Raw genomic sequence first — 131,819 nt, forward strand, 5'->3', positions numbered from 1 at the left:
CCGTCACTGACCAATGTTCCATAACCAGAGCCAAATGTCAGTGCTCCTCACCAAACAATGGCTCTGTAATTAATTACCTGTCAAAGGCCAGTCATTTAGCTTCACAACACAACAATGCAAATGTTTCATCAAATCCATATAAAGTTCACTGGTTGTCTTTCCTTTCATCCCTATGGGTGTCTTGACCTTCTGATACATGGTGTGCACTATACAGTATTCCTCATGAGAATAGTAATACCAGTAATGTTTGACCATGTGGGCACATTTATGTGGTCCCCATGGAAAAACTGAAAATTTAAAGATGCAGAAAGTTTTCTGTGATGGGTAGATTTAGGGGTAGGGGTAGGGGTAGGGTTATGGGATAGAATACACAGTTTGTAGAGTATAAAAAAGTCCCTATAAAACATGGAAACCCAACATGTGTGTTTGTATAGACCTTATGTAGCCCCGCCCCTTTTCAGCGCTGCGCTCGTTGTCTTTTGTCTTCCGGTCTGTATTTTCACAGCGATTTTGCGTGTATATTAATGAGCGGCTCGTTTAAAAATATTCCCGGTCAACTGACATTTGTTAAGTCATCTGCTTTAAACATTACAGTCCTCATGATAACTTTTGTTAACTTTACATTAAGTAAATCCACTTAAAAAGCGAATTACTCGTGGACAGCAGCGCCATAGAAATATACAGAGCGACCGCAAAAACGGAAGTTAAAAGACAATATTCTAAAGATGGCGGCACCCTCGTTTCTCTGGCGCATAAGGTTTATAGGATAACATGAAATCAAAATGGCTACCACTCATAAACACCTCAATCAATTCGACTGAGCTTGATTCGAATGAATTTCGATCTGTGTAGATTGACCTGAAACCTGAAATCTTATTAGTAAGGGGAAAAAAGCATTTACGTAAATGCCCGAATCTGACTTAACCCCCGTGTTAAATTAACTCCCCTCAGAGTTTATTTGAGTTCATACTCAAAAGTGTTAAAGTTAATGAGATAATTTAGTGATTAATTAGGTGATGATTGACCATTAGTGAAGACACCTGATGATAACAAGCAGAATCACTGAAGGAAAGAGTCACCTTTTTAGTTCACTACTATTATGGTGATCGGAGTTTGTTTTAGTTGGGCTCTTGAGGGATAATAAAATCCCTCTGATTATTTAAAAAATGGCCAGATCTGATGTAATCAATAAGGAAAACCTAACTCAGAGATTAGACTATAAAAGAGTTTAGTGATTCAGATCACAACATGATGATTCATAACCAACAACACCTGATCACATTTTCTCTGGGCTTGTCTGGCTGCTATAAGTCAGTTACAGTAGCCAGACAAAATCTAGTGTTATAAAATCAAGGGTCAAGAGCCCTACTAAAGCAAACACCGATCACCACAATGATGACCAAAAATGGTGACTCTTTCCTTCAGTGATTCTGCTCGTTATAATCAGGTGTCTTCACTAATGGTCAATCATTACTTAATTAATCACTTAATTATCTCATTAACTTTAACACTGCTTCAGAGTTCATTTTAACACTTTTAAGTGTGGACTCAAATTAACTCTGAGGAGAGTTAAATTAACACTGGGGTTGTTGCTGTGTATATTTTATGTCCCACGAACATATGTATGTTGTTTTACATCAACAAACTGGCTAGTAGAAAAGGCATAGTTTTTGTAGCAAATATTGTGACTTTATAACTGAAGTTGCTAGTTATGAGCTCGGAATTGTGAGAAAAAAAGTCAGAATTGTGAGATTTGTCACACGGTTGAAAACTAGATTAAATAAAAGTGCTGGATCTAATTGTAGACAGTCGTTGTATTAAACACAAACACAAAAGAAAAAAAGCACACTTTTTATGCATTTTGGCCATTCGTTGGATGCCTGAAAACGCTAACTTTTGAAAATGGGTTTCAAAGTGCACGTTTTTGAAAACGGTCTTTTAGTCGTTTTCGCGGATCCGTGTGAATAGGGATCATTTTGACAATGGTGTCGTCTCACGGAAAACTCAAAGGGAAAACTTCTCAGCTTTAAGCATTTCGTTGTGTAGACATACCCTAAAACACATGATAACCCACACAAAACAGACACAAACCCAGATAACCCAGATAAAAAGTTGCAAGTAACTTTTTTTATTTTTCTTATACTTCATGGTGGAGATGAGCCATGTAAGCTGGTTTGCTGGTCTTAGCTGTGCAGCAGCATCTTGACAAGGCTGGGACACCAGCTAAGACTATAGCAATCTTAGGCTGGTTTAAGATGTTTGTTCAGCAGAGATATTCTTTAACCCTTAAATGCATGAATATTTCACCAATCATTATTACATAATCGGGTCTTTAGCGACCCGGATCTATATGATACATGGATGGATCTCTACCTGTCGCGATAATAGAAAACTCTCCTGATATTAGAGTAACAATTGCAGAAGAATAAAATAAAGCATATTTTGTTACCTTTTATAGCTTGGAAGGGTTCAGTTTGAGCATATATTTTATACCATCATCATCACTGTCCTCATCAGAGCTCATTTCCCAGTACATTCAGCATCTGGCTCATATTCGCAATCTCAAACATATTCTCAAAACTATCATTTTCAACATCTTCAAAATCAGTATTCTGACAGCTTTTTCACCAGATCCACCATCAAGTGACTGACAGTAATATATTATTGCATACAGAACTTGCTCTGCAGTAAATCGCTGAGCCATTTCCAGTTTTGCTGATGATACCTCCTATTCCTAATAGCTAACTTTAAAAAAAATTAATGAGGAGGAGGGTAGTGAATGACGCCCCTATAGTCACTAAATACCAGAGGTATGCGTTTAAGGGTTAATTTTCTTACTTCATATATTTTCATAGCCTTACAACATTTAATGGTGCTGTAAGTGATGTTTTCTTGAACTTCCACCAGACATAGAGTCTTATTTCTAAAACCCTCCCTGCAAGAAAACAGCTACTCTATTTATATTGTTGTCTTCATAGATAGTGTAGGAGTTGTCATCTCAATGACGTCAAAGGTAGCAAAACAAATGACAAACTAACAAATACTTATAACATCTTGCTCCGTCTAGCACACTCTCAGCTTCCCACATAAGGGCTTTCCAGTGAACATACTAAATGAAATGTTAAGAAGTCTTTCCACTTCGTGGTAATTCATGCACTTGAAGGTTTAAAGTACTAAATAGAAGTAAGGAAGATTCCCTATGATTATATGATCACAGAAGGAAACATGACGTGCGTTTGTGGTCTGCTGTGGATTCCTCCTGTGAAAAATAGAAGAGCCCAGCATGCTTTCACATTCACATTAGTATTTACTGGAAATATATATTTAACTGCATAAAAACAGCAAAGCACAGCCCTGTCAGTAGTGATAGAACAGCATGAGGTATGGTGATTTTTCCACATCATTTTCTGTCACCTTTCCTGCTCAGTATGTAGTGGAAAAATATGGACATATTTCAGTGGCAGTTTATCATGTTTATTGACAGTTCACAAAAATGAAAATTCTGTCCTTTTTGCTGACAATCATTTTGAGATCTCTGACTCTGATGCTTAAAAAAAAAAGGATATATTTAACCCTTAAATGCATATCTCAGGTCTTTATTCACCAGGGATGTCATTCACTACACTCCTCCTCGTTCATTTTTTAAAGTTAGACATCACACTTATTAATATTCCTCAATCTATTAATTATAAACAAAACAAGAATAAAAAGTACAATGTATGTTTTCAAATACATTTTTTGTAAAAAGTGTATAGGGATGTACAGTGCTGGTACATTATTTGCCCCCTTAAATATGATCAAAGATGGCTGTAAAAGATAAATCTGCATTGTTTATCCTATATATATATATATATATATATATATATATATATATATAAATTTTTCTTTTTGTTTTCTTTTTTTTAATGCAAAAAATCGAACCTTTTATTGAAGTAAAATAATTGAAAGGTTGTCAGGTTTTGATTTTTTATCTGTTGGTATTTGATCGAATCCATGATGCCATGTTCTGAACAAGATGTCCAGAAGTGCCAAAAAGTTATTTTTTTGTTTGTTTGTTTCATCTGTCCATAGAACATTTGAAAAGTAACTGACACGACTGGAACTTCAAACGGGACGGCTTCTGTGGTCAGATGAAACAAAAACAAAAAAAGCTTTTTTTTTGGCAGCAAACACTTTAAGATGGGTTTGGTGCACACAGGGATAAAAAAGTACCCCATGTGTAAAATGAAATACTCTGCTGTATCTGTAATGCTGTGGGCCTAATCTTCTGCCAGAGGTCCTGGACATCTTGTTCAGAACATGGCATCATGGATTCGATCAAATACCAGCAGATAAAAAATCAAAACCTGACAGCCTCTGCTAGAAATCTTATAACGGGCCGTGTTTGGATCTTCCAACAGGACAGTGATCCAAAAACAAAACAAAAATGGGTAACTGAGCACAAAACCAAGCATCTGCAATGGCCATCCCAGTCCCCTAAACTGAACCCTATAGAAAAGGAGTGGGCTGAACTGAAGAGAAGAAGCACCCACATGGATCTGGGAATGGGGAGATTCTGTATGGAGGAATGGTCTCTGATCTCTTGTCAGGTGTTCTCCAAACTCATGAGGCATTATAGGAGAAGACTCAGAGCTGTTCTCTTGGAAAAAGGAAGTTGCAAAAGTATATATATATAAAAAAAGAGGGCATGTAATTGTTCCCAATGTGTTTTGGAGAAAAACATTTATTTCATAATGTGATTTCCCCCCCACTTTCAATTCTTTTACTTCAATGAAAGGTTAGAATTTTGCTATTATTTAAAATAAAATATCAAAAAGATTAACAATGCAGATTTATTTTTTACAGCCATCTTTGATCATATTTACCAAGGGGGCAAACAATTCTGACCAGTACTTTATACGTATGTAATAGTGTAAGTATTTTTTTCTGTGCAACAATAATTGAATCCCTGATAACTCATTAAGTGCATTTGACCTTTATTCCTCAAGGTTCCAAAAGGTAATGAAATATGCTTTATTTTCTTTTTCTTTTGTAATTGTTGTTAAAATATCAGGGCAGTCTTTATACTATTGTGGCAGTTAGAGATCCATCCGTGTTAGATATACAGATCCAGGTCGCTAAAAACCCGAATATACAATAATGACTGGCAAAACATTCATCCATTTAAGGGTTAATGGCAGTTTAGTCATCAAAGACATTTCTACTTGCATTTTTTTAGAAACTTTCATAAAGTTGGGGGAAAAAAACTCCTATGTGCAGTTTTCCAAGCACAGGTATCGAGCGTCTCAGGTGCATTCAACAAAAAACAGAATTCTAGATGTTTTCATGCCTGAGGAACATGTTTTTTATCATTTTATTGTTTTGGGCTTTGCTATTATTTATTTATGTATTTATTGTGCTGTGGTTGGGAAAAGAGACAGAACAAAAAGACCACCTAGTACACCAGCCCCCAAAAGTACTTTAAATTGCAAAATATTAATAATATTAATGCATAATAGTTTCTGAAATATTGTAACCATATACACACACATCTGTGAAGTATTTTATATTTCAGTTTTCTTTGGTACAAATGCAGATTTGTGTTGTTTTTATTATTATGTTTTAATTAAGCATTTATATATATATATATATATGGTTACGTAGATAAATTCCTACTTCAGGACACTATATAAAAAAAAAATTTTTTTTTTTTTAAATGCATAGCATAATTTGCCTTAAATCATTGACTATTTTATGTATCTTATATATTTATAATGTGAAAACACTATCATAAAAGCTCAATATTGAAGTCTATCCAAAATGATGTGTACATTTCTTTGGATCAGAAAAATTTATAAGACGTGCAATAAATAATACAGTACATAAATAATAGAATGCTCAAACATTCTCAAACAAGCACAAATAATTAAAAACAAGAAAAAAAGCTGTGCAAACACCCTCACAAATGTAAGCACATGCATTAAAGGAATAGTAAACAATTTTTATTTTCCCAGAATGACCATTAGTTGCCATTAGAATCCCGAACATGTGTTGGACGGAATTAGTTAGTATTTTCAAGAACAGATATAAAACACAGAGTAAGAGAATGTGTAAAAACTTGAAAAACTCTTATGAATAACGCAAAGAAAAATGCAGAGAGCAAGACGGGGGGAAAACAAACAGATGGAGAGGGAAGTGTTCAACGTGCAAGTATCAAGATGAGAGATAAATGAGCATTTAATGAGCAAGTGAGCAAGTGCTTTTCCTGAGATCCCAAGATGGCTTTCTGAGAATGGTAAATACACAAGCTTCGGTCACACTCACTGATCCAGCAACAACATTGACCAGTGCTTCACTTCAACAACATGTAGCAGTGAGGGGTTCAGGGCAAACGCACAAACACAAACTGCTTTCTCTTTGAGTCTCCTGCCTTTGTTATGGGAAAACCTTCTGAAAGAACTATTCATTCCACACAATCTATAGGTTTCAGCAAAGAAAAGGGAGAGATCATGAAAAAATGAAAACTCTGCCACTCTGCTACTCACTGTCATTTTCTTTCAACACTTGAATAACATTCTTTCTTCTGTGGAAAACACACATTAAGATGTTTTGCAGAATGTCTAAGCTGCTGTTTTCAATGAGTACTGCTTGTCAAGGTCCAAAATAAGACAGAAACAACATGTTACAAAATGATACAATTAGTCCTGGTGCTGGTTATGGCGTTTACACTGACATTTTTTACACCGACCTTAAAGATGCAAGACAAAAAACTCAAAAGTTTTGAAAACTGGTTGCAAAATGCAAGTTTTTGAAAACGGTCTCTGTGTAAACAACAAAAACATGACTCTCTGAAGACGATGATGTCATGCACATTGCGTATTATGTGTTAAATCTATAGTGTTTCATCACCATCTAATGGCCTGGCATCAGAATACAGGTTTTTTTATTTGTTTTCGCGGATCCGTGTGAATGGGGATCATTTTGACAATGGTGTCGTCTGTACACGAAAAACTCAAAGGAAAAATTATCTCTATTAAGCATATCGTTGTTGTGTAAACATACCCTCATTCTGAATTTACTGAAATGGCTAAAAGGTTTTTTTGTTTATATGCATTTGCAAGAATATGCAAGAGGATGGAATCTGTAGCTGTTTGTGAATGAAGCATTTGAGTTTTTTGGCTTCTCTGTAGAAGATTCCTAGCCTGGGAAAACCCAGACAACTTCCGGCAAATTTAGATTTGCTCTGCAAGTAGTCTGGCAAAGAGCCCATTTCTAATCCGTCGAAATCGCGGCACCAATCAGAAACGTTGGGGCGGGCTTTACACAATGATGATCGCTCTGATTGGTTTTAGGTCTATCCAATTGCGCCCAGAGGCATTTGAGCGACATCCGTTGGTGACGCCCCTTTGGAAATGAGTTATTAATGAAGCTTTGCCAGACCATAACTCAGTTACTACTGAGAATGGTCTGGTTTTAACCAGGCTAGAAGATTCCACATGAGTCTGTAAATGAGTTACACCTATAGGTTACCTTACACCGAAGGGAAATTAAGTGCTTGTATGTTAATTACCAGCAGCTGTTGGTATCAAATATGAAGCAGATTGCAGTTATATACTTAACGATGATCCAGTCTGTTTAACAAACATGCCAGTCTCATTATCCTTAAAAATATGTGGGTGTAAACAACACTCAGATATAGTTTAAATCCAGAACCTCCTGCTAATGGATGTCAGTGAGCTTGAAACTGGTGATAGGCCAAATACAGCAAGACTTGCCGATTTTAAATAACAAGTGCTGAGCCATCAAACACAATAATCCTGTACACTGTCAAAAAAAAATAAAAAAAATAATAATGGTACATTTTTGAACAACAGTGTTACTCTCGAAGGAAAACCCTGCACCTCATATACAGCTAAAAGGTCCATATTAGTACCTCAGACATTGAAACTTTAAAGAATAAATAAAGTACAAATATGTTCCTGTAAGTGTACTGTCCCTGTTGTACCCCTAAAGCAGTGGTTCCCAAACCTGTCCTGGAGTACCCCCAACACTGCACATTTTCTTGGTCTCCCTAATCAAACACACCTGATTCAACTCATCAGCTCATTATCACATGGGTTAATGAGCTGATGAGTTGAATCAGGTGTGTTTGATTAGGGAGACAAAGAAATGGTGCAGTCCTTCAGGACAGGTTTGGGAACCACTGCCCTAAAGGAAAGATTTTTGCTCATTTTTGTCTGAATGGTGAAATCAATTAACTTCATGTTGCGGATCAGAATACCAAAGAAAATTATAATGATTCAGAAGAAAGATATTTACAAAACTATGTAGCCCAGGAATGGACTGGCCATCCATCCACAGTGTTTCCCCGTCTACAGCTTGAGACACTGAAAGGCTGCAGACATAAAGACACAGCAACAGTGTCATCTGCTGGTTCATACATGACACACAATCTGCACTTACTTTCAGAGGACTTCGAGACAAATCAGCGTCCAGCAGAATGAATAAAGTTAATAAATAATCATAATAAGCACAGACGACACATCAACACAAAGCTGAAGCTGCCATGATAAGTGACATGAACGTTTTTGAGCCGTAAATGTCATTTGACTAATTATTACCCATAATGATGCACCTGAAAGTCATTCACTACAGCAACTCTGGCCCTGTCCCAAATGGCACACTCGATGTGAACTTCCAGAAGAGTGCTGGAGGGATGACGCATTTTTGTAGGCCAACCTGAAGCAACACTGGTTCTCTCAACAAAAACTCTATATGATTTTTCCATTGCAGAAAGCTTATGTTCTGCAATGGAAAAATCATATTGAGTTTTTGTTGAGAGAACCAGTGTTGCTTCAGGTTGGCCTACAAAAATGCGTCATCCCTCCAGCACGTGTTTTACACGTAAAACAATTCTTAAACGTTTTATTCATCATGATAATATTCATAAATAAACACAACTTTTATGGATTTTGAAGCCTAAATACAACTGTCAGAAGTACATAGGATATAAACAAACCACCATGGTCGCATGACTTCAATATCACTAAGTTTCTGGCAACTTATTCAGACTTTATTTATAAAAATATATATATATAAAAATAAAAAAATCCTTGAGAGTTTGAGTTATAGTTTGCAAGAGTGTGATTAAAAGCACATTAAGGCTGTGAAAGTCACTAGTAGATGTGTTTATCTGTTCAGATGATGACGTTTAATGACAACGTCTTTGTCACAAAAGTCGGACGTTGAAAAGACGTCTTTTGGACATAATTTTGATTAGTGGGCTGTAGTCACATTTAGACACTTGATAGCAGCCACCTTTTAAAAGACAAGTAAAAATCACAAGGGGTATTACTGATGTATTTTATGCTGTAGAGTAAAACATGAAAATATCTTGAGCTTGTGTTAATCGCAGACCTTATTTCAGACATTTAACCAAAATCTCATTCAAACACCCAATTGACTTTGGGATAATGGAAACCGGAAGTGCTAAAATGCAACTCGTTTCCCAGTTTTGCCCTACCCTGCAGGACTGTGTAGGGACTGGTGTCCATGCTAACCAGCCAAACACTGATGCTTTATTCTTAAAGGATAAAATAAAGTCCAACCCGACAGCATTTTCTTGTTAAAAATCACCCAGAAGTAATCAAATAAGTTACAAATAAGTTACATTTATGCTGCATTTCCATCGTGTCAGAATTAAATGATGGAAAGTTTCTGGATTGTAAAAAAAAAAAAAAAATGCTCATGTCTATGTAGTTTTCTGACATTTTTTTATTTTAGCCTAAACCATCAGACTTACAGAAAACATCTAGGCTACCTCATGGAATTTATTTTCTTTACATTCTTTCTCCCATCAACCTCACAAATCTCAGCCTAACAAACTCCCTCGGAATTCTGCTTTTGGGGGGTGAAGAAGATAAGGCTCTGTTTTGACATTTAAGATATAGAGATGATCCATGGAGTGGCTACACACAATAATTGAACATTGTCTACGACATTCCTCCATTTCTCTCCCATGTTTGACTATTGTCTACACTGAAAAAACAATCTGAATATCTGCAGTGAAAACTTGTTCAGGTCTGGAAACCTTATCTCTAGTTTTGCTCTATTTTTCCCCCTTTTCCTTTTGCACCACTAACACTGTTTTGTCTTAATAAGAGCACTTCTACATTAACAACAGATATAGAGCTGCACTTTTGAGCTCTCACTGTCTGCGCAAATGTTTGTTTAAGATTTCAAGTTATTTATCTGATTATGCCACTGAGGTTCTCTCATGCTTTCAGACTGTGGAGGAGGAAGAGCCAGACTTTGTCATTTCATTACTGAGAGAGACAGTACATTTACATTCGTGCATTTGGCAGATGCCTTTAACTTATAATACCATACATTTTAAAAGTATATGTGTTTTAACATGATATGATTTAAAATATTCACATTATTATTATTTAAAAGTTTTGCATTAAAAAGAATGGAATGATATGAGGGTGAGTAAATCTTTCAGTTTTAACAAACTGTTTCTGACAACAAACTGAATATTTACTATCAATCAAAAGTTTGAACTCAAATTGTCATTTATGCACTAATTATATTTGTCTGCAAAGCAAATTTCAAGTTTTTAAGCATTATTGTTGTGATGTCAAGTGATTTTGACTGTTAGTAACTTACAGATTTCTTAGGGCATCACATTGTGATAATTATTATTATTATTTTTTTATTTTTATTTTTTACAAACTACTGAACTGCAGGATTTTGGGATTTCATAGGCAGCAAAGGGATTCATTAATGCTGCCTACAAAACAGAATGTTGCATAAACACTGGATTCAGACGTGCCTCAGCGCCCTCCTACTTCAGCATTTTAAAGGTTTTCAACAGAGCCACGAACATCAAAGACAGAACCTCAAAATAAAAGCTAACAAAGAACAATCAACAAACCCAGCCTTGTTAGAAGGATATCAAGCTGACTCAACAGCGTGGAGCAAGACACCCCAGGATTATGTTTACACAGAATTTCTCATGCTCTCTGATCCGTCAATTGCTTCTGTTTTTGCAGGTTGAACATAACTAGATAAAAAGCATGTAAAAAAAATTAGAGACATACCAGAAAAGTTTAAAAGTTCAGAAACATTATATGCATAGGAGGAAAATGCATTTCATAAAAAAAAAAGAAGAAATAAATAAATAAAAAATCTAAAATACCTTACTGTGTTGTAGTTTGAGTACATACAAGTAGACGTTTAGTAACACTTTACAATAAGGTACATTAGTTAACATGAACTAGGAATGAACAATACTTCTACAGCATTTATTAATCTTGGTAAATATTAATTTCAACATTTACTAATACATTATTAAAATCAAAAGTTGTGTTTGTTAACATTAGTTAATGCATTGTGAACTAACATGAACAAACAATGAACAGCTGTATTTTTATTAACTAACATTAACAAAGTTTAATACATACAGTAACAAATGTTTTGCTCATTGTTAGTTCTTGTTAGTTAATAATGTTAACTAATGAACCTTATTGTAAAGTGTTACTGACGTTTTTATTATATATTATTTTGATTGACAAGTTGTCTTTTGCTTATATCTCAGCCCCTCTAAAAATCTGATATGCAATCTCTTTCCATGTTTAATAAAAAAAGCTATCTGAAGGTCAGTCATGACAACTCTTTGTATAGTTTTAGCATGTTAGATATGACAATGTTCATGTATTTGGTCTTGGTGGACTAGATCTGCTGTTATAAATTCACGGACACGCTGCTGTAGCAGATCTATGCAGGTGGAGCTGGGGAAGGTGGAGGGTTTCAACGTGCTGGAAGACTAGCTTACAAACAATGAACCAGGCTATTTAAATGCACTGCAAAAAATGCTTTTCTTTCTTAGTATTTTTGTCTTGTTTCCAGTCCAAATATCTACAAATTCTTAAATCAAGATGCATTTACTAAAGTAGTAAAATGCCATAAGATATTATGTCTTGTTTTCTGGGGAAATAAATCAAAATTAGGTGAGTTGTTGCTTAAAACAAGCTAAATTATCTACCACACAAGAAAAATTATCTTGTTTCTGTTTGAATTAAGATTATTTTTCTAACCCCATTGGCAGATAATTTTGCTTGTTTTAAGCAACAACTCACTTCATTTTGATTTATTTCCCCAGAAAACAAGACGTAATATCTAAAGCCATTTTGCTCATCTAGTAGGCCTAAATGCATCTTGATTTAAGAATTTTTTGATATTTGGACTGGAAACAAGACAAAAATACTAAGTAAGAAAAGCATTTTTTGCAGTGTGTTGAGAAATCAATCTGATTGGCTGCAGAATCAGCAGAGGCCAATCAGCTTGTGTCATGCGGTAAATCATGTGTTTGCAAGCAGAATGCATGTAAAGGACCTATCAGCCTGCAACATCTAGGGCCCTATTTTAACGATCTAAGCGCATGGTATAAAGCGCACGGCACAAGTGTACTTAGGGTGTGTCCGAATCCACTTTTGCTAGTTTAACGACGGGAAAAATGGTCGGCGCGCCCCGGCGCATGGTCTAAAAGGGTTAGACAATTACTATTCTCTTAATGAGTAATGGGTGTGTTATGTGCGTAACGTGCCAAAAACCAATCAGAGTCTCTTCTCCCATTCCCTTTGAAAGTCAGTTGCGCTCGCGCCATGGCAGATTCACTACATGACGGAATTTGCAAGCGGAAAGACTCAACGTGTCTCCAGAGAGGAAACAGATCTGCTCGTACGCGAGGTTAAAGTGCGCAAGCTACGGGACAAGCTGGATTCCACCATATCTTTATGTACACAATAATAATATTTTAAATCTAATAACCTTTTATTTCTAATATTTGGCATGTTTGTTTGCTGCTGCGCGTTCCTGTGTGTGTAATAAGCAGAGTGTACACTTGTTGTGGACCCGCCTAATAGGTGCATATTACTAATGCGTCCTTTAAATAACAAAAAAATAAATAAGTCTATTTCAATTGCCTCAAAATAGCAACGAGCCAACAATCCACCTTTTCAGACCAGCAGCCCATGGGCGCACAGATGGTCGCAAATACATTTGCTATTTTAAACAACGTGGCGCAGGACGTGAAAATGATAACTGCGTCGGGCTGAAACTAGCAAAAAACACTTGCGTCAGCCTGGCGCCGCATTGCACTGGGTGTATGATAGGCCCCTAGAGTTTCATGACTGAACTGAATATGTGTGTGTGTTATAAAATTCTGTGAGTCACGGTTGCAAATCTGGTCAGAGAAGTTTTGTAAATGTATACCTTGAAATGCAATCTAAGTCGCTTTGGATAGAAGCGTCTACCAAATGCATAAATGTAAGTGTAAATGAAGATGTCTTTGAGAACATTTTCTGACCGAGATAAGGAGCTAAAAGATTGTATCCAGTTCGTTTTTGAGTGTTGGGTTTCTTTTTGACTTAGAGCCAGATGAGTGAACCTCTGTAATATGAGTGGGAGCACAATTCCCCCTCTATCCTGTTAAGACAGATGTCTCCCAGAGAGCATGCTTTCCACTTTGAGAGATTAGTTACACAATTATTCATGAAATGTTCTTTGCATCTATAAAGCAAAGGGGCAAATAATTGAACCCCTAAAGGCATTACGACATAACTCAAACATAATAAAAAGAGACTTTATATAGTCATATTTCAGCGCAGAAGATCTAAACGCCCCACCAAGGCTCATACGCCTTTTGTCCTGCATTGCCCCAGCATGCCAGTACAGCACAAGTGCCTGTCTGAACATTCAGGAGGTGTTAAAGTATCAGAGAGTTTGTGTCTCAGTCACCTGTGATTGTGTCTCTGCAGACCTGATCATGATCTCCACTGTTTACTTTACAATTGTAAACGTCTGCCACAATAATAGTGAAAACATGTCAATTCAAAAAGGCAATACACATTTTTGTAAGAGTTCCAAAGATTCTGCCTGGGACTGCTGTTGAGTTAATGTGTTTAGAAAAAAAAAGTTTTTTTTATTGGATCAATTCATTGCACAATAGACAAGTAATGCTGTGTGAGCTTTGGTTTCTGGCACTGGTTCCAGCACATTCCTGGAAGAGTTTACTTTTGGTCTTTTAAAACGGTAAAAATCATATTATAAATGCCGTAGCATTCCAGATATAGGTTAATGAAACACCATGAGGTGTCGGATGTTTGAGAGAATCTCTTACTAAGTCAAAGGATGGGAGGTATATACATATTCCATGCAATCCCTTTATTTAATGGATATTTCAAGAAAAGCCGAGACACAGACTAAAATGACAAATAGGTTTGCTTTTTGAAATCCCTTTTAAAGCCATAGATGGATAGTCTGACATTGTATAGGGCAAAAAGATAGAAGAGAGGGGTGAACAAAATGTGTGAGTTACAGGGTGGACAAGCGGCTACTTGTTGTCAGCTTTAGGGAACATTCTCCTCTTCATAGTCAGTGTAGGAGTCAGAAGGAGTGTAGACCGAGACTGCAGAAACTTTCTTCTTCCACTCAGCACATATCTACCCACGTCTGAAAAACAAAAACAAAAGATGTTAGTCATTATGGCATTTTTAATTGTTCTCCTGGTATCAGGAAACACCACAGGTAAGACATTTCAGACATTCAGTTCTTCATAAATTAATTGATGGCTTCCCTTGCATAAATGTATTATGGTTCACCAAATGACTTTAAAGAAGTGCACTTATTTTGATGTGTTGACTAACATACTAAAAAAACACATATAAAGTACTTGATTGTAATTTTAACTGCAGTGTGGTTTTTGGTTTATAAAGTTCATATATTTAAAATGTACCAAATTGCAAATTCATTGATCATGTAATTCATGTTCAATTCAAATACATGACATACACGATATTGCATTAAAGTATATGTTAAGCTTGTCAGTGCATTCAGCAGTATAGGGGAGCGCGGGGCACAACCTAACGCGGGGTTAAATGTAACCCAGACCTTTTACATAGTTAGTCAGAGTCAAGCAGGTTGTGTTTCCGCTCTTTTTTTGATACGTTTTGATAAGATTTTGTGAAGATACTGGACAAAGAGTGTTTTGACACCATGCAAGTACATTTTTTCATCATACGTTTTTTTTTTTTTTTTGCTCTTGTTGGCTAAAGCATAGCACCATTTTGAAATCACTTGTTTATTTATTAAGAATATAGCCTGTTTTTCATGCAATAAACCCTATAAAATTTGATTTTAAGCTCGTTTTTATTATTATTACACTTATTATTATTAATAATAATAATTTTTGCATGCAGCTGCCACACACAAATATAATTCAATTGCAATTACAATACTTTATTTATCTATTTTTTGCAAAACTGTGCAGCCCTTCCCTATATCTCAATCCATGATGTTGATCCATAATAAGGATGATTGGATGAGGGATGGATGAATGGATGGATATCTATCTATACAGATGTACAAACAATATAAAACTATACAAATAAAATAGTACTGAATTATGTGTGTTACACACAAGTGTTACAACTAACCCCTATATGGGGTAAGTTGTAACATTTGCACTTTCAGTGCACCTGTACGAAAATGGTAGGTCCTAGAAAAAAAACGTTAAGTGTCCATTTGTAGCAGAGAAGTGTATGTTGCCTGTGTAAATAAAAAAGATTAATCTAACTTAATTTTTTCATTTTTTTTTTTTTTTTCATAATTGAGCCAAAACCCAAATGTGTTAGGTTGTGCCCCGCTCTCCTTCCCTTTCAGTCAGTCACTACGAGTTACGTCAGAGACGAATAGGGGTTTCGCAACAGAGCCCTATGACCTTCCCGTTCCAGCGGATTCACGATCCTGCTGCTGGTCTGTGCAGTGGTTTACACACGGGCGTTTCAGCACTGCTGAAAGAGTTTTTCTTTTCTAAAAGAGGTGCACGGGCACGTCTCGCCCTTGTGTTTCTGGATGTGGGCGCATGGTCCATCTGCCTAATGGTCATGAGCGCTGCCTAGCCTGTTTGGGCTTTAATCGCGCCCAGGCAGCGCTCGTGGATGAGTCATGCTCCCATTGCGGGAACATGCCCATCGCGGTGTTAAACCTTTAGAATCTGAAGCTAAAATACTTTTTCACATATTTAGATTTTTTGACTGTTACATTCTAAAACAATGTGCTATCTTCATGTGCAAGGTGTCATCTTTTTCAGAAGAAAAAAAAAAATAGCTTTCAACAAATTACAGTTATTGACCATTACTGTGTGTGGTGAGTTTGTAAATATAAATAAATAAATAAAATTAAAAACCGCAAATACATTTACTGATTTTTATTTAGAAAAAAAAAACCCAGAACAATCACGAACGAAAGAAACTAACACTTTAAAGTTGAAAAATTAAGTATAATACATATATACAAGTCTTTTTCATTTAGGACACTTTTTTTCATACACGCACACACACAAATGCATGCATTCATAGGCACACACACATACACATGCGCACACCACATGCTTAGATACGTGAAAGAGTAACGGCCATCCGCCTCCCAAGTTTCATTAAAAATCATCCCAATCCCCTCTTCTGCTGTCTAACACTTCTTTCGCCATGTATTTGTCTCGTTTCTTTTATTATTTTATGCAATCCAAAACACTCTAACCTGCCGCGCTTCGTATCTCTCTGTTCAAATCCTTCCTTCCCGCTCTGCCAGAAAGCTGCTGTCATTTGCTGACGGAAAGCATGAACTTACGGTAATAAGCCGTATATTGCCAAAAAGCGCATGTTGCCTACTGTCAGGGGCAATTTGAATGGTTTTGATCATGCAAATGGTTGAAGAGTTACAGTAAAATGAATACAGCTTGCTGGTATGTGTCGGTGACGAAGGTCGAGACTCAATGACCTCCGTGGAGGTAGAGTCCCCTCTGCCACACTCCTTGAGAGGGGATACTTTGGCTGGTGGCCAGCGTGATCTGAGGGTTACGGTGTGGAACAAACCGACGAATCTTCCTCTGGCCACCCCTCCCTGCACATCGCAAACCGTGGAGCTTCCGGATGAGCCTGGTTCTTCTCGGTGTCCCAGTGTTTCATCCGGGGCTCCGCTGGATGATGCCATGTCGCTCACAGCGTCACAAGGCGGGCTCGATTCTTCTGGAGATGCGAGCTGCGAAAATTTAGACAACATTTGAAAACCTTTTATTTTATTTTTGATGTTCAACCTTTGAAATTAAGGAATTATTTTGCTTAGCATATATTAAGTTGTCAAAATGCATAGAAATGTTTCAGCCAATGCTAACATTGTTTTATGATACATGCAGATGAAAAGTTGCTGGATGCTTTCCCAAACCAGACAATGAAATGCAATGAGAGGACTGTCTTACAGTGCAACATCACCACATCAGTGGAGTTTCAAATTGTTGCAATATACTGGACAAAACAAGCAGAAAAAGGTTTTAAATGTGATCCAAAATCAAGCAACAACCCTCCAGGATTTGAGTGCAACTACACAAGGGAAGCATTAACATTAACTATTTTACATCCTACACCAGCAAACATAGATGCATATTATTGTTCTATAAGGACGAACTCTGGTCATGATTCAAAGAAAATCAACGTTTCTTTAGGTCAGTTCATTGTCCCATTATTATTATGTTCATATATCAGTACAAAGTTGCATGCATGATGCATATTTTAATGAATTCCTGAATATTTGAATGTACGAGTGAATCGATCACTTAATATGTAGAAAATGCTACACCCTTATGAGAAACTTAAAAAGTAATATTAAAAAAATTATTTAACATATAGTTTAAAATGTGTCAACCTTCTTTGCAGTTTTAAAACATTTGTATTCAATTTAACAAAATGAATTTTATTTCAGAAAATAAAAAACATCACATCATTAACCCTGGTAACTTGTGTTTGTAAATGTATTTACGCAGGAAAGTGCAGTGGAGAATTCTTCCCAAATATGGCTGTGCCCGGACAAATGGAATGTAGCTTTAATAGTGTGTATCCGGACGGAATAATAAACTGGTTTCATTACGACAAGAACGTGACTTCCAACTCTAATATCAAAAGCCTGAAGAACTCTGATGGAACATTCAACATCTCAAGTATCCTAAACATTCAAGACAATGAAGAGAGATGTAACTGCTCTCTGTGGTCAATCAAAAATGGACGATACCTTAAAGATCAAGAGTTTGAAGTGGGAGTGGAAGTGAAAGCTGCTGTTAGAGTTGGTGTTCCTTTAAGTCAAATTAACAGGACCAGTAAGCATAATTGTTTATCATGGACTCTTCTCCTTCTTGCCCTGATGTTTTCATTGAGAACCAGTTTGTCTTTATAACATACCTGCAAACTCAGAAGGTCTGAAAAAGGTGAAACATTTTATAACATCTTTCGGGCCACACCAAACAGCAGGTGTTTCGATCACTCATTAACGTTAAACCAGACACCAATGGGTCTTGTTTCATTACATGTTCGTTTTCATTTCGCTCATCTCTTACGACAAGATATACATAAAAAATCAGATATTGCAGTGGAGGAGATAGCCTTGCCAAAATCCTTGACATTGAACTAACATTGTAGGCTAACAACACAATTAGCTGATCTTACGTTAGCTGAGTAGCCGACAAGCTTACTTTCCATTATAACGTTAATGTTAAACATGTTTACTAACGTGAATTCATCCGCGGGAAAGTTGCCGTTATCTTGACTGTGATTGGCCAAATGACTACCGATTCACGTGGGTGACATTTTCCCATTCAAAACGGCGATTTTCGCCGAAAAGCGACTAGTTTGCAGGTATGTTATAATCTTCACAAATCGACTCAACTCCTACCCAAATATCACAAGACCTGATTAAAAAATAAAAATAAAATTAAAAGATCTGGTGGGTTTAAATAAATGAAATTTGCAAGATAGACTGATCATCTAATCAAAATTTTCAGGGGAAGAACGGCCTGCCATGCAGAAAATCTAGATCTAGGGAAATGTAAGGCTAGGGAATGGTAACACTTTACTTGCTCATGGATGCAGTTGGTCTGACACTCCCAGCCATGTTGGCATGACTGGTGAGGGATAAGTTATTTCTTGAAAGGGCAGTCTTCATTGAAACTCATTCGACTTCCTAAAGAGAGAGAAAGAGAGCAGAAAGTAGCATCTGGTTATGGTAGCTATTGATTTGGTAACTCATGTTTTCTAACTGCAAATAGAGTCTAACTCTATATTATCTAACAATTTACATTAACTATAACACACAACATAAAATACCACTACTAGCTTGATTCCTGAGAGGTCAACTTAAGCGTTAAAACGCTGGTAAAAACTTACCAACCAGTGTGCCTATGAGAAACACTGAAATGAATGGAGTTCAAAGCTGGAACTCTTTCATAGACATCAACTATCAGCTTTTTTTATTAAATTTTTTTTTATCAACACTCAGCATACGAAACTCAACAATGGTGACATTATTCGTGCTGCAGTGCATGATGGGTGCCATCATACAAAACTCACTCATGGCTCCCAGCATATATTGTGGCATTAATAAATTATGAAGCTGAATTATTTTACTTTCTCTCTCTCTCTCTCTCTCTCTCTCTCTCTCTCTCTCTCTCTCTCTCTCTCTCTCTCTCTCTCTCTCTCTCTCTCTCTCTCTCTCTCATTAACCATTTCAGTCGTATTCCATGATTCTATGGCCATCTCTCGCCATACGTGAGAAACTGTCCATACATTTTAATGGCAATGTTTTTTTCGGGTAGGTTGCCAGGTCTTTCCCAAATCCTCCCCAGTACATGGCTTGAGTCTCACACACACACACACATTCACACCTACAGACAATTTAGCGTCTCCAATTCACCTAAACTGCATGTTTTGGATTGAGAGGGAACCAAGAACACCTGGAGGAAACCCACACAGACAGTTTTAAGTCAGTCAGGAAACTACAGAAAAAGCAGTTATTTAAATAACTTTAATGCAGTCATTTACTACCCTTAAAGCAGACATGTTGATATGTTTTTCTTTGTCTTTCTTTTTCATTGCAGAAATGTTCTCTGAAAAGGCTATTGTAATTGCATTAAAAACATTAAAAGTCAAGGGCCAAGAGACCAACTAAATGAAACACCGATCAGCATAATGGTGACTTCAAAACATCTGTTTAGATGTCTGTTAGGAAAAACGATTAAAGAAAAACGTCCATATACACATTATGCATCAATTACCCATGTACCTTTGTGTGACAAATGCTGTCAGCTATTGACTGTTTTCTATGACAGGAATGGGGTCTTCCTTAAGGTGGTGCTTGGTGGCAATGAGTCGCTTTCAAATATCAGTTAGGAAAGCTGTGCAAACTATTTAGCTTTGTGATTTAATTGTTTCTCCTTGTTTCATTCTTTATTTTGTTTTTGAATTAGTCCTATTAAAAAAATAAAATAAAAAATGTGCTGTTGGTAAAAATTATATGTATATAACAATATATTGGTCAAAATTTGTGTGTGTATATATATATATATATATATATATATATATGCTTTTGTTCCCATGAAGACACATTCTTTTTTCTTTTTCTTTTCTTTTTATAAATGCAGCTTTTGGCTTGTGGTAGACAATCAAATTTGACCCTTGTTTATTAAAATCGAAAAGCAAACTACTGTCAAACTGAATAAGTCACAAACATATTGTCCATATAATGTTATCAGAGAGTATCGTACCTCTAGCCACTGAATGACTTTGCATGACTAGTCTTAATGCTTCTGCACTTTTTGACATCATGTCCATACACACAGATCAATGATGCCTTCTTTCCCCACTTCACAAGCCACCACAAAGATTTCCATCTGAAATCTCATAAGTACTCAAACAGCCTCATATAAGCTTATGTGATTTCCACTAGTACATTTCACTACTCCTAGAAGTTGCATGCAGTTTTACAAAACCCCACTAGGAGGCAGATTCACACTTCTCTACATTTATCACTGGCATTGTGGTTCTCAACTGGTTTTGCACCAGGATGCTGATTTTACATTGAATACCAAGTGATGACCCAACACAGTAACACAATAATGAATGATGATGTTGATGCCTACAACAAAATATATAAGAAAGGTTTTCTCTTCTCAAAACGAATGAAATTTGATTTATGCTTATTTGCTCATTTCAAAAGTAGGTCTAATTAGTGTTATTTAACAAGTATATCAACTTTAATTCAAGGTGCAATGGCACAAGAAAAACAAAGACACAGCAATGGCATATGGCTCCTGATAGCAACAAAGTTTGAGCCAAGTCTGGTTTAGTATTTAGCACTTGTGGTTTGGTTCTGGCAGGCATCGCAAGAACCTTTAATAACACTTTAGAATACTCTTCCATCATTAATGAATAACTACACTAACATTAGTTAGAGAGACTCATCATCACATTATCTTTGTATTGCATTTTATTACATAAAAAAAAAAAAAAAAAAATGCATTGTGTAAAACTTTTGTAAACTGAATAATTATAGAGGGAAGTATCTGAGGAGTCTGTCTCATGAATACCGGTACATGTGTATTTTGTCTTGTACATTTGGCTGTTTTTGTTTTTAGCTAAATTTGATTAGGCACTTTCTTAAAGTGACCATATCTTGCTATTTTAAAGGTTCTTAATTTTGTTTTAGGGGTCTCCTACAATAGGCTTTAATTTTCTCATAATTACAGCATCAGATGGCCAAATCTGTTGTGATTGGTCTACTCTGCTCTGATTGGTCAGATAACTAAGTCTGTTGTGATTGGTCTACTCTGCTCTGATTGGTCAGATAACTAAGTCTGTTGTGATTGGTCTACTCTGCTCTGATTGGTCAGATGACCCAGTCTGTTGTGATTGGTCTACTCTGCTCTGATTGGTCAGATAACTAAGCCTGTTGTGATTGGTCTACTCTGCTCTGATTGGTCAGATGGTCCAGTCTGTTGTGATTGGTTTACTCTGCTCTGATTGGTCAGATGACTAAGTCTGTTGTGATTGGTTTACTTTGCTCTGATTGGTCAGATGACCCAGTCTGTTGTGATTGGTCTACTCTGCTCTGATTGGTCAGATGACTCAGTCTGTTGTGATTGGTCTACTCTGCTCTGATTGGTCAGATAACTAAGTCTGTTGTGATTGGTTTACTTTGCTCTGATTGGTCAGATGACCCAGTCTGTTGTGATTGGTCTACTCTGCTCTCATTGGTCAGATGACCCAGTCTGTTGTGATTGGTCTACTCTGCTCTCATTGGTCAGATGACCCAGTCTGTTGTGGTTGGTCTACTCTGCCCTGATTGGTCAGATGGCCCAGTCTGTTGTGATTGGTCTATTTGCTCTGATTGGTCAGATGACCCAGTCTGTTGTGATTGGTCTACTCTGCTCTGATTGGTCAGATGACTCAGTCTGTTGTGATTGGTCTACTCTGCTCTGATTGGTCAGATGACTCAGTCTGTTGTGATTGGTCTATTTGCTCTGAATGGTCAGATGACCCAGTCTGTTGTGATTGGTCTACTCTCAATTTGAACACGAGTCCTCATTCTTTAGACCTTTAACATTCACAAACAGTATTACACGTTATTACACATCACATGAGAGGTAATATCCAAAAAAAGCATAATTAAACAAAAATGTTATACAAATCTGCTATTGAAACAACACAAAATACTATTTGCTTATGATATTTGCTAATTTTGTCAATGAATCTTCTTTTTGGAATGTTTTGATATTTTTACTGGACTCTTTGATCTTAAGGCTTTAACAGATGTAAAGTTGGTCAAATATATTCTTATTCATAAAACGAGTAAAAAATATGAAAATAGGTATATACAATTGACTATTGCCTTGTTTCTCAGTAGGTTCGAGGTTTAAGCTCCTCTGCAGTGAGTTTCATTGATTGTGGCTCTCAAAGCCCAGTATCACACAGTCACACACACCTGAGCTTCTGCCGGCAGAGTCAGCGTTGCCATGGTGAACGCAGGTTTACAATGCTTCCCGCTCGCGAGGAAACATTTCTGAATGCCTGCTACACAACAACAGCTGATTAGCTCCACTTATTTTATTCTCTCCAAATGCAACACTCTAATTAGTCAAAGATGGGCTTGAAAAACAGCACAGAAATCTGTGATGCATTTTTCGCTGTGAAATCTTATTTAACAAGAACAACCAACACAGTCTCATGACATTTTACACATTTGTAAATATCTTACAATTGTGTATGCTTTATACGATCTGCAAAGGTTTATGTTTAGGGGAGGACTTTCATGCTGAAATTTTATCTACACTTACAGATAATACAAATTCATATGAAATGGCCAATTATGTTCCTTCAGCCAGGGCTTCAGAATGTTTTATCTGTATTTTCTTCCTGTCAGCAGGAGAAATCTGCAAATTGGCTGTTGGGCTTCTCACTCATAATCTTCAATAGCTTTCATTCCATCCAGAGGAGATGTGCAACTCACATCAATTTTAGTCCAGATGTGAAGTCTTCTTTTAGCAGTCCACCTGTGTCAAGTCAAGTTCCATCATCATAAACTGGATGATATTCTGTCAGCACTGCCTATAACGCAGTGGATATAAATGCCTTGGCAGTTAAAAGCAGAGAAAAATTAATTGGCCTAGTCTGCCGTAAGGCTCAGCCACCGTCATTCAGTTCCAAGAAGTAGCGTGTGCAATCTCTCTGCAATGCAGATAGTGTTTGATTAGTCGCTCAGAGGTGCATCCATAATGTGTTAGCAACAGTGTTTCTCATCACTTCTATTAACTATGCAAGGTATCATTTATATTTGTAAATTCAAGCAGATCAGATTCATTTCATTTTTTTAGAAAATATGGCTTGTGAGCTACCATGATATCATCCCCCCATCCTCTAAAACCATAAGCAGAACTATGCAAGGTAAAAAAAAAAAAGACAACCCACACTACATATAAAGCAGCTTCACTTGCAGTGTTAAATATTGGCTGCCGAGAGCAGGAATGCATTACATTTAAGAAAAATTCAAAACCTGAAATTATCAATGTCGTACTATGTAGGCTGCATATATGTGATAGATAACACAGTTAAAACTGAAATATTGTAAAATATTATTAAACTTTTAAAATAACTGCTTTCTATTGTAATATATTGCAAAATGTCATTTATTTGATGGAAAAGCTGAATTTTCAGCATCATTACTCCAGTCTTCAGTGTCACATGATCCTTCAGAAATCACTCTAATATGCTGATTTGATGCTCAAGAAACATTTCAGTCTTGAAAACAGTTGTGTTGTTTAATGTATTTGTGGAAACCGTGAAACAGATTGGCCTCTTTGGGATTCTTTCAAAAGAACAACATTTATTGCTAAAATGCACATTTTTGTAACACTATCTTTACTATGACATTTGATCAATTTAATGTCCTTTCTTTCTTAAAAAAAAAAAAGTTAAAAAAAAACAACCTTATTGACCCCAGACACTTGAACGGCATGTGTACACAGACAAACCTTAGATGTCTGGATGATATTTAACCCACTATGGAGTTTAGGTGGTTCAATTCCCTGTATTTACACTGAAATTCAAGGTGTGTAAATAGAAAGATGTTCTGATGGCTATTGTTCTGTGTTTACCCAATTGCATAAGGTGGTAAAAGTCAACACCACTGCAGTGTAAATGCCCATTAAGGATCTGTCTGTCCTCTCAGCGTTATGGGGTTGTGTAATCATTAAAACCACTGCTTGCATCTCTGATTATTCCCAAGGAAACACCCCATCTGTCCTCTCTTTAAGAGCCCAGATGAATAGCGTCGTGAGAAGTTCAGTGGATTCGCCCTTTATAATTCACAACACATTTAGTGGGAACAATGCAAGATGCACCGGTCGAACATGTGCGAGACTAGAAGTGTATGAGCTGGAGAAATTAAACAAAAGCCCACAAATGAGTCCTTTGTTTAAATCAATGGAGACTTCAAGAATGAGCGTGTGCTCGGCATGTAATGGTATATATATATTTCAGTAATATTGTTCTCATGAATCAAATCTTGCTTGGACCTTTGGGATATAAAGCGCTGTAGAACATCTTACATCTGCACTCTTAATAATTGTCAGCACACACTCAAGAGTGTGATTTCCCCTGTTCTTCTAAATTGCATTATTGCGTCACGACCCTACAAAGCTCTTAAAAACACCATTTTTGATATTTTGGCAAGACAAGAGAATTAACAAGAGTTAAATCTACAGTATCAATAATATGATTAAATTCAGTTCAAATGGGTAACATGGAAGTCGGTGAATAACCAAGACCAGCAAAATGTGCCAAAAACTTAGACTTCTACTAGTATAAATAATTGCAGGATGATTTTTCCATCCAAGCTTCTACAGCTGCAACAATGATGAATTGTACCTGTGCTTTATGTGCCAAACTAGTGGCCTGTGGAGGACATGCTGGTCTCTAAATCAGTCATAATGTGCAATTAAAAAATGCCTGTCTCTCCAGAGCTTTCTGATCCAGTTTTGTCCACTTTCCTTCCATTTATAGAAGCATCACTACAATACCTCCCAAATGCAATCCGGCAATTACCCGTGCGATGGATTGTGGGGGCTGAGGTAAGCCTTTGTGATGGATATCACTGTATCATTCTGTTCAGGGAAAATGGACACTCCATACAAATGAGTTTAAATCTTTCAGCTGTGCCTGGTTTATTTGCCCATTTATAGACATCCAGATCTATGTTCTCCAGCATGATTTGAAAATTATGCAAAGAGCATCTTGTGCTTCAATGAAAGAAAAAAAAAAAAAAAAAAAAAAACTGACCATCCCTACAAAGATTTCAACGCATTAACAGTTCAGAAACTTAAACGTTTCTCCATAATTTAGTTTTTAAATTTTTTCCTTAAAAATCACAAATAAATATTTATTTATTCATGTGAACATGTTACACATTTGGTCTTAGACTCAGGTCTTAGGTGTCTACTGTATTAATAAATAATTTTATAATTTTATAAAAATAGTAAATATATTTCACACCATACACTTAAAAAAATTAAAAAAATCTATGAAATTGCAAAAAAATTGAAAGAACATTTAAGTACAGGCTAATCAGTTCTTGGTGGCTTTAAAGGTGTCATGACATGATAAATTACATTTGTATGATTTTTTTTTACATATTGTATAAAAACATTATAATCCCATTATAATCACTGATGCTGTCTACACTGGATACAGTTTACGGATGCGCGCTCAGTTTCAGACATTCTTCATGTGCTTGAGTCTGTCGACAACAGGACAAATGGAAGAATGAAATAACTTTTGCTTTGATGCGTCCAGTTTAAACAGTTTGTTTGCGTCTCTGTACAGACTTCAGAAGGATCCCAGCGTCAGAAACAAGTGGATGGTTTCATTTAATGTTGTCCAGGATCATATGTTTGTTCAGAGCATTTTGTTTTGTAAACAAGGCACAGAGTAATGGAGAGTCTGCAAATAAACTATTGTTAAAAGATAAAGCAGCCAAAAGAATTGAATCTGACAGCAGCTGCATCACAGACCGTAAGTAGATGATTTCATAATGCTTTGTCTGTAAATTATGTTTTTTTTTTTTTTTTGTGTGTGTGTGTGTGTGTGTGTGTGTGTGTGTGTGTGTGTGTGTGTGTGTGTGTGTAAAAAAACATACTTTAAGTTTACTTTTTACTCTAATGGGATAATTAACGAGACAACAGATGGGAATAATGAACTAATTATTACACAGCAAAGCTAGGGCTACGTTTACACGTGGCCGGTTATTTTCATAAACGGACATTTCACCCTCTCTGTTTTCAGAAAAGTGTTCGTTTAAGCCCATGTTAGCCAATCAGAATCCCGAAAATATAGGTCACACCTTTGACGCAGTGCAAGTTCTGTCGCATACTGTGACGTCGACTGCCTAAAACTCAGTTTTACTCAGTTTACATGCAAACGTGCAAACAGAGTTTTCCAAAATCTCCACTCTGGCCGGAGTTTTTAGAAAGAATCGTTTTCAGAGGCGAATTCTCCGTTTGCGTGTAAACGATGGGCACAACCAAGGGGAAATGTCTCCGTTTTTCAAAATAACCATGTACGTGTAAACGGGGCCTAGGTCACAGGGGAAACATTAAGGAACTCAAGGTGACCAAACATGTAACACCAATATATAAAAAATATATGTTTTACAGTGATGATAATCTTAATATGTCGTGTAAGTGACGGTAAAGTAGATCTACTTGTCCAAGAAGGACATTCTTTTGTTTAAAGATCTTCCCTGTTGTCCTGTTTGCTCAAACAATTCATGAGAAAAAATTATAATGGCCGCCTGAAATAGACCTGAGATCTAGATCTTGGCACTCTATTATTAAATATGAATTCTTCTAGAACAAGCTTTGTCTTTGTTTGCTTCACACATTTCATTTGATCAAGACGAGCAAACATCGTCTGTCTGGTGAACAGGTTTACCTTTCCCTCATATATTGAACGGCACACATCTGATACACTTCAACTGACAAGGGCACACGCCACCTTACTACATTCATTCATCTCATTCAGTTCATTTAGTGCCTTCATGCGGATCTTAAGCTTAGTCGTGTGACCCTCTCTCGGTTTAGTGGTTAACGTCATCGCTCGCATTGTAGGCCATTAATACGCCACATTAAACCAGCAAACACATCACGACCACATGGCTGCTCAAACCCAAACACAGAGTCATTATGGTTGACTACGCTGTGTTGACAGTGGTGCACATTCAGTCCTTCAAGGGAAGGTTTTGTTATAATGCCGTTTACTCACCCTGAATAGGTGAGTTTATCTCGAGGTGTGTGTGTGTTTGGTAGTGAGGGCATGTTATATGGAGGTTTATGGGGAGTAATAAAATCTTACTAGCTAATAGTATTATGTATTCCCATTGGACACTCGGACACTTACTATTAAACTTTGATAGCAGCCAAGAGCCATGATTTTATTAATAACAGAGCGCCCCATAAGAACTGTTCTTTTGAAATATGCATTAAAAATCGAAGTTATGTGCTTTCATGCCCTAAATACCCCCTAACTGCATTAAATATAGATGTAGTTCTAAAAATCGTTCAGAATATAAAAGAATAGAAGAGTTCACACCACAACTATATGAATGACACAGCACAGGAAACGCTGATCAATGATTAAAAACAATAAAAGCCAATCAGAATCCATCCTGCTTTTAAAGAGCTCGAGCATTTAAAACGACAGATGACAAAACTGAATAAACAGAACGAAACGGTCCACGGGTGTGGATGCTAATATAGTTGTTATAGTTATATTTATAGTTATCGTTAGGGGTGTTAACGGGCCTTAAAACCAATGAATCTTCCCAGCTGAAAGCATGATGCACTCTATTGTGTTGCCATGGGAATGGTAGTCCACACATATGTTAAATCATCATGTAAACAACACAGATAAAATAAGTCATACAAAAATCACAACACAACTGAACATCCTTTGATACATTTAACTCATTAATGTGCATTGTATTAACAAAAATGAATATAAGTTGCATGTCCCCATCTACTCATTTAATGGGTTATATAGAATAAGAAATGGCGGTCCTCTAGAATCGGACAGTTACGGCCCTAGACTTTGGGGAAATGTTTTCTTGAACATCCTGTGTTTGTTTTTTTTTCAAGTGAAATGATATAAAACATCACAATAATAAAGAAAAATTTCCTGAATTCTTTCCTCATAATGACCCTTTGATTCTATTCTGTGTGTTCACCGTTGTGTTGTTACTTATGTTTGCCTTACACTGTGATATATATATATATATCCCACAGGGTCACCATAGAGAGGAAACTAAACAAAGTCATTAAGACAGATAGAGGCCAAATGTGGAAATTCACTGGAACTGGATCATTGCACTCACCTCTAACCCAAATCAAAGAAAGCACAGGGCATAATCGGTATAGGCCTGAGTTAGATAATACTATTCCGGTCAAAACTGTACTTTTTGTCAAGAGTGAGAGGTAAACTAAGCCACGGTAAGTTTGGAAATGTGTTCAATGCGGAACGTATTTAAAATCCATTATAGTTGCAGTCAACATAAAATCTTGTTTTCTCATTATCTATTGCTGATGTTATTGTGTTATTCATCAGTGCATGTTATTCCAAGAACAAAATGTTTATCTTTGTAATCTTTCATCAAACTCTAATAACTTGCTCCACTTGTGAAACAGATTTCCCTTTTTTAGACGTCACCAGGCCCTTCTCTGAAGAAGCTTGTTTTTGCAACATAATAAAAAAAAGTTACTAATAAAATAATAAAAACACTCTTTTTTACACTCATTATTAACACTCTAGTAACTGCTATTAACTAGCAAGAAACTCTGATTAATGAATTAGTAAGTAATAACGCTCAGTTGAATGTGGTAGTTCACTATTAGAGAATCAGTAACTACTACTTTTTTTCATACCTCCCAGAGGACTACTAATAACTACTGTATACGGGTTCATAATTAATGTGAATAATGCATAATGTATAATATAAGGTAATGGTAACCCATCAATGGTAACCTGTGTTTATATTCGTTTATTAAAGACTTTCCAGTGATAGTATCTGCGCCATGCTATTTGGATTATACCTCATTGTGACACTCGCAATTGTGAGAAAAAAAGAAAATATTATAAGAAAGAAAAAAAAAGCCAGATTTGCAATATATAAACAAAAATTTTTGAGATATACATTTTAAGAAAGAAAAAAGTTTGAATTCTGAGAAAAAATGTCAATTTTTTTTGCTAAAAACTCGAAATCGCGAGAAATAAAGTCAGAATTGCGAGATATAAACTCGCATTTACCTTTTTTTTTTTTTTTTTTATGTTTTATTCTGTGGCGGAAACAAGCTACCATACTTTTCAGATCCGTCTTTCTAACTACTTGGGAATACCCAATCAATCTCAGATAAAATAACTCCTTCCTACATTTATTCTCACTGACTCACTCAGATATATGTCAGAATAGCAGAGGGATGCAAAGAGTGTTTCATGTAGACTTAAATGTCATGTCAACCTGATCTCATTAAATGCGTCTCTAATAGCAGGCATTGTGTTTATCATGCAATTAATACGCAGATTTGAATAAAAAAAAAAAAAATTATTACGTACATATGATACGCACTGTAAACCCCTTGAGTAGCATTAGGGTACATGTGTATGATACATTTGGGTAGGATTGGTGATGTGGGGTAAGTGGGTATTGCACGCAATAAATTGCGTATCATATGCATGTAAAAACTAATTTCACATTTAAGATCAGGCTGGTCAAGTAGACATTTGTTTGTACGATGGGTATCTGAATGAATATATGCATTGTTTTGCAGTAGCTCATATACTGCAAATATACACTTTTATTATCAGGAAAGTACTTTTTAAATATTCTTGTTATAAATGTACTGTATTTCAGAACGAGTATTTACTTACATAAGCATTTGCTTTATAGCCTGAAAATGCCACATTCTTAGTCTTTGAAAGGTACACTGTATAAACACTGAAAACCTGGAACAGATGATTCAACCATCCCTGAAACACAATCTTCTAAATTTGCATGATATTCTTCTACATAATATTTACTAGATTATTCAGCACATTGACTGTTTTACCGCCATAGGCAAAGGTTGCTCTGAAATATCCAGCACGGAGAAAGCTGTGAGTAAAGGGCAGGCTGTAAACTTCAAGACTCAAAACCAACATTGCAGCCTATATCTCTGTCGCCAAGGGGAGTGTGATAGCATCTCATGGATATTCATGTGGAGAAGAAGGAGATAACAGGGCAGATTTACAGTGCTGTACACTCATTCGAGTTGAGAGCAAAATCCATCCGAGGGGTTGGATGCTATTCCTGTAGCATTCAGCTGAACTAATCCATACATCTAAAGGCTATGTACTCAAACCTTGCCCTATCTGCAGTGCTAATAGCAGTTCTGCTGTCTCTAAGCCTTTCATCATTACAGACAACCTGACGAGTGATGATTCGAAAAGACCGATTCAAGCCCCACAACAAAACCACTATCTGCCAATTTCAGAAACTTGGTACTTTCATGAAGTGAGACTCTCTCAGAATATCAAGTAACTGAGGATACGTCTACACTCTCAAGACACTCTCCCAAGTGGACTTGAAAAAGCTGTTTTCACATTGTTGTGTGGACTGTGAAAACAAAGGTAGCCTACTTGACTGTGATAATGCATGTTTAGTCATGTGATTAAATGTATATTAAACGTAAGATATCTTTCAGTATTAATGTTTATACCAGTATGTGCCAGCTATGTGCTATTCACTTTCACAGTGTTGCACACGGATCAATAACAGGTTCTGTTCGTGGAGTGTAAAGGGCCCTTAGGAGTTTGTTGTGCAGCACAATCTCATTCGACAACCTCAATACTATCTGGTGCACGTCTTCAAATGTCATCTGAAGGACGAATGGGCAGAAATGCAGGAAAATTGCACGGGCACATCTAATCATAGAGATTAAATTCAAGGCAGAATTTTACATTACAGTCAATTTGGTGCTCAATATGGTGGAACTGAATATAAATCACACACCCAAGTTCTCCCAAGAAGGTTTTACATTACAAATTTAATTTTCTAAAAATACATTGCACATTCATCCAAGCAAATTATACACTGATGAGCAAAAAAAAAAAAAAAAAAAAAAAAACATTATGACAAGTCACAGTTGAAGCAAATATCATTGATCGTCTCCTAACAAGGCCACATATTAAGGTATGGGTAGATTAGATGGTAAGCAAACAATTAGTTCTCATAATCAATGTGTTGGATGAAGAAACAGGCACGCATACATATCTGAGCGACTTTGATCAAGGGTCAAATTATTAAGGCAAGGCGACTGGGTCAGAGTATTTCTGAAAAGGCTATAGGCTTGTGGGCTGCTACACAGAAAAATCCCTGGTGTTAAATTAACACTGCTCTGTGTTTATATGGGAACCACCAGCAGGGTTTTAAAAGTAACACTGAATCAGTGTTAAGAGTTTCACAAACAGGGCTTAGACTAAACCTAGTATTAGGCCTTAGTTCAGTTAAGACATTTATACTGGTGTGCATCTTGAGACAAAACAATGGCAATGACATATATAAGATATTTTAGTTTAAGTTGCTTTCAGTTAAAACAGCTCAAACATGCATTTTAGTCTGGGATTATCTTAAGACTTGTCTGTGAAACCTCATATTCATATTCATATTCATTCTTTATTGTCCTCAATAGAGGAAATTTGTTTCCACAGTCTGTACCAAGAGCGACATTCAACACTCATAACATACAAATACCACACAGAATTTTGAACACATAAATAAATTAAACTTTCTGCGAATTCAAAGCTCTTATAGCCGAGATTACAAAGCTTTTCCCGAGACGTGATTTTTTATGAGGCAGCTGTCTGTATCTGCGACCTGAGGGAAGAAGGGTGAAACATGAGTTAAGAGGGTGGCTCGGATTTTGTACGATGGTGTTTGCTCTGCGAATGGTAGCAGCATCAATAAGAGCCGGCAAGTTGGGTGTTGGAAGACCAATTATTTTTGAGGAAGTGTTAGTGATTTTAAGAAGCTTGTTCCTATTAGTGAGAGAAAGCATTGTGAAATAGCAGGTGGTACAGTACAGAAGAACGGGTTCAATGATACTGCGATACAAAATGAGAAGAAGATGTGGTTTAACTGAGAAAGTTCTGAGTTTACGTATGACAGATAGTCTCTGTTGGCAGCGCCTGTGAATGTCTGTGGTGTGATGGTGAAAACTCAATTTATTGTCCAAAATAATGCCAAGGTACCTAAAGCTGTCCACAATGTCTACTGACTGACCACTGATGGAAATATGGCAGTGAGCGGTGGAAGATTTTTGGCGTGTGTCCAGGATAAGTTCCTTTGTTTTAGTAGTGTTAAGGAGAAGATGACTCTCTGTACACCATTGGGTGAAATTGGCAACAGATTGGTGATATGATGTAACTGATTCCGTGCCGGTGAGGAGGGCGAGTATGGCTGTGTCATCTGAGTATTTAAAATACTCTTTGATGTCAGAGGAGCTACGGCAGTCGTCAGTATATAGTGTGTAAAGGAACGGGCTGAGGACACAGCCTTGAGGAGCTCCAGTATTGACAGTAATCCTGGGGGTAAATCTCTCAAGATTTCAGCAGAGGAAATTTAAATAACTCCAAAAAACAGCTTCACTTCTTACTAACCAGTTAAAAATTATTAAGAATTAACAGAGGTTTAGATGTTGATGTTTTATTGAAAATAATAGTTTAGTTTGAAGTCACCATTATGATGATCAGTCTTTTTTTTTTTTTATTGTTAGTTTTTCCTGGACGACTAGACAAGTTTTCCTAAACTTTGCAGGACAGTGGGTCTCCAGTAGCAGGTTTGAAGACCTAGGTGTGATCCATGGTGATTCTTTACCAAAGTGATTTCCAAGCACAAAATATTATGTCAGTAAGTACATAAGAATGCAAGTCTTGAGCTAATCTCAGTACACAACAAACTAATGAAACAATACAAGAATGCCAGAACAATTCACAGTCTCTACAGGCAAGTCCTTTATACCTGGGCAAACCACTACCAGGTTTAGATACGCTGAGATTAGAATACTTTGAAAGGTCTCTAATGAGGTCTGTGAATGAATGAATTGCCACCAAGCAAACTTTCTAGCCTGCAAATGCCAGGCATCTTTTTCAAGAGGTTAATTCACATATGGCAATAAACACCAGTGGTTGTTGGATGTGGTTAGACCAATGTGTTTATCGACTGAAAATGTTTAATCATGCTTGTTGGGTCATGAAAAGTTTGAGCAATCTGGTATGTCTTGATCACTATCTGTTACAATTAGGTAAGCACTGGGTGTCATTAAAATTCACCATTATTTATTTATTCAATTTTATCAAAAATATGAAAATATTGTTGAAATTAAACAGTTTGTTGAACCTTTGGAAAAAAAAATATTAGAAAATAATCAAAAATTTTCCATATGTTTTTTGTTGGCTCATATAGTATGTTACAGGGAAATATGGAGATCATACTCAAAGAGGGAAAAAACACCTAAATTTTAACCACGTGTAAATAATCACATTAACTATCAACATCATCCATTGGCATTTGGCAAACGCAAAGTGCCACATTACATTTTATCTTCATTTAAACAGTATATCTATTGTTTTATAATTTTAAACCCAACAAACAAAGTAACTTAATACAAAACTAGAAAGAAAATTAGGAATGAAACAGTTTGGTAGCAAAAACAACACAAGACAATGAACAGAGTGAACTGAAGGCCTTAAATACACAAGATAATGAACTCAATACAAAACAGGCGTGCACTAATCAGTCAAACAATGTACTGTGACAACCAAACGAAATAGGAAAAAGAAAATACAGGAAATACTGACCAAACTAAAAGTCCTTTAAAATTACAAAACGTGACATTGATAAAAATGAGTGTATTTGTCTGTTGTCTTCAAAAACATACCAGTAACATTGCCAGCTTTATTTGCAACCAGGATTTTTTTGTATGGCCTCAGACTTCTGAAATCAGCTATATGTGTTCAAAGTGTTGCACATAGTGAATTACATGAAATCAGAAACGGATCAATAACAGGTTCTGTTCGTGGAGTGTAAAGGGCCCTTAGGAGTTTGTTGTGCTGCACAATCTCATTCGACAGCCTCAATGCTCTATGGTGCACATCTTCAGATGTCATCTGAAGGATGAATGGGGAGAAATGCAGTAAGATTGCACTGACACATCTAATCATAGAGAAGAAATTCAAGGCAGAATTTTATATTACTGTCAATATGGTGCTCAATATGGAGGAGCTGAGAATGAATCACATACAAGTTCTCCCAAGAAGGTTTTACATTACAAATCTCAGTCTCTAAAAGTACATTGCACGTTCAGCCAAACAAATTATACACTGAGGAACCAAAAAAACAAAACAAAAAAAAACATTATGATTATCATTGAACATCTCTTAACAAGGCCACATACTGATGTCTGGGTAGATTAGATGGTAAGAAAACAATCAGTTCTCATAATCTATGTGTTGGATGCAAACAATCAGTTCTTGTAATGAATATGTTGGATGCAGCAGGAGAAATGGCCAGGAATAAAGATCTGAGTGACTTTGACAAGGGCCAAATTGTTATAGCAAGGCAAGGCTTGTGTGTTGCTCCCAGTCAGCAGTGGTGAGAATTTACCAACAGTGGTCCGAAGAGGGACAAACCACAAATCGTCCACATGGTGTTGGGCGCTCAAGGCTCATTGAAGCACGAGGGCAACGAATGCTATTCTGTCTGGTCCGAGCCAACAGAAGATCTACTGTGGCACCAGAAGTCACACACAATTTGAATGATGGTTATGGGAGTAATGTGTCACAACACACAGTGCATCTGCTGCATATGAGACTGCGTAGCTGCAGACCAATCAGAGTGCCTATGATGACCCCTGTCCACAGCTTCAGGGGCACACGAGTGTTGGACCTGGACCTTGGAGGAGCTGAAGAAAGTCGTACCGTCCGATGAGTCCTGTTTTCTTTTACATCACACTAATGGCTGTGTACTTGTGCACCATTTACCTGGGGAAGTGATGGCACCAGGATACACTGTGGGATGACGACAATGCCAGTGGAGGGAGTGTGATGATCCCATGACACACAATGATCCGCTTGCAAACCCTGGGCCATGTTTAGGTAGTAATTTGGCATGTACTACCTATCTAAACATTGTTACAGACCAGGTGCATCCCTTCATGACAATGGTGTTCCCTGGTGGAAGTGGCCTCTTTCAGCAGGATAATGCACCCTGCCACACATTGTTCAGGAATAGTTTGAGAAACATGATGAAGAGTTCAAGGTGTTGCCCTGGACTCCAAATTCTCCAGATCTCAATCCATTTGAGCATCTGTGAGATTTGCTGGACCAACAAGTTCGATCCACTGTGGCTCCACCTCACAACCTACAGGAATTGAAGGATCTGCTGCTAACGTCTTGGTGCCAGAAACCACAGGACACCTTCAGGGATCTTGTAGAGTCCATGCCTCGACAGGTCGGTGGAGGACCAACAACATATTAGGCAGATGTTCATAATGTTTTGGCTCATCTGTGTATAGTCACTACAGGGTCGTATGAATCATGAGCATTTTCTTATAAAGTGCTCCTGAATGGCAAAATGGCGGTTGTTCATATTTTAATGTATGCCAATCTGCTCTTGAGGCACAAATGAGCCAAATCGAATGTCAACAGGATTGCTTGACCTCTCCATGACGTAATTATTCCAGCTTAAATAATGAGATAATTACAATGTATTTACATCGTGACCCCAGGCTTTAGATAAACTAATCAATTTTTTCAGCAATTAGAAGTTTAACAATAATACTGTAATTTCTTGGTTATCATCCTCAATACCTAATAAAGAAGATGAAATAGCATGCAAGGAATGTTCTGGTTTATGATAATACAAGTTACAGCTTTTCCAGGTCTACAAATTATATTTAAAACAATTAGGCTACTTAATTTCTGCCATCTCTCAATGAACATGACTATGTTGATATGTTTGGTCTTGGTGAAATAGATCTGCTACGCAGAACAAGTAAGGGACTTGATTCTGCCAATCCATTCACTGGGCAATACAGCATACATGAATTACCCGTAGCAGATCTATACAGGTGGAGATGGGGAAGGTGGAGGGTTTCTGAAAGCGCACTGTAACTGCTACAGCAAATGCTGACCAGGATGTGCAGCGAGCTCATTGGCTACTCATACAGCAGGAACCAATCAGCTGAACCCTAGAGAGAATGATGTGATTGCACGCAGCTTGAGCTGAGGACCTATCAGCCTGCGCCATCTAGAGTTTCATGACAGAACTTTGTATATATCTGATTAAACTTTACAACAGTTGTTGAGAGGGTGAATTACAATAATAAATATCTTATTTCCACGGAGAGGACATGATTTCTTGAAAAGAAACAAACTTATTTGACTCAAAAGATCAGCCACTTTTAAAGGGTAAAAACAATAAAAGTGGCCAAATACACTGCGTTGAAGACCAGCTCAACTCTTTCCCCGCCATTTACAAGTTATCTTGTGTTTTATGAGAAAGTGCTTGCCCGCAAAAGATTCGTTTTTTACTGCTTATTCGGTAGGGGGCACTATTACACATCTTCTGGAAGCTGAAAGAGTTAAATAAGCTGCATGTGGTTTCCTGGTCAAACTTGTTTCCTAAGCTTGTGTTTCAGTGCAATATAACATTTCTGAACTATTGTACTTATTGAGGGAAATATAATTGTAACCATAAAGAATATATATATATATATATGCAGGGTGCGATTTGCCGGGGGGGATGCGTGGGATTTCCCCCTTTCTGGTCAAGGAATCCCTGCCTCTGCTTAATTATTTTTATCCCCGGTGGGGATAAATTTATCCCCCCCTCAAAGTGATCAGTGCTACTACACTAGTGGAGAGACGGATCACAAAACTTATCCCGGATCCGTGGTTTGATTAAAGTCAATTTTATTTTAAAATGCGCTACTTTGGCTGGCTCTGATATAGCTGCCGCGCGCAGCCTCTCTGTATTCACCACTCTGCAGACTTACTCAATGTCCCGCCCACGGCGCTATCTGATTGGTTACACCCGGTTACACCTCACGAGTAATAGCCTATCAACACTTGCGAGACGGTTGCAGCCGGTCCGCTGGGCAGTGGAGCTGTGTGTCGAAAACAAAGGAAGGCAGCATATTCTGCATATTACTGAAGCGGGAATAAACATCACAATCTGATTATCTGTTTCTATGATGACAAGCAGAGTTAGTGTCCCAGTCACACCACTGAGAATGGCCGAAGTTACACATGCGGTGTTTCAGTCAATTAAAGCCAAAGCAAAGGTTTTTAGATTACTGACTCACTCTTGAGCGTCTGGCGCGAGTGATTTCAATGTTAAGTCAATGTAGGTCCTGCGGCGCGAATGAGGCGTTTAGCGCGGCGCGGACGCATCCAGTTCGCGCAAATGAGGCGAAATGACTAACACAAATAATTAATCTGTCTTTTCTATCATTTCACTGTAGCCCAGCATCGCAATGTAAAGTTAACGTTATTACTTTAAAGGCAGCAGTAAAACTGTTTACTGTAATAGTTTAACTTTGCAATCAATCCGTTATTCAGCAGAGGCTAGCCTAGAGAAGTAGCCGCGCTGTAATGTTAACTGTCAGTGGCGCGATAGAACAATAAAATCCGGAATGGACCACCCACTGTCAGCGCTAGCCTTCTGATACAATAGATGACGTTGCGTCTAATTGATCTGATCCTGTCCATTAACTTTGATCCATTTACGGCTTTTCAGAATGTCACCAAGTACAAATATTTATGTTATTTCAGCGCGAAAACTCTAGCTAGCTAGCTGAGAACAATGAAAAGGGTACAGAGCAGTATATCATCGTATTTCACAGGACCATCACAAAAAAATCCTAAAACTGCAAATGAGAATGTTACTACTACAGGTAGGATGGGCGGCAACTCCCAGCCTCAGCAGAACTCACAGTCCCATGTTGACTCAAATGAACAAGGACCATACAACCCAGACTTACAAGCTAATGATTCGGTTTCTGGGGCTATTGTTGGAGGTTGCATTGAGCCGGGGCGCTTTGCTAAATGGAGAGAGGGTCGAGAGTGGCTTGCTGTCACCACAGATGGATCAGTTCAGTGTACAGCTTGCTCTGACATTAGAGATTTAGGCCCATATACACAAGAGAGGCTTCACATCGACTCTGCATTTATTAATGGCATAAAAGCAAAGTCTGCAAAAAAATTAAATGACAAAATAAGCAGACATGGAAAGTGTCAGTCCCACATCAAATGCATAGAAATTTTGCAGAGAAGACGCGAGACAGCAATTGAAAAGGCAGTAGATAACAGTGCAGCTCTGTGGAGAAAACACAATGAGAAGACTTTAAAAGTAACTGAGAATTGCATACGTACAGCCTATATGATCTGCCAAAACAACCTCTCATTCAAAATCCAGCCACAGCTGGTGGAACTGCAACAACTGAATGGTGTAAACCTGGGATGTATGCTGCATTCTGACAAGGCTTGTCGTAATATGCTCATGTTTATTGCAGAAAAAATGAGAACTCAGCTAGTGGACTTTATCAAAAACTCATCTGATAAGTTCAGTATTCTCATTGATGAGAGCACAACGGTGTCAAACAAAACATGCCTAATCATCTACATTAGGATTCCCTATGAAGGTGAGGTCTGCAACTTCTTCCTTCAACTTGTTGAGCTGCAGTCGTGCACTGGATCGGCCATCTGTGACATCCTGCTCCAAAGCCTTTATACACAGGGCATCTCTGAAGACATGTTGCGCACCCGGCTTATTGGCTTTGCAACAGATGGGGCCGCTGCTATGATGGGCCGATACAGAGGAGCAGCCACACTCCTACGTGAGAAGATCAATCCTAACCTGACCGTCATTCACTGTATGAACCACAAGTTAGAACTTGCGGTCCATGATGCTGTGAAACACATTACAGAGGCGAGCCATTTTCAGATGTTCATTGACTCTCTGTATTCATTTTTCTCTCAAAGCCCAAAACATATGAGAGAGTTTGAGTCTGCAGCTTCCGATCTGGGCATGCACGCTCGCAGAATAGGAAGAGTATTCGATGTGCGCTGGCTGTCCTCTTCCTGCACGTCTGTGACGGCTCTCTGGCAAAGCTATCCAGCCTTGGTCAAACTCTTTGGAGTGTTGATGGAAGACAAATCCAGATCTTCCGTGGAAAGAGCCAAATGTCGGGGCATTCATGGTAAAATGACACAGTGGCTTTTTTTGGTGGAGATGGCATTGGTAAAAGATGCACTGGAAACCCTGCAAGCCTTGTCCCTGTTTCTGCAGAGGAGAGATGCCACAGCTGTCAGTGCCAGTGCTGAGGTGGATGTTGCACTGAGAACACTGAGGTCTATGCGGCAAGCAGATGGTGTGAACGCAAGAGGCCTGAAGGAGGAATTTGAAAGTTTCCACTCTTTCAAGGGAGTGAATGTGTCTCAGACAAGTGACAGTGATCATCGGAAGGCAGAGGTCTTTCGTGAAAGACTGTTCGTTTCCCTGGCCGACAACATTGAGCGCAGGCTGGATGACAACGGAATTATTTCTGATGCAGCCGTTCTAAATCCGTCAAATTGGCCATCTGATGAAGACGAGCGCATCCTATATGGAGACAACAAACTTCTCACCATTCAGAAGACTCTCGCTGTTGAGGCTGCAACCAGTACCATACTCCTCAAGGAATTCCACCAATTCAAGTGTCATGGCACCACAGGAGACAATCTGCGCAAAGTGCTCCTCACTGTCTCCACACTCCCAGTGTCAACAGCTGAGTGTGAAAGGGGATTCAGCGCCATGAACCGTATTCTCACAGACGAAAGAAACCGAATAAACGTCTCCACACTGAACAACCTACTGTTCATTTCCATAAATGGGCCAGGAGTTGCCTACTTCCCTGCCCGGAGATTTGCAGAAATGTGGGTAAAAGAGGGACGACATGCCGCAGATGACGCTCCCACTGGAAAGCAGAAAAAGACGACAGAAGTCCGTCATCAAGGCAGACTGTTTTCCTAGAATGATGCATAGGCCTACACTATAGCCTATTTATGTTTAAGTTGACACTACGATGTGCCATATAGTTTTGCCATAAATATGTTTTTTGACATGAGTGGCACTATCCATACTGGGAGGGGGATTTAATTCTTGTTTTTTCGTTGTGCATGATCACAGTTCATATGTGTGGGGAAAGATAAGCTATTAGAGTAAAAATATTGCGTTAGGCTGCATTAGAGTTAATAAGAAAAAAGATTTTACAATTCCTGCAAATGCAGTGATGAAGTTCATGTTCTCATGATTCATTTTTATGAATTAAAATGTTTCTAAATGTGCTGGGGACAGAGACGCATTCATTTTTTTTTTCTCTTTCGCGCAGGTTATGTTTTGAAAGACGATGTCCTGTAGCTCAGGCACGACCCCACTTTTCAACAGGCCCACTTTTTTTCAAAAAAACCCCCCCAACTTTTACTATATCCTAATTTTGTCAAGAATTATAAAAAATCGTCAATAAGCTCATAATTTGTGCTAAAATAGTCTAAATGTTTAGTTTAAAAAAACATTTTAAAAGCTGGTTATATTTTGATGTTTCTGCGCAAGTTCAGCAGACAGTGAGGTTCGGGTTTGTTCCGATCAGAGCTCGTGAGCGGAGAGCGCATTTCTGAATATTACACTCCGCTCGCTCATTCCGCAGGGTCGCTCGCTCAACCCAGAATGGCCTGAGCCTGGCTCGAAAATATGTGGAATAAGGGCTGCTTCCGACTAAAGTTTTTTCTAGTCGACTAGTAGTTGTTTATTTAAGCCATTAGTGGACAAATCGCCCCTTTATATTAATTTGATTACTTATATAGCCTACACAGGATAATGAGCGTTTAATAGCCGCACTCAAGCGCACGACCGCACGCATAAAGCTTGCCACAAAGAACCGGTAAAAGTAATTGATGCCGATTCATAGTCCTTTGTGATGTGTGTGATCTAACACAGGGTTTCTCAACCTTTTGCTTACTGCGACCCACTTTTTTTTTGTATGCCAGTCATACGACCCACTAAGGCTGGAAATAATTCAATAACTGAAATGCCTCTCAGATCTATAGGCTACTACTATATGTTTATTATAATTAATTTCACAAAAACACAGACACATTTTCAATAGACAGACTATGAGGCAAACTGATTTTTTTTTTACTCACGTTAATGTGACACTTGAGACACTATAGTGGCGAGACCGAGACGGATCACAAAACTTATCACGGATCCGTGCGGTTTAATTAAAGTCAATTTTATTTTAAAATGCGCTTCTTTGGCTGGCTCTGATATAGCTGGAAGGCAGCATATTCAGGATATTACTAAAGCGGGAATAAACATCACAATATGATTATCCGCTTCTATGATGACAAGCAGAGTTAGTGCCCCAGTCACACCACTGTGAAGTTACACATAGGGCCTACGGAGTTTCACTTAATTGAGGCTAAAGCAAATGTTATTTGATTACTCACTTACTCTTGAGCGTCTGGCGCGAGTGATTTCAATTCAATGTAAAGACGCGTTTACGCGCGTCTAGAGGTCCTGCGGCGCGAATGAGGCGTTTAGCGCGCGCGGGCGCGTCCAGTTCGCGCGAATGAGGCGAAACACGAGATAATGCATGTCTTTTCTATCATTTCACTGTAGCTCAGCATCGCGATGTAAAGTTAACGTTATTACTTTAACAGCAGCAGTAAAACTGGGCCATTTAATTTTGCCATTCATAAATAAGTGTCTTGTCTAGCCGAGTGACACCATGGTACTGGGAGGGAGATTTAATTCTTGCATGTTTTTTAAAGTAAAAGTTTTTAAGTAAAAATATTGCGTTAGGCTACTTCATGAGTTAATAAGAATTTTTTTTTTACAATTCCTGCAAATGCAGTGATGAAGTTCATGTTCTCGTGATAATTATTTTTATGAATAAAAATGTTTCAAAACATCCATAGGCCTACTTCAAAACATACTTCTTTTTCTCACAAATCGCACCCTGAAATACAGCGTTAGAAGGCACGGCAATAATGAAGTAGCCTACGACATTCGAAAATCAGATTCGTTGGAGGACTGGCTGTTTACATGCAAAACTTTTGTTTCAATCTGTGCGCGTTTATGATTAGGTGTTTACATTAAGGCTTTTTAGTCCGATTGAGCCGCCAATGCGTTTATTAAAGGATTATTTTTTTGCACGTAAACGTAGTCTATTGCAATGAGACTATTGTGAAGCCCATTTATTAGCTGTGCTAGTGAACACAGAAGTCTTGCGACCCCCTATAGAATTATCAACCACCCACTTGTGGGTCGCGACCCACCGGTTGAGAAACCGGACCCTGATAACAAGCACACGGTAGTGAGTCGTTTAAAAACAGCAACAAACTCCAACAAAATAAAGTAATTTTATGCAAATCCACAGCCTTTTATCTACAGATCATGCATTATAATGTGAATATATCATATTGGAGAGAGTTTTACCGTGCATCCAGCCGGAAGAGGCGCGCGCGCTGTTTGAATACTGCTGGAGAATGATTGACAGCCGCAAAGGAGGGAAAACGAGTTTCCGTATACTTTAATGATGTAAACAGACTTATGTCCCTCACATTAAGCTATGGAATGACTTCAGATGACTTTGTCACCCGAACTGACATGAAAAAAGCGGGAGGCGCCGAAAAGCGCGCTGTTTGCATCCCTGCTTGTCAAAACGTGTCAAAGACACATCAAAAAGCTGCTGTAACAGTATACTGTAACCATTTGGCAATTAAAAAGCACATGTCACGACACATAATTCCCCGTCTTCTTTTACTAAAGAATATCTTTGACTTATTTACTTACCGGTAGTCTTCTTTCTTGACTTCTTTTGAAATTGTTGACCGGCGCGGCATGGACGGAGGCATGGACGGCGGGGGAGTACAGGGCTACTGTGTGCGAACTAAGGTCTAGAGTGGCTTGCCTGCCTGGTTGTGCATTGGGGATGAAATGCATAACTGATGCTACTAAAATTTATACTGGCCAGTGGGGTGAAAGCCCAATGGCGCCACCGCCACCCCTGGCCACCCCCTGGTGGCGCCATTGAGTGGATGATAGCCCTGAAGACGCCTAGCAATGATATACCTTTACTGGTAGTATACCTTTAATTAAGTTATAACTTAAGAGTCTTCGTAGCGCGCTAAGAGACAACGTTATCGGGAAACACAGCCCAGGTATGATGCGTAAAGGAGATTCCAAAGCGCTCTTCTTTGGTCAGAACCATGGAGAGCGATCGCGGATAGGTCCGTCCTATGCACCGAACATTTTTACAATGCAACAAAATATTTAAAGAGCATCAAGCTATTAAAACCTATATTATGTATACGCACAGGCCCACCCACATTGGTCTGGCCCATCCAAAACTGGAATCCTGGCGCCGTGCCTGCTGTAGCTTACTTAAATTAAGATACAATTAATACAAATCGAAATTCACTTTAAAGAAAGGCAGCTGTTCTGTTTGAGGTCTCTGTGGAAGTTTTAAAGCAGTCTTATAGTGCCGCTTTCAGAGCGGTCAAATCCGTAACCAAGAACGTTGGTTACCGGACCCTAACACGTTGTTTTTTCCCTCATAAATGCGAACACGAAAAATAAAATAAAATTAATATTATAATGGATTTTTGTTAGGTCAGACAATGATTACCAAATTTCTCTCTCATATTGAAAACAGTAAAAAAAATCGAACCAAAAGTCAAATTATTATGGACGGAAGTTAAAAGTGATGGGTACAAAATGACTCATGACGAAATGTGGGTGGTATGAATGCGCCTGTGAAAACATCCCCACCTCTGTTTTTTTTACAAATCGCACCCTGTATATATGTATATATATATATATATATATATATATATATATATATATATATATATATATATATATATATATATATATATATATATATATATATAATGTAATGTGTTCAATGTGATCTAAACATGATTAAGTCTCTCCTTAAAATTATGTTGAATAGATCCAAAATAATTTTTTTAAAGGTGGGAACGTCATAGCAAAACAGTGTTTAACAGAAAGTGATGAATAAAAAATTTGCATTTTCTCAGAAAACTTCACAGATATTAAGATCACTTAACCTATTAATAACATAAAGGTTATTTAAATGTATTTATTAACTTTATTTTGCTTTACCAATTAATTGTATTTGAATCTCCAATAAAAGTCAATTACAGTGTATATGCACAGTAAGTGAAGTGAAGGCCAAGTATGGCATCCCAAACTTGGAATTTGTCCTCTGCATTTAGTGCAAGTTAGTGCACACACATTAGGAGCAGTGAGTAGTGAACACCCACACACACACACACACACACACACACACTGCAAAACGTGGACACAAACACCCGGAGCAGTGGGTAGCCATTCACGGGGGAGCGATTGGGTTCTCAGTTGTTTCCTGTCGGTATTGAGAATCGAACCTGCGACCTTCAGGTTACAAGTCCTGTCTTAGTAAGTCAACTGGACACAAATGGGGCACAAATGTCACTGTTTCCTGAGAATTACCCAAATACGGAAAAAAATTTCTCAAAGAAAAACACATTGAAAGATATACTTCACAATGAATTTTAGATTTCCTGAGGAAGATAACAAAAGGGAGCCCAGAGTAGAAGTCTGACTACAGTCCTATTACTCCTGCATAAAGAACGAGTCAGCAAAGACTATTTTCCCTCCACTCGTCTATTTTAGGCTCAGAAACGTCAATAAAAGGTCTTTCAAGTCTGCATTATACTCCAGCCTTCTTAACATTTGTGGTTTTCAGACCAAAAGCTCCTGAATGATACAAATCCAATTAGGCCGCATGCCTTCAGAGCTTCTGAAACTAGGTCATCGGTAAAGAAGGTTTTGTGTGCCAATAAAAAGAGTACTCGCATTCACATTTCTGGATGAGTCATATGGGTCAGTGGCCGGCGGGCTGAGCTCAAAAATGATCCCCTCGACATCTTTGAGTGTTTCTGCCCACGAGGCAGACGATGAATGTGCGGCCGCAGCGGACTGTGAGAACGACCGTGTGCAGTGTTCTCATTACGACAAATAATCGTCAGCTTGATCTGCTTCTCTGCAACCGCAGTTGTAGGTCATCGTGAAATGGCTCTGATGGAGGATTGCATGGTTTGCTGATTTGTGCAGAAGGGCAATATCTCAAATTAGGGAAATTTTCAAATCGCAGAGGCTGAGATTTAAGTAATTATAAACATAACCGGTTTAAGAGTGAAACATGTCCTTTACACACGTGTAGTTCCAAACGGTTCCAAGAACGGCAAGGAAAGGTTCAAGTTAAATTTCCACTTGAGCCTGGTACGGCGTTAAGCCCCGCCCCCCTTAGTTACTGTTGCTATCTCGGACAAATAAACCGAGTTGCTAACTGTCTTACAAATGACAGCTATCAGTGTGAATACCTTGTCCCAAGATGTTTTTGATAAATTTTGGACACAGAAGGACCACCTTCTCATTGAGGAGCATTCAAGTGGGACTTAAATATGCCATGGAGGGGGTATGTAAAAGATTTTAAAATAAATATGTTGGGTAACAAGATTAATTTGGAAGCGAGAGTTTACAGATCACAATGCGGGAAAAGCCTCATGTTACGGTCGTCACGATCGCATATGAACAACATCCAGGATCAACACTGTTCATGTACCGCAGGGTGAGATTCAATTAATTTACATTTAACCAGTTTAATATAGAGAGGCACTGAAATGTAGACCTTCATTTATGTGTTTTTGACCTACACTGTACATGACGTGAGAACAGTTAGCTATTTAGGTTTGTACGTTAGCATGGACTGACTAGCTTTAATTGCAACTTAATGAGACTATGACAACCAGAAAATGAACGTTTTCATCTTCATTTGATTGGGGTTGGGGTTGAATCCTTAGGGAACCAGGTTACTGCACCCACATAATTGGTCCGTTCGCTCAAATATGATCACACTTTTGAAACGCGCTGGTGAACGCGCGCACAGTACCCATGCCCATCCTCTCAGGATACCAGGAATCAGTGTTACAAGTACCCAAGGCAGATCGTTTTACCATTTTTGTAGCATAAAGACCATCAAACCAATGAGAGCTTTGGATCTTCCAATGTTTCTCCATAGTGCTGAAACCTAAAGATGTCAGAGTTACGGGACCCATGCAACTGATACTCAACTGCCATTGGCTCGTCTGTGATTGAGGGGAGGGGCTTACCGTTAGGTCAATTACAAACCGTTCTCGGCCCAGAATTCTCAGCATAGAGTAGGGCTGTGTTTATATATATATATATATATAACCCCCCGACCACCTATACATATATACACCTCAATTAAATACATTTTGAATTGAAATAATAGGCTAATAATAAACGAGGCTCAAAAATCCATTTCGTAAAAAACATGCATGTTTATTTGAGCACTTCCGTCAGTGAAACATCACACTAAAGCCTGTAAAGCATTGAAATAAATAATATAATAAAGTTAAATATTTAAAAAACATTTGTTTCATATTTCCACACAAAGACGCGTGATATAGCCTATACCGCTCTGCGCTTTGAGAGGGATCAGGGATGTCTAATATCTTCATGTTTTCTACTTGTTGTAAATTTCGCTAATTTTATCTTCTACAAGGACAAGACATTTAAGCTGTTTGATTTTGCGCAGTCCGAGAAAGCGAAACTAAAATCCCCCGCGTGTGTGAAGCACGGATTACAAATAATCTTGATGCTCCTTACCAAGTATAATAACAAGCACAAACTGCGCTAAAAAGAATTTGATGTGCAAGTAAAAATGTAGGCTATCTTTTCTACAGCGTTTTGCTACTTTACCACAGTAAAGAATGCGCGAATATAATAGGCCTAATTAAAAGCGAACCAAAGGAAGAAACGTTTATAATCTCCTGCGAAAAAGGGTGAGACGTGAGTGAAGATTTGGGGGGAAAAAACAAGATATTCCATGTCCAGTGGAATAACTAATGGAATATCGCTGATAATCGAGTAACCGGATCGCAAAATCGAATACAAAGCCGACAAAGCTTAAATGTATGGGCTCACGCACAACTCACAATATTCATGCTTTCACATACAAAAAAATTGTGTTTTGGTGCGGTTGTCAAGTTTTCCGGCACAGCCCCAGCACAGAGTTTATGATGTTTATTATACACTTTTGAGCTGGTTGGCTGGGCTATTGAACATTTTTGAAAGGCCCTTTAGAAAAAAAGATGAAAGGGAAATACATGTCTGCAACCAAGGCTGCTATAAGGCCACTAGTGCTCTTGACCTAGTATATAAATTAACATTCAGAATAAGTGAGCTATTGAACTGAATTGGCCTCTGCTGCAGCGGAAACACTTCACAACTGTTCTATCATCGTCAACTTATCCTGCGTAATAAAATGCAGATGCAAGTGGCTGACACATCACAGCGATCCGCTTGGGTCAGATGTGTCATTTCAGCTGAAGCCGTCTTTTGGCTACATCCACAGTCAGCGCTGGAGACGGCAAATGCAAAAGATGTTGAGCAGGGATAGGATATTTTGATCAGCTCAACACATGCCTGGTCTGGCCTTGTTTATCCAGCTTTGAAACATGAAACTACTTATATTTGACTCGACAAGTCCGGAACCGCAGGCATAGAGAACACTGTTTCTTATTTTATCGTATGACCATTATATATGAAATGTATTACAGTGTCACATGAAAAATATAATACTTGGTAAAGCGATGGAGAAGCAAGAAGACAGTCACATTGGACTGACCATGGGGTTGGGCCATATATTGATTGTTCGTGAAAATGAAGAATTCTGGGTTGCACTTTATTTTACAGTACGTGCACTTACCTAAGAAAGTACTGGTTAATATAAGGTAAGTAGGAGTAGGGGTAACACTTTACTTGAAGGGGTGTGCATAAGACTGACATGACACCTTTATAATCATGACATGACACATGTCATGAATATGAAGGAGGGTTTATGCATGTTAATGACAACTTTCATTAAGTGTCATTCGCTCAATTATGACATTTTTAATGCAAAGATGACATTGTTTGAGATGTCTTTATGACAACTTGTCTTGACATAAACCAATACATCATAACCTGTCATAAATATGTCATAAACATTACATAGCAGATTAATCATCAAACTTAAGAAACTACTTAGCTTTATGGGTTAACATTATTATATTACTGACCACTTGTTTTTTTTTCAGTGGTACAAATTGAATTTGTCATTAAAATGTCATTAAGTGTTAATACTATCAAATTATTTTATAACTAATACTGGAATACTGGAAAGAAAAGAAAAAAGTAGTCAGAAATATATTCATGACAGTTATAATGGCCTCATGACAGCCAATGTCAAAACTACCACATGACAGTTTAATGTAATGTTAACCCATAAAGCTAAGTAGTTTCTTAAGTTTGATTAATTAATGTCATGTTTATGACACATATATGACAGGTTATGATATGATGGTTTATGTCAAGTTGTCATAACAAAAACATCTCAAACAATGTCATATTTGCATTAAAAATGTAGGGTGTAATTCAATGTAGAACCGCCACTGAAGACCAGGGTCCAAAAAGGCCTTAATAATCCATATACGAGCAAACAATCCAAAAGGAGAAAGCAAACACAACGTAACGTTAACGGTGACCGGACAAAGAGAGTGAGTGTGAGGGTACAACTTATAAAGCAAACACAAACGAGATAATCAAACACAGCTGAAACACAACACTCATAATGACAGTAACCTAGGAGACAAACGAGTGACGGGAAAATAGAACAAAGGGAAACTAATGAAACTAAACGTCCATGATAATGAAACTTAGGGTGCGTTTACGTAAGGGATGATGTGCATCCAGCCGGTGGTTCTCTCAGTATAACCCCCGACAGGATGATGAGTCTCGATGAGGGTTGGAACCACCGGCTGGATGTGCATTATCCCGCTTATTACACGGCTACTTGCCACATAAGTAAATAATTAGACACGAAATACTGAACTAAGTTTAAATATTTTATTAGGTCTTTAAACGCAAAGCTTCCGCGGAGAGAGAGCCGTTGCAGCGCGGCAAGTTCAAACTAGATGAGATACGGTATAAAGTCACTTATTACACAGCATTTCGCCACATAAATAATAATGGGGATAAGAGATATTGATTTGAGATTAAACTGTTTTATAATCGTACCTGTTTGTATCACATTATCCAACAGTGTACAAAGCAATAGTCACAAAATGGCAGCATCTGCGTTTGTATGAAACAAGAGAGAGCGAGTCCACGATACTGGGTGGCATAATTAAATAACTGTACACAAAATATTGATTCGACTGAGTTATAATATTTTATTAGCTCACCAAGCGCCAAACTTCGACGTATAGACCTTATGTAGCCCCGCCCCTTTTCAGCGCTGCGCTCGTTGTCTTTTGACTTCCGGTCTGTATTTTCACAGCGATCTTGCGTGTTTATGAATGAACGGCTCGTTTTAAAATCTTCCCGGTCGACTGACATTTGTTAAGACATTTGCTTTAAACATTACAATCCTCATGATAACTTTTGTTAACTTTATATTAAGTAAATCCACTTCAAAAGCTAATTACTCCTGGACAGCAGCGCCATAGAAATATACAGAGCGACCGCAAAAACAGAAGTTCAAAGACAATATTCTAAAGATGGCGGCGCCCTCGTTTCTCTGGCGCATAAGGTCTATAGCACTGCTGACTTCAGTGACCCGGATGAGCCTGCTTTAGGCCTATCTGTTTTGAGCGGATGTTATCTGGGAATAACATACCCCTGGATGGCGCTATTGACCAATCAGAATCAAGTATTCCACAGAGCCTTGTAATAAACGACAAATATATGCTTGAAACGGAGAAGATTTTCCTTTGAGTTTGCTGCGTACATTGTCAAAACAATCCCCATTCACACGGATCCGCGAAAACGACTAAAAATGCTGTATTCTGCTGCCAGGCCATTAGATGGCGATGAAACACTATAGACTGAACACGTTACACACATGTGCGTGACGTCATCGCCTTCAGAGATTCACGTGTTTGTTGTTTACACGCTTTCAAAAACGTGCACTTTGAAACCGTTTTCAAAACTTTGCGTTCTCAGGCGCCCAAAACTCTGTTGTCGTGTAAACAAACGGCCAAAAGCATAAAAAGTTTTACGTTTTTTAGTTGAAAACGGTGTTGCGTAAACAGCCCCTGAATGAGCGTCTGTGACAGTTTGGGCCTCGGAATAAAATTGAGGTGTTTTTTCCTCCTCGAGTGTGAGCTCCATATTCTAACTATTTCATATGAGTCATAAATGTCTGATAATTTAGCATCACCTAAGCCTAAGTATCATACTTAAAGATGCAATAGGCTTAGGCGATGCTACATTTAGCCTGCTAACCCGTCCATCGGATGAGACGTTAAACCGAGGTCCTGACTCTCTGTGGTCATTAAAAATCCCAGGATGTCCTTCGAAAAAGAGTAGAGGTGTAACCCCGGCATCCTGGCCAAATTTGCCCCTTGGCCTCTGTCCATCATGGCCTCCTGATCATCCCCATATACTGATTGGCTTCATCACTGTCTCCTCTCCACCAGTAAGCTGGTGTGTGGTGGGCGTTCTGGCGCAATATGGCTGCCGTCGCATCATCCAAGTGGATGCTGCACATTGGTGGTGGTTGAGGAGATTCCCCCATCTATGTAAAGCGCTTTGAGGTCTCAGAAAAAGCGCTATATAAATGTAACGAATTATAACATTGAGAGCATAAGATCCCACCTTCGTTGCAAATCGCTGTCCAAACCTCGCCTCCAAAACACACGTAAAAAATGGTCTTTACTAATTATTTGAAAGATTCGTCTAACTTTTTCAGGCTTTACAAGGTCAATGGCGTCTCTGGCAAAAGGGCATTAGAGCTCATTTCAATTAATTTCCATAAACCAGTTCAAACTGTCCATTTCAATGAAACCGATTCAAAACCGTGCTCAAAAAATCTATCATGTATTATAATTTTTCATTAATTAAAGTGTTTTAGTACCAGTATTTGTAGGTAAATGTTGTTTACTACCAAGTATTGCTACATTGGTGCATGCATTAAATGGTTAAATCATGATAATTCTTTAGTGGAAAAACTATATTTGTATGCATTTTACACTGATTGTTTTACATTCTCCAGCTCTCATTGGCCAGAAATAAAAATAAATAATATTACTCAAGAGTCTTTTAAAGACCAATTTCAAGATCAAACTCTACAAACACATTTCACTTACTTCACAGTGCCACATTATCCTTAGGTCTCTTCCTTTCTGATCTAATCAGTAAACTAATGTTCACACGCTGATGAGGGGACATCTAAAATGTGAGGGGAGAAAATGACCCTCTCAGCTTGTGCTTCTCTGAGCATCATATCATATCATATCATATCATATCATATCATATCATATCATATCATATCATATCATATCTATTCAGACTGAGACACTTTTGAATCACAGCTCCAAACTCCAGGACATATTTCCATTTTTTGTTTTAAAAGCATAATTAAAATGCAAATTATTTTTGAGCATGTACATTTCATCTGCAAAATCACTTACATTTCCGCATTTCCCCGTTATATGCTTCTTGAACAGATATGCTCTATTTGAACAGAAAATGAAACGGGTATGAGTAGAAACTCAACAGAAGGGATCTCACTGAGATATTACAAAACGAATAATCCTCGAGATAAATTGCCTGGTTTGAGCCAAATTTATCATTCACAATACAGTCAAACACTATTTCAGTCTTTTATTTCGTGATAATTATTTTTTTTCCCTAAATGACACTCCTTATTTGCTTTAAATGCACTATTTTTGCAATTTTTATAAAAAAAAACAATAGTAAAACTGAGAGAAACTGCAGCATATATGAGGAAGATGTGACAATATATATAGAAAAGACTTAACACAATGAGCTTATCATATCATATGCATACTCTGAATTGAGGCTTAATGAAGGATTGTCAGTGGTGTTCTTCTAACAATAGAGGTTGAGATAAAAGAACAGCTTCTTGAGTGTCAGCTGATCCATACATTCGAGCACATCGGAGTCGGGGAGAGAGGAAATAAAGCAGTAAACCATGAATTAAAGTTGTTGTTTTTTTTACCTCAGCTAAGGGGGATTGACTGAGACTCTTAAAGCTCAAATGGGTAATTCTTTTTATTTATTTTTTATGGGATACTGAAAATATTGGCAGCCTGTCTGTCACTCACATGAGATCGATCAATAGCAAACCACAAGCATCCAGTCAATTCCCCATGGACAAAAACCCAGTCCTGCCTTACATAGGTTATAATGAGCCCTGTCTCGTCCTCTTTTCGCCAGCAGACTCTCCTCTGTTCGGGGTTTGTTTAAAACGAGTGATTCCCCAGGGTTTGGAGACTTAGCTGCTCCATGTCAACCTTTCTCCCCCGTGACAACTTTCCTTCCCCTCTCCCAAGCCATTTTTGTTTTTCTTACAGCGATGTACTTGGATTTGTGACATTGTGTCGTCATATTCTATAATGAGACTTGTGCCACTTTAGACTTTATTCCACATAATAATCTGAGCAACTAGTATCAGTTCTAATGTAAAATACTGATGTGGTGTTTCTGTGTGGCATATTAGATCAGTGCTTCAGATTCGTGATCCAATTGTACAAATTGTGTGCACTTTTAATCTAATGCCGTTTCAGGACAAAATCTGTCTCTCTTTCTGTCTGTCTGTCTGTCTGTCTGTCTCTCTGTCTGTCTGTCTCTCTGTTTGTCTGTCCGTCTCTCTCTCTCTCTCTCTCTCTCTCTCTAACTCAAAATCCATCAGCAATTGCCTTTCTCCCTTAAAAATGTCTCTCAGCATCATATGTTTTCTATACTAAACATAGTGAGCATCCAAAATCAAACCCTGTACGTGACAGATTTGAAACGCTCTTATATCCACCACATAAATAACACCAGATTCTCATAATTTTTGAACTGGTATCTTGGAAGCCAACATGTTAAGAATAACTCCCGAAGAATGAAGCTCACTGAGTTTTGCAGCAGATAGTGTGCAGCATAGATAAGAATGCTACTTTAATGAATGCTGTATGTGAAATATTTCACATACCATATAAATCAACCAGCATTTACCATGCAGTATTTCCACAGCAGTCAGATAATACACTCTTAAAAACAAAGGTTCTTTATTGGCTTCTATGGTTCTATAAAGAATCTTAAAACATCCACGGAATATTTCCATTCCATAAAAGGTTCTTTATACTAGAAAAAAATAATTATTATTATTTCTTTAGATTATTAAATTCTTAGATTATTAAAATTTATTAGATTATTTAGTTTATTAAAAAAAAAATTTTTTTCAAGAACCATTCACTGAAAGATTATTTGAGGACCAAAATATGATTCTCCTACTGCAGGGCGATACACACACACACTATGTGCAGGCAAATATAGAAACTGGCAAAATGCTCTTGGCAAATTAAATTCACACATTTAAAAACCTGACAACCGCTGTATCCTAGACGCAAAACCCATCTGACAGCTCTCCACCACATCAACAGCAAGAGCTTGCATCTCATCTGCATAGTGTCTTGTCATTGGCCAGTGGCTTAACAATAGGAGATGCTGCCGCAAGCTGATTGGCTGAGCTCTGAAGAGGGCTTGCGATTGAGAAAGGCCATAAATAGGGCACGAGAACACACACAAAACTCAGATGCAGCTGAAACCATTTCTCACGCTTCAAGACTGCCACAATCATAAAGATCCACGAGCTTGCTTGACGTTTGCAGGGGAAACAGGCAAATCCAAACTTGCATTCAGTAGAGAGCTTGCGCATTTGGGATTGGGAATCATGTCTCTGGAAGTCAAGGAAAAGACAGAGGTGCGATTGGTGTTCATGGGAGCGGCGGGTGTTGGGAAAACAGCCCTGATTAAACGTTTCCTACAAGACAGCTTCGAGCCCAAACATCGGCGCACAGTGGAGGAGCTCCACAGCAAGGAGTACGAGGTGGCCGGAGTCAAAGTGACCGTCAACATCATGGACACGAGCGGAAGCTACTCCTTTCCGGCCATGAGGAAGCTCTCCATCCAGAACGGAGACGCCTTCGCCCTGGTCTACTCCGTGGACGACCCCGAAACCCTTGAAGCCGTCAAGAGGCTGCGTGAGGAAATCCTGGAGGTCAAGGAGGACAAGTTCACACCCATCGTAGTGGTGGGCAACAAGACGGACCGACTGCACGAGCGAAGGGTGTCCGCGGATGACGTGCTGGCGAAGGTGGAGATGGACTGGAACAACTGCTTCCTGGAGGCCTCGGCCAAAGAAAACGAGAACGTGATGGAGGTGTTCAGGGAGTTGCTCCAGCAAGCCAACCTCCCCAGCCGCCTCAGCCCGGCCTTGCGTCGCCGCAGGGAGACCTTTCCCAAAGACACGGGTCTGCGGCCGCCCATGAACAAGGCCAACAGCTGCTCAGTCTCCTAAAGCCCGCGGGACAAAGACGAGCGAGAACGGCGAGGGCTGAGTTTCTTCTCAACGCCGATGCGGAAGCAAAGCGATGACGTGGAAGGCTCTTTTAAGGCACTTGAAGACGCTTTAAAGCGAAAACTTCCCATAATCCCGCTCCAAAATCAGCATCCACCGCAGTGATGAAAGGGAAAAGGGACAAAGAGAAAGGGGAGGACGATCAAAAGACAATGAATCTGAGAATCTGTTGAATGTTTTGACCGTGAAGTTCCTGAAGTTCAGTTGTGTGATCCGTGTCGTCAACATGCTATCATGTGTACGTCAAAATATTCTGACTTTAATGCTGTAGCGTTGCAATATTGCAATGCCATAAATGTTTATTTACTTAGTTTGACTGTATGACATTCATTGGTTTACAAATCATTGCACCAAGTATTTAAAGTCACTGTGTTCATTGTTCAGTTGCATATACCGTCAGAATCGGTACATGGCACTTTTATTCTGTCGAAAACTCATATGATGCACTGATGGTTTTTTTGGTTTTTTTTACTTGTTAAAGAAAAATAAATAACTAATTGCAGCTCGAAGGCTTTCTGGCAGCATTTATGTAGAGAGAATTTGAAATGTGTCAAAGCACAAAGTAAAGACAAACATTTTGAACTTTCTTGTATCTATAATAAAAGACTTTGTGATATACTTGTTGGAAATATCAATTCATTCTTTATCACAACACTGCAGAAAAAAAGATTTTCTGACTCAGTATTTTTTGACATGTTTTCCGATATATTTAAATATTATTAAACCAAGATGCTTTTAACTGAGTAGCAAAATGACACTGGATATAAAGTCTTGTTTTCTGAAAAAGTATCAAAATTAAGTGAGTTTTTACTTAAAACAAGAACAAATATCTGCCAATGGGGGGAGAAAAATAATCTTGTTTTCCCTTTTGATTTAAGTTTATTTTTCTGATCCCACTGGCCGATATTTCCCTTGTTTTAAACAAAAAGTCTTGTTTTCAGCGAACAAGATTTAATATCTTTAGTAATTTTGCTTCTCAAGTAAATGTGTCATGATTTAAGAGTGTTTAGATATTTGTACTGGGAACCAAGTTAGTATCATGTACAGTGTTTTAAAGAATAGTGTAACAAAAGACTTCAAAGCTATTTTTTTTTTTTTTAAAGCATCAATTTATTGTATATTGATCCTCAAAAATAATTTTCATCTGTTTAATTAGAAGCTATTAAATGAATTTTAATTGTTGAGACATTTTTCATGCAAACTACAGTTTAATCAGTCATAAAATCCAGAAGGCAACATAAACTCTATGAAACATAACCATAATACCTAACGTTTATAGGCTATCACAGCTCAATTCCCATGTTCACAAGCATGCCGTGCACATACAGGACTTGTCAAATATTGCCACCTTGTGGTGCATCGACTGACTTTGAGCTTCTCATTTCACCGGCTTTGGGTATGATATGCCATGAATATGACAATCAAAGCAACGAGGAAATGTGTGCTGCGTATAACAAAGGCCTATTATCACGTACACACCCAACAGGATGTAAGGTAGTTCCTAAAACACTGAGTGAATGATCTATTGAATGAAAACGTAATGCAGGTTTAATGCATGTTTCTCCTGCATCACAACATTTCACAATGACAGACTTCTGTTTGACAATGCAGAGCTATACAGAAAATAAAGTGGGTTAACACATTACGTATTTCCTTTAATGTATCATCAAATAAAATAAAAGGTTATTCAGAGTTATCCAAACGTTACTTGGTTATCCAAGTATTAAAAACTTAATTGTCATGAAATCTACAATTACATAATGAACATTCAACCCCAAAATTACACTGCAAAATAAGTTAATTGTTTATGTACTTGCTTTCCAGTACAATATATATACATACATATATATACATACATGTGTGTATATATATACACAAAAGATACATTTACTAGAGAGGCAACATTGCATAAAATATTAAGTCTTGTTTTCATTGACTCTTGAATATATTTGGGATTTTTACACTTTCTTTAATACAAGTGACATACATACACACATATATATGTACATATATATGTACGTGTGTGTGTGTGTGTGTGTGTGTGTGTGTGTGTGTGTGTGTGTGTGTGTGTGTGTGTGTGTGTGTGTATGTATGTCACTTGTATTAAAGAAAGTTTAGAAAGTGTAAAAATGTAGAAAGAAAAAAAAAAAAAAAAAAAATAGATTTTTTTTTTTAAGTTTAGAAAGCGTAAAAAAAAAAATATATATATATATATATATATACATTTTTTTTTTGATATATTTTTTTTGAACATTTGAAAATGATCCGTTCAAAAGTTTGGGATCTGTGAGATTTTTACTGTTTTTAAAAGTCTCTTCTGCTCACCAACGCATAAAAAAAAAAAAAGTACTATTTGTAAATATTATGACAATTTAAAATAACAGTTTTCCGTTTGAATATATTTTAAAATATAATTTATTCTTTTATTAAGCTGAATTTTCAGCATCATTACAGCAGAGTCACATGATCATTCAGAAATCATTCTAATATGACGATTTGATGCATAAAAAAACATTCATGATTATCAATGTTGAAACCAGTTGTGTACTTTTTTTTCAGGATTCTTTGATGAATAGAAAGTTATATTTCATTTATTTGAAACATAATCTGGTAAATTAATGCATAATTCATGCATGAATTTATAAATGAATTCATGATAATTAATGTACCCTTACCGTAATGTGTTACTTTTGTAAAATGATAAATGTCTTTACTGTAAATTGATCAATTTAATGCACCCTTGCTGAATAAAAGTATTAATATATTTGATTTCTCTGAAATATGCCAATGAAGTGAAAATGGTTTAATTCTGGTATGTTCCTCATACACATATATAGACTAGTAATATAATACACAAGTCATATGAATTCCTTTTATGGTGCTTTTTAGTCCCTTTTGAAAATCATGCATTTTGGTTGCACTAAAACAAGCAGATCATCTCTTTTTGCATTAAATATAAGTCAGCAATGCATGATTGGAACGACTTTAAGGTTTCCCAAAATGTCTGTGCACTAAAACACAGTTGCCCACTGACACACACACACACTGAGAGTATTTCCCCTTTCATACGAACAGTAGATACAAGGTGTATTGTTTCCTGAGGCCACAAGTGGGAAGTGACCTCTAAACGCTGCATGTCTAGTTCCTCTTTGAGCCGGGTTTAAACACACAGATGTCTGTTCATCGGTCATCCACACACTGATAAGTGCCACTCTCACCAGATCTGTGTGTGACTGATAACAGTGTTAAACCTGCTACACCTGCACAACAACTGGAGGTACGTTTGGTTTAGTTTGTTTGTGTGTTTGCTATATGTTCAACTATCATTGTTCTTTTGAGATGTAAAGATCCTGGAGAATGTTGTCAATATTTGACCGTTTTTAACAGTTCTCTATTAAGTATTCGCTTTGAGCGGGTAAAACTTTATAAAGGGTTAGTTTAACCAAAAAAAAAAACCCCGAAAATTCTGTAATTATTTACTCACCCTCATGTCAGGACTTTCTCCTGTGGAATTTGGAAGATATTTTAGTAAAATGTTATATTATATATATAAAATCAATTTTTTATGTTCCACAATGATATGAGGGTTAATAGATGGCAGAAATATAATTTGAAGGGACAACGTCTGGGTCCCATTTCACTTTTTTTTTTTTTTAAATGATATAAGAAATTATATTTTCCTTAGTAAATATTAGGAAAATATAGATTTACAGACCATTTACAATGTTTTGCATTAAGCACCGGGCAAAATAAAATAAATAAATAAATCTATTTATTTATACATCAGGGTATTTTAAGGTTTAGGTATACCACTTTTTTTTTTTTTATGCAGATTAATTTTTTAATAAATAAATATTGAAAATTGAAAATAAAAAAAACAAAAAAAAAACTGTAAAAAGACAAATTATGGTAATGACTATGTGTTCTTAATTGTCATGAATGTAATGTTACATTACAAAATAAAATAAAAAACATCATAATTATGCTAAAAATTATATTTACGCATTTTTTTCTTTTGATTTTGAGGTGAAACGACACCCAGAAATGTTTCCATAGGTTCTTTTGTTTGGGTCGCTTGACTTGGTCTAAGCTCCTCAGTGTCGTGTGTGAAACCTGAGGAGTTTTGAGCAAGTAAAGGGGTCCTTCACGAACTCTTCCTCTAATCCTGAAGACATCACACATCCCGCCCGGAGCTTGACGGACATGTCTGAACGCATCATGGTACTAAATCTAGAACTGCATGTGCTTTTCTAATGTTTCAGTTCAATAAAGATTCGACAGAGAGCGGGCATGAAGCGAATCTGTGTTTATTTACAAAAATAAGATTGCAAAGCAACAGCAGATACAGTACATTGTAGCAAAAAAATGTTTGTTCTCTGTAAGGTTGGACCATATTTGCACAAAAGCAAAAAAAATATAATAACTTCGAATGAGGTTGCCATAGCAACCACCGTCACTCTCTCAGTTCGAGGCACTGGGGAAACAGCTAGTTGACATACAATTGAGGAACACAGAGATGTGGAAGATAAGGTTAAAAGAAAGAAGTGTTGCTGTGCTTGAAACGAACACCGACCGACGAAACGCACACAGGGGAAGATGGGGACGTGCGGGGGGGGAGGGGGGGGGGGGCAGTGCTGGTGCATGTGTTCTCCATCCCTCAGTTATCCCGCTCATCTAAGGTTTAATCAGGAAGCAAAAGCTAAATGGTTTTATCAGTTAACTAGCCAAACGTTCAGTGTGCTGCATTAATTGGCCCAGTATTGCTAATATGGTTTCAAAAGCCTTCGAGATAAAAAAAAGTTGTGTATCATCTACGCCCGATCTTGACATTAGCACACAAATGTAATAATACACTGAAACTGAGGAACAGATTAGACAGAGATGAGTTACATGCCATTTTCACTCCTTTTGTTTTGTCGTGTAGGAGTATATGGAGAAGTATTCACAGTACTTGCTTCATTCAGAGCTCTTTTGTTTTGTCTGTGACACTTTACAATAAGGCTTCATTTGATAACAATACTTAACCGCATTCGTTAATAATTACACTATTAAAATCAAAAGTTGTATGTGTTAACATTAGTTAATGCACTGTGAACAAACATGAACGAACAATCTTAATAGATGCTGTAAAAATATGTTTCTCATAGTAAGTTCATGTCGACCAACGCATTAACTAATGTTGAGGCCTTATTGTAAAGCGTTACAGTTTTGTCCGATGAAGTAAACATTCATGACACGTATAAACCAACCAAAACCAGTCAGAAACCAGTATGTTCTGTGTAACATAATATATTGATGTTCCTTAAGTAAGCCCACAGTATACTTCCACCATCCGCGTGTCTGCGCCGCCCGCGCTCAGTTCGAGTGACGTCATTTTTGTCATCAGGAGGGTCTGCAACTGCACAATAGTAGTGCACAACTGCTCATGCTCAAGGTCAAAGTTCAGACAGAGAAGACAGTAGTCGAAGAAGTGTGTGGGAAGAGGGATACAAAACAACATGCTGTTCCAAGAACAGTAAAACCAAGCAGTATATCATTCTCCATCGATTTGGTTCTGGTTCTTGTTATAAACTTTGCATGCAATGGCAGATCCACTTCTTCTTCTATCCTTCTGAGTGAACAACTGTGAGTGACACGACTCAGTGCTGCCCTCTGATGTCTGGACGTTTGGACACAACTGTGCGTGGGACGGAGCGGAGCGCAGAAGATGAAGTATACCCCGGGCCTTTAATGTGGAATAGTTCACCCAAAAAAAGAAATTCAACATTTACTCGCAATCACATCCGGCCAAACCTGTGTGAATTTCACTCCACCTTCGAACACCAAGAATATAAAAAAATTTAAATACAAATAATCGAAGAATATTCTGGATGCTCTCATCTAAATAATATTGGCAAATAGAAACCTTTTTGCCCTGTGTGTTCCACAGATGAAAGAAAGTCATATGGGTTTAGAGCGATATTGAACGAGTAAACATGAAAGAATTAGAATTTTTGGGTGAACTCTACCTTTTAATTTGAACTTCATTAGGCAGAATTAAACCAAAATCAACCAAAAATCACCAGTTTTCGATCAGGAAAGTAGATCCATAACTGGCGGTTTAAATACAGAATATCACTTGACGGTAAAAACAGACGTACATGAAACTGAACACTTGCATAATGTCTATTCTTTGCACTGGAATCTAACTTCATATCTGGATGAGTGCGTAAATTTGACAGGTTTGAGTTTTATTTTGGAATTCATGTAATTTGGCAAATGGGAGTTTGTTTAGATTTGTTTTGACGAATAAAAAGCGGTTAATTTGAGAAAATTAAGGTGATTGCAGTGCTTGGTTGTGCTGGGAATGGGGAACTGCATTGGCACACCTCTCAACTGCATAAGATACTTCCCTAAACTCTACACCTCACCTTTGTCTCTAACCCAAATGTGTCTGTTGGCTAGTCGTCTACTGTGATATTGCGGAACAGGTAGGCCATGGACTCCCCGTTGTGAATGCGTCGGATAGCCTCGGCCAGGATCATACTGACATCCACGGTCTTGATCTTAGGACACTGCAGCTTTTGCACCTCGTGAGGGACAGTGTTGGTCACCACCACCTGAAAGACATCCCAAACATTTGGTCATGCAACATCATTTTAATATCTGTTAAAATTACTTGTTGATGAACGTATTAAGCATCCATGTTCATGAGGGTAAGTCACTGCTGATGGACATTTAAGCTCATTCTCAATAAATAGTGCCACTTCATAAATATCTTTTTATTCCATTTGAAAGAGTTTCTGCTGAACATTTTTTTTCGAAGAAATCACCTTCTATTCCCAAATCACGCTTAACGTATCAGGGCCATATTTTCCATAGACATTCGCCTCAGTTTTCAAAGCAATGGTCAATTACATCTTTGAATGGCAGTTTCTTGAGGTTCCTCCAGTTCTAAATGGTAAGGGCTGGTCAGAGCCTTGCAAAATGTAACTGTTAATAAAGTTACATTACTTTAACCCTCATCCTTCCCACGCACTTTCTAACACATCTTTTCCTCGCGGGTCAAAATGACCCGAAGCCCTAAAATTATATATATTTTTTTTTTTCTATTTCACTTTGATCATATTTTTTCTATTTTTTTATGCAATTTTTGGGAGATTTTTTTGTTATTTTTTATTTTATTTACCTTTAAATGACTAGATTTGATCAACAAATAATAAATAAATAGTCATTTAAGCACATTCCTCACATTCTTTCAACTTAATTTCAAAATAACTCACAATTTCATGCATAAACCTTTTAATGCAGCTCAAAATATCTTACATTGGGTATCTTTGCCGACCACTTGTGAAAAAAAAAAAAAAAAATCAAAAAAAAAAAAATATATATATATATATATATATATATATATAACATGATATTTCATGAATCTTGCCACTAAATGGCCTTATAGCTCTATATGGAGCAAATGAGCTGTTCCGCTGGGTCCTAAAGTAATTTTCTTCGGTAAGCATTCAATTTTGAGCATTTTTAGGTTTTTCTGTGTGTACAGAAGCATTCCTCACATTCCAATCATTCCAATTGGGGTCAAATTGACCCACGAGGGAAGGATTTGTTTGTTTTTTTTACAAATTTCAACCAGAAAACTCCTCGAATCCATTCAAATAATTTTTTTAATTTTTTTTTAGGTATTCATGTTTCAAGTGCGACAAAAGTCCCAGAGATCTGGACCCCTCTGATGAACACTCAATTTTGTAAAAAAAATTAACAAATGAGTTTCGGGTCAAAATGACCCGAGGGAAGAATAATGCTGTGTCATGGTAAAACTGAAATTTTCATGCTTCAAATGTGCATAGCATAACTTAAGTCTTTAATGTGCTTTTTTTAGAGAACCAGAATGTAAATGAACCAGAAAGAACCAGAGAGTAAATGGGCTGAAAGACTCACTTCGTCTATAGCGGACTCCTCGATGAGGCGCGGGGCGTCCGCAGACAAGAGCCCGTGGGTGGCCATGATGTAGATCTTATAAGCTCCTCTCTCTTTCAGAATCTCAGCTGCCGCCACAAAGTCCTCCACATCATCGATGATGTCATCCTACAGGACGCAAACCACATGCATTGCTCATCATGTCAATCAAAACAATTACCGTCATACTGCTAACTAGTCCAAAAATCTGCATTTCTTACGACAATGATGGCGATGCGGCCTCCAACATCTCCGACAACAGTGATGGGTGGTTTCTCCTTGGCCATCATTACTATAAAGACACATATAAACTGGTGTTGCACATCATTTCAGGAAATCGTTTTTTTTAACCAAGAGTCCAATCAAATCACATTCCATCATCAAAGTAGATTGGGTAAGATGGGGTAAGAAGTGTATATGTAATGACCCAACCAACCCATATAATCAAATGGTAAAACTAAAATTTAAAGAGTCCTGAAGGGACCCAATAGCATAGCATAGCATAGCATAACACTAGCCTATTTGTTGGAGAATGCTTCCCATTTTACCCCACCTACAATTGAATTCAATCCAAATAGCAATGAAAAAACTCATCGCGGCACATGCCATGCAGAAATCAAAATGATCATCTCTTGGTCCCCAATGTACCCAATCATAGAGGCAAATGTCTAGAGGTTTACACTAAGAGTCAGTGCAGGAAACTACACATCAATCAATCAATCAATCTGTCCTCGAGTCAGCATGACAGACTCCAGGACATTGCTGTAATTTAGGAGAGGTCAAGAAGGGCTAATGTCATTCATCCAGAGGAAAGACACTGGAACACAGCCAAAAACACACCGACCCAAGTAAACATGAGAGAGGAAGACTGGCGGGTCGATTTCAGAATACATAGGGTTAAAGGAGTTATGCATGCCTTCAACACATGCCTTTCATCAACAGCAAGACCCACAAAGCTTTTCGATATTTACACTATCGGATTAACAAGGTTTGCAGACCTTACGGGCTTATAGACCCACTTCTGCAAGGAGCTGCTGTGATATAAACATCTAAAATGGCACATTTGAAAGGATCAATTCACAGAGGACGAGATCTTGACTTGAAAAGAGCTGATGGAGTGCACTGGAGGCACCAGCACACAAACATCTTTCTTCACTGGTGACCAAAACCCACATGCACATGGACCCTTTTTACAGACTGCGATAATGCATTTCCACCATTATTAACATTGTAAATCTAGCAATTTTAAAACCTATATTCATTTATTTATTTATTATTTTTTTATTTTTTTATGTAATGAACATCTAGATATTTAACTCGTACTATGTGTTACATTGGTTTTGCATTTAATTTCAGAAAACTAGTTTACACAATGAGCGTTTCTTACATAACGGTCGAGAGAGTGATGGCAAATTTGATATCTTTCTGTCTTCTTACCAACAAACTAAATAACTTTTTTTTTTTTTTTTTGGAACATCATAGAAACGCCATCATGGATTTTATTTCCTTCAGCTATTGGAGCAAACGGGAAAGCAAAAGTTATGTGTATGACATAGTTTCCGTGTACCACTATTGGTTTCCGCTTCTGAGAACACCGGATATGTGAAAGGGGGCCATTTTATAATTTTTGTGAGCAACATTTTAAAATAAAATTAAATATTTCAATGTAGATGCAATCTGTTTAAGACTGTGTGCATTATTATTGCAGTGTCATCAGCCAATCAGTGTTCAAATTACGTCATTTTCCACAGTGATTAGTCACATGGCAGAGATTATCTTTGTGCAAATGATCAGAGACATGACGCAGCGACTACCAATGCAGTCGGTGATTTCCCGCCTGACATAGGCTAGTTAGATACTGAATTTGAGTACTAGAGACCAGCAGCACACAGACTCCAGGAGAACTCTAGGTTTAATGGCTTTCAGTGTGAACAGGGCTTTACGTGACACAATGTCGTGAAAATAGTAATGCACCGAATCTCTGGCAACTGAAAATATTCGGCCAAACCAGCAGAAAAAGGAATTTATCAATATTTTTCTTATTGTGACACATCTAGTGGTGTTAATTTTGTCAGCTTTATTTTTATTTAGTCTTAGTCCTGTGTCAAATGTACTTTTTAGTTTATCATCATATTTAGTCAACCTTGTCATGTTTTTGTTTAGTCAACTTAATATCTGGGCATTTTAGTCTAGATTTAGTAAATGAAAACTTCACATTTTTGTCATGCTGCATGCATAAATAAATAAATAAATAAATAAATAAATAAATAAATAAATAAATAAACAAACAAACACATAAATAAATAAATAAATAAATAAATAAACAAACAAACAAACAAATAAACAAATAAATAAATATTATTATTATTATGAAAGTCAATGGGGTCCATCAACTGCTTGGTTTCTGACATTCTTCAAAATATCTTCTTTCGCAGAAGAAAGAAATTCATACAGATTTGGAAAAACTTGAGGTTGGAAAATTATGACAGAATTTTCATTTTTTGGTGACCTATCCCTTTAAGGTTTTCTGTTAAACGTGGTTGCCAGATTGCAAAGATGAAGTAAAACACAGGGCAAATTTTTTTTTGTCATTGTTTTCGTTAACAAAATTAGACACTAAATATATAAATGATATAAAATAACGCAGATGGAATGCAAGATGACGTCCTGTGTGAACGACCCCAACAAGTGCTGATAGACAACGGCAATTTTGAAGTTTGGTAGTAGATATTAACAAGTTTTCTATTGCATAAGTTATATTCTCAATGGTGATGTCAAACTGTTTCTCACTGTGTATTTCTAAAAGCTTATGTGGCCACAAAGCATATGTTGACTTCACATATGCTAGCTTGTTTTTAAATTAGCCCTGTATCAAAAACTCTAACCCTTGATAGGAGCTGTCAGCGAACACCTTCCTCTAGTTATCAAGGTCATGTGTTTCCAAGACGATGCAAGAGCTTTGGATACAAGCAGCTAAAAGACTACCATTTAAAAACTCCAGTCTAGGGGTTTTCATAAGCAGGCATGGTGTGTTGATTGGCAAGATGAGCCTGGATCACAAATAAAGGCATATCTCTCGGACAGACATTCAATGGTTCCATTTCGATGGAACAAATGATGATAATTACATGGAAATAAAAAATAAATTAAAAAAAGCACTTCATTTGAGGTTTCTTAGTTCTGTTTGAGTGAAGCACTCTGAAGCTTAAACATACATTTTTACAATTATTTGGTAAAATTATATTAAGGCTGGGCGGTATGGCAGTATCTATGGTGGATGTATTTGAGCAGCCATGTACAACGGCTTCTAATGAACTATTTCAAATAAACATGTAACATAAAATGAAGTACCTGATATGTAAAAATAGTTAAAGGGGTCCCATTATGCCCTTTTACGAAGTCTTGATTTTGGGGTGTACTAGAATATGCTTTCATGCTTGATTGTTCAAAATCACACATTATGTTTGACATATTTCACATTACAGCACTTCTCTCCCCAGTCTGACTCGATTGAGTCATTTACTATGATGCCCCTCCTTCCGAAATACGAAATGTGCTGTGATTGGTTAGCTGGCCCAGTGTGTTGTGATTGGCACACAAATGTCACGCCCCTTACCATAACCGCAAGCTCCTCTCAGATGTAAATATTACGGATGGCGTCAATTTCAAACCAATTCAGACTTAAGAATGTTAGCATGAGGATCGTTCAGAACGGATTTCATGCACAGATTTCACAGAATGTTTCAGTGTTTTTTTCTTATTTTTTCTTTTTTTCTTATACATTTTAGATACGATGTTATACACAATTTAATCATGATATTTGTCGGAAAACTATGGTAATACTACCAGTAATCAATCTCAAAACCATGGTTAATTTTCCTAAGGGGTGGTAAACAAAGGCGAGAGCAAACAAAAGCTACAGTAAACACTATATCAACACTAATGTTGGCTAGCAGGCGAGCGAAGCCAAACAGCTTTGCCCTTTGTTACATTGTAGCAACAACATAAAATGTATGGAACTGTTAATTGAAAACGCAACTACAAGTAATAAGACATACTTACAATTTGTGATCCACAAACAACAGATTGTCCCAACAAAGTGGGAACTGCTCCATTTCAGAAGTACATTGTACTCTATTAGGTTCTGGAAGCCGTTCTCCGTAAAATGTGCAGCACACAGACAAACGTTTGCGTTTTAATGTTTAAGAATAGTGTTTAAAATAAGTCAAGCACTCTAAGTTAGTCCACCTTAGGAAGGTCAAACAAATGAGTTTTGGAAACGGGGTGGAAAAAACAGCATCTCTTTGACAGTGACAACACAGTCTTCTCGCTCAACCAGGCCTCGCACCGTTTTTGCATATTCTGTGGGCAGGGATTATTTAAATGAGTAACATCTGGAAAAAACGTGTTGTAGTTCTTGGAAAGTGGATTCTCTTAAATAAAATATCTTTCCTTTGGAGTGGACTTTGAGCTTTGTAAACTTGCAGATCTTTTTTTACACATTAACTAAAATTGAAAAAGCATAAGACCCCTTTAATTAAATGGATTATCCAAAAATAGTCAGTACGACATGCTTATGAAAATATAAACTTTTATAATTGAATTTATATTGAAAAGAACTAAATTGAGATATTGTTTGCATATTTGTGATATTTTAGATATACCGCCCACCCCTACTCTTCGTAATAGCTTACAACTGCTATTGTTACAATCATTTTATAATTTTATAACTTGTGCTAATGAGGAAAATATAAAGGGTTTGATCACCCAAAAATGATCATTCTGTCATTTACTCACCCAAACCGTTACGCATCAAGTTTGAGCTTCAGCAAGAACCAATGAGGTTCATTCTTTTGTTACGCATCACGTTTGAGCTTCAGCAAAAACCAATGAGATTCATTATTGTGTTACGCAGCACATTTGAGCGTCTCAAGAACCAATGAGGTTCATTCTCACATTACAAAGCACGTTTGAGCTTCAGCAAGAACCAATGAGGTTCATTCTTTTGTTACGCATCACGTTTGAGCTTCAGCAAAAACCAATGAGATTCATTATTGTGTTACGCAGCACGTTTGAGCTTCAGTAAGAACCAATGAGGTTCATTCTCGTGTTACGCAGCACATTTGAGCTTCTCAAGAACCAATGAGATTCATTCTCACATTACAAAGCACGTTTGAGCTTCAGCAAGAACCAATGAGGTTCATTCTTTTGTTACGCATCACGTTTGAGCTTCAGCAAAAACCAATGAGATTCATTCTCGTGTTACACAGCACGTTTGAGCTTCAGTAAGAACCAATGAGGTTCATTCTCGTGTTACGCAGCACATTTGAGCTTCTCAAGAACCAATGAGATTCATTCTCGTGTTACGCAGCACATTTGAGCTTCTGCAAGAACCAATGAGATTCATTCTCGTGTTACGCAGCACGTTTGAGCTTCAGTAAGAACCAATGAGATTCATTCTCGTGTTACGCAGCACGTTTGAGCTTCTCAAGAACCAATGAGATTCATTCTCGTGTTACGCAGCACGTTTGAGCTTCTCAGGAACCAATGAGATTCATTCTCGTGTTACGCAGCACGTTTGAGCTTCTCAAGAACCAATGAGATTCATTCTCGTGTTACGCAGCACGTTTGAGCTTCTCAAGAACCAATGAGATTCATTCTCGTGTTACACAGCACGTTTGAGCTTCAGTAAGAACCAATGAGGTTCATTCTCGTGTTACGCAGCACGTTTGAGCTTCTCAAGATCCAATGAGATTCATTCTCGTGTTACGCAGCACGTTTGAGCTTCTCAAGAACCAATGAGATTCATTCTCGTGTTACGCAGCACGTTTGAGCTTCTCAAGAACCAATGAGATTCATTCTCGTGTTACACAGCACGTTTGAGCATCTCAAGAACCAATGAGATTCATTCTCGTGTTACACAGCACATTTGAGCTTCTGCAAGAACCAATGAGATTCATTCTCGTGTTACACAGCACATTTGAGCTTCTCAAGAACCAATGAGATTCATTCTCGTGTTACACAGCAAGTTTGAGCTTCTCAAGAACCAATGAGATTCATTCTCGTGTTACGCAGCACGTTTGAGCTTCTGCAAGAACCAATGAGATTCATTCTCGTGTTACGCAGCACGTTTAAGCTTCTGCAAGAACCAATGAGATTAATTCTCGTGTTACACAGCACATTTGAGCTTCAGTAAGAATCAATGAGGTTCATTCTCATGTTACGCATCACGTTTGAGCTTCTCAAGAACCAATGAGGTTCATTCTCATTGTTATGCAGCACGTTTGAGCTTCTGCAAGAACCAATGAGGTTCATTCTTGTGTTACGCAGCACGTTTGAACTTCAGCAAGAACCAATGAGATTTGTTCTCATGCGTCAAGCAAATAAGGTTGAGCTTCTGTTTATGTTCACTCATCAATGTATATGTGAATAAAACCCTTTCATTAAATATATTCATCATATAAAGCAATCTAGACTCTTCAGAAAATGTTGATAAACTGCTCGATTCATATGGATTAGTTTTATGATCCCTTTATGAACTTTTTGAAGTGTCAAAGCGGTAGCTGTGTAGCTGTCAATGGAGAGACAGAAATCTCATTTTCATATTTCATTTAAAATATTTTCATTTGTGTTCCAAAGATGAACGAAAATCTTACGGGTTTGGAACGACACAAGGGTGAGTAATAATGAAACATTTTTGGGTGATTGATAAGATAAAGACCCTATGGTGAATAGAGTAAGTACTTCAGAGTGCTGGGATCACAGACACTGAGAGACCTCAGTCACTGCACGCATGCAATAGGAAACATTTCAGCGTGTTCACTGATGTGATCGGTAGCAAATATAGTTAACCATCATACTTGGGAGCTCTATGCCTGGGAACGGAACTTGTTGTTTGCCTATTACCAATAAATAAACATCACGTTAAACAAAAATCCACACACAAATGATAGAACATACAAACAAGAAACTAGGACTTCAACAATCCTTATTAAACCTTAAAACATTTTTCTTCCAAATAAACTTTTTTTTTACACTTCAAGTTGAATTAAGGGCCTTCAAATTGAGAACAAAGACAAGAGTGGGTCTTTTGAGGATTGTTGAAGTCCACACAAAAACCATAAATGTACATAGAGCTACTTGGAGTGGACTCCTCTCAGGCAATGTGAGTATATAAAGGCCAAGACACATACCACACATAATCTGCTCATAAATTAATATGCTAAATATCACAGTGTGTTTATGAACTTCTTAATTAAGTAAACTGTGAGCTCAAGGTAAGACGCAGGTATCTTAAAGTCTAAAACAAATAGCACATGGAACATTGAAAATAATAGCTGTCTCTCAAAACCTAGATGACTCGTCTAATTCCTTTATTGGTCAGTGTCTGCTTAAACAGCATGCCGTAAAACTTTCGTTGTGGAAAACAAGTCTTGTCATGGTAACTAAGTTTATTTTACACACTTTAAGCATTATCGTATCGCATATCGAATATCGCATTATTTAATGAGTTATCGTATATCGCATTAGTAACTAACATGAGTTTAACAAACACATTCTAAGAGTTTGTGCAGTTCTTTAATTGTTGGTTTATATATGCACATGCTTCAGAGAGATATATTTTTTGTTTGTTAAAATATCTCAGCAACATACAGTATTGGGCAAAGTTGAGTTAAAACTGAGGTCCCCATTTTGAAATATTTAGTTAGTTTCACTATGATATACAGTATGTCACAATAGGGAAGAACTTTAATCAGCTTCTAAAAACTTAGACATTAAGAAGACATTCCGAGTCAAGAGCTACCAATATTGCATACCGTAAAACTTCAAATAATAGCCGAGTCCCAAATATACGCCTGTCTCTTTTACACGCCTGGTGTGACTACAGGTTTGGATAAATAAAGGCCGGTCTCAAATAGAGGCCCGGTCTGTTTTTTAGCTTCGGGTTGTATTTAATCTTCTAAAACCCGTCAGATTGTCTGTTTAAGCCAGTTCTATGGAGAAGATTGCGCATGCAAGAGAGCCCTGCGCATCTGGACAGGACGCGGGAGCTGTTAGCGCAAGCAAGGCAGGCAGAATTAGCGGAGGCCGGAGGGGGAGAAGTGGAGGAGAGCGACGAGGAGGAGGTTATCACGGTGATGATGATAGTGATGAATAGGGTCCTTTTGTATCACATGATAGCAGTTGTTTTACAGGGTAGCCTTCATTCTTTCTTGTTGATGTGTTTCGGGCAACTAGTTCAAGCAGTAGCAACTAGTAGAAGCAGCGCCGCGCCTGACAACTCGAGGTATCGCACACCGGACGCGCACTTTGTCAGTTTATGGCCAGCAATATTGTTGTTTAAGGATATTATGGAATTAAGATCATGTCTGTACTATGTTATGATTGTACTGTACAATTAAATACAATTGTTGCTGCAGTCTGAATTCACTTTACCTCAGAGCGTCCGTTAACTGAATGAATTGAGAATATCACCTGAAAATCCGATAACATCAGCAATTTTCATCCAAGCAGCTGATTTCTGTAAATGAGTGTAAAACTGAATGTATATTGCAGCACAGGGTGAAGTCAGTATATACATTAACGACGATTTGAGACAATGTACACTCATAGAGAATAATGTTTTGGAATTTTAAAGACGTGGCGCTGCGCTTCTCGTCTGGTGTGCGACTGCGACCCCCTTTAGACATACGGAAATACAGTAGGCTTATTCTTACATTAACTGATTTGTTAAACACAAACACAGATTTGGTAACCTCCTACTGTCATGCTTTCCGTCTATCAGCCTATGCTATTTGGATCGTTATCTCTAGGCCTACACTCAATGGACAACATCTCAACACTAAATTAAAGGCCTGTCTCATATAGACGCCTGTCTCAAATACAAGCCAGTGCAGTTCGGCGATTTGGGAAAATAAAAGCCCGGGCTATTATTTGAAGTTTTACGGTAAACTGTTTGTCTAGTTTGGTGTCTTGATAGGTTTTGGAACAGAACTGAGTGGATTGTTTAGGTAGCTCACGTACTGACTAGGTTTTGAGACAAAGCCTTAGTAAACATCTAGAGACAGTGCTAAATGAATATGGGAGGGTAAAAAAAAAAAAAAAACCTCTTGACCTATCTGGACCTACTTAACAGATCTCCAGAATCAGCTATTCGGCAGGCAGAATGCTGCAATTCAGGATCACGGTATAAATCTCACAAAAACATGTCTAGATTACATTTCACCCCAAAATCAAAATATATATATAATTTTTTTTGGTACATTTGCATAGGCTAAATAAAATTAAACATAATTTGTTTCCCCACCAAGTCTTTTTTGTACTGTGGCTTTATTTTCATGACAATTTTTTAGTCTGTGTACATTCATTTTTTTTATATATATATATATATATTTTTAATACTGAAAGTAGAAAAAAAAACATTTAAAATGAACATTTTCAACAATAATTCGGCTTGATCAAAAAAGGCGCCGTTGTATCACTTTTCTACTTTCAATATTAAACCAAAAACTAATGAATGCAACGCACATGGACCATTTCCACCCTGATTCTCATAACCACACTGCTTCTTTATATTCTACTTTTGAGTTTTTTATTAAATTCACATATTTCTTACTGGTAATTCTTAATACAATACAGTATTATGACTGAAATACAATGTTTTTACTTAATCAACTTAACGGCAGTACAACACATACTACCATGAGGTACAAATACTTCACAACCTAAATTTCATATCTTTGATGTTGTTTTTTCATTATTATTACACTAATAAGAATGAGATTTTTGCCAGACAATAAAATCTAAATGTAAAATTATTCCCATTAATTTTGTTTATAAAATAATAACCATTTCTTTCTTTTGATTTCAGGGTCAAATATAAGCAGGACATGTTTTGACAGGTTTTGTGAGAGTTTGGTGAAGCCCAATCAGCTTTCTTGCTGGTCTAGTTGTGTTTATAAACTAGTTAAAACTCTTAATAATGCTTAGTCACAGGGTTCAAGCTGCTGTGTCGTGCAGATCTACAGTGTGGTGGCTCTTACATGGCAACTCCAAGCCGGAGTGTCCAAAGGTGTTGCGGACACATGGAGGAGAATGCCGCCCATCCGCCATGTCTGACTCCGAACACTGAGCTTCTCCGTGCATGACGGCCAGACCGAGGCGCAAACGCTCCGCATACGACTGAGCCCTGAAGAGACAACGACAAGAGAGGGGACACGTACAGAGATGTTGCTTATGGGCCTCTTGCCTAGATGTTCATGAGTGTCATTGTGATTCAGTGATTCTAGGAGTTTTAGCATTCCTGAACACTTCTCCATAATAATGACAGTTCATAGTGACCGTGTCTGTCAAGCTCTTAAACTGAAAAAGCACGTAAAATCCATTCAACTTGTGTATTATATTCAAAGTCATCTTACATTATCTTGTGTGGGGAACAGAAAAAAGCTTATTTGTTAGAACTATACAGTTAATGGAATTGTTCTGGTTCTGATTCCACTTTAACAATTCTGGTTTGTTGACATTGTAAATCTGTATGACACTTAAAAAGCCCCTATAAAACACTTAAAGTGCCCCATTATGCTTTTAAAGTATGTTTTGAAGTCTCCTACAATAGCTTTACATGCATCCAAGGTCAAAAAACACTTTAATTTTCTCATAATATTCACTGCAGCATCTCAGTGTCTGAAACTGTTCAATAAAAGATTTGGTCTCCCTAAACCCCTCATTTCCGAGAGGATAGTCTAATCTGTTGTGATTGATCTACTCTGCTCTGATTGGTCATGTTGTGATTGGTCAGATGGTTCAGTCTGTTGTGATTGGTCTACTCTGCTCTGATTGGTCAGATGATTCAGTCTGTTGTGATTGGTCAGATGGCCTAGTCTGTTGTGATTGGTCTACTCTGCTCTGATTGGTCAGATGGTCTAGTCTGTTGTGATTGGTCTACTCTGTTCTGATTGGTCAGATAGTGCAGTCTGTTGTGATTGGTCGACTGGTTACAGTGCATGTCGGAAACCAAACACTATTACCATAGCTCTTGGAGCTAGGGTGTCAGTTTTACCGTATCAATTTGTAACAGGAAGTAAGACTGTAATTGCTGACGACTCGTTTCAGGCAGTTCAGAAGTGGTTTGAAGACCTTTAACATTCACAAACAGCTATATTATATATTACATGAAAGGAAATATCCGAAAAAAAAGCATAATGGGGCAATTTAAGCAACCTTTATGAAATACTATAAACAAGCAGACCCACATTCAATCTGCACTCGCAAATCTCTGCAAATGTGCCGCCATCCACAAAGTGATGTGCTTTATCTGCCCCTTGCATGTTATTTAATTGGATAACACTTTCATCTAAAAATGTAGCGTTCTCAGCTTGGTTTACCCATTTCACAATGTTTAAATCCACTCCCTCATCCACTTCCATCTAGGCCTGCTTTCACCCACAAAACAAACACACATGGAAAACAAATCCAGGAACAGTTACCGTTTTGCAGCAGATGGGGACTTGGCTACAATGATAGCATTTCTATAATCAGGAACCTATGCAAAACAGAAATAGGAAGAAGAGAAATTATCAATATTAATTATTAATTATTTATCATTTTAACCATTAAAAAGGTGAAGTGTTTGGCTGTGGATGCTGCCAACCTCCTCCTGGATGTACTGCAGCAGGAATGGAGAAGCCCGCAGGTTGTCCACGGGGAATGTAAAGAAGCCCTGGATCTCTTTCTGGTGCAGATCCATTGTGATTATATGAGTCAGACCTAGTTATCAATGCAGAGAGTAAAATGTTTTTGTAAAATGAATAGTTTTCAAATAGAACAGCAGTCATCAAGTGTTCAGCATGCACGTATAATAATAAAGACTGAATGTTACGTCCAAACATTTGAGTGGTAGTGTGAAAACAGAAGTAGGAACATTATAATGCTTTACCTGCTTTAGCTAACATGGAAGCGAGCAGTTTGCACACTATAGACCCTCTCTTCCTCATCTTACACTGTTTACTGTAGGGGAAGTAGGGGATCACGCCGATGATGTTCTTGGCACAGGAGGTCTTCAGTGCATAGGCCATGATCAGCAGCTCCATAATAGCCGTGTTGACATCTCTGACAGAGACAGAAAAATTGCTTTTAGCTAACTGTCCTAAAATGCTTCTGGGCCTGAAAGACGACTACATGCAGATCAGAATAAAAGGTAAGATGTCATGTAAATAAATACTAAAAAGCATGGCTTTTCACCTTTTGATTTCAATGGAAAAAGAGGGTGAGTAAATGTTTTTTGGGTGAACTAATCCTTTAACTGGCAACATATCACCTTGTGTACAATGATGCATTATATATGATTTTAGATTGCAAAATGCACAGACTGAATAAAAGTGCTGATTGCTGATTTTTTTAACTCTTACCTGGGAATGGTTTGGATGATGAAGATTGTTTGGCCTCTCACAGACTCTTTGATCTCAACTCTCGTTTCTGTAAGATAAAAGCAAACGCATCGAAAAAGCAACGTTATTCAGTTGCTACTAACTGGTTTTTGGGCGAAATGTAATATTTTACCTCAAACAAAAATAAGAAATTTACTTTGAGACCATTAAAAAAACATCTGTATATAGTTTGAACGTGTGAGGTTTGGACATCTGTCATAATCATGTGACTTACGACATCGCTTGAGCTTCACCGTCTCAAATCCTCTCGTGTGTGGCCTCATGGGATAGTTAAGTGTCGAACAAGTACGTATTTCATACATGGATACACAATCTGGCCGTATGAAGAAGGTCATCCGGGTACTTTTCACCTACTGGTTTATGAATGCTATGAATTCGGACATACTGTGTTTTTTCAGATAGTGTTTTTCTTCTACTATAAAGTTGGCAAAGTTGGCTTATTCAGACACATGGTCACTTACACACAAATGTTATCAAGAACAAATTATGATTCACCAACTTTTGTACTAAAAGTTGTTACAAAAAAAAAGTAAAAAAATTTGGTAAAAGTGAAACCACATAATATTTCATCATAAAGTCACCATGAAATCAAAATTGACAATTCCTATTTATATGGAATATTGCAGGATTTATAATAATCAATATATCCATGCACATAATTTTATTTTTTAATTAATGCGTCTTGTAGTCTTTAATCAAAATATCTTCCCCTCCAGCATCTCTTCTCTGATGATGCGTTTACTGGCGCGAGGGCGGAGCAACCTGTCACTCACATGAGATCCACCAATAGCAAACCACAACCATCCAATCAATTCCACACGGACACAAACAAGTCTCGTCCTACATTTGTTTGTCTTATTCGAGAAGCCGTTTCACACTGACTTACGTCACAAGAAAGAAGAAAAGACTATTGCATCTTCCATTTCATCATATACAGTGAAATATTAAGAAGCAAGCAGTGTTATGGCTCATCTGCAAGGTTTCTCCTGGTAAAACCTGGGTAAAAGGTGTTGTGTTTGAGCTGGTTTTTGCAGACGCATGTGCTCTCAGATACGTCTTCAGAGAAGGTCACATGTTTGCTGAGCGGGACGAAAGGCTGTAAATGAAGGGTCGTACAGAAAGCCCTTATTTGGAGATTGTTTGGGTGTGTTTTATGCAAATGACTATAACCTCGGGCACACGGTCGCTCATTTAGAAAACTCCAGATTCATTAACATTAGAACGAGATTAAGAGCAAATTCATGAGTGTGCGCATGTGTTGTCAATTAGAATGGTTTTGTGAGAAGTTCTCCTGTGCGTACCGTTCAGATATGAAATAATCCTTTTAGTTTTGTGTGATGTAGGAACATTATTGTCATAAATAGTGCAGACTTTGAGAGATCCAGATGAAGCTTGAAATTGAAGAAAATGCAGTGATGGCCTTCTAAGTCTAGTAATTACAAACAATTCAGTGATGTAATTCAGTAACGAGAATCACGTTTTGGTTACACTTTATTTTACAGTGTCATTGTTACATTTAGTTACTGTAGTACTAAAATTATGCATAATTACATGCAATTAACCCTCAACCAAATCCTAATCCTCACACTATAGTAAGTACATGTAGAAACTTAATATTACTCAGTACTTACTATTGGTATTATTTATATTATTATTATAAATACAGTACAGGCCAAAAGTTTGGAAACATTACTATTTTTAATGTTTTTGACAGAAGTTTCTTCTGCTCATCAAGCCTGCATTTATTTGATCAAAAATACAGAAAAAAATTAAATATATTGTGATATATTATTACAATTTAAAATAATTGGTTTTCAATTTATTATACTTTAAATTATCATTTATTTCTGTGATGCAAAGCTGAATTTTCAGGATCTTTACTCCAGTCTTCAGTGTCACATGTGACATCCAGTCTATCACATGATCCTTTAGAAATCATTCTAATATTCTGATTTATTATGAGTGTTGGACACAGTTCTGCTGCCTAATATATTTGATGAATAAAAGGTTAAAAAGAACTGCATTTATTCAAAATAAAAAAATATTTTCTAATAATATAAATCTTCTTTACTATCACTTTTTATCAATTTAACACATCCTTGCTGAATAAAAGTATTGATTTATTTCAAAAAAAGAAAGAAAAAAAATTACTGACCCCAAATGACTGACCAGTAGTGGATATTGTTGTTACAAAAGATTTTGTATTTATAAAAAATTGCTTTTTTTTTTTTTTTGGTCATCAAAGTATCCTAAAAAAGTATCACAGGTTATGAAAAAATATTAAGCAGCAGAACTGTTTCCAGCTTTGATAATGAATCATCATATTAGAATGATTTCTAAAGGATCATGTGATAGACTGGAGTAATGATGCTGAAAATTCAGCTTTGCATCACAGAAATAAATGATTATTAAATAAAACCAATTATTTTAAATTGTAATAATTTATCACAATATTACATTTTTTTTCTGTATTTTTGATCAAATAAATGCAGGCTTGATGAGCAGAAGAAACTTCTTTCAAAAACATTAAAAATAGTAATGTGTCCAAACTTTTGGCCTGTACTGTATATAATTACAGTGTAACAAAGACACTGTACAGTGTAATTATATATTTAAGTACTGGGTAATATTAATTAACAACATGTACTTACTCTAGGGTTAGGGTAGGATTAGGATTTGGTTGATGTTTAGTTGTATGTAATTATGCATAATTTACTGTTATGGGAAGTGAATTATTATGTAACCAAATAAAGTGTATCACTTTATTTCAAGGAGTCCTTGTTACAGTGTAATTATGTAATTAAGTACCAAGTAATATCAATTAACAACATGTACTTACTATATAATTAGGGTTAGATGTTTGCAATTATGAATGATTTACTGTTATTATTACTTGAGTAAGTGCATGTAACGTGTACAAGGACACTAAACCCATTTATGTATTAAGATTGGCAGCATTCAAGCTTTACAGTTTGCACAATATATGACTTTTTAATATCAAATTATAGTGAAAATGAGTTCAGTCCCTCTCAAACCGTACAGGGTATCAAGGGTCACACTGTATTTGAGCAAAGCAAGCATTATTGATCACCTCTGTTTGACTCCTGGTAAACAACTGATTTCCCCAGCTCCACTCCAAGACGCCTGCGCAAACACAAGCAGAAAATCAGGACAGGTTAGCAAAAGAGTTTCTTATCATGAAAGTAACTGTGAAGCAGAGTTGCATGACAATGTGATTAAATAGATTTGTATTCCTTCAGTCAAGAGTTTGCAATGAATGCAGGACATTTCCAGGAGCCGTCAGTCACATGCACAGCTTATGTGATGAATAGCCCACTGTTCCTGATCTCTCACGTGCACAAGATAAACATTACATTTACTTCCCAAAGCAAGTACACTTATTACAGGTCCACTTCTCTGATGTTCAAGAGCACAGTGGTAGATCAGTTATCAATCCCAATCTTTTACAACTAGCCTACATATGACATCTTCAAAGTGATGATGCGAAGAAACAGGCCAGGATCTGCTGATCTACAGGCCACTGTCACAATAACATCACATTTATACATCAAGACCATGTTAAATATCGAGCAATAGGTCGTAGGATACTTTACTTACTCAGTAATCCTCTTAGAGAGCTCAATGCAGGCGGGCGTAGAGTTGGCCGAGAAGACACGATAACCACTTTTAGCCACGTTCATGATCAACTACCGAATGACCAACAACAAAGCTGAGCCGTTTTACAGGTCTACTGCTACTGAGTCTCGTGGTTTTATCTTCGTATTTACAAAGGAAAACCTGTGAATGTTGTAATAGCTGTTGAAGAAGACCAACGTTTACTGCGGTTTACAGTCAACCATACCGATTTCTTCTGCGAGAGCTCCAATGTTGTCTATGAACCGTACGCGCCTCATTACTGACACCTAGTGACGGGCGTGCGTGAATCACTCCTTTGTGAAGCTTCGAAACCTTTGAGAATCATTTGGTTCAGTGAATCAGTGATTCGGACGGAGCCGGTGTCGCACTGCTAAAGTCACGTGATTTCAATAAACGAGGCTTCGTTACTTCAAACTGTTTTCAAACGTTTCGAAATGTCAGTTTATGAACCAGTGTCTATATAGTTGTACTTGTACCTGATTTCTGTAGACACTGTAATGCCACATTTGTATACAAGGGACAGTCTCTTAGGCCTGATTAACCAAGCAGCCTTCATAAAACAAATCAAGCCCTATATTTTAACCAAGCATAAGCTAATTTTATACAGACACTTCATTTGTTATGGTATTATTATTTATTTAATAGCATTTAATAGAGTACATTTTCAATGAAACATTTGCATAAATTGCGTACGTAAAAGGTGTTTTAATGTAAGTTTGGGCTGAATTTTCGTCGCATTTACACGATTTGACCAGCAGGGGTCACCGGCGTGTCGCGTTTTGAGGGCTTCGAAACAACGAATCATTTTGCGAAGCAATTGATTCAAAGTTTCAAAAAAAGCTGCACTAGCCACTGACTGTGAATGGCACAGATCAACTCGTCAGCAACTAGACTGGTTAAGTAATTGCTGTAAACAAAACTTTTGAGGTAGGCTATAGGCTACTGTGGAATCCATTACCACTGACATTTTTTTGACATGTCCACTGTGTAGAACTACTAATGCTTTGCTTGAAATCAGTATGACAAAGGTTATAAATAGTAGGCTAATGACAGTAATAAAGTGCATTGTTTCAGTAATAGCTTTGTTTAAATGCATATGGTGACGACACTAACTAAGGAATTAATGCTAGACAATCTATTGAATTGTAGGCTATACAGTAGTTGTGTGTGTGTGTGTGTGTGTGTGTGTGTGTGTGTGTGTGTGTGTGTGTGTTGTTCATGTAAGAAACCTGCACTCAGATTGTCTTTGAGTGAGATGGTATACTCTTTTATTCATTTATGTAATTTTTATCTGGGCTTCAGACTAACTTTTTTACTAGTAGAGGTAATTTAGCCCCTTACTGAAACTTTCAGAAGCACAAGCATAACATTTAGGGGCACACCTTAAATCGACCTGCAACGCAATTATATATTCACTATACACCAAAACCACCAGCAGAAAGTAACAGTTTCCTTCCCCGTAATCACAATGAACAGTTGTGGCACCTACAAATAATATATATTTATTTTAGGCTTAAAAAGGTTAATGGTTTCACTCTTGTAGTCATTCCTGGCATACATTTCTGAAGTGACTGTTGTGTTATTGAGAGTAAGCACTAAATTGGAGTCAAATTCAGTTACTGTAAGTAACATACCTTGAGTATTTGCATGCTGAACTTCCATGTGGCCAATCAAATACTCATTGGTTTACCTTGTTGCAGGATCCTTGCGTACACTATTTCACAATCTTTAGTTGAAGCATCTGTGTCACCAATGCCATTGATTATGAATGAGAGATTAGAGGTTTCCTTATTCTTTTCATGAGTCTTCTGTTTGAGTGAATCAGCAATAGCGCCAATGATCTGCGCACATGCTGTGTCGTTGCTCTGTGTAGGATAACATTTTACGCCGTTCTTTTTTAACAATTCAATTTGACCCTTGAATTTGGTGAATAGTTCCTCCTTAGCTATGAAATATGCTGTGTTAAATTTCACTGTCATTTCAGCCTCATCTTCTGACTGAATGTAAGATTCCTGCCTGCGAAATGCTGTTGGAAGTGGCAATGCAATTTAATTAATCTATCTGTCTCTGCATTTTTATGCTTCAAGCTGCTGTTGTACTTCACTAGTGTGTCATATTTAAACTGTGCAGTGCTGGTTGCCTCAGCAGACTTGGTTTCCCCACATGTTTTAGATTACATCGAGAGCAGAAGATACAGTTTTACCAGAAAGACTCGGGAGGCAAAATACTGAAACAAGTATACAGCCCAGCAAGCAAATATTATGATATGTTATTATGATAAAGTTCTTTGGCGTAGACGGTTCTACGGTTCTTTGTCCGTAGCTCGTTATCCGAGGCTACGGAATCTGCATTTCCTGCCTGAAAACGAAGGCTGGGGCACAGTCGACCCCCTGTGAGGTATGGAAAGGGACCATCCTGGTGGTGGTGGGGAGGATGGAGGTGAATGAAAGCCTCAGCATCTGCGAATTCAGACATGTGTAAGTACGGATATTTTATACTACAAGTATTAGAACACGATTGGATAGCCTAGATGAGAAGGTAATAAGTGACGTAACAATTGAGTCCTCCCGACTGAACCTCCGCTAAAGCTTTCATTTTTTATGGTGTAAGTGTTTTTGCAATATCTAAGCCAAGTAAACTCCCTCAGCCTATTCCTAAGTATCTAAGCCTAGTAATCTCTAACTATTTTCCTGTCGAAAATATTGTTGTCTTGCCTTTTTTGCCACTCCTGCTTCTTCTGACTCATCATCTGATTTTTCCTTCTCTGCAATTTGTTGCTGTAGAGGGTCTAGCTCTGGCAGTGGCGGCGCCAGGGTGGAGCTAGGTGGTGCTGTATAGCTCCCCCTATAATAGCCATAGCACCTGCCCAGCACCCCCAAGAAATGTCTGTAATTTTTTATATTTATATTTTAATGTCATGTTTGAATAGTCTTTTTCATGTTGTTAATAATAGGAATTAAATAATAATAAAAAAAATCGTGAGTGGGCGCGGGCGCCGTGAGCGCTGAGCGAGCAGGAATGAGTAACGTTAGTGAGTTGTCGTCGAAAAAGATGGATAAAGCAAAAAAGCTGTCAGGGACTAAAAATAGAAAAAGAAAGAGGGAAAAGGAGATGGCATGTCAATTGATGCGACAGCAGCTTAATAAGTGGATGTTGAAAGGCAAGGAGGTAGGATTTAAAGTGTGACGTGCAGGCATGTAGGCTACTGGCCATCGGGACTACCGGGAGACATCGGCGGCCCATTCGTTTTGTTTTGCTTAATTGGCGGCGCATGGGTTAGTGCCGGCAATGTAATGCAATGGTAAAAAAAAGTCAGCGTTAGTTTTTTTTTTTTTTTGACACCCTATGAAACACGTAGCCTAGATCAGCGGCCCATTGGTTCTTTTCTTGATTGACACTGGCTGGCCCAATCACATCTTTAATGTGAAGTATAGAAATATACTCTTTCAAGTATAGAAATTAGTACAAAACTAATTATGAAAGTTTCCTTTATTTTTAAGTACATTTGTTTAACAATATGCTATTACTATCATGGGATTAATATTATAACTATTATTATGTAGTAGTACGTAGACTGACACTGTAACTAAAAGAGGTTTGAATTTTTCTTTGTTTAATTTGCACACTGAATATGGGTTGGAGCTTTTAATTTTTAACTCTCAAAGTGCACCAGATTGATGATTGCCAAAATTGTTGCTGCATACCCCTCTGACACTGGGTAGTTGCGCCCCCTGTCTATAGCCCTTGCGTTGAATACTTTTACATATATATACAGTTTATATATGCTTATAGTCGCGGAACGAGTATAGTTAATGCGGGCGTGTACGCATATCAAGGGTGGTCTGATGCGATATCCATAATGAAACGCCTCAAAAATTCAAAGCACCTTCTCTTAAGTGTTGAGCATCCCCATAGCACCTGCAACAGAAAATCTCTGGAGCCGCCACTGAGCTCTGGTGATAAAAATGCATCAATGGTTCGTTTCATCATTTTTGACTGAGCTGTGATGTTAGAAGTGACAACTGCATGACACACAAAACTCATGACCCACGCAGTCGACTAATCACTCCCAGAATCTCCCCCTCTCACACACATAGGCCTACAATGGTGGACTCGCTCCTTACTAATTTTTTTTACATGAAATAAAATATACTCAAATTTGCAGGTCGCACACCCATGAGTAGTTGTAAAAACAATACTTAGCCCTCGTCCCTCTAGCTTCGCCTTGGTCAGTCGTCGTTATGCCTACGCCATGAACTTCTGGGTCTCTAGCAGTGCCTTGTCCCTCCACCCCTTCAGCTCTATCAGGCTCCTCCTTCTATCCTGCTCCAGCTTGGTCCTCGGTCTCACAGGCTCTGCCTCAGTCCTCCAGCACCCTCACTCCACCTAGGCCACTAGGCCCTAGGTAACTCCCATTCTCCTGCAGTCTTCAGCTCTCCTCCAGAGCACCTACCCTCCCTCCTCTGTTGGACTTTATTGTTTATTGCAGTGCGAGGACGTGCCTTTCTTGAGGTGGTGTAATGTCAGGTTGTTAAGTTTCATTGTGTTTTGATTTCGTTTTCCCTGTTTCTGTTTGCCTGAGTTGTCATTCATTGTTAGTTGCAATAGTTTCTGATTTGAGTTTCGCACCTGTTCCACCTGTTTAAGGCTGGCCACACACACAAGAAGATTTTAAAGCTGATTTTGAACCCGATTAGCATCCCCCAACAATCTGGGGGGTGTGGCTACATAGCAACTGAATTTTTGTCCAAAAAATCCTCAATTGGTTGGTGTCATTACTATTATTTTACTGCTCCTGATCGCATCAGAGCCTCCACGATCCAAAATCGTAAATATCAAACTTGTGAACCTGCCGTTATGATGATGACTGCGTGTGTGTGCTTTTCCGGACAAGTGGAGATGAGAGCGTGGTTGCCCAGAAATTAGCCTCTAGGGAATTTCATGGAGTACGTGGAGTGGGTACTCCTCCACAACAGTCTGCGAGACCGAGGAAGAGATCAGCGTACCAGCCTCTGACAGCAGCACAGCGCAGATGTGGAGCCAGAGCCCGCCATGATACCAGCGGTGTCATAGAGTCAGCGGTGCAGGCGGCGCCGAAGAGATGGAGAGATTCAGCGGTGCAGGTGGAGCTGAAGAGCTGGAGAGAGTCAGTGGTGCTGGTGGAGCCGAAGAGCTGGAGAGAGTCAGCGGTGCAGGTGGAGCCGAAGAGCTGGAGAGATTCAGTGGTGCAGGTGGAGCCGAAGAGCTGGAGAGATTCAGTGGTGCAGGTGGAGCAGAAGAGCTGGAGAGATTCAGTGGTGCAGGTGGAGCCGAAGAGATGGAGAGAGTCAGTGGTGCAGGTGGAGCCGAAAAGCTGGAGAGATTCAGTGGTGCAGGTGGAGCCGAAGAACTGGAGAGAGTCAGCGGTGCAGGTGGAGCCGAAGAGCTGGAGAGATTCATTGGTGCAGGTGGAGCAGAAGAGATGGAGAGATTCAGCGGTGCATGTGGAACTGAAGAGCTGGAGAGATTCAGTGGTGCAGGTGGAGCCGAAGAGCTGGAGAGATTCAGCGGTGCAGGTGGAGCCAAAGAGATGGAGAAAGTCAGCGGTGCAGGTGGAGCCGAAGAGCTGGAGAGATTCAGTGGTGCAGGTGGAGCCGAAGAGCTGGAGAGAGTCAGCGGTGCAGGTGGAGCCGAAGAGCTGGAGAGAGTCAGCGGTGCAGGTGGAGCAGAAGAGCTGGAGAGAGTCAGTGGTGCAGGTGGAGCTGAAGAGCTGGAGAGAGTCAGTGGTGCAGGTAGAGCCGAAGAGATGGAGAGAGTCAGCGGTGCAGGTGGAGCCGAAAAGCTGGAGAGATTCAGTGGTGCAGGTGGAGCCGAAGAGATGGAGAGAGTCAGCGGTGCAAGTGGAGCCGAAGAGCTGGAGAGATTCAGTGGTGCAGGTGGAGCAGAAGAGATGGAGAGATTCAGCGGTGCATGTGGAGCTGAAGAGCTGGAGAGATTCAGTGGTGCAGGTGGAGCCGAAGAGCTGGAGAGATTCAGCGGTGCAGGTGGAGCCGAAGAGATGGAGAGAGTCAGTGGTGCAGGTGGAGCCGAAGAGCTGGAGAGATTCAGTGGTGCAGGTGGAGCCGAAGAGCTGGAGAGAGTCAGTGGTGCAGGTGGAGCAGAAGAGCTGGAGAGAGTCAGTGGTGCAGGTGGAGCCGAAGAGCTGGAGAGAGTCAGTGGTGCAGGTGGAGCCGAAGAGCTGGAGAGATTCAGTGGTGCTGGTGGAACCGAAGAGCTGGAGAGATTCAGTGGTGCAGGTGTAGCCAAAGAGCTGGAGAGAGTCAGCGGTGCAGGTGGAGCCAAAGAGCTGGAGAGGGTCAGCGGTGCAGGTGGAGCCGAAGAGCTGGAGAGATTCAGTGGTGCAGATGGAGCCGAAGAGCTGGAGAGAGTCAGCGGTGCAGGTGGAGCCGAAGAGCTGGAGAGAGTCAGCGGTGCAGGTGGAGCTTAAGAGATGGAGAGATTCAGTGGTGCAGGTGGAGCCGAAGAGATGGAGAGAGTCAGCGGTGCAGGCGGAGCCGAAGAGATGGAGAGAGTCAGCGGTGCAGGTGGAGCAGAAGAGCTGGAGAGATTCAGTGGTGCAGGTGGAGCCGAAGAGATGGAGAGAGTCAGTGGTGCAGGTGGAGCCGAAAAGCTGGAGAGATTCAGTGGTGCAGGTGGAGCCGAAGAACTGGAGAGAGTCAGCGGTGCAGGTGGAGCCGAAGAGCTGGAGAGATTCATTGGTGCAGGTGGAGCAGAAGAGATGGAGAGATTCAGCGGTGCATGTGGAACTGAAGAGCTGGAGAGATTCAGTGGTGCAGGTGGAGCCGAAGAGCTGGAGAGATTCAGCGGTGCAGGTGGAGCCAAAGAGATGGAGAAAGTCAGCGGTGCAGGTGGAGCCGAAGAGCTGGAGAGATTCAGTGGTGCAGGTGGAGCCGAAGAGCTGGAGAGAGTCAGCGGTGCAGGTGGAGCCGAAGAGCTGGAGAGAGTCAGCGGTGCAGGTGGAGCAGAAGAGCTGGAGAGAGTCAGTGGTGCAGGTGGAGCTGAAGAGCTGGAGAGAGTCAGTGGTGCAGGTAGAGCCGAAGAGATGGAGAGAGTCAGCGGTGCAGGTGGAGCCGAAAAGCTGGAGAGATTCAGTGGTGCAGGTGGAGCCGAAGAGATGGAGAGAGTCAGCGGTGCAAGTGGAGCCGAAGAGCTGGAGAGATTCAGTGGTGCAGGTGGAGCAGAAGAGATGGAGAGATTCAGCGGTGCATGTGGAGCTGAAGAGCTGGAGAGATTCAGTGGTGCAGGTGGAGCCGAAGAGCTGGAGAGATTCAGCGGTGCAGGTGGAGCCGAAGAGATGGAGAGAGTCAGTGGTGCAGGTGGAGCCGAAGAGCTGGAGAGATTCAGTGGTGCAGGTGGAGCCGAAGAGCTGGAGAGAGTCAGTGGTGCAGGTGGAGCAGAAGAGCTGGAGAGAGTCAGTGGTGCAGGTGGAGCCGAAGAGCTGGAGAGAGTCAGTGGTGCAGGTGGAGCCGAAGAGCTGGAGAGATTCAGTGGTGCTGGTGGAACCGAAGAGCTGGAGAGATTCAGTGGTGCAGGTGTAGCCAAAGAGCTGGAGAGAGTCAGCGGTGCAGGTGGAGCCAAAGAGCTGGAGAGGGTCAGCGGTGCAGGTGGAGCCGAAGAGCTGGAGAGATTCAGTGGTGCAGATGGAGCCGAAGAGCTGGAGAGAGTCAGCGGTGCAGGTGGAGCCGAAGAGCTGGAGAGAGTCAGCGGTGCAGGTGGAGCTTAAGAGATGGAGAGATTCAGTGGTGCAGGTGGAGCCGAAGAGATGGAGAGAGTCAGCGGTGCAGGCGGAGCAGAAGAGCTGGAGAGATTCGGCGGTGCAGGTGGAGCTGAGGAGAGGCACCAGAGGAACAGGTGAGTCCAGGGGACTGGGTGGTGCCGGACGTGAGTGTGGAGACAATGGGGTGGGCAGGACATTGGGCGGGACAGGGTTATCAATGACATTTACTGGACCGGACTGAGAAGGGAAGAGTTTGGGGGTTTGGAGATGGACGGGAGCTGCTCCATGTCGAAGTTGATGATCCAGCACTCATTGACTGGCTCATGGAGTGACTGTCCTGATTTTCTGACTGTATGGCAGATCTTGCTGAAAAACTCCTCAGCCCATCTTTTTCATCTGCCTGCAGAATGCTGTAATTATCATCATAAGGTTGCACACTATTTTTGCAGCAATTGCTTTGACCAGATTTTAGTAATGAGTGTTACACTTTAAAGTGATTCGTCAAGTTACAAATTGTTATTTTTAATAAAAGAATTTGTCAAAAGATGCAGATGTCTCAAGAACAGTTTTAAGAAAAAATATTAGATTTAGCGTAAGACAAATAACGTTTTAAGAAGTATTTTCTATAAATATATGTAAAAAAAATAAAATAATCTTAAGTAAAAAATGGTAAGATTAGCAGTTAATATTAATTTTATTCTTAAGAATGTTTTTTGGATCCGGCCCCAGATTTTTGTTGTGTGTTCATAACTTTAAAAACCAGTTCCAATCATAGTGTATGTGTGCAGTGTGTGTCTAAATCAGCAGTTCCTCTTTCACTGAAGGGGTTTTTGTACGGTTCTGTATCACTTTGTTAATGGCCATTCATTATGCTGCTGACAGTAATAATCTCCTGCATCTTCAGGCTGGACATTTCTGATATTGAGCATGTAGTTTGTTCCTGATCTTCCATCAGTGAATCTCTCAGAAACTCCAGACACTTTGCTACCAACACTAGAGAACAGGAGTTTGTGTGTTTGTCCGGGTTTCTGGTGATACCAGGCTAAATGAGTTGATACACTAGAACTGCTGGACCCGCAGTTGAGAGTGACGCTGCTTCCCACAGACACCAGATTCACGGATGGACTCTGAGTCAGAATGATCTCAGCAAAACAACCTGCCATCACAGCACATCAGTCAGTGTTACAGTCAAACACATAATACATGAGAAGAATGATACAACATTTATAAAGCACTTCTGAAAAAGCTCTGAATACTCAACACTAATCTCACCAGCAAGAGAAAGCAGTAGAGAGCAGATAATCAGAGCGTTTGCAGTCATCTTTGCTGAGAATGAGTGAGAAGAGACGAGACCTGCTGTTTACAGTCCTGACCGGCGGACAGTCCGTCTTAAACAAAGAGGTGGTGCACATATTCAAAGCGGCTTCCTTTCAGGAGAAAGTGTGTCACACTGATTTAAATAAATACATTCAGTTTTAAAAGATATTTAATTTAGTTTCTCTACTTATTAAGAATTTGTCAGTATCATCTGATATTTCTCAATAGTTTCCTATATGCTGATGATTTCTAATAAACATTCAGTAGTTGAACATCAGTGAATCAGCTGGAGTTTAGATTGCAATGTTTAAATGTGGAATCATATATTATGAAAAATTTCCTTTTTAAAAAATTAAATGTGAATTTTTAACTGTAATCGACCACAACACTAAATCAAATGAAAGATGTTGTTTTGGAGATGCAGTGAACAGTGCAGTTACTGAAGCGTTCAGGAGGTTTTTGTACATCTGCTCTATTAGTTTGTATCACTGTGAAGGACTTTCGGCAGCGGCACCAGACTGGATGTTGGCAGTAAGTAAATAATTAAATCATTTTAATGCAGTGCAGTGTTATCATATTTAGTCATATATTTTATAACATTATAAATTGAATGTTTTGCTTTGTCTTGTGGAACAAAAAAAATAAAAGTTCATATGCTTACAGTAAATATAGTGTAGGTTTATATGTGAGATGATCATACAGACACATACAAAACTCTTAAATTAAAAAAATTTAAAGTTTTGAACATTTTCACCAGGAAAAGAGATACATTTGATAAATATTGACATGATATAAGAGCATGAGAAGAATATATATATATATATATATATATATATATATATATATATATATATACTTAGAATAAATATATCAATGAATAAATAAATGCATACATACATAAATACCCATAACATACCTGTATTCAAAATGTACTATATTATAGATTTTCAACCTACTTTGAAATAAAATAATTGTAAAACTAATTTATGAATTATAAATTTGTTGTTTTGAAACACAGACTGTAATACATCATATAGAATTTCTCATTTAAACTTTAACATTTATTTTAAAATAATTTAAAATGTATAATACAATTCAAAATATATTTTACACCTCCCTCCTGGGAAAAAAGGGCAATTTAGGATACTTTTAAGAGTACTTAATACAAAATAATAATATGCTTTAACATTATACTTCAGTGTGAACCAAAATTTATGTTTTCAGACACTTAATTACATGTTATTTAAAAAAAAAAAAAAAAAACTTATGTCTTAAGTTCATATGAAATGCAATTAGCTAAACTTTAGAGTGCTTTTTAACCTACTTAAGCTAGGCTTAATTGCATTTTTATATGTAATTTCATAATTACTTCTATTGTTTTTGAAATATGATTAATAGATAGGCCTACTTTAATGTAATTTCTATAGAAACGTGTCCATCATATATTTAAATATACTTGTGATTACACATTTTGATTAAAGATGAAGCTGCAATTTAGTACATTTAGTACATTTATTAACTTGTAATGTAATATTGAATAAAACACTAGAGTTAAAATTATAATGAAGTACTCTAAATGTGCTTTAGTACATTTTTCAATACATCAGAATAACTGTACTTCTTTAAAGCTTATTTAAGTGTGTTAAAGAACATAGTCATAAAAGTGTCTCTCTTTAAGTGCACTTAAGTGGCCTTTTATTATATAACTTTGTCTGTTTAAACCGATGGTCATAATGTTGTCTGTCACTTTAACCTCTAATAATATTGAAGATGTTTTATTAAGCGAGTTGTTTGTCGTCCCGCTGCTCTTCTTCTCTCAGGCAACACTCCTCCTAAAGTGATCATCCTGCCCCCGTCCAGTGCAGAGATCTCCTCTCTGAACACAGCGACACTGCTATGTGTGGCCAGCGAGGGCTTTCCGTCAGACTGGAGCCTGAGCTGGAAGGTGGACGGGAGCAGCAGGGCTCAGGAGAGCAGCGCTGGGCTCCTGCAGAAGGACGCTCTGTACAGCTGGAGCAGCAGCCTGACTCTCTCTGAGCAGGAGTGGATGAAGAGCGTCTCAGTGAGCTGTGAGGTCACACGGAGCGGCCAGCCTGCAGTCACTGCACAACTGAGGAGAGATCAGTGTTCAGATCAGTAGATCCGCTCAGTCTCTCCTCTGGCTTCTGCTTCATCCTTCTGGCTGATGTCTCTCTTCTGCTTCTCGGAGTTCATTCACACAAGAGCATGCTATGATGTTGTGTTGTACTTGAAATAAAATTAATAATACTGTGTCTGTCTTTGAGTCCTTTTGTGTTATTTGAGAAAAAAAAACGTTTTTGTATGATATGAGAAAAAATATCCTGCCGTTACAAATCAGTGTTTAGAAGTACAAATATTCCAATAAATGTTCTTATAATAAAATGTAGCCTCTCAAATCTTATAGGGTTGTCTGCATCAAAAAATAAACAAATAAATATTAGATGAAGTTACATTGTAAGACATGTTGACTTCCCTATAAAGTATTTAATCTCAAAAACCCAAATAAATTTCACTCAGTGAAGCATGACAACACCTGCACAGTAAATTATGAAAAAAAGAAAGTCATTTTGAAACAGCATTTGCAAGTGTTGCTATTGTTAACAAAAACTATACCTTCTCAGTAATTAAAATTAATCTAAAATAAAAGAAAAAATATTTAAAAAATAAAGGTTCCAAAAGGAGTTTTTCGCAGTGATTCCACAGAACGACAATTTTTTGGTTCCCTAAATAACTTTTCAGGGAGCAGCTCGAAAAAAAAATTAAAGCTGCAAGCAGCGATGAAAAGGGCCCTCGCACCCGTGCCACCGCCACCCGGCGCCTTTAGGAAAGCAGAGCACGGTGCGCAGTATGTATATAGGAGGACTATGTCAAAGTCATTTGAATTTACCACACTTCCTGCCACCAGCAGGTGTCGCTATTACTATAACTGAATATTGGCATGTAGATGTCTTCAGGACAGGACTTTTATCAAACATGTGAAGTTTGGGGCAGATTGGACATTGTATGCTGTTTCACAACTTCCTTTTTCATGATGTTAATCGCATAAATTAGCACTCAGCCAAGTGTTGCATGATTTAACATGTTTCTAGTATGTTTGGTACTTCATGGCATATTTAAATATATTTCGGAGAGTGAATTACAGTGTAAAGGATGTCATTTCCAGTTGCCAGCAGGTGGCGCTATGACTAGCTGTATATTTTCATGTAGATGCATTCAGGACAGGACTCTTATCAAACATGTGAAGTTTGGGGCAGATTGGACATTGTATGCCTGAGTTACAACAGCTTCCTCTTTCACGGCGAAACATCAGAATTTGTCAGGCCGCCACGGACACACCCTTCAGCGAAAACTCAAGATCTTCACAATTTACCACCGCTAAGGCCTTAAGATTAGACTGGCCATATATGAAGCTGATCTGGTTAAATCTCTATAAGGAGTTAATCACAGTGTAAAACGTGTCATTTCCTGTTGTCTTAAGGCCAGGACTTTAATAAAACATGTGAAGTTTGGGGCAGATCAGACACTGTATGTCCGAGTTACAACAAATTCCTGTTTCATAACGAAACATCACATTTCTGACGCGTTTACAAAGTTTCGTGAGTGGGCAGTATGTAAATATAGGAGGACAATGTTAAAGTCATTTGTATTTGCCACACTTCCTGCTACCAGCAGGTGGCGCTATTACTATAACCGAATATGAGCATGGTCATGTGTTCAGGACAGGACTCTTATCAAACATGTGAAGTTTGGGGCAGATCGGACATTGTATGCCTGAGTTACTGCAGGCTGTTTGTGGTTGCCTAGCAACATCGGAACTGCAAGCAACATTAATGTAGAACTTATCTGATGATGCATATATCACTCAAAGGCTGAAATTGGGTTTGCACATCTCCATTTGTCAGACCACCAAGGGCACACCCTTTGACGAAAACTCAAGATCTTCGCAATTTAACGTCACAAAGTTCGTTAAAGTGCAACATCTGGAAATGGCAAAAACTTCACAAAATCTGAGAGGAAGTTAAAAAATGCTGACTTCCTGTTGTGTTTAAGGCTACGCTCCAAGAGACGTTTTTGTAGGTATTGGGTCATTACATGTATGTACCGAATTTCATACATGTACGCGAAACGTAAAAATTTAGCGAATTGAGCCATTTTGCCCCACCCAATTCTGAAACCCATATCAGATGTAAATTTTCACCACTTCTGAAGCGTGTCCAAAGTTTTCAAGCAAGTTTAGGCCCTCAAAAAAGCGATTCACTTTGGAGAAGAAGAATTATAACAACTAGATGTACCGCATGGCGGTACAAAATATGACCGCCGCTCAGGCCTGCACTGGCTTTCCACAAAAATAAATGACGTGGAGCAATTTGGCTGTATTGTGTATGTGCATGTCTGTGTGTGTGTGTGTGTGTGTGTGTGTGTGTGTGTGTGTGTGTGTGTGTGTGTGTGTGTATGTGTGTGTGTTTGTGTATGTGTGTGTCTGTGTGTGTGTGTGTGTGTGTGTGTGTGTGTGTGTGTGTGTGTGTGTGTGTGTGTGTGTGTGTGTGTCTGTGCGTGTATGTATGCGTGCGTACATGTGTGTGCGCGTGTGTGTTTGTGTGTGTGTGTGTGTGTCTGTACATGTGGATTTGTATGTGTGTGTATGGGTGTGTGTCTGTGCCTGTGGATGTCAGTGTGTGTGCATGCTTGCGTTTGTTTGTATTCCTGCATGTGTGTGTGTGACAGTATCATCCTAAACCAGCAACCCTTCGCTCAACACCACCATCTACAGGCCGATGAGTGTAAAGTCACTAAATGTGCACATAAATTAATTTATTTTATACCCCCCCATGGATGAAATTCTACGAAACTTAGCATACCCCCAGAGGATGTCAAGTTAATCATACACATGAAATATGGTGCAGTTCTGAACATCTCAACTGAAGATAGGGGCGATTAAAGCAGAATAATATTGCATTTTCATTTTTTATGGGAGGGGCGCAAATCACAAATGAGTGATTATGGGCTAGGTTGATGTGGGCCCTTAAGACCAACATACCATAAAAATGTCTTCATCCTCGGTGCCACGGTTCAGGTAGTTATTTAGGAAAAACTGCATTTTTTGGGTTTGGGGGGGCCCAGCGCGGGGGGGGAGTGGCCCCCGGGGACCAAACGGAATTTTTCCGTAAAAGTCTAGTGGGGCTACATGCCCACCTAATTTCATGTTCCCCGGTGTTTCGGTGTCCCTGGTATCGTTGACGAAAAATTCAGTAGATGAAAAAAAAAAAAAACTTTGACAAATCCCTATATGACCGCTTTCGCTAGCTACGCTAGCGGCGGTCATAATAAACAGAGCAGATCCAATAGGGTCCTCTCACCATCGGTTCTCGGGCCCTAACAAGTTTTTTTCTCAGTGTGAAGAACATTGTAAAAATCTAAAGAAATGTTTTGCACCAGAAAGAACCTTTTGTAGAAATGGAAAGTTGTCACCTGTATTGTGCAGCAATTCAAACACGAATGACTCAGAATGACGATATCAATATTCTTTAATCCACAAAACTGAAACACACAGGAGATTCTTCAGGAACAGCAGACTCACACAAGCTGGGACTAATCAGTAACCAATGTAACAAATCAGCAGGAATTAGTTACTAAGGAGATAGGAACTAAACTGAAAGAAAACAGGAAACATAGAAACATGAACACAAACACATTGATACATAACCTGAACCTGACATTACTCCCCCCTCCCACTAGACGAGTCCTTGTGCCGTAAACAACAGTCCCAGAGTGGAGGGAGGAGGGATGGGGTCTTGGAAGTGGACGAGGAGCTGGTGAAGGGCAGAGAACTAGGGAGACTTGCTGAGGGGAACAGTAAGACGGAGATGACGGAGGGAGGAGCTGAGATTGAGCCCTGACAGGTTTCCTGGACGAAGCCTGAGGGATGACCAACTGAGGCGGAGCCAGACGAAAAAGAGACCCCAGTGAAACCATCAGGAAGACGGCCTAGGGCGACATCATTGGAGGGACCTGGTGGAGCCGTAGGGCTGGAGGGTTGAGGTGCAGCTGGAGGTTTTGAAATCTGTAGTGAAACCAGGATGATGAGAGACCAAGGCAAAGATGGAGGAACGAGGGAACCTGTGTGATGGAGGACTACGGTGGAGCTGAGGGAGGGGAGAGCCAAAGAAGAGCCGAAGTGCTGACGGGCTGAGGTGGAGAAATGGGCCTGGAGGCTGGAGAAGTAACATCACAGGTTACGACTGGAACCTTTGAAGACACTGCTTTGTTGACGCTTTTGGGGAACACCTCCTCGTGAACCGGTGTCTGAAACGCTTATCCAATCACGGGAATCATATTGACCAGCAACAGCCTATAACGTCAATACTAGTGCGACCCGGAAGAATATAAGGGGCGGCTAGAGAACGTCATCCACTTATCGTCTGAAGGGACTGTCCAGCAGGCATTCCCAAGGCATGGCGAAAGACGCAGGGTCTCATTCCCTATTCTCAGGGAACAAAGGTTACAGTCATAACCTGAGACATTCCCTTTCGAAAGAGAACTCGCACTGCGTCAATGACACTTTTGGGGAATGATATATCAGCGCCACCATACTGAGGGGAGTGCATGCCAATTATGGCTGTGTAAAAACGTCAGAAATGGCAGTTTCACTGAAATGCCAAAACACTGTCCCTTCGGGTCACATACAGGCAGGGGTGTGTCTAGAGGGGGGGGCACGGGGTGGCACCGGCCCCCCCTGGAATATGATTGGCCCCCCCTGGTGCCCCCCCCCCCCGACATCATTGGGCTAGATTTACTGTCAACATGACAATGCCCAACGCCATTGGATCAGAGCGCTGTCAATCACTGCTTGATTTACGATCGCAAAGCAGAATCACTGATCACTGGCGTTAGTAGTCGCTCACAGACCGGCTCATAGAGACGGGCATCCTGGAGAGGAGAACTCAGCATAGCGCTTTCTAACCCTTGCGAACGAGGGGAGTAACTCTACTCGATCCTGTATCTACACACTGCTTCAAAGCCATGTGGAGGCTGCGCACTAAGGTAAAAATTATAAGATAGCAGTTAAGATTCATTTTATTCTTAAAACTAATTTGTGAATCTGACCCCAGTTTTTTTTTTTTTTTAAACCAGCTTCAATCATAGTGTATTGTGTGTGCAGTGTGTCTCTTAATCAGCAGTTCCTCTTTCACTGAAGGGGTTTTTGTATGGCTCTGTATCACTGTGTTAATGGCAACTCAGCATGTTGCTGACAGTAATAATCTCCTGCATCTTCAGGCTGGACATTTCTAATATTGAGCATGAAGTTTGTTCCTGATCTCCCATCAGTGAATCTCTCAGAAACTCCAGACATTTTGTTACCAACACTAGAGAACAGGAGTTTGGGTATTTGTCCGGGTTTCTGGTGATACCAGGCTAAACTGGACGTTACACCAGTACTGCTGGACCCGCAGTTGAGAGTGACGCTGCTTCCCACAGACACCAGATTCACGGATGGACTCTGAGTCAGAATGATCTCAGCAAAACAACCTGCCATCACAGCACATCAGTCAGTGTTACAGTCAAACACACAATACATGAGAAGAATGATACAACATTTATAAAGCACTTCTGAAAAAGCTCTGAATACTCAACACTAATCTCACCAGCAAGAGAAAGCAGTAGAGAGCAGATAATCAGAGCGTTTGCAGTCATCTTTGCTGAGAATGAGTGAGAAGAGACGAGACCTGCTGTTTACAGTCCTGACCGGCGGACAGTCCGTCTTAAACAAAGAGGTGGTGCACATATTCAAAGCGGCTTCCTTTCAGGAGAAAGTGTGTCATACAGATTTAAATAAATGAATTCAGTTTTAAAAGATATCTAATTTAGTTTCTCTACTTACTAAGAATTTGTCAGTATCATCTGATATTTCTCAATAGTTTCCTATATGCTGATGATTTCTAATAAACATTCAGTAGTTGAACATCAGTGAATCAACTGGAGTTTAGATTGCAATGTTTAAATGTAGAATCATATATTATGAAAAATTTCCATTAAAAAAATTAAATGTGTATTATTATTATTTTAATTGAACTGTAAACGACCACAACACTAAATCAAATGAAAGATGTTGTTTTGGAGATGCAGTGAACAGTGCAGTTACTGAAGCGTTCAGGAGGTTTTTGTACATCTGCTCTATTAGTTTGTATCACTGTGAAGGACTTTCGGCAGCGGCACCAGACTGGATGTTGGCAGTAAGTGAATTATTAAATCATTTTAATTCAGTGCAGTGTTATCATATTTAGTCATATATTTTATAATATTATAAATTGAATGTTTTACTTTGTCTTGTGGAACAAAAAAAATATATTTCATATGCTTACAGTAAATATAGTGTAGGTTTATATGTGAGAGATGATAATACAGACACATACAAAACTCTTATATATATATTATTAATATATATATTTTTTTTTTAAATGTGACATACTACTTAGAATAAATATATAAATGAATAAATAAATGCATACATACATAAATACCCATAACATACCTGTATTCAAAATGTACTATATTATAGATTTTCAACCTACTTTGAAATAAAATAATTGTAAAACTCATTTATGAATTATAAATTTGTTGTTTTGAAACACAGATATTGTAATACATTATGTATAATTTCTCATTTAAACTTTAAAATGTATTTTAAAATAATTTAAAATGTATAATACAATTCAAAATATATTTTACACCTCCCTCCTGGAAAAAAAAGTGCAATTTAGTATACTTTTAAGAATACTTAAAAATAATAATATTCTTTAACATTATAATTCAGTGTGAACCAAAATGTATGTTTTTAGACACTTAATTACATGTTAAAAAAAATAAAAAATAAAAAAAGCCAAAATAAATCTTATGGCTTAAGTTCATATGAAATGCAATTAGCTAAACTTTAGAGTGCTTTTTAACCTAGTTAAGGAGGGCTTAATTACATCTTTATATGTAATTTCATAATTACTTCTATTGTCTTTGAAATATGATTAAAAGATACTTTAATGTAATTTCTATAGAAACGTGTCCATCATATATTTAAATATACTTGTGATTACACATTTGTAAAGATGAAGCTGCAATTTAGTACATTTGAAATATATTAACTTGTAATGTAATATAAAATAAAACACTAGAGTTAAAATTATAATGAAGTACCAAATGTGCTTTAGTACATTTTTCAATACATCAAAATAACTGTACTTCTTTAAAGCGTACTTAAGTGTGTTGAGAAACATAGTTATGAAAGTGTCTCTCTTTAAGTGCACTTAAGTGGCCTTTTATTATATTAGTTTGTCTGTTTAAACTGATGGTAAGAATGTTGTCTGTCACTTTAATCTCTAATATATTGAAGATGTTTGTTAAGCGAGTTGTTTGTCGTCCCGCTGCTCTTCTTCTCTCAGGCAACACTCCTCCTAAAGTGATCATCCTGCCCCCGTCCAGTGCAGAGATCTCCTCTCTGAACACAGCGACACTGCTATGTGTGGCCAGCGAGGGCTTTCCGTCAGACTGGAGCCTGAGCTGGAAGGTGGACGGGAGCAGCAGGGCTCAGGAGAGCAGCGCTGGGCTCCTGCAGAAGGACGCTCTGTACAGCTGGAGCAGCAGCCTGACTCTCTCTGAGCAGGAGTGGATGAAGAGCGTCTCAGTGAGCTGTGAGGTCACACGGAGCGGCCAGCCTGCAGTCACTGCACAACTGAGGAGAGATCAGTGTTCAGATCAGTAGATCCGCTCAGTCTCTCCTCTGGCTTCTGCTTCATCCTTCTGGCTGATGTCTCTCTTCTGCTTCTCGGAGTTCATTCACACAAGAGCATGCTATGATGTTGTGTTGTACTTGAAATAAAATTAATAATACTGTGTCTGTCTTTGAGTCCATTTGTATGATTTAAGAACAAAAATCTTTTAAATAATGTATTATATTACATAGTCCAAGTATTACAAACCAGTGTTTAGAAGTAAATATTTCATTAAATATTCTTATAATATAATGTAGCCTCTCAAATATTAAAGGGTGGTCTGCATAAGAACTTGACTTCCCTATAAAGTATTTCATCTCAAATACCAAAATAAATTTCACTCAGTGAAGCATGACAACACCTGCACAGTAAATTATGAAACAAGAAAGTCATCTTGAAACCGCATTTACAAGTGTTGCTACTGATAACAAAAACTATAACTTCTCAGTAATTAAAATTAATCTAAAATAAAATAAAATATATATAAAAAAAATAAAGGTTCCAAAAGGGGTTTTTTTTCGCAGTGATTCCGCAGAAGAACCATTTTTTGATTCCCTGAATAACCTTTCAGTGAACAGTTCTAGAAAGAAACAAGTTTTTTCTCAGTGTGAAGAAAATCTAAAGAACGTCTCAGATTACGAGTGTAACCCGAGATGCATCGATGACACTTTGGGAACGCCCCTGCATGATTGTGTCTGAAGCACTTGTGTCAACTAGTCCAATGGCAAGAGTGAGCGTCACGGGCGGGTGACGTCACGACCAGGAAAGGATAAAAGCACATCCGGTCTGATCGTTATTAGCTTCGATTTAGCCAAAGCAAGTTGATCACAGGAATGCAGGGAGTATGGCAAAATGAAGTAGAGGCCGAAGGCTTTTTCGCAGGAACAATGGTCCTCAGATCCATCTTCTGCTTCAAAGGCTTTGGTTGAAAATGCCATCCCGGTCCCCAATCTTTCTGAGGGGAGCACGGGAAACAACACTCTATCCTGTACAAGGAGTTTGTTAATGGCTGAGGCTGGTCCGCCCAGCAGCTCCCCTATTACGCCTTACTCACCAGCGCCAAAGTAGTTTTAGCCAGCCTGGAGGGTAATGCCGAGCCTTAAAGGGAGCCTTAAGGCGTGACAGGACTGATAGCTCGCAAGTGTCTGTTCTGTCTTTGGCATCAGCCCATACACAAGCTCTTTCAGCCCCCTTTATAAAATATATATTTTGAGAACTGAAAAACCGAGCTGAAATGGTTTGATCCGCGATTTCGAATTTTATTAGTGGAGATCGGGAAGACTGGAAGGCCCTGACATGGAAGTTATAGACTCCAAAAACTCCTTGTACACAGGCGATTGAGATGGTGAATTTTCAATTTCCCTTAACTCGATGCTCAGAACATCCATCTCCTCAGAGGTGGACAGCTGCAGCACCGTATTATACCATCTAATTCCTCAAAATTGTAGCCAACTTATTTAATTACTCAAAATTAAATACAGTAAAAGATCAACCAGACAAGTCAACACGGTCTGGATGAAAGGCTGAACTTATACATGAATCTAACTACTGAAAGTCAGATAAGCATTTATCATTTAATTCATCAATTAATCAATTTAATCCTCAATTTAATTCCTCAAAATTAAACATAGTAAAAGATCAACCAGACAAGTCAACATAGTCTGGATGAAAGGCTGAACTATATTAAAATAGTTTCAACATACAATAAAATAATCATAAATTCATGGCTTGCAATAAACTATGTACTCTTAATCTATGCATTGCCTCAGCCACTCGATTCTTATTGCATGGTCTTTCTTTTCTTTTTTTTCTTTTTTTTTTTTTTGCGAGATAGAGAGAGAAAGTAAACAACAGTGGGGGAAAACTCCTGATAGTGCACATACACCTCGGAAAATTGTATTAATGAACACAGCCCGAACCCTTATTTTCATTTTTATATAGAGCTACATGACCGTGCATGCTCTTCTGATACCCCTTTTCCACCAACAAGAACCGGGTGCTGGTTCAGAGCTAGAGCTATTGCCTGTTCGGAGTTGGTTCGACTGACGAGCTTACTAAGAACCGGTTTGCGTTTCCACCGGCCAGAGAGCCACAACAGAGCTATATCTTACGTCACTGCATACGTATCATGTTGCCCAGCAACGCTAGTGCGGCAGCGCCAAACATAAACACACCAGACTTGTTCGAGATGCATCGGCTTCTCGCAGAACGATCAGCACATGAAATCAAATCACTGCGAAAGCGATCAAAAAGCACAAGGAGTCGTATGATCTCCAAACACTCCCGCAGCTCTGATCGGTCCACGCTGCTCCGATGCATCTCGAACAAGGCATCAACAATAATAGACGTTGCGTTACTATGGATGCTCATGGGTTTGCGAAAATAAATCGGCATCCAAACACGGCGAATCCAACGCGTTCGTGCAGCTCGCCATAACTTACATAGACGGATATTATAATCGAGCTGCTATTAGCTCGACTAGCTGCTATTTAAAAATGGCGGTCACAAGTTTCTCTTCAGTCTTGTTGGCCACGGTAACCCCGCCCCCAGCCTCTGACGCAAGCGGTTCTTTCTTGGCGCCGTTCTAGACCCTGCAATGATTTGGTGCTACTTAAGAACCAGTTTTACTGGTTCGGAGCTGGTGCTTTGGCGGTGGAAAAACAAAGAACCGATTTGAAACTAGGCTCTGGCTCCGAACCAGCACCAGCTCTGCCTTGGTGGAAAAGGGGTAATAGATGAGGGTGGTGAGTTCTTATTCCCCTGCAACGATGCTCAGCACCTTTACCTCCTCAGAGATAGACTGCTGAAACACTGGGCTCTTTACTAGGGTGGAAGAAGCCGCGGTGCGGGCTTCCGATCCCAGATACCCCTTTTCCACCAAAAAAGAACTGGTTAGGAACTGGTGCTGGTTCAAAGTTGGTTCAACTTGCGAACCTTCTCAGAACCTGTTTGTTTTTCCACTGACTAGAGAGCCCAGCGAACGACGTCGTTACGTCACTGTGTAAGTTGCCATATGTCTTTGCTTTCCCAGAAACGCTTGCGCCAACTTCAAGCATAACAATTACAATGGCGGACTACATCGTCTTTCTGCAAATGTTTCTCCTGGCTTTGCGATCCTATATTGGGGTCAGAAGAGGACTTTTAGAACACATTTGTGCTGCTCGTCTGATTACTATAGACGGAGGTTACGTTCGAGAAGAAGTTCGACAATAACCCCGCCCCCAGCCCCCGACGTAAGCATGACGTGGTAAAAGAACGGTTCTAGTCCAGCAAAGAGTTGGTGCCGCTTTGGAACCAATTTTCCTGGCCGAGAACCGGTTCTTTGCCTGTCGAAACACAAAGAACTGGTTCGCGAGTAGGCACCGGCTCCGAACCAGCACCAGCACTGCCTTGGTGGAAAAGGGGTAAGAGAGAGAGCGCTCGATCCCCCAGGTGAAGGCAGAGAAAAGGCAGAGCCCTCTAACCCCTCCGCGAGATCCATTTGCGAACCCCACAATACCAGCTTCCGTGCTGCCTCAGCAACAACAGGGCTGGTCCTGCAAGGAACGTGAGCCTGAACACCCTTGAGTGACAGACGGGAACGGAGCAAATAAAGCGAAAGTAACTCGCAGTGCTCAGAGCATGCTCAGAGCATGCTCTGTTCCAAACAAACAACACATAAAAAGTTGATTTATTTATTATACAACATTTTGTTTTATAAACACGATCTAAAATGTTGTTTGCTCGCCATAATATCTATGCTTGTGACTGATATTATAACGGTCACCAGCTGGAGTGAGAGCCTTGAGAGCCACCAGAGGGCAATCCACATCAGGCTATTGTCATTTCGTCACAAACTACATTTCCCATAACTCACTGCCCTGACTCATCATCCCTGATTGCATCCACCTATGTCTCATTACCTTGTTTAACTCACCCTATAGTAGCCTGGTTTTCACATTAATTCCCTGCATAGTCTTGTTCGTATAACACTGCATTTCTGAGCGTTCCAATGTTTGTCCATTTCGATCATCTCCTTGTGCTGGTTTTCTCCCTGTTCGCCTGTCTCTCTCCCTGTTCGCTTGTCTCTGGGATTACCCTGTTCGTCTGTGTTCCTGTGCCCTGTCATTGTTTGGACTGATTACCCTGTGCTTTTGACCACTGCCTGTAATACAGATTATGATCTTGGATTTTCCCAGTAAAAACTGCATTTGGATTCTCAACCTTCGTGTCTCAGAGCAGTTTGTTAAAGATATAGTGACAGACAACAATAAATAAGACAGACAGTATGAACACAGTGCGCTTGCTGAGGCACAGAAGCTAACGCCGGTCAGACCGGATGTGCTTTTATACTTTCCTGGGCTGGGTTTCCCGATAACGTTGTCTCTTAGCGCGCTACGAAGACTCTAAAGGTATAACTTAACTAAAGGTATACCATTACTAGGCGTGTTCCTTGAACCATACCTTAGAAAGCTGCTTAAGATATACCTTCTTACGTGCGATGTTACCGGGTGCTGTCCGTGGCGATGGTGCTGAATTGGTTGATATCGATGGCTCGAGAATCAATTATTCTCTCGTGCAGGGGCTGTTTCACTGCGTTATGTGAGAAAGCGGTGTTCTTTATAAAAGAAGTACTTTAGAAATAGTTGAAATTGCATTTATTAGGACTCATGGGATATTATAAAAAATAATCCAAAGCCAAAGCCTATAATAATAGCCTAGCCTACATATTTTAAAATTGTATCATATATTGCTGCCACAATAACCATTTAAAAAACTGTATGTGCTTTCTTCTCTTTCCTATTTTTGTTTGCTGAGGTGGAGCTGCGATTAAATATTTTTCTTGTAAATACTTTCCAACATTTCAGTAATAAAAGTGTACATCTTACATACAGTACGATGCTCGGTAGTGATCAAAAACGATTTAAACAGTGAATTTTGAATCTCTTCTTGTAAACTCAGAGATGTGGATTCAGACGGCAATTAAATGACCACACGACCTGTTTGTCAAAAAACAATTTGGCCAGGGATTTTTACGTGGGTTGGGTGAGAAAAAACACTGACATTATGGATTCGGACGGCAATAAAATCACTTACCCCTGTAAATGTTTAAAATACCGTACGAGCCCATGAGAAACAATTAACGTCTGAATAGGACTTAACTGACAGTCGGCTTTCACTGGCCTTTGAAAGGGCTCTGCGGACGGCGCCGTCTTTTAGAACAACTATTCGCTGTATCGCTGCCATAGTTTGAGCAAACTCCCCACCACAATCATTTAAATCCTTTAAATAGACTATTAAAGGAGAACTCCGGTCAATTTTAACATTGAGCTAATTTTTTTGTAAATTTGGAGTGCTGTCAATACAGAGAACAACGGCAAAAATCGGTGTTGCCTACACCGTGTTATCCTGTTTTTAAAATTTGCACCCTGTTGACTTCAATGGGGCAAGTTTTAAACCTGCTTTTAGCCTCTTAACATCCTTGATGTGTCATTACAAGTGCCCAGCCATGTGAGTGATTCCTTCAGAGTGAACACGGGTGAATCTGACTGCAGTAGATGTGCAAGATATGATTAAAAGTGATGTTAATTCAGCCAGCGCACATACCTGTATTTACATCCTGTTTTCGGTCGAAGTCCACAGTAGTCGATTGTCGAGTTCACGCTCGTGATCATAGGTAACTAAACCTATGCGCGTGAACTCGACAATCAATTAAAAAGAGGATAACACGGTGTAGGCAACACCGATTTTTGCCGTCAACCGATTTTTTTTTTTCAACCAGAAAGAACCTTTTGTGGAATGGAAAGTTGTCACATGTGTTGTGCAGCAATTCAAACACGAATGACAATATCAATATTCTTTAAACCATAAAACCAAAACACACAGGAGATTCTTCAGTAACAGCAAACTCACACAAAATGGGACTAATCAGTAATTAAGGTAACAAACAAGGAGGAATTGGTAACAAACAGGAACTAAACTGGAAACACAGGATGTCAGAACGCCAGCTCAATGTGTCGTGGTGCTCGTGAATGTGTGTCGGAGACTGATACGGAAGAGAAGAAAGATTGTTGAATAAAGTTGTTTTTTGTTTTGTTTTTTTTACGCACAAAAAGTATTCTCATCGCTTCATAAAATGAAGGTTGAACCACTGTAGTCACATGGACTATTTTAACGATGTTTTCCCTGCCTTTCTGGGCCTTCAAAATGTTAATTAAATAGCTGTCAATGGAGCCCCCCGCCCCTGAGACATCGAATTTCATCAAAAATATCTTGATTTGTGAAGATGAACAAAGGTCTTACGCGTTTGGAAGAACATGAAAGTGAGTAATTAATGACTTGGGTGAACTATCCCTTTAAATTTTTAAGTTAACTCAAACTAATTCGCTCCAGTTAATGTCAAATTAAAAACTTTAGCTTTTCACTGTTATTTAACCGTCATATGTTTCAAAGGAGATTTGTGTTGAGATATGCTCTATTCATTGCAACTTTTGCAACTTATTTGCCCTGGTGAAATGGGTAAACTCTAGTTTTAAGAGGTTAGTTATGTCGTGTAGCTAACTTTGAAAATAACACATAAAAATGAAAAAACAAGGATTGTAGATGCTTGCATTGCTAAATGCTAAACATTGTTTAGTTGCCTTGACAAGAAGTTTTAAGTTGAAAAGACTACCTGCTACTCATTAGATAAACAAAAAGTTTTTAAGTGGAGGAGATTAGTTGAGTTAACTTAAAAATTTGAAAAAGTTGAATGTGATTGGTTGCCTTATTTATTTATTTTTAAATTTAGCTCAACTACTGTTTTTTACAGTGAATGTTTTGTGAATCCGGCCCCAGAGATTGTTTTTGTGTGTTCAGACCTTAAAAAATTGGCTCCAGTCATATTGTAATATGTGTGCAGTGTGTGTCTAAATCAGCAGTTCCTCTTTCACTGAAGGGTTTTTGTACGGCTCTGTATCACTGTGTTAATGAATCATAATACTGCTGACAGTAATAATCTCCTGCATCTTCAGGCTGGACATTTCTGATATTGAGCATGAAGTTTGTTCCTGATCTCCCATCAGTGAATCTCTCAGAAACTCCAGACACTTTGCTACCAACACCATAGAACAGGAGTTTGGGTGTTTGTCCGGGTTTCTGGTGATACCAGGCTAAACTGGTTTTAAAACTAGAACTGCTGGACCCGCAGTTGAGAGTGACGCTGCTTCCCACAGACACCAGATTCACGGATGGACTCTGAGTCAGAATGATCTCAGCAAAACAACCTGCCATCACAGCACATCAGTCAGTGTTACAGTCAAACACACAATACATGAGAAGAATGATACAACATTTATAAAGCACTTCTGAAAAAGCTCTGAATACTCAACACTAATCTCACCAGCAAGAGAAAGCAGTAGAGAGCAGATAATCAGAGCGTTTGCAGTCATCTTTGCTGAGAATGAGTGAGAAGAGACGAGACCTGCTGTTTACAGTCCTGACCGGCGGACAGTCCGTCTTAAACAAAGAGGTGGTGCACATATTCAAAGCGGCTTCCTTTCAGGAGAAAGTGTGTCACACTGATTTAAATAAATACATTCAGTTTTAAAAGATATTTAATTCAATTTCTCTACTTAATAAGAATTTGTCAGTATCATCTGATATTTCTCAATAGTTTCCTATATGCTGATGATTTCTAATAAACATTCAGTAGTTGAACATCAGTGAATCAACTGGAGTTTAGATTGCAATGTTTAAATGTAGAATATATTATAAAAAATGTCCTCTTTAAAAAATTAAATGTGTATTATTATTATTTTAATTGAACTGTAATCGACCACAACACTAAATCAAATGAAAGATGTTGTTTTGGAGATGCAGTGAACAGTGCAGTTACTGAAGCGTTCAGGAGGTTTTTGTACATCTGCTCTATTAGTTTGTATCACTGTGATGGACTTTTGGCAGCGGCACCAGACTGGATGTTGGCAGTAAGTAAATAATTAAATAATTTTAATTCAGTGCAGAGTTATCATATTTAGTCATATATGTTTGACATTATAAATGGAATGTTTTACTCTGTCCTGTAAATATTTGGTATGCTTACAGTAAATAAAGTGTAGGTTTATATGTGAGAGTTGATCATACAGACACATACTACAAAAGTCTTAACTTAAAAAAAAAGTTTTGAACATTTTCACCTGTATTGACCTGTAAGAAAGGACATACATTTGATAAATATTGGCATGCTATAAGAGCATGAGAAGAATTTTTTTTTTTTTGAAATGTGACATACTACTTAGAATAAATAAATTAATAAATACATAAATAAATACATACATACATAAATAAACACCCATAACATACCTGTTTTCAAAATGTACTATTATAGATGTTCAACCTTCTTTGAAATAAAACAATTGTAAAACTCATTCATGAAATATAAATTTGATGTTTTGAAAAACAGATATTGTAATACATTATATATAATTTCTCATTTAAACTTTAAAATGTATTTTAAAAATGTATTTTATTATTATTTCAAAATAATAATATGCTTTAACATATACTTCAGTGTGAACCAAAATGTATGTTTTTAGACACTTGTTATTTAAAAAAATAAAATAAAAAAATTAAAAATTCTTAAGGCTTAAGTTCATATGAAATGCAATTAGCTAAACTTTAGAGTGCTTTTTAATGTACTTAAGCTAGGCTTAATTACATCTTTATATGTAATTTCGTAATTACTTCTATTGTCCTTATGGTTAAAAGATACTTTAATGTAACTTCTATTGAAACGTGCCCATCATGCATTTAAATATAATTGTGATTGATTACACATTTGTAAAGATGAAGCTGCAATTAAGTACATTTAAAATATATTAACTTGTAATTGAAATATCGAATAACACACTAGAGTTAAAATTATAATGAGGTACTCTACATCAAAATAACTGTACTTCTTTAAAGCATACTTAAGTGTATTAAGAAACATAGTCATAAAAGTGTCTCTCTTTAATTGCACTTAAGTGGCCTTTTATTATATTAGTTTGTCTATTTAAACTGATGGTAAGAATGTTGTCTGTCACTTTAATCTCTAATAAATTGAAGATGTTTGTTAAGCGAGTTGTCTGTTGTCCCGCTGCTCTTCTTCTCTCAGGCAACACTCCTCCTAAAGTGATCATCCTGCCCCCGTCCAGTGCAGAGATCTCCTCTCTGAACACAGCGACACTGCTGTGTGTGGCCAGCGAGGGCTTTCCGTCAGACTGGAGCCTGAGCTGGAAGGTGGACGGGAGCAGCAGGGCTCAGGAGAGCAGCGCTGGGCTCCTGCAGAAGGACGCTCTGTACAGCTGGAGCAGCAGCCTGACTCTCTCTGAGCAGGAGTGGATGAAGAGCGTCTCAGTGAGCTGTGAGGTCACACGGAGCGGCCAGCCTGCAGTCACTGCACAACTGAGGAGAGATCAGTGTTCAGATCAGTAGATCCGCTCAGTCTCTCCTCTGGCTTCTGCTTCATCCTTCTGGCTGATGTCTCTCTTCTGCTTCATTCACACAAGAGCATGCTATAGTGTTCTGTTGTACTTGAAATAAAATAAATAATACTGTGTCTGTCTTTGTTTAATTTTTCATGATTTAAGAAAAAACTATTGATGGTTAAAGACACTTAGAGTAAAAAAGGGGGTCCAAAATACTTAATGGTAATTGAAATAATTCTAAAATAAAGTCCTGGTTTCACAGACAGGGCTTAGAATAAGCCAGGATAAGGCCTTAGTTCAATTAATTCATTTAAATAGATTTTTTTTAAAGTGCCTTAGAAAAAACATTACTTATGTGCATCTTGAGACAAAACAATTGCACTGATATATTTTAAGCTTTCAGTTAAAACAGCTCAAACATGCATTTTAGTCTGGGGCTTCAGCCTTGTCTGTGAAACCGGGGGAAAATATAAATAATAGTTGCTTACATGACAATTAGAAATGTTGCCTTCGCAGCTAACTGAAATAAGTAGTTGAATTTTTAAAGAAGAAGGATTATTATTTATTAAAACTAAAACTGAAATAAAAATAAAGCTCTCTAGAAATATTTTTAAAACAAAATTTAAAACAAAAATTAAATAAAAATGACTAAACCTTCAACTAAAATTTTAAAATGTATATATATATATATATATATATATATATATATATATATATATATATATATATATATATATATATTTATAATAAGAAATATAAAAATAAAAGCTAATTCAAAACATTAACAAATACTATAATAGACTATAAATGATACTTAAGTCTTCCTGGTTTGTTACCCATTATACTTGTGCAAAAAAATGGTTTGTAAATTTATTTTAAATTAAGAGTGCTTTTTGAGCCACTTAAGTCAGACTTAAGTACATCATAAACATTCTCAGAAAAAAATGTACAAAAGCTGTCACTGGGACAGTACCCTTCAAAAGGGTTCTAATATGTACCATTTAGGTACTAATATGTACACTTTTGGAACTAATATGTACACTTTTAGTACCAATATGTACCTTTGAGGGACTAATATGCACTCTTTTTATGTAGGCTACAAAGGTGTAAGCTTTTGTACCTTTTTTTCTGAGAGTGTATGTAATTTCATAATTCTGTTGCCTTTGAAGAGATCAAACTTTATTGGGTAGGTGAATGTCTAGTTTTGCTGCACGTGTGTGATGTGTGCGCATCTGCAGAGTCTCTCAGCTGTATCCGTTCAGTGTGACGGAGGTTTTTGTACAGCTCTTTATCACAGTGTGATTATTGCACCAGTGTGGTCGCTCTGACAGAAGTAATGTCCTGCGTCTTCAGTCTGGACTCCACTGATGGTCAGAGTGAAGTCTGCTCCGTGTCCACTCCCTGTGAATCTAGATGGAGCTCCAGGGAAGCGGTTTGTGGCTCTGTTTACGAGTAGCGTAGGAGCTTCTCCAAACCTCCTGAAGTACCAAGCCATGTGGTCATTAAGATGCACCGGCCTGTTGGCTTTGCAGTTTATTCTTACGTCTTGTCCTGGTTGGGCTGCTGTTATTGACGGTGTCTGAGTGATGGTGACCGCCTGTCCTCTGCACTCTAAAAGAATCAGATATACCATGAGATACCAAAGTATGACACATGCTAGTTTATGCAATAAAACATGTAGTCTAGTTATACAAACCCTGATAAAATACTGCAAGCATCGAGATAAAAATGATGATGAGAGTCATTGTTGTTCTGTGATGGTGAAGATATTGCTCTGTGTTAAACTCTTTCAAAGCACTCTTTAAAAGCTTGTGCTGCCAATGCAAAGTGCTGCTATATATGTAAATCTTCATGGCAATTAGAGCAGCATTTACTACATTTACTTCAACCATCAACCATACTATCATAACTAAACGTTTTCTGCAGTATTTCCTACTAAAGCAAGGTCCCATAGAGAGCTGCAGTGATGACTTATTTCTGTAGGCTAACCCAGAATTTAACTGGTTTCCTTGACAAAAACCCAATTTCTCATTTGGCTTTTTGGATTATTGCAGAAAATAAGCTCTGTGACCAACAAAAGTTTATAATTCTTGCATGCAATAATCCGAAATCCTATTGGGTTTTTGTGGGGGGAACCACATTTCTTTTAAAATGCGTCAGTGATGTAAAATACTTAATCAGTTAATTGTAAATACATATTGATTCATATACATTGAGATCCTATGCGAGAAATGTTTATCAATGAAATTAAAAAGTGAGGCAAAACTATTTGCAAAAGTCCAAATACGCTAAAATAGAAACACAACATCTAAATGTATTAAACAAAAAGAAGCAGCTCCAATATAGCAATACCAACACAAAGAGCCTCTGCTAGTAGTGCATGACGAGATTGTACTCATGTGTTCTTGCTGTAATACTGAATAAAGCTGAAGAACATATTGGATTTGTCAAAAACATCATTCAAAAGCCTTAATCCCAACAGAGGTCAAATGTTTGATACAGTTTTGAACAGTTACAGTGGTTTCAGTTGTAAATCTTTATTTCTTGTAAACAAAGCTCTTGGGGTTTGATCATGGTCACTGGAGACACTGTTCTGAGACTCTCGCACATGCAAATGTGAGTTTCAGGACACACTTCTAGTTTCACTAAGGCTTATTTGATTCAGTGCTTATAAATAATTCAGCTTTGTGAAAAAACTTTTGAGCAAATTATGAACTGAAGTTTTTAATATTTTGGGGTTTCATCTTTAAGAAAGTTCAGTTAGGTTCAAAATGGTTCAATAAACATCCTTCAATGTCTTTGGGGAAATTAAAATATATGATAATAATAATAACTTTAATCACATTTATATAGCGCTTTTCAGCACTAAAAGTGCTTTACATAGAAGTGGAGAATCTCCTTGACCTCCACCAATGTACAGCAATGTACCCGGCTCAACCCTGCTTAGCTTCAGTGGGCGACCAGGGCGATATGGCTGCTAGATTGATTATGATTATCCTGTAAGTGTGATTATTTCACTATTATCTCAGTAAAACTGATGTCACTGAAGTTCATCAGATGGTGCAGAAGTTTCTGAGTTTGCAGTGAGCCGTGAAGATGTTCTTCCACACACACACACACACACACACACACACACACACACACACACACACACACACACACACACACACACAGGATGCAGCTGCTGGTCCACACTATACAAATGTATCTATGTAAATGATGAGCTTTTTCTGTGCTCTCTCTTACACATAATTTCTGTATAAATATATTTCTAAATTGAAGGGAATATTCTAAATTTGGTGAATCTCGCAAAAGATTTTCATCCCAAAATCAAATAGAAAAATAAGAAATAATACAATTTCTGCTAGTAATAGTGTGAAATATTATTACAATTTTAAATAACTGTTTTCTATTGAAAAATGTTTTAAAATGTAATTTATTGCTGTGATGTAAAGCTGAATTTTCAGCAACATTACTCCAGACTTCAATGTCACATGATCCTTCAGAAATCATTATAATGTGACGATTTGCTGCTAAAGAAACTTTTCTGATTATCAAAACAGTTCTGCTGCTTCATATTTTTGTGGAAACTGTGTATATTTTTTCAGGGTTCTTTGATAAATCGAAAGTTCCAAATAAAAGCATTTTTTTTTAATAGAAATCTTTTGTAACATTATAAATGTCTTTGCTGTCAGTGTTTGATAAATTTATTTTATTACGAGCCCTGTAGTTGTCTTTTGAGCCAGTAGACTCTCTGTTCTGCGATTCATTTAAAAACAGGTGATTCCCCAAAAAACAGGTGCTGATCCATACGCAAGTCTAGGATGTAGGAGTAAGTCTAGTCAAGTCTAGTCCTGGCGGAAGAGTGACCTCTGACCCGACGCATGACATAGGATGCGAAAGCGTAAGCTTAGGTGAGAGATGCAGTTCAAACAAACTCAAGCTCCTCCAACATTTCTCTTTAAAAATTCTCTTTTTAGACTTTGAATTCGTGACCGGTGTTTTGCTCTATCCTCTGCTCTTCCGCATTCATCAACACGTCATGCGTCGGGTCAGAGGTCACTCTTCCACCGGAACTAGACTCGCATACGGCCGTTACCGGATGACAGTGATCATAGTTTATAAAGTTATAAATATGGATATTTTCTTATAAGAACACATTGCTTCACTTCAGATGGCCTTTATTAACCCCCTGGAGCTGTATGGATTACTTTTATGATGGATGGATGCGCTTTCTCGGGCTTAAAAATGTTGAGCCCCATTCACTCCCATTATAAAATTTGGAAGACTCTGAGCCAGGATATTTTTTTATATAACTCTGATTGTGTTTGGCTGAGAGAAGAAAGTCATATACACCTAGGACTGCTTGAGTGTGAGTAAGTTATGGGATCATTTTAATTTTTGGGTGAACAATTCCTTTAAGAAAAAGTTAAGAAAGTTATTTAAGATAATGTTTTGATTGTATTTGGCAAATCTTGCTGGAAAAAAATAATAAACCCACCTCAGCCCATGTCACATATTACAAGTTGTGGTGTAGGTAAGCCAGCAAGACAAAGAAGATAGATGCAATAGAATTTATTTACAATTAAACTAACTCAAAATACAGGAATAAACAGAGGATAAACCATACTAAGCACAAATGTTAACGAGAACTGAAACACAGGCATATAAATACTAAGAGCAAACAAAGCTAGTTGGATAAACACAGGTGAAGCAAACAAGGGAACTACTGAGTAACCATAGCAACAAACAAGAGCGTAATGAGTAACCTAGGAGACAAATAAGAACAAAGGCAAACGGGAACTAAGCAGACAGAGAGAAAACGAAACCAGATACAGCACAAAAAAATGTTCATGTTACACCGATCCTGTGAAAACTGTTGTGACATTGCATTACCATGGAAACAGTAATTTTAATCAATTTAGCGCTCCTCTCCCTATAGTGGGTTGTGTCATGTTTCATAATACAACATTTATTTCAAAATATTTTATGATCAACAAAAATTTCTAATCTTGACAAAGCACATAGCTCCATTAAGGCACCTGATGGAGTTTTAGGACACCATTAGGTCACTTGATGGAGTTTTTCGGTTCCTTGCCACTGTTGCCTTTGGCTTGCTCAGTTGGGGATATTTTGGGGATATTTCATTTAATTTTATCAATCAATAAATTCCTCTTGAAACAAACTTTGTTGTATTATTTTAATTTAATACTGTGAAGCTGCTTTGATGCAATCTGTATTGTGAAAAGCGCTATACAAATAAACTTGACTTGACTTGACATATTGTTGGAAAGGTCTGAGCTAAATGTTCCATATTTGGTGACTGTTTTGTGATAGAAGTGATATTATGACAAAAAATGTATTAATTTGTAACAGAAGAACTCATCAGTGGCATATGAGTGCCACCTGGTGACTATTTTAGGTACAGCGCCTAAACAAAATCTCATAGGAACTTACATTTTTGAGATATCATCTTCAATTTTTGAACACAATGGCTTTGATTTTATAGCAAATTTAGAGTAACGTACTTTTTTTTTTTTTTACAGTTAACATAAACTTAACTAACTTTATTACATTTTCATTTTTCGAAGTGCTTCTAATAAACTTAGTGTCTTCTTTAAAAAGACACCAAGCTTATAGGTCTGAATACCAATGATTGCAACCATTTAAGTTTAGATACAATTTTATATATGCTCAAAATGGGGAGCGACCGTTATGGGGTTAATCTGAAGCTATATACATTAACGTGGTGTTGAATGGTATGTCAATAATAAAGTTGTTCTAAAGTTTGAAACTTTGAAAGAGAGGCAATGATTGTTTTGTAGGCCTTTCATTTCAGCAGTAAAACCATGAATGAAGCAGAGATTTATTTAGTCACAGCTATATCGAGCGTAATGATTTTGGAATCATTCAATCTGCTAAATTGTTGCTTTTGTTTTATAGTCCGAGATTAAGCTACTTGATAATGTTGGTCTATAGGATCAATATACCAAAACCAAATCTGAATCTTAACTAGAAGTGAAATTCAATAGGAAGACACCATGCAGATCAGGTTTCTTGCTGCACTTCATGTATTAATTAAAGCAATGTATTTGTTCAACTTTATATATCATTCATGGATTAAATTAGAGCATTTATCGAACTATGACAGCATGACTTTCTTCTGTGAAAAATATTTTGAATCAATATTTCATGTTTATGTATTTATTGTGTCCCACATGTGGTATACATATTATTCCTTACTCTTATTCTGTAAGAAACACTGTTAACCTCTGATGTTCAGGGTCTGGATTTACAAAAGACTTCTTATGCCAATATGAAACCATGGTTATTTTGTTCATCTTTTAACACATGACTGTGTTCCAAGTCATGATGTCCTATTTATTGAAAATGATTTATAAAGTAGCTCTTAACATTTTTTTTGATAAAAAATAAATAAAAATAATCAGTCCACATTTTAGTGTATGAATAGGCTAGGCTATATCACAAACATCAACAGAACACTGTTTTGTATTTGTTTGTTTATTTATTTTACTTGGAATTCCTGCACTGTGGCATCTATCCCACTCAGTGACATCATGGTCATGAACTCATGTGACTGAGAACACTTTACAATCCAGCTGTAATAGGCTTTTAGGCAAACTTGTTTGAGAGGCTGTGTAGTAAGAAGACTTTTAGAGCTTAGTTGTCCCACACTGCCCCAATGTCAATTCATCTTTCAGTTTGAAAACTAATTTATTAATTTAGATTTTTGCTTGGACATTAATAAATACCGATTTTATTATTCCACTTTTAAGTGGCATCCCTAGACACTAGTCCAGTACAGTGACCTGTGCAGCAGAGAGCACTACAGAGAGCACGCAGCTCAACGTCATCACGTTCAGTCTGAGAGGAACTCACGCAGCGGAAGCGGAAACTCTCCTGTCAACAGTGAAACCGAAAGCGTTCCGGATGACTAGACACCATTTTTGGCCAAATCAAAATCTAACAATGTCTTCACGTGTGACGGTAAGTTCATTAAAAGTTTCACAGTTATAATATCAATGAGGACCTTTTACGTCTAATCTATTTAAAAAGTTCTCTCCTGACTATCACGGTAGAAACTGTAATGGCGGATCCCGGACTAGAAGCGCAGGGAGTTTAGGACAAACTCACTCACAGCTACAGCACACCGACTGCGACTCTACTCGTGTGTTCAGCCCAAAACAGTAGGTAAATATGATAATACAGGCAAAAAGTTCACTTCAAAAATTAACAAAGAGGGGTAAAAGAGTTTTAGCGAAAAGCGAAGTAAAAGCGAAAGCAAAAAACAAAACAAAAAAACTTAGGCCTATAAGCCTACTGAAAATGTACACACTCATCCGGCTTATAGTGACGTTGGTTTAAATTAATAACGATTTGGGACAAATTATGTTATTTAATTGAAGATGTATGGCGAGTTAAGATTTTGCGCACATGAGCTCAGCAGCTCTGTGTCAAAACTTTTTTGTAAGCTAATTTAGGGTTTGCCATTGAAGGACTGTTTATAGATAGGCTAATATTATTACCTTAATGTTTATTGTTACAAACAGTACGTACCGTATGGGCATTTAATGTAAAATATACTTTATTTAATTATAAATAAACAAATAATTATAAATTATTATTATTTGTTATATATTTTATTCTAAATGAATATTATTATAAATATTTTATTATAAAAACAACTCATAACTGTAACAAAAACACAAACTTTACATAACCAAAAAATCACAGTAAAAAGTATTACAAGAACGGTTGATTCTTAAGCACATTTAATCATTTAATCATGGAATTCCTGTACTCAATGTCATCCCTGAAAATGAAATAATATGATTAATATTAATAATATCCGTTCATATCAATTGAGCTGACCACAGAAAAAAAATCTAACATTAATAATAAAATGAGAAGAAATGCAGAGATGGAGATTCAGTCATTTTAGCAGATAAACGCTTAATAAATCACATCATGACAGAAATCTTACTTATTATTAGAGCCCGACCGATAAAGGATTTTTAAGGCCGATACCGATACAAATATTTGGTGATTTAAAAATCCGATATTCCGATATATCGGCCGATATATATATATTTTTTTAAATCCAGAAACGCGTAACAAAACATGAACAGATTTCCCTAACATTAGTTATTTGTCGTTATTTAAGAGTCCTCAGCCTTACTAAAATAATATGATAATGCAGTTTAAAAATAAACTTGTTTGTTTTATTGTCACAACAGAACAGAATATATTAAAGTTCTGATAAATATAATGTATAAAAATACAAACTTAAGATATGAAACTTAAAGTCCTTTGAACAAAAAAAAAGTCAACTATTATTATTAATATTGACAGTAATAAATCAATTATGTAATTGTGTGTGTGTGTAGAACTGATAAGATTGTAAATGTGTACCTTGAAATGCAATGTAAGTCGCTTTTGATAAAAGCGTCTGCCAAATGTCAATGTTATAAGCTACCTTATTATAATTACAATGTCAACTTGCTTATCCCTTTACCTGCACTCTTTTAATTCTATCCATCTATTCCATCAAGCTACAACAAACCATTTTCAATCATCATTTGCTGCCTGCCTTCTAAAATCTACTACTTAGTGATGCACTAAATACATTATGTGACTCGTTAATGCTGCGGCTAAACGAAGTAACGCACACTTGGATTTCACACACGTGTAAAAGAAAAGCTAACTTTTATGCACAGGCTATGTTTGATACTTTTTCTCTATGTCTAAATGTTCACTCCTCGCGTGCCTAACTTACATTTTACAATGCAGAGACTGGAACTACAGATATGCTAGTTATAAATACAGTAATCATTACTTTATTTAGGCAGAATAAGTTCGTTGTGATTTGAAAACTAATCAGAAATCACTGGAAACAGCGTTGAAAACAAACATGATAAAAGCGGCCGTTTGCTGGCATTTTGGTTGTTTACTTGAATATTTAAAACCCAAGCATCGATGTTTTACCACAGGTTTACAATAAAAAGTGATACATTGATCATAATGAATTCATTTATGTCAAAATTGCACATTAGTCACTCAGAAATAAATTACCGTTAGGTCTATTTCACAAAAGAAAGAGGAGGTAGAGGACACACTTACTTCTTCAGTCGCGTCTGTTAGGCTACTGTTTATCTGCTAGTTACAGGACATATTTACATCACATTTAGAAAGAATGATAATTTCTACAAATATATGCCACCAAAAATACGACCTGAGGAGCTTTAGCACTCTCTCGACTCCCATACAGATATTTTCAGTCAGAGAAACAGAGGAAGCTCCCGAAAAAAAAAGTTGCTTTATTTTATGATAGTCCGGTATAAAGAGACGAGACGTAGGCTACTGACAGATAAAATAAAACCATGACTGTGATAGCCTTTATGATTGGTCTGATTTCTTCAAGCGTTCACTATGTTTTTACACTATGCGTATCTTCAAGCGTTTACTATGGTAATGGTTAGCGCGCATTGTCTTTTGCATCACAAACACAAGGCATTCAAACATGAACGCGAGTTAAATTATTTTAAAAGTCTTTAATGCTGACAGAATCATCCGGCGCTGCCGTCTCCTCCCGACTCAGGTGAACTCTGGACTCTGTTCGTAACCACCATAGACAGTATATAAACTCTACACAGCGACCCCATTGGATTCAACGGAGACAAGTGAAGTCAATTAGAAGCTCTAACTTCCTGATGGTCGAGCGTACTGCGCAGACTCAAACTGAGCTTGGCGACGTAGATGTGACGTGAGCAACCCGTCTATCTACTAGTAGCTGTACCAAGAGAAATCTGAATCATTCCCTTCCGAAACTTGCAGAGACGGAGATCGTGAGTAGGAGGTGTCTATGGGGTTAGGGTTAGGGTTAGGGAAACTTTTGCTAAGTATTCTGATTAATTACTTTGTCATTTTGCCTCCACGTCCCCCCGATTGCCCGCGAGCTTCTCCTCCTGTCCATACGGTAATTTCTCTACTGTGCGACAGAGAGTCGCATGTTATGACGCAATCGTTAGCCTATTTTTACAAAAACTGCTTCTACGCGGCCATAACGTAAGATACAAGGTAATGGAGCCGTTTATACATTTTTGTGTTTCTTTCGAAATAAATAATGGACAAATGGAGTCTTTAAACGCCTCAGATGTAAAGTTATTCGCTGTCAAAGTGACGCCAAAATGAATGGGAGTCAATGGGATGCTAACAGCAGGTGATGGTCAGCTAGCCAATGGCGGCGCCCGGGGCTACTTCAAAATAATATGAAACCCTGCCCCCCTGGTAACCACTCCTCTAGCCCGAGCGATCTTCCTTGTATAGTGCCCTCTGGTGGACAAACTATGCAGCGCCAACACTCATAACATGGTTGAAGGGTGTTTCGTCCGCTTTTATTTAATTTTTTTAAATATTCATTTATCGGCCATTATAAATGCCGATACCGATAGTTTGAAAAATGTCTAATTTCGGCCGATAATATCGGCCCGCCGATATATCGGTCGGGCTCTACTTATTATACTCCTCATTATGTTTGTTCTGTTGTCAATGAGCTTTCATCAGACAATGTATGATGACGTGTATGATGTCATTTGCAACATTTTAGAATTTTTATTTTTAAGGTCCCATGACATGCTACTTTTTGTAGGCTTTAATATAGGCCTTAGTGGTCCCTAGTACTGTATCTGAAATCTCTTTCCAAAAATTCAGCTTCGGTGCAGAATTATAGCCACTACAAGCCAGTCCCAGAATGAGCTTCCTTCAGACAGGCCGTTTCGGTGTCTGTTGCCTTAAATGATAATGAGGAGGAGAAAGGCGGCGCAAGGTGGAGGGTGGGTGTGGCCTTGACCATCTTGCGCAACGATACCGTGGCGTGCATGTTTACGTTGGATATAGCAATGGCACGAAGACACGCAGTCTTTCAAGCATTTCATTTTGACCCAGAATCTGATCCGGATGGAGAAGCAACGGATGAAGAAGTTGCACCTCAGCGGCTCCAGCAGGACGTTTCCGAATGGTTAGTTTAAAATATTATCTCTGGATACGGTACTTTATTCGGATGGTTTACAGTTATTATCATGTAGCTAACGCTAACCTACTGTTGCCTTTTCATGAGAGATCTGTAACGTCTGTAATTTATCTTATTACAATTACATCAAGCTCTGCGATCTTGAAATGCGGATATCGCGCGCGCCAAATAACCAACAGGAAAACGGTTATCCAAATAACAAAGAAGTGTACAACACTCGCGTTACAGTGTGTGTATTCACACACATAAACTGCATAGCTGCATAGCTAATGTTACAGCCACATTCTACGTGTAACAATCTAGGTAACCATAAACAGTAAAGCAACACACTTATATATAATTAGTTGACTTACTTGTCCGAGGTGTGTAGCTGAGCCAAAGAGAGTGATCCAGACTTTAGTTTCAGACATTCAGCAAGCCCAGCTCTGTATTGACCCTTTGGTGTTCATTTGTACATCCAATTATTGAGCAATTGTTATGCTTCGCTCGCTCAAAAGCCATGATATCTCTCATGGACAAACTAAAATCGCGCGCGCGCGTTCCTACTTCCTAACGCATTTTCTCATGGGCGAGAAATACTCTCTGGGCGGGCAAAGCAGAGACAGGGGAGGTAACATTTCCTCCTTATGACGTCATAAGGAGGAGATTCAAGATCAGCGCGTATGAGCCTCCATTTTCTCAAAGGCAGAGAAAGATAGCAAAAGCTTGATTTACACCGATTGAAATTTCTAGAAACTTGGGGACCATACAGGCTAGGGGAACTCATATTAATGTTAAAAAACCTCAGAAAGTGAAAATTTCATGTCATGGGACCTTTAAAAATTGCAACATTTTATTTTTCCCTATTTCTTTAAAAACTAAAATGTATGTTTTTTTGGGATGTCCCACAAAAAAATTTAATAAAGGATTAGCAATTCTAATAACTTTAACTCGGATCTCCCGAAGCACAACTGCGCTACATACCGACGCACTTGTCCACAAGGCTATTGGTCCCTGAATCTGAAAAAATAATAATTGTATCGTGGCAAGTTATGAGGTATCAGTAACTATCGTATCGACATCAGATGGTATTATGATGACATGTCCATCATTTACACCCCTAATTTTGGCTGTTTTTCTCACACAATACATGGGAACACATTCCAACACTGACCCAAAAGTCTCTTGTCCGATGTAAATCACCCATTACAGAAAGAGACCTAATGCAGTATCCTTGAACTGGACCTTAACTGTGCCAAAATCTGCAGATATACTTTAAATAGGGCGGGACAATATGGATTTTTTTATTTATTTTTTTGGCTGAATGGCAATAGACGGTGTAAGCTCGCACTCGATCGGCCCAAAGTCCGGCATCTGACCAGCGCGGAAGGTCTTTACATGTTATTGTCTTTTCTCGTGGCAAAGTATTTTTTGCTTAAATACAATACATTTGAATATGTATTCTCTCGTTATTTCATCTGACTTCATAAATGAAAAGCTTGTAATGATATCTGTGCATCATTAAATGTGAGTGAATGTTTGACTATTCTTTTTAACTCTTTAATGAAAATTGTAGCAATAACGACTCGGGGTAAATGTGAATTAGCTCAAGAATATAGGGAATATTAATATTTATAACGCATGGTCATAATTCATAAGTCGCATGTACATTTATTTTATCAATTTTCGAGATTACCTTGTTCTGTACTGTCTGATCATTACAGTTAAGAAGGGGTATCCCTTTTAAACTCCACGAAAGTTTTATCTTCTGGCCGCGAATATCAAACTTTCTGAGTTTATGAATTAAAACTACTCAAGGTAGTCAATATCGAGCTTGTAGCTTAGATCTTGAAGTTTCATTGACTTTTATAAGGTGGGTTTTCAAACACAGAGACAATTAAAAGTATAAATGGGTTTATTAATAAAATGGCACACACTAGAGATTATATAAACTACAAACATAAACGTACGTAAAAATGCAAACAAACCAATAAACATTTAACCGAACACAAAAACATGAAATGAAAGAAAGAAAGATATAGAGGGAAGATAGAGGGTAACTTAGTCCACAGACCTAAGACCTAGACACCTGGAACAGCTTTTATAGGAATCAATATACTTGCGAGTGCTCTTTTTGGTCAGGCTGAAGCTGATGCAAGAAGCGAGGATGGTGTCCTGTTTCTGCTGCGTCTTCCGGTGTCGCGGGAAGCTTGAAAGGCTCACTGAATGTGATGTTACCGAGAAAGTTCAGATTCGTCTCCCGGGATGGGAGAGGCTGGAAATCTTAGTTGCAGAGACGCAGCTACGACTCGAACATGTGCTCGCTCGATGGAGAAGGCCAGGGCCTCCTCCAGATGTTCCTTTGGAGAAGCGCTGCGCCGAGGAAGAGGGTCCAGAGAAGTTGGATGAGTTGAGAGCGGAAGAGAGGGGAGAAGAGAAGAGAGAATCTTCCTTTTAACAGACATCTGTTTACGCCCTGTTTTGGGGACAGAGCGAATCAAAACTTCTGATTTGTAGCGGGAAGAAGTCTTCTTTGTGTGAAGAAAAACACGCCCCCTTTTACCATATGTCTTATGAGGGAAAGGATTCATACTTAGAAATATGATATTTCCTGGAATCAAATGCATATTATTGTACCTTGCAGTCAAGATTCGTCTCCGTGAGAGGGAGAGGATTACAGAGATATTAATTATGACAGGTAAAGATTGGGGACACATAACGTTACACTTATATGCATAATTACACACAAATAAAGTTTGATTAAACACACAATAAAGTTGTCAGTGTTTCCGTTATGGCAAGTGACGACACTTTGAGAAACATAGGAATACATATCAACATTCAGTGGCTTGTTATGTGGAAGAATATCTGTTTCCAAAGTTCCAGAGTGTGTGTGTGTGTGTGTGTGTGTGTGTGTGTGTGTGTGTGTGTGTGTGTGTGTGTGTGTGTGTGTGTGTTCTGGAATGCCTTTGAGGCTTGGGTCATAAAGTTTTATGGTCTGAGTTAGGGTTACAACACTATGGAGTGAATATTCTTTCACTGAATCTTCAGAATTAAAGATTTTACTCCAGCAAAACACACCTCTATTATAAGGCAAAGCTAATCACACACATACATATCGGAAGGTATACATTCAAGAGCCATATTTCTGCATGACGTTGCACTTTAGTGGCTTTCGTGTGTGTGTGTGTGTGTGTACGTGTGTGTGTGTTCAGAGCGGGTTTTCTGTTGAGATCGGAATGTCAGTAATGTCTTTGAAGCTCACACCATCGAGCCATAGTCGTTACATATCCCCCTTTTTGTTAGATAAAGACCTCGGAAGGACTTTATCGAACAACAAATTAGCGCAATGGTCGATGGCAAGCGGCTGATGACTGAGGACTCAGGTCAAATGAGGTTTAGGCGAGCCCCGGATCGGGACCCCCTTTTTGCGGTTCCATAGGAAACCACCAGACACGGCTTTGTGAGCTTTGCTGTGGCTGCTCACATTTGGTAGGGTCTGGTACAGGGTGAAAGCCAAGACGGGAGTCAGGGCGTGGTCGGTTGCTGTGGAGGTACACAGCGCAGCGTCAGCTGCGGTCCAGGTATGGACACAGGTGAGGTGTTCAGGCTGGGCGGTTGCCCATGCTTGGAGGGACTGTGTTGAGTGCGAGTCCTGCCTTGGTGTTCAGGACTCAGGGTTGCTCTCTCCGTGCGATGCCGGATGCCAGACCTGGTGAGTGTGGCTGCTTTCTCGCGAACCACTGCGGCCTGCATCCTGTTAGAGGCGATAGGGAGAGAGAGAGAGAGAAGGAGAAAAAAAAAATTCCAGCGATGGAGGTCCTTAGTTGGTTTAGGACAGTCTTTTTGGTTCGCTGAGGTTGGTATGCCACATGCTTTGATGTCCCATGCATGGCTTTTTGGCACATGTGGCGTCATTGTTACGCCTGGCCCCCCCTTGTGCTTTGTGGCTTTACGAGCTGTGGCGCTGTGATGGCAACAGGTGCACAATGCGTATTGAAGTCTTGTGAACGCAACATGTGCGTGGTGGCAGACAGCTGTCTGAGGCACTGGTTGTCAGTGAGCTCGGATGGCCTGCGAGGGTGGTGGAGGGGTAAGTGGTGGCATAGGAAAAGTCTGTTCATCAGAGGCCCGCATGACTTTCTTTGTACACAGCGGGGGTAGCGTTTTAGCGGCTCTGAGGCGTGCAGTGTAGTTGGTAAAGTTCGTTTGTGCTGTGTAATCACTGCAATGGTTAGGGTGGGTGGGTGGGTTGTCTGTATGTGGCGCAGACATTGGTTTGGTTACTCAACTGCAGGTCAGTCAGGACCTTGAAGCAGTAGGTGTCAGTGTTCGTTTTCTGTGTCTGTGTCAGACGTGGCTGCACTGTCTTCATCTGTGATGTAAGAAGACTCTGCCTCACCAGTGTTCTGGAGAGAGTGGTTACAGGTTCGACGGTCTGGGCTTGGAGTTCTGGACGGCGGGTGATGCTGGTTCCAGAATCTTTCCGAGCGGTCGGTCCGACGCTTTGGACGGGCACCGTCACAGTCGTGCCGCCACCTGCTGGCCTGGAACGGTGTTGATTCTCTGTGGTAAGGTCTGTGTGCCGACGAAGATCGTCCAGGGCATTTTGAAGTCTTTCAACTTCCTGTTGTAGCGTTGTGTCCGTCTCGTCCTCTTCCTCGGTCAGGAAGATTAGCTGGTCTAGCCGACTCTGTGTGTGGGCTCGGTCCTTCCGGGCTTCTGTGGCCTGGAGCTGTAGTGCGGCTGTCTTTTGCTGCAGGTCGGCGTTGCTCCTTTCGCTGTCCCGGGCCCTGGCGACGAGTTTGAGTGCGAGGTCTCCGAAGATTTTGGACAGCTGCTCGTGGCTGTATGTCTGGGCTGGATCATGGGGCTCGAACTGGCTCAGGTCTGTGTCCCGTTGCTCTTGGCTCGAGCGATGTGGGTCCTGGGGCAGCACGGTCTTTGTTATGTCCCTCAGCCATGCCTCAAGGTCGTCCCAGCGGACTGCAGGACAGGGTGAGCTCGACATCTCGGCTTACTGTTGGCGAGAGAAGCACAGCACACACAAAAAGAGACAAAATGCAAGTTTGTTTTAGGGTCAAATGAGCTATACTCATACGGGCTATGCCGTTTATGAGAATTTCGGGGCTAACTGATGCCGACAGTTAGCTGAGCCAATTTCGTGGGTATGGATGAAACCCACAATAGAAATTTGGACAGGCGGTAGCCTGGGGGTCGTTTTAGCGACGCCCGCTTTGATCGTCACTCTATTATTCAGCTTTTCCTGGGGTCTCTCTTAGGTTCTGTGTCTAAGTGAAATGAAAGAAACAAATCACAACAGAGTGGAGAAAGAGACAAGGTTGAAGGTAGGGAAGATCAGAGGGAAACACAACACAAGGAAGTGAATTGGTCTGCAATGAAATGTCACAAACAATAACACGGGGAGCGTTATTTAAGGAAAATAAATCAAATAAGATAAAATAAAATAAAATAAAGAGGCCTAAGCCTTATTAACACTGCGAGAGTTCCTGATCGGGCCAGGAGATGCGTGGGTTATCGGGACAGGACCTCGAAAGACGGTGTGTCTTAGAGAGAGAAAGGTGAGTCCAAGCACTTAAAATACACCCGAAGGAATAGCTAGTATTCTGTGGTTCCTAATAAGTGGATGGGTTCTATCAAATTTTAGTTTACCTGGGGTGAATAGAGGTCATCCAGGTGGAAACCAGCGGGCGCGGTCAGACCCTCCGACGGTCCCAACACCAGAAGGAGTGCAGTGTCAGTAACGTCGGACAGATGATCCCCGCCCACCGGAAACCAACCAGTGATGACGTCTCATTCACCACAGTGCACTGACTGAGTCCTGCCAATAGATACACAATGAGGGATTACAATGTTAGACTTAAAGTAAATTAAGGCTTTCTGGTTTCATCAAATTGAGTAAATAGGTATGCAGGAGTCAGAGGCAAAGGCTTTACTAAAATAATGATACAACAAAGGAAATTACGATAATTGGTTGTAATTATCAGAATAACCTACCCCCCCGAAGAGACTGGAGAAAGAGGGAAGAGAAAAATAATTATCAATGAAATAAAATTTGAATAAACAACACAGGTTTGAGACGCAGGCAGAGGAAAAGGCCCCGGCAGTGGGTTTGTGCCACAAGGGTGAGGGCCGTGTTTCCTCTCAGTGGTCCACCTGGTTGAATAGACACAATTTGAAAAATGCAAACTTGTTTAAATTAAAATTCAAATAAGCATGCAATGAGAGGTCCAAAATAATAATAATAAGGAAGGAAAGAAAATTAGAATGATAACAGTGATGTATCAATACTAAAAATAATCAAAACTGAAATTCAGAATGACTTCCTATAATCCTTACAATAACACTGAGGTTATTAGTATGGATCATAAAAATAATCAAACGAAAAGGGGAGCAAGGAGACACTTCAATTGCAGACTGGGGGTTAAACAGATATTGATAAGTCGACCCAAGATCGCCACACGGTGGCGTGCTTCTTCCTAGGTGGACCTATCAATGAACTGAGTGAATCGAATCTAAGTTTTTAATTCGAAAAGTTTTCCTTTTTTTTTTCGAACTTAACTTAAAGTGTGACCGTCGAAAACAGAAAAAGGAATTGTCTAACTCCAAATAATATCAGCATAAGCTAAGCTTGAATGCAGTTAAGTATTTGAGAGAGAAAAATGAATGCAGAGAGAAAAAGAAATTGAAAGCAAGTATTATCTTAGAACGCCACGAGATGGCGTAGTTGCGCTCGCGCAGGCTGACGTCAGGTATGAGGCGACGCTCACGCAGGATGACGTCGGTTGGGGGCGCGTAATTTGAGAACTGCCCCAGACTTAGAGGCTGCCCTCTAGTGTCGGTCAGTGGCGTAATTCAGCAGATTTTTTTTTTGGGAATCACGTGGTGTTTTGCGCTTCTGTTGCATGCGGAAGACTGACGCGAGTTTCACAACATGTGACTAACAGGAATTACACATTATGCATTACACATTGAGACGGTTTTAGAATAAGAACAGGGATTATCGTCTTTTCTTAATTCATAAAACTGGTCTCCAATTTACACATTATATATTATACACATGAGACGGTTTAAAGAAGGAGAACAGGGATTATCATCCGTTTTCTTAATTCATAAAACTGGCCTCCAATTACATATTATACATATAAAACGGTTTACATAACAACAGGCATTAAAACTTCGTGTTTTAATCACTAGAAACTGTGAGCAAACAGGCGTTGAACATCTATTTACTTAAGCTGTGAGCACACCAGGCATCAGAACAGCTGTGAGCAGGACTTATCATCTGCTCATCTCCCATAAGCATTAATCAAAATAGCACTTTTATGATTTTTGCGTAGGTTTACGAAATTGGATCGCGAGGCCAATTTCTGACCAGGAGTTATCGTTAACGTATTGTATATCATAAGGCCTATTACGACTGAAAACTATCAGATTTACGTCTTCGTCCTAAAAGAGATCCTTCGTCTTCATTTAGTCGGTTTAAATCATGTTACATGTATCAACTGCAAAGAGTTTTGCTTCGTCTTTACAGAGACAGATGTAATGTCATGGACTGCAGTTTTAGCAGAGCTGGGCTGGCTTTGTGCCCGCGATCAGCTGGGTGAGTTCGCCTTGGCGACTTATCTCACACTTCAAAACGCGCGTACAATTATTAAATAGCCATAATACACATTCAACTGAAACTGAATTTGTCCACCAAACAAAGTTTGAAACTGCTTTTGGATTCTCCACCATAATAATTGTAGCAATAACGACTCGGGGTAAATGTGAATTAGCTCAAGAATATAGGGAATATTAATATTTATAACGCATGGTCATAATTCATAAGTCGCATGTACATTTATTTTATCAATTTTCGAGATTACCTTGTTCTGTACTGTCTGATCATTACAGTTAAGAAGGGGTATCCCTTTTAAACTCCACGAAAGTTTTATCTTCTGGCCGCGAATATCAAACTTTCTGAGTTTATGAATTAAAACTACTCAAGGTAGTCAATATCGAGCTTGTAGCTTAGATCTTGAAGTTTCATTGACTTTTATAAGGTGGGTTTTCAAACACAGAGACAATTAAAAGTATAAATGGGTTTATTAATAAAATGGCACACACTAGAGATTATATAAACTACAAACATAAACGTACGTAAAAATGCAAACAAACCAATAAACATTTAACCGAACACAAAAACATGAAATGAAAGAAAGAAAGATATAGAGGGAAGATAGAGGGTAACTTAGTCCACAGACCTAAGACCTAGACACCTGGAACAGCTTTTATAGGAATCAATATACTTGCGAGTGCTCTTTTTGGTCAGGCTGAAGCTGATGCAAGAAGCGAGGATGGTGTCCTGTTTCTGCTGCGTCTTCCGGTGTCGCGGGAAGCTTGAAAGGCTCACTGAATGTGATGTTACCGAGAAAGTTCAGATTCGTCTCCCGGGATGGGAGAGGCTGGAAATCTTAGTTGCAGAGACGCAGCTACGACTCGAACATGTGCTCGCTCGATGGAGAAGGCCAGGGCCTCCTCCAGATGTTCCTTTGGAGAAGCGCTGCGCCGAGGAAGAGGGTCCAGAGAAGTTGGATGAGTTGAGAGCGGAAGAGAGGGGAGAAGAGAAGAGAGAATCTTCCTTTTAACAGACATCTGTTTACGCCCTGTTTTGGGGACAGAGCGAATCAAAACTTCTGATTTGTAGCGGGAAGAAGTCTTCTTTGTGTGAAGAAAAACACGCCCCCTTTTACCATATGTCTTATGAGGGAAAGGATTCATACTTAGAAATATGATATTTCCTGGAATCAAATGCATATTATTGTACCTTGCAGTCAAGATTCGTCTCCGTGAGAGGGAGAGGATTACAGAGATATTAATTATGACAGGTAAAGATTGGGGACACATAACGTTACACTTATATGCATAATTACACACAAATAAAGTTTGATTAAACACACAATAAAGTTGTCAGTGTTTCCGTTATGGCAAGTGACGACACTTTGAGAAACATAGGAATACATATCAACATTCAGTGGCTTGTTATGTGGAAGAATATCTGTTTCCAAAGTTCCAGAGTGTGTGTGTGTGTGTGTGTGTGTGTGTGTGTGTGTGTGTGTGTGTGTGTGTGTGTTCTGGAATGCCTTTGAGGCTTGGGTCATAAAGTTTTATGGTCTGAGTTAGGGTTACAACACTATGGAGTGAATATTCTTTCACTGAATCTTCAGAATTAAAGATTTTACTCCAGCAAAACACACCTCTATTATAAGGCAAAGCTAATCACACACATACATATCGGAAGGTATACATTCAAGAGCCATATTTCTGCATGACGTTGCACTTTAGTGGCTTTCGTGTGTGTGTGTGTGTGTGTACGTGTGTGTGTGTTCAGAGCGGGTTTTCTGTTGAGATCGGAATGTCAGTAATGTCTTTGAAGCTCACACCATCGAGCCATAGTCGTTACAAAATGATGTCAAAGACGGTTAGAAAAATCAAATATAACAATTTATTATGTCAGGTAAATGTATCATGCCAATTTCATAATCAATTCAAAGATAATCGATACAAAACATAAAATGCTCTGGAATAAAGAGAAGAGAGGCGAACCCAACATTAAAATACATGATGCTGAATTTCTTTGAGGTCCTTCAACATCATGGGCTCATCCGAGTAACAGAAGGCTCAGAGCCCTTTGCTGCATTCCATTATATAGACAGAACCTCTTTCACATGGAAACATGTGCTAACAATGGAAATTTGCATTCAGAGGTTACAACTTTTGGGGGTATGAGACCATTTGCCAGGAGACCACCTTCCTTTGTGTGCCAGTTCTCTCTAAACTCTTAAAAACCTTATTACCTTTTGTTTTACTTATTTGGAAATGAGACATTTGTACCAGTCGCACTGAGACATTTCAAATGATACCATACATTCTTCTTTTTATCTGCAAAACAAATTTACCTGCGGGTATGAAATAAAGATACCATGACCTTAACCTTGACATGTACAGACCTGCCAACCTGTACGCATTTTGCTTAGCGGATACGCATTTTGACTTCAAAGTACGCTGATACGATTTGTCACTCTAAACTACGCAAAAACCTGGTGACGCCTCTGTGCACGCGCTGTCCTCAAATCAAGCTACAGCAAAAGAAGAAGAGTTCGACCAATCATAGCGCTGGGTTCATTCCCCAAATAGCAAGCGGGGATGATTGACAGATGCGTAGGCCTATCATTAAAAAGAGACTGAAAATCGACACCAATAAAGATTCCCGCTCGATCCCCCTTCCACTCCCGCGGCCACCGTCTGACTGATGTCATAAGCGAGGACAGTAGGCTACAGTACGGTACTTCTGACTCCTGAAGGTAAACGGCCTGGGGTCGATGTGGAAAGTTAATTGTTGAGTTAACTTAATCTTATGGATTCGATGATCACACAGATTGCATGGATTATCTTAAAATACTCCGTTAAGTTATTCATGGTCACTCAGAAAAGAGGAAGACATCATTCAGTCATGCAAATAATAAAATGCTCAAGTAATGCTGAACTATAAATCTTGAAATCGCTATGGCTTAGTGATTATGAAAGTGCTGTGATTTGTGGATTAGCCTACTAATAAGCGCGAGTCTGGAGAAACAGGCGTTTATTTAATCATTCATTCTCAGTGTTGAGAAACGTATGTGTTATGTTATTGTGTTAATTATAACTAAAGTACCTAATTATGTTACATATTTATTTTGTATGAAAACTAGCGCGTTAGTTACTTATGGATTAAAAAGTACCGTTGTATCAGTGCTGCGTGAGCTCTCTCACAAACACAAACACGGACGCGCGCACACAGAGAGAGAGAAGATCATTGTAAAATGAAAATTGACGGGCTAAGTTTAAATTTTGTTCTTGCTTGTTTTTTTTCTGTCAAAAAGCATTTTGTATTATCCATCCCTGCTTTTAAAATTCGTTAAATGACGGGCGTTTTACTGTTAACACAGCCCTCATTATATGTCGGATTCGGAACTTATACTTTATATTATTTTTAGAATAAGTGATTCGTTATGCTATTATTGGACTCCTGTCTATCAAATGTTTTATATAAATATGTTTGTATTGGCTAACATTTATTCAGCTAATGCGTGTCCTGTTTAAAATGTGCAATGTTCAAATGCAAAGACAGCACGTCACAAATAGAAGCCCTTTTCCCTGTGGTATTTAGTATCATATTTGGATATTGGAAATTAAATTAATTAGCCTATCTTAATTGTACACAATGTTCCTATGTTTTTATATTTTGTAATATTTTTTTTTACTGTGTTCTAGGGATTTCTTCATTTTAGACTAGTTGACCAGCACACATTATATGCAATGCAATTATATAATGCATGTGTGTTGTCGTCCAAACCGCCCATACAATACCCCCCCAAGCACCCCCCCCCCCCCCCCTTCGTCGGTACGCAAAAAAATTTTCGCAAGGTTGGCAGGTATGCATGTATAATACTCTGTGATAATCATTCACATTAAACTATATATTTTCTTGGGTGAATTCAGGTGATCTGAGTATGAGAGAGAGGGTGTGAGGGATGAGGGAATGAAATGTAGATTAGGATGACTCGGAGGTGAGACTTTCGTCTCGATAGTGCACAAGGTTGAGTTCAAATGTTAATTTCCAGAGAGGTCCTTTGTTCTCTCAGGGCCTCAAGTAGACTGCCTGGCATTTATCTAATTTCTCAAGTATTACAACGGTATATCTTGGTATTTACTGCATCAATTTGGATAAAAAAATAAAATAAAATAAAAACGTATTTATTTATTAAAAACTGTTTCCCTACACACAATGTTCATATCGAAGGCAATGGAAACAAATATAGTGTAACTAATATGTAGTCTATTCTACATACTGTATGATGTGCAAAAAAGGGTCAAATCACATTACATTCTAACATTGTACAATCTAAAAATGAAAAAGTATGCTTTTTGTTGCAGAATTTAAATTCACTAAACAAAAAATGAAAATAAATAAAAACAAAAGCACAAACTAACTAGCCTATATTAGGCTATTTTGATTACCCCATTACAATAGTCACTTTACAGTAGGGCTGTCCTCGACTAAAGATTTCTCTAGTCGACGAGTAGTCGTTCATTTAAGCCATAAGTCATCTAATCGCGCGCTTATATTAATAAGCCATAAATCATAATAATGCGTTTAGCCTTTAATTGACAATTTAAAATACATAGCCTAATCAGCGCTCACATGCACACATTGCCACAGCAGGGCTATTAGGAGAAAATGGATCCCGCCGAACCCTCTCCAGAACTCCCAGGAGCAGAGCGATCGGGGGAAATGTGTACAGATTAGGGATGTCAACGATTAATCGACGATCGATTAATTGTCGATAATACATTTAATCGATACAACTTATCGATCATCGATTAAGCAGGTCTTCATGCGTGTGCGTGCTGCTCAACCGCGAAACATGTAAAGCGAGCGCCCCGGAGTTATGTTTGGGACCATTTTACACCTTCATCATGACTATAAGTTTGCTTGTGCATTCGCAGCCTTTTGTTTTGTGCAAATGTAAGTTGTAATACTTTTTATTTTGTGTATGCCTATCCATATCTGATTTATCTCATATTGGATGCATTTGGTTAAGAATTAACTCTGTAGTAAAGCGTCAGCTTCAGCGCGCGCAGCTCAAACGGCAGTGCACGACTAATAATGACTATTGGGACTGTAATATTACATAACATTATAAAGAGAACAATATTGTAATAAAACATTGTGAATTATTTGGGTTTAGTTGCCGTGTCGCGTTGCTCCAGGAAGAGCGCGTCCACAACATGAGTAGTTCTGAATGAATGGCACGTAACTTAGTTCAAGTTCACTTGTGCATGAATTTGCGTCATTTTGTGCAGATATAATTTGTAATATTATGTTTATTTTGAATATATCTGATTAATCTCATATAGGATGCGTTTCTTTTAGATAAATAATGTGCTAGCAAAGTGCTCCAGTTTAACGGTAGCAGATTCATTCAGCGCGTCCACAACATTCACACATTCTAAGCGCATGAGGCGGCGTTGGTGACACGTTGTATTAGTAGTTATATTTGATTATTAAATAATTAATTTAATTATCAATCACATCGAAACATTTTACAATCCTACAAGCCCTTTATTTATATTTAAAACCATTCTCATTGATTTGGTGAGGAACATAGCGATTTGAGCAGCATTTGCAGACCCTTGTCATGCTGTTGGCCATAGCTACTGCAGACGCATATCACAGTATTAAGGCTAACGATTAATCGATTAATTGATCGTTAATTTAAATGACGATCGATCATGGGAATTTGTGAAAATTGACATCCCTAGTACAGATGTGAAACCAGAGGAGCTGGATGCGTAAGGGAGTACCA

General features: G+C 38.5%; 2 protein-coding genes and 7 long non-coding RNA genes across 11 annotated transcripts; 6 read left to right on the plus strand and 3 right to left on the minus strand.

Moving 5' to 3' along the window:
* The first annotated feature begins 10,290 nt into the window (after positions 1-10,290).
* Positions 10,291-11,080, plus strand: LOC309512989. The gene is made up of 2 exons (XR_014211239.1): positions 10,291-10,466; positions 10,728-11,080. It is a non-coding gene; the product is annotated as an uncharacterized lncRNA (long non-coding RNA).
* Positions 11,081-14,424: 3,344 nt separating this feature from the next.
* Positions 14,425-19,568, plus strand: LOC309512562. The gene is made up of 3 exons (XR_014211079.1): positions 14,425-14,568; positions 17,234-17,539; positions 17,858-19,568. It is a non-coding gene; the product is annotated as an uncharacterized lncRNA (long non-coding RNA).
* Positions 19,569-52,390: 32,822 nt separating this feature from the next.
* Positions 52,391-56,125, plus strand: rasd4 (rasd family member 4). Its single transcript, XM_082187181.1, has one exon. The coding sequence runs from the start codon at positions 54,221-54,223 to the stop codon at positions 54,983-54,985; it is 765 nt and encodes a 254-aa protein (XP_082043307.1). The 5' UTR covers positions 52,391-54,220; the 3' UTR covers positions 54,986-56,125.
* A 3,211-nt stretch (positions 56,126-59,336) lies between these two features.
* Positions 59,337-79,347, minus strand: prpsap1 (phosphoribosyl pyrophosphate synthetase-associated protein 1). Of its 2 annotated transcripts, XM_082186829.1 has the most exons (11): positions 79,057-79,347; positions 78,530-78,582; positions 75,400-75,466; positions 74,928-75,100; positions 74,643-74,758; positions 74,479-74,534; positions 73,036-73,181; positions 69,853-69,891; positions 63,214-63,284; positions 62,975-63,121; positions 59,337-61,644 (listed from the first exon to the last, which is right to left on the minus strand). In XM_082186829.1, exons 1-11 carry the CDS (start codon positions 79,137-79,139, stop codon positions 61,486-61,488), a joined length of 1,110 nt encoding a protein of 369 aa, XP_082042955.1. In that variant the 5' UTR covers positions 79,140-79,347; the 3' UTR covers positions 59,337-61,485. The 2 variants fall into 2 exon arrangements, with proteins under 2 accessions (XP_082042955.1, XP_082042956.1); XM_082186830.1 differs by lacking the exon at positions 69,853-69,891 and having other exon boundaries at positions 79,057-79,344.
* An 8,234-nt stretch (positions 79,348-87,581) lies between these two features.
* On the minus strand, positions 87,582-88,249 carry LOC309512558. Its single transcript, XR_014211075.1, has 2 exons — positions 88,124-88,249; positions 87,582-88,007 (listed from the first exon to the last, which is right to left on the minus strand). It is a non-coding gene; the product is annotated as an uncharacterized lncRNA (long non-coding RNA).
* Positions 88,250-88,522: 273 nt separating this feature from the next.
* Positions 88,523-90,439, plus strand: LOC309512566. The gene is made up of 2 exons (XR_014211080.1): positions 88,523-88,699; positions 89,989-90,439. It is a non-coding gene; the product is annotated as an uncharacterized lncRNA (long non-coding RNA).
* A 66-nt stretch (positions 90,440-90,505) lies between these two features.
* On the minus strand, positions 90,506-92,421 carry LOC309513093. The gene is made up of 2 exons (XR_014211293.1): positions 91,856-92,421; positions 90,506-91,661 (listed from the first exon to the last, which is right to left on the minus strand). It is a non-coding gene; the product is annotated as an uncharacterized lncRNA (long non-coding RNA).
* A 13,000-nt stretch (positions 92,422-105,421) lies between these two features.
* On the plus strand, positions 105,422-107,507 carry LOC309512551. Of its 2 annotated transcripts, XR_014211072.1 has the most exons (3): positions 105,422-105,439; positions 105,790-105,896; positions 107,066-107,507. It is a non-coding gene; the product is annotated as an uncharacterized lncRNA (long non-coding RNA). The 2 variants fall into 2 exon arrangements; XR_014211073.1 differs by lacking the exon at positions 105,422-105,439 and having other exon boundaries at positions 105,450-105,896.
* A 6,785-nt stretch (positions 107,508-114,292) lies between these two features.
* On the plus strand, positions 114,293-115,648 carry LOC309512686. The gene is made up of 2 exons (XR_014211139.1): positions 114,293-114,386; positions 114,479-115,648. It is a non-coding gene; the product is annotated as an uncharacterized lncRNA (long non-coding RNA).
* Positions 115,649-131,819: the final 16,171 nt, after the last annotated feature.

This window comes from Leuciscus leuciscus (assembly GCF_965113295.1).
Source record: "Leuciscus leuciscus genome assembly, chromosome: 1".
In the NCBI taxonomy this organism is placed as follows: Eukaryota; Metazoa; Chordata; class Actinopteri; order Cypriniformes; family Leuciscidae; genus Leuciscus; species Leuciscus leuciscus.

Excerpts from the sequence above, each read along its gene's own strand:
- rasd4 (XM_082187181.1), top strand. The coding sequence starts at position 54,221 with ATGCAGCTGAAACCATTTCTCACGCTTCAAGACTGCCACAATCATAAA.
- prpsap1 (XM_082186829.1), bottom strand. The coding sequence starts at position 79,139 with ATGAACGTGGCTAAAAGTGGTTATCGTGTCTTCTCGGCCAACTCTACG. Across the intron at positions 75,467-78,529 it reads TTACCAGGAGTCAAACAGAG|AAACGAGAGTTGAGATCAAA; the intron begins GTGATCAATAAT and ends TTTATCTTACAG. Across the intron at positions 69,892-73,035 it reads CTCCGGCTTGGAGTTGCCAT|GCAAACAACAAGTTCCGTTC; the intron begins GTAAGAGCCACC and ends TATTGGTAATAG.